Source organism: Sciurus vulgaris (assembly GCF_902686455.1).
Source record: "Sciurus vulgaris genome assembly, chromosome: 6".
Lineage (NCBI taxonomy): Eukaryota > Metazoa > Chordata > Mammalia > Rodentia > Sciuridae > Sciurus > Sciurus vulgaris.
In genome coordinates this window covers 69,153,006-69,297,184 of record NC_136466.1, presented here as the reverse complement: position 1 = coordinate 69,297,184, position 144,179 = coordinate 69,153,006, and the positions used below count along the sequence as shown (strand labels likewise).

The window sequence follows — 144,179 nt, the reverse complement described above, 5'->3', positions numbered from 1 at the left end:
TGGAGACTCAACCCAACTCAACTCAACCCAGGGCCTCATGCATGGTGGACAAGTACTCTACCACTGGGCTACACCCCCAACTCCTGCAAATATATTTGGAATTTAAGCCTATAAAATGCCTTCTAGTTGCCTTCAGGGGCAAGAGAGTGGGTCTTGTAATTATGAAGGACAAGGAGAAGGCAGCCTCAGTGTTTGGGTAGCCGTCTACTTCCCTCTAGTCCTACGTATAAAATAATGGGTCTGGCTGCTCTTATGAAAAATCTCCATAAACTATGTTTTCAAGTGGATTTGGAGTGTGAAGCTTTGGAGACAGAATGCCTTGGTTCAAATTCTTGCTCTGCCATCCACAGCTACACGTCAGTGGCAAGTCCGTGAACCTGGCTAGGCCTGGGAATCCCGCGGGGCTGTGTGAGCTGGTGCACCTGCACCTGGCTGGAGTAAGCTTTGGTAACCCGGCTACAGCGACAACACCGCCAGCCGCCGGTCCAGCTGGACCGAAGGGCGCAGCCCCCATGGTTTATAAAGGCACCAGGGAATTGTTTCCCTCAGCATGTGAGCGTAAAATTCGCGGTCCCAAGTTGAATCCAAACGTGGAGGAACAAACACCTGGCCCCAAATATAATTTCCTCTTGCAGCTTATTGCGGCCCTGAGGAAATCGCCAGGGGAGGGCCCGGGAGTGAGGCGCGGCAGCCCCATAATTTCCAGAGCCCTTCTCCTCCACTGACACGTAATTGTCAGATTGTTTTATGAGAGCAGCTTCCTGCCCCCTTCCTGCCTGGCTTCCAAATGTGCTCATTCCAGAGGAAGCCTCACTTCTCCTCCTCGCCCTTAATCGCTCCTTTCCTGCCCGCCCCGGCCCCGGGCTGGGGCGATTTCCTAAATCACTGGGAATTGGCTTCCAGCGCGGGCGCCCCGGGTGGGCTCCGGCGAGCTCGCGGGCCGTGACCCGGAGGTCAGCGATGCCTCCACCGCGTTTGATGTCGCGCGCAGGGCTTCCCCCCGCCGCACCCCTCCGCTGCCCTCCCGAGCTGCCGCCGCTCCTGGGGGCGCAAGGGAGGGGGCGCTGAGTCCGCCGCTCTGCCCCGCGATGGGCGCGAAGCCCGGGCTGGCGAGGCGGGAGTCGGGCCTCGGTCTCCCGGCCCGGTTCGCCCAAACGGGTCCAGCATCCCAAACGGGGGCGGTTCCAGAATATTTCTGCCCCTAATCGAGCTCTCAAAGATTCACCCCAGAGACTCGAGTCTTGGGGGCATTTATTTCCCTCGCTCTCCAAAAACTGATTCTTAGGAGGAAGTGATAAGTTCTAATGTTTTCAGCTTAATTTTCCTCATTTGAGGAATTTCCGAGGAAGCAGCATGGGGCTTTTTATATTTTAACTATTTTTTTTTTTTATTACTAAAGAAATACACAATCACAGTAAAAATTTCAAACAGAATCGTTTCCAGATGGAACCACAGTTAGCAACATTTTGTGTATCTTTCCAGAAATGTTCCGTGCACATACAAGCCTACAATATATCTCTCCCCCAACACCCCCGCACACACAGGAAGAGCATATTGGACATCTTTTTCCACAACTTGCTATTTTTCATGTAGCACATTTTGGATGTGTGCCATTTCAATAAATCTAGATTTACTCATGTTAAAAACTGCTCCATAGTTCTATTTATGAATGTACTGATGTATTTACCCAATTCCCTGTTAATGAATATTTATGTTAATTTTTCCTTATTATGAACAGTGCTTAGAATAAGTGTTCTAAATCTATATCCATATCCTGTATTTTCTGGAATATCTTCCACTTAAAGTTTTTTTTTTTTTTTTTTTTTTTTTAATTAAGGTGTCTGGGAGATTTAAATTTTGAGAGTGGTCAATTGTCCTTTTAAAATCTTATGCCACTTTAAGTTCTAGTAATCCTGTGAGAATAGCTGGTTGCATGTATCATCACAAATACATACACAAACTTTTAAGTTTGCCAGTCTTAAAATTTTTTTTTTACCTTACTTTTTGTGGTACTGGAGATTGAACCCAGCAGCTGTCTTACCACTGAGCTACATTCCTAGTCCTTTAATTTTGTATTTTGAGACAGTGTCTCAGTAAAGTTGCCCATACTGGTCTCAAACTTGTGCTTATTCTGTCTCATCCTCCTGAGTAGCTGGGATTTCAGGTATGTGCCGCCCCTCCTAGCTCAAATTTTATTATTTTAAATTAATAGTTTTCTTAAAAGCGGACTTCTATCCTATTCCCATCTAATAACTTTTTTTGTTCAGGTAAATTTGGCCACTTTTCTGTTATTTCATCTTCATTTTACTGAGTTGAAGATATCTTCCTATATAAAGGAAAAAAAAAAACTCTTTTTTATCATAGGTAGTAGTGGTAGTAGTTCTCAACTTTATCAATTGTCTTGGTTTTATGATTCTTTTTTTTAATTTTAAATTATTTATACAGACTACATTTTGATTCATTGTACACAGTTGGGATACATCTTTTCATTTCTATGGCTGTGTATGATGTAGATTCATAACATTTGTGTAAATCATACATGTACATAGGGTAATGATATCTGTCTCATTCCACCTTTTTTCATACCCCTGCCCCCTCCTCCCTCTCATTCCCATCTACGTAATTTAAAGTTCCTCCATTCTTCTCTCATTCCCCACTCCCAATATATACCATCATTCACTTATCAGGGAAATATTTGGCCTTTGGCTTTTTGGGATTGGCTTATTTCACTTAGCATGATAGTCTCCAATTCAGTCCATTTATCTGCAAATGCCATAATATTATTATTCTTTATGGCTGAATAATATTCCATTCCACGGTTTCGTTATCCATTCATCTGTTGAAGGGCATCTAGGTTGGTTCCACAATCTAGCTATTGTGAATTGAGCTGCTATAAACATTGATGTGACTGCATTATCTGATTCTTTCCATATAACATTTGAAAAATTATTTTAATAGCAAATTTATCAATTTATTTTTGCCTTTGCACAGCCTTAGAAACCCTCCTATAAACCAAGTTTTCCTCTAATCATTCATATTTTCTTACATTTAAATCTTTAATCCAACTAAAAATTTGAGGGAAGAATAAATTATACATTAGAGGTCAAATGTTTACTTTCTATCTGCCTCATCAGTTGTTCTCAAAGTGTTCATTAACTAATACTGTTCTTGGTATTTCTAAAAGTAAGATGTCTCATATAAGGAAAATATTATTTCATGATGACTTTCCTAATATATAAAGCTCTTTAGGATAGAAAATAATTTTATTCTTAACTGAATTTAATGATGCTAAGGACTGGAGATGTGGCTCAGTGATAGAGCAGTTGCCCAGCATGTGCAAGGCTGTGGGTTCAATCCCCAGCACCTGAAAAACCTGACACCCATCTTCTAGAAAGAACAAGTTAGTCGCTAATGTCTGACTAGTCATTGTGAGATGGACCCCTAGAGGCCGTGTTTTCTATTTACTCAACAAACGCTCATTGCTGCTATGTGCAATAGCCTATGGAATCAGGGAAATGGTTATATATGATTTTTGCCCTCTGGAAGTAAATAATTTAATAGGGAAATGGCAAATCTTTCATCATAGAGGGATGTATGCATGTGTGTTTACAGCTCATTAATGTACTGTGGGTTCCTAGGGTTTTGGAAATATATCAAAAGGAGATTCAGATTTGTCTTTCAGGAAATAAGCTGTTGAATAGTTGAAAGTTGGAACAAAACATCAAACATATTTTAAGTTACCTGCATTTTAGAAATAAGTTCTGTGTGTTTCCAAAGTCCTTTCTTAGGAGAACCCTTCAGATTCTGAATTTTTCAGATTTGGCAGGTGGAAAGGAGAATTACTGTCAGTTATCATACCCTTCTAAACTCTGCGTTTCACCCATGGTCCCTACTGAGTAGCAGGGTAGGAACATATCAGCTTTTCCAATTTAGGAGTTGTCACCTGCCCAAGATCACTCCTCCAAAACTTTGCCAGGAGTGCTGGTTTTGTATGAGGTGTATCTCAGCCTGAGATAATCATGGCACCCCGTTTCCTTTTCTAAATCTCCTTTTCACAGATTGCAGCTAGGGGACTGTATTAGTTTGCTAGGGCTGCCATAACAAAATAACAGATGGTGGCTTACCTGATAGAAATTTGTTTAAGAATAGTTCTGGAGGATGGACGTCCAATCCAAGATGTCAGTGGAGTTGGTTTCATAAGGTCTCTCTCCTTGACTTTCATACAAGTGCTTTCTTGTTGCGTCCTCGCACAGTTTCTCCTGTATATAAATAGTCCTGCTATTTCTCTGTGTGTCCAAATTCCACTCCCCCATCTTTTTTGTGGTACTGGGGATTGAACCCCCAGGGGCACTCTACCACTGAGCTACATCCCCTGTCCTTTTTATTTACTTTTTGTTTGTTCGTTTGTTTACTGTTTGAGTCTAAGTTGCTGAAGCTGGCCTTGACCTTGTGATCCTCTTGCCTCCACCTCCTGACCAGCTGGGATTATAGGATGTGCTACACCACCACACCTGGTAAATGTTCTTAAAAGGACAACAGTCATATTGGACTAGGTTTCACCCTACTGGCCTCATTATTATTTGGTGGTGGGGTTGAGGGAATGTTGGGAATTGAACCCAAGGCCTCACACTGCTAGGCAAAAGCACTCTACCACTGAGCTATACCTCCATCCCCTATACTGGCCTTATTTTAAACTCTTTAAAAGCCCTAACTACAAATAGAGTCACATACTGAGGTCCTGGAAATTAGGGCCCCAAAATATGAATTTGTAGGGGACACCATTCAGTGCACAGCAGAGACTAAACCTAGTGTAGCCACTGAGACTCAAAGGAGAAATCCACTGGATGGTAGCAGGCCCATGTGAAGAAGAAGCTTTTCTTTCCCTGACTGCTTTGCCAGCACCGGGGATGTGGATACCTGTTGCTGTGTCTGCTCTCTTGCGATCATGAAGTAAGAAGTTTAAGAACAAGCGCCAAAAGGCTTTTTGGTCAAAACCTGCAACCTTCACAAAACTAGAGTTGTTGAATGAATCCTGAGGGCCTCCATTTCTAGACTTCTTGTTAAAAATAAATGTCTTGAACTGGGGTTGTAGCTCAGTGGTACAGTGCTTGCCTAGCATGTACAAGCCCCTGGGTTCAATCTTTAGTAACACACACACACACACACACACACACACACACACACACAGAGGAAAGAACAAATGTCTTTATAACACTTCTGACAGTTGTTTATGAAGTTTTCTGTTACTTGCGGCTGAAAACATTTCTAATGGAAGTTAGCATAGCTGGTCTGTGTCATGCTAATTTTAAGACCCTTGGATGCTGCTCAGACCTCTCCTGCTTCCCTTAACAGCTTGCCAAGAATTCACCTTAAACCTTCTTGAGCCCTTTTACCTTTTCTATTCATCCCAGATCCCCAGGTGGAGGGTTTCAGGAGCTCACTTCCTGCTAAGTACCATATGGATTTTGTTTCTTTCTAAAATTACCCCTAAAAAGTTCTAAGGAGAAGCAAGGTTCTCATGGTCAAGGATTTGATAAACAAAGCTATGTTCTCGCTATGTGTGAACTAACTCACTCTCTCTGTCCCCGCCTCAACCCCCTCCTGGTGGTATTGAACCCCAGGCCTCACACTCGCTGGTGGGTGTTCTACCACTGAGCTACACCCTCAGCCCATGAACTGTCATATTTTATGGACCGTAAACAAATTCTTTCTTACTCTAAACATTAGAATTAGAGGTTGGGTGTACTGGGAGGATTTTGGTTTTCATTTTAGAGCTTTCTCTAGTTTTACCATGTTCAATTATTAGGTTTATCATTTAAATTATGAATATAATTTTGAAAAAATAAATTATGAACAAAATTTGGATAATCTGGAGGGTGGCAGGTCAAATAGAACCTTTCTCTCAGCTTTAATCTTTCTAAATGAGTGTACTGGGTGAAAAGTATGCTGAATTAGAACTCACCAGAACTAAGAAACTAACAGACATTGGTACATTACCATTAACCCAACTCCAGAATCCAGTCCAGGGAACCACATTGCTTTAGTTGTCAGGTCTCCCTAGATTCCTCTAGACCGAGAGTTGCTCAGTTGTTTCTTGTTTTTCATGACCTTAAGAGTCTTATGAGTGAGTCCTGAACTCTTGGGTAGAAGTGGAAAGTTTATGCTCCTTTCCCTAGCTCATATCTTTTTTTGTTTTTGTTCCAGAGACTTCCAAACCCATTGAAAAGAGCAGCAAAAAAATTGATCAAAGGAGGTGAACTGCATCTCTAAACATTGAAATCTCGCACAGTTCTGTGGCCTGGGTGCCAACATCCGGGGCATGCCTTTGACAAGAACACTGACCCTTGGAGAGGTGAGCTCGCTTCCCCTCTGAGGGGCTGTTAGGATTGGATCTAGAATGTCCCCCAAAACCTCATGTGTTGAAAGCATGGTCACCAGGGCAACAAGGTTCAGAGGTTGGGTGGTTATGCCATGATTGGATCATGAGGGCTTTATCCATTTGATGGATTGATAGCTGGGTGAACTAGTGGGAGGTAGGACCTTCTTGGAGGAAGTAGGTTACTATGGTGAGGGGAATACCCTGGAAGGGTTTATCTTGTTTCTGGCACCTTCCTTTCTCTTTCCTCCTGTTTTAGTACCTGGCTGCCGTGAGCTTTGCCACACACTCCTACCTCCATGATGTTCTGCTTCATCTCAGGCCCACAGCAATGGAGCGGACCGACCATGAACTGAAACCTCTGTAACTGTGAGCAAAAATATCGCCTCCTCTAAGTTGTTTTTCTTGGGTATTTGTCACAGTAACAAAAAGCTGACAAACACAGAAGTGCATCTGCTTTCAGAGGAGATTCTATTAGATGACCTTTTGCAAACAGAGTCTGTCATGGAGGATAGAATGGGAATATGAGGATGGAGTGGAGTTCCATGGGGGAAACTTTGATATAATTTAGGTAATCCTGGCCACTGGGGCATCAGAAGTTCTCCCCATCAGCCTTCATGCTGAACATTTCCCCTTGATCCCTGTTGGATAGCCCTACGGTTACTGTTTCAAGTTCCAGGTGCTGTGCGGAAATAATTCATCTCTAAATGAAGAAAAAAGTCTCCAGTTAAGCAGATCTATAACCATGCACACTAATACCTTCCTGGACTTAGGACTTTTCCATTCATGGTCAAGTTCAGACAGCCCCAAAGGACATCTGAGGCCCATTAAGTCCAGATTTACATTCTTACCCAACAAATGGCAGTACTTCAGAAAGTTTGTTTATTTAACATAAAAATGCAATTAAAAAAAAGTCTTGGCCCCTGGAGTACAGGAGTTTATGTGACTCCATGCCCCTCTTTCTGGGGTAGAATAAACAAAACAGGGAAATGGCAAAGCCTATAGGGGTTTTCCTGCATTCTCATAAATGCCTAAACTTTGTTTATAATATTGGAAGGTAAAACTCACATGTAGGAAGTAGGAAAGATTGTTGTCTCTTAAACAGCGTTGTTTGTGTTCGTATTTCTGGAAACTGATTAGTTTTGGAAAACCTTCCTCCCATCTCATCATTTTTCAGTTAACTTTATTACTTCTACTTCAAGTTAGGAAATTAATTTTATTGCCCACGTATATGAAGTATTGGGAAGAACTTTGGACTTGGTGGAACTGAAGAATCTACTGCTATTCCTCAGCGTGCGTGTGTGTCTGTGTGTGTGTAGCATGGGGGACAGTGTGGAGGTGGGGCAGGCAGAGAGTGGTTACTGACTTGTCTTCCTTAAGACTTGGTCTCAACCTGCAGGGTTAAGTGGTCCCAGCCCTCTTTGCTACTTTGCCACCTTGGGGTACAATAGGCATCAAGACAGAGGGATAAGGTAGGGAAGAGTGGGAAGATGAGAGCTGGAGAAGTAGAGAAATTATAACAAATTATGATTATAGAGTTTGTTTTTGGTTTTGTTTTGTTTTTGGTACTGGGGATTGAAGCTAGAGGCCCTCTACCACTGAGCTACATCCCGGCCCTTTTATTTTGAGCATGATCTTGCTAAATTGCCCAGACTGGCCTCAAACTTGTGATCCTCCTGCCTTAGCCTCCCCAGTAGCTGGGATTACAGGTGTGTGCCACCACACCTGATGAGATTTTTTTCCCAATGTATTAGTATGTCAATTTCAATATAAAATTTTTCTAAGAGATTATTGGACTTTTGGGTTGTACTGAAGTTAATGATATTAAATATTACTAGAAATAAGTGGGCCCTGCTAGGACTTTGAGTTGTTGTTGTTGTTGTTACAATTATATTCACTGTAATAGAATTTGGTTTTCCTGGAACTAAAAGTTTCTACCAACAATTTTTTAAAAATCCACACATCTATCAAAGATTTGAACTCTTGCTTTAAGTTATTCTTGGGAATAATGTGAAGAATTGCCTAGTTCACATTTCAGAGGTGAGAGACACAGAGGTGAGAGGGGCTTGTCATGAAGTCCTACAGCCAGGGGTCCTGTGGATGAGCAGTGACTGCTCTTGGAACAGACTCAGAGCAGACAAGGTGTGCAGAAGTAATGCCAGGTCCTGGTGCAAAAGCGGTCAGCCTGGAGGCGAAGCCCGATGTTGACTGACCCCTCACTGCCCACATCTCCCACCCCAGGGTGCCAGGGAGGCACCTGAAAAAGGCCCCGCCCTCTGGCTTCCTTTCCGCAGAGACTGGCCGCCTTTCTTTCATGCTGCTTTCCCTGATGTCTTTCATCATGATTCTGACATCCATCATGCCAACATGGTATCTATGAGAGCTGTTGAAAAGGTACCGTTTTTGGAGACTGTGCCAGCAGGGGACAAGACTGGTTCCACATCCTACCCCACTCTCAGTGGCTCCTTTCCCTAAATGAGCCTGTTTAATGAGTCTAGAATATTCCATTAACCAATTGAGTACAGCTGCCAACAGGAATGTTCCAAAGAAAATAAATGAAAACTTGTCTACTTTGCACTGTTTTGATGGGCAGCCTCTTTTTAAAATCGTTGCTGCCTGGTCTGTCTCCTCTCAGGGTGTAGTACATTAGAACAAGCGGACCCTTAGAGGCCGAAGAAATGGTTTCATGCAATGATAATTCACAGCTCAATTTTTCTAGTACTCTACACTCCTCCCTCCTCAATGCCTCAGGCCCTGTCTCGAGAAGATGCTCGACATTTAAGAGGCACATTAACTCTTTGGAGCCACTGACTCACAAATCTAAACACCGAATTCAATGACAACAACACAACAATATTATTTAAAAATCTAACCTTTTGAGTGGACCTCGGAAAAATGCTCTCCTGTTGCTTTAGATGACAAGTCTGCGTCAATGAGTTTGAAAAGTAAAGAAAACTCTAACAACACAAAATAACCCCTATCAATCTTTTTCTCCATGTTAACAAATGTGGCGTTTTCTTGGTAGAAACTGAGCATGGTGGAGGTCAGAAACCTGACCTTCAGCTGGCTCCTCTGTTCTGCCTTCCCAGACCCAAATCAAGGCGTTGGCGGGCTCCGCTCTTTTCTGAAGACTCAGGGGAAGAATCCACTTCTCAGCGCATTCAGGTTTTGGCAGAATCCAGTTCCTTGTGGTTGCAGGACTGAGGTCCCATTTCCTTGCTGGCTGTCATCTGGGAGCTGTGCTCAGCTCTTAGAGGCTTCTCCTGAGAAAGCCCTGCCAAAAAAAGAATAAGTCAGGATTTGAAAAAGTGAATTTAACCCTTGTGAGCCTTGAAGACTGAATTCTGAGGGACCCTCAAGGCCTATCAGGCTCATTAATTTTTAAATGTGATGTCTCTTCTGGTTAGTTATTGGGTATTTGAGGGTTCCCCTGCTTTGGGTTAATTATTTTATACTGTTCCCACTTTTCCCAAGACTCCTCTGTGACCACATCAGAGACTCCTTGGTGTTAGAAGTGAGTGTTCATCTGCTCTGGGTGATCTGAGCCCGTTGGGCCTACTCTGCTGAATGTTGTAGCTTTGTGAAGATTAGGGTGCCCATTGAACAAGTCTGATTTCAGATGAAAAATAAAAGCAATTTTATTTAGCCATAGCTTGCATGAAATAAAATTTACTCATTTTTAAATTCATTTAGACAAGTTTTTAAAAAGTAATACTTCCATGTAACCACTACCACAGTCAAGATATATATTTGTCACCCCTAAAAGTGTCCTTGGACCCCATCCCAGTCACTCTCACCCCTTATTCCTTCCCTGCTCTATCCCACTGAACCCCTTTCTATCTCTGTACATTTTGTCTTTTCAAGAGTTTCATATAAATGGAATCATGCACACCTGTATCTATTTTTACACACACACACACACACACACACACACACACACACACTTTGGTGTCTTTTACTTAGTATAACGTTTTAGAGTTTCATCCATCTTGTTTTGAGTTCCAGTAGTTTGTTCTCTTTAATTGCTTAGTGTGTTAATTGCTTAAATTATGTGAACATGCCACAATTATCTCTTTTCTGTATTGCTAGAATAAATTTGCTAAGATTGTGTTAATAATTTTTGCGTCTGTGTTCATGAAGAATACTAAGTCGGTAGTTTTCTTACAATGTCTTTTCCTGGTTTTGGTATCAGAGTAATACCAGCCACATAAATTGAGTCGGGAAGTATTTGGGGTATTTATTGCTATTTGCAGGTGGTTTTTCTTGGCCATCTTTTGGGCACTACTGCCCCAAGAGGCCCAGAGACATCCTTCAAAGAGCATTTTTTACAGGCCTAGGGAGGGTGCAGAAGTCCCTGGCACTGCTTTCAGGGTTTTGTGGCTTAGCAGCTATTCTCTGTTCTTGTTCGGTACATGGCATGCCAATAGGGCGCAGATGTTTAAACACTCTACACAGAAACTCCTAAACCCTGACCTTGCAAAGAATTTCATCCACGCTCTTGAGTCTGGCTGCTTCTACTTCAGCACAAAGCAGAGACCTCCACCCTTCTCCCCCACATGATTGAGTATAATCCTCCTCAACCAAAAATGTGTTTTGCTTCTAAGTTGTTGGGGGACAGGGGGACAGACAGGCACGGTGCTCAGACCTTCAGAAAATAAATTCAAGCCTTGCTTGAGAGTAGAATGGGGAAAGGAGCCACTTTAATGTCCCCTGGTAAGTATCCAGAAGCAAAAAATAAAAAAGAAATTAGTTTCCCTCTTGAAAATACTCTATAAGGCAAACCAAGGAAAATTTAGATTCATACATAAACTTCTAGAAAAGGAATCTGACAAATCATATAATGTCCCCCCTCAAGCAGTTTTCTTTTATAAATGTGGAGACTGTCCCTCAGCCCCATCCATCCCTCAGAGATAGCCAAAATGCTTGAAAACCACTGTTTTATGAGATTTGGGGGGCCTCAGGCAAAAAAAAATCCTGCTGATTGAGGCTGATCCCCAGCTATCCTGAATTGGCATGCAAATGAGGCTCTCAGAGTTCTGGCAAAATCAGGACAAAGAACACATTATGATGACTTCCAGCCTAGGACTGAGGCTGTCACATGATGCCGTGTAAGACCCCATGCTCCTCAGGTGTCCATTTTGAGCTAAATACCAAACATCAAGAAATACCATTAACAATAGATGTGTTCTAATTCTTTGTGTGTGTATACACACATGCGCATATACAGTCGTAACAGATATATGATCAAGGCATTAACATACTGAGAGTATAAAGAGCAACATTTTGAGAGCCTGCTTCCTTTTGCAGCCTGGGAGATTCACCATAGACCTCCAGAGGGACAGAAACGAGTTACCTGAGCCGTGGCCATTGGTGGAGAGCCAAGGGTGTCAGTGCTCACCACCAGATAACTTCATCATGAACCAGGCATATTGCTGAGGTGGGAAACCAGACTGCGTGCAGGAGACAGCGACAAGGAGGCTTATGTCTTAGGGGAGTCAGACGCAGCAAGATATTTAGATAGAAATATCTTGTGTCCCAGGACTGGAGCTAAGATGGTGCTGGAGGCTGTATAGTACAGAGCCATGCAAACCTCAGGGTGGAGGAAAGCCATCAAGACCTGGGGATTTGGGGGTGGCTGTTGCTATTTGCAGTCCCAGAGCCCCTGCATGCTGCACAAATGCTCTGCCTCCAAGCTTCGGCCCAACCTAAAGCCTTGCTTTTGAGTTGTAGCTGGAGAAAAAAAAAAGGATGTGAGACTGGCACTGAGGTCACCACTTTTGGGGTTTGGCCTCCAACACAAAATCGTTTTGTGACCTCAGGCCCTTCACCTACTCTTTCTGGCCTTCCCCACTTGCCCCCTCCCCACCACCAGAAACCATAAGAGGGTCTCATCATCTATAAGAGAAAAGTTAAGGAGGCTAATGATGAAATTATGTCTAGATTTCAAATCCTAAAGCTGAATGTGAGGAAAGAGCTGTTCTTTATTTTTGTTTGCTGGTTTTATAATGTTCTCTATAAAATTGCCAGCTGGTCTGAGACATTGTAAATGGGAATAGAAAAAGGGAATTCTTGTCTATACTTCGACTGGAGTTGGTAGTTAGATACAGCTGAACACCCTCCAAGAAGGGAGCTGAAAGTCCAGGGCAAGATTCAGAGGTGGCTGGACATTCAGTTCTTCCAGAAGATTGTTCTCTTATGCTCTAGAAGATTCTGAGTCTTATTTCACTACATAATGATTTTTATACCCCCCTTTCCCCCCTTTTTTTTTTTTTGGTAGTGGGAATTGAACCCAGGGGCACTTAACCATTGAGTCACATCCCCAGTCCTTTTTTATATTTTATTTAGAGACAGAGTCTTGCTGAGTTGCTTAAGCCCTCATTAAGTTGCTGAGGCTGGCTTTGAACTCTCAATCTTCCTGCCTCAGCCTCCTGGGTCACTGGGATTACAAGCATGTGCTGCCATACCTGGCAATATCCTGAATTCTTAAGCAAACTGCATGTATGTTTTGTAATGCCCCAAATCTGGTAAACAATAAGATAGTCCTTACAAACAGTGACAGTGAACGTAAATACTGAGAGCTCTTAGAATCCCAGAAAGATTCCACCTTTCAGAGAACCGTTTTCTGTCTTCTGGAAAATGTTCCCATCATCCCACCACACCTGTCCACCTAGCCCCAGGAGTAAGCAGGCACTTTCACACAACATGGTTACTCTCTGGCCTTCTAGCTGGAGGTCTGTTCATTTTGAGACTGAGAAAGCATCCAGAATTCTTTGGGAGTTATTTTTACTTTGGACCAATATAGGAAGAGGAACAGATCTGGACGGAAGGGACAGCTGATGACCTTCTGGGTGTTTGCAGATCATTGACATGTCAACCTCCAGGGGGAAGTGGAATATACTAACCCACAACTCCCCAAAGAAGTTGCAGACACAGGTTTGGAGACAGCCTGAAAGTCTCCTTAAAGACATGAAATCAGCTGTAGCTACCCAAAGAGAATGGAAGCAGTCAAGGACAGACCCTATGCAAAAGAAGAGGGAAAAGACAAGAGAAAGGGATCATAAAAGAGGGTGAGGACCGTGGGCAGGTCCTGTGTCACTCTGGTCCATGCATGTGTCTTCTGTCTGCTATACAAGTCACTGGTTTTCAGCCTTTTGTTGTCTAGAACGTCAGTGTTTCCAGGATGCATTTGTGTTCCTGCTGTGAACGATCTGACCATACACACTGTCAGTTCCTAAGTAGGTGGGTTAAAATTCCTGGCTTTGTGTGTCTGCCGTGTTCAGCATCCCTTCCATGCCCTTCAGACTACATAGGGACCTAGTAGACCTTCTGGAGAGATCCAAGTGACGGGGCAGCAGGTTGTAGCCCTTCTACTTGTTCTAGGCCAAACAAAATAGGTAAGAGATAGAACCTGCCTTTTGGCTTATTGGATTCTTATTTGGGTTTTTTAAAACTGGTTTTATATTTTCCTTCTTGTATGCTGAGCGTGGTGGTGCATGCCTGTAATCCCAGCCGCTCAGGAGGTTGAGCAGGAGGATTTCGAGTTCAAAGCCAGGCTCAGCAATGGCGAGGCGCTAAGCAATTCAGTGAGACCCTGTCTTTAAATAAAATACGAAATAGGGCTGGGGATGTGGCTCCGTGGTCAAGTGTCCCTGAGATCAATCTCTGGTACCAAAAAAAAAAAAAAAAAAAAAAAAAAAAAAAAAATTTCCTTCTTGTAAGGGACCAACAAAGGAAGGGGTTCTGGTTCTTGTGGGCAAATAAAATGTCACAGATTCAGATAAAACCCAGTTTGGGATCTTGCCCCTGGGCTTCATAAGGTCACTTGGGCCACTTGGGCCCAACACCTTTTCCAAATCTCACCATGTTCTCACCAGGAATGAGATGGATTTGGATCCCTTGCTCAGTAGAGCCTAATTTCTTCCTCTTGTTTCTATCCCAGAGACAGACTAAAAAAAAAAAAAAAAAAAAAAAGAAATATAAGTTTAGTCGGGCGAATATTTTTTTATGTTTCAGTTCACCAGTCATGGAAAATAAATGAACCTGGTTTCAGTGTGAACTGTATCCCTGAGGTTTATTTATGTATTTAAAACATAAGTCTAGTTTTGCAGTTGAGTAAAAAAAGGAATACTTGGGCCCAGTTCAAAATTCACAAAATGTGCAGCTTTTGGTTTGCAGTCTAGTTCAAATCCTAGCTATTTATTCTTAGCTGTCTTCTGCAGAGAGAAGCTGGGAAATCATCTTCCCCCTTACTAGAAAGACCTCTGAAAAATGGGTTACTTATTGTTTCCTCCCCTATTCTCCTTTGGGTACAGGAGGATATGCCTAAATTTAGGAAAGTCTAAGTAGATCTTCTCCCCTTGTCACGTCCTTCCTGTTAGGTTCGTGACCTGGCGCAACTCTCCTGGTCACATGGGGGGTGGTTTTTTAGGCAGAGCGGTGCTGTTTCTTTTCCTTCTCCAGCATGAGGATGGATCCTACCAAGTCGTCCCTGAGCCTCCCCCCTTCAACAGAAGACCAGTGATGAGGTTAATGAGGTGTCGGAAGATGGCAAAACCAGCTCCAGTGTTACGCCTTCCAACTTTTTAATTAGGAGTCCTGATGAATGGCTTGCTTGTAAAATCCTCTTTCACTGGTGACACCCCCGCCCAGCACCAAGAGGTGAGGAAGTACATGGTGAGATAAAGCAGGGCACTCAGGCTCTACTTTCTCCCGAGTCTGTCCTGCTCACATCCAGGGCTTGTAGTTGCCTGTAGCTGCCATAAATAATGTCCCAGGGGCTTCCAGAGGCTTCCAGAGGCCAGAGCTGCCAGGGCGGCATGAATTACCGCAGAAACAGGAGCTTGCTGGGAGCTTTCCCTTACTATTTTTCTCCTGCAGGCCGTTGGTTTAGATCCAAGGTTTCTCACGGCTTTTTGTGTGTGTTTGTTTGATAGTGCGCTGGGCTCTTGTGGGACCTGCTTCTTCCAGGACCAGAGTCACACACCTGAAGGATTCCAGGGGTTGTCATCCTTTAACAACCTAGGAGGCTCACACGGTGAGTCTGCGCACGCTCCAAGGTTGGATCTCGGGAGGACCCTGAGTGCTCCCTTGTCGGGTCATAACGGATGTGTGCCCTGGTGTTTCCCAGGGCTCTGTGGACGTTATCACTGGGACCCAGTCGCATTTCTTTTTCCCAAGTGAAAAAAGTTTTGTCCCGGAAAAGCATCAAGTGTAGAAAGGCAAACAGTGTGACTCTAGATGGATGGAGGAGGTGCAAGGAAAAGGACCCTTTTTAGGAATAGCAATGTGGACCCTTTGTTATAATTATAAAAGACATGTTTTCCAGAGAGTGCTCTCTGAGCAATTTTAAGAGATAGAGAAATTCATGGGAAATCAGGGGCTTGAGAGAGGAAGCAGTTGTCAGTGGTTATGGGAACCGTGATAGCGATTGTTCACCTTTCTCCTGTCCCTCCTTTTATTTTTTAACGGCTTTTCTTGTAAAGTTTTGATGAATAGTTCTATGACTTTTAGCATCTACATAAATTCACATAGCCACCACGATCACGGTTCAGAACAGTTCCACCTCCTGCCCCCCAAACTCCCCTGTGCTGCCACTTTAAGTATACTCTTCCCCACTCCTACCCCGGCCACCATTGATGTGCCCGCTATTCCATTATGAGGACGTGGGAAACAGTCACACAGTAGTTGTCATTTTGAGACTGGCTTCTTTCACTCAGCATAATGCCTTTGGGATTAATCCAAGTAGTTGTGTGTACCAATAGTTAGTTTCATTTTATTGTAACATATGGATGTGCCACAGTTTGTGTATTCATTCATCTATTGAGGGACACTCGGGCTATTTCCAGTTAAGTCCCTCATTCAAAAAAATAATTATGGTGATATATTATATGTATATAATGGTTAAATGAGCAAGTTTGATGATATATATTTATAATATATAATATATTATAAGATGAAATTATATATTATGTCATATTATATAATATATTTAGTTACATAATATGTTATATAATTCATATTATATGATATATCATAACATGTTATATACTCTATTATATGATATATATTATATATAACAAAAATTATATAATATATAACATATAATGATAATTTACATAATATAATAAAAATACATATAATTATATAATATATATCATCAAATTTGCCCCTTTAGCTACTTTTTAAGTGTACAGAATTCTGTGGTGCTAATTTCATTTGCATTATTGTACCACCATTGCTATTTTTCTGTTTCCAAAACTTCTCCATCACCCCAAACAGAAACCGTAACCATTAAGCAATAACCACCCCTTCCGTTCAGTCCCTGGCAACCTCTAATCTATTTCTGGTCTCTGTAAATTTACCCAGTTATGATATCTCTTATAATTGATTCATACAATATTTGATCTTTTGTGTCTGGCTTATTTCACTTAACATAGTGTTTTCGAAGTTCACCCAGTGTTGTGATGTGTGTCAGCACTTCATTCCTTTTTAGGACTGAATATTATTCCATTATACACCAAATTTTGTTTATCCATTCATCTGTTGATGGATGCTGTTTGGGTCGTTTTCACCTTTGGTCATTGTAAGTAGTGCTGCTATGTACATTGACATGAATTTTTCTTTGGGTTCCTGCTTCCAACTCTTTTGCCACCTCTACTTTGCAATTTGAACTGTCAAGGGAGGGAAGAGTCTAGTTTCTAAGAATCCAGTATTTTGTCTGAATCGATTCATTGTTCTTTGTGTTCTTAAAGGATTTGAGGAATTCCATCATTTTTTTGTTTCCTAGACACCTTAGTATCTTTTTTTAAAATATTTTTTTATTTGTTGGTGGACCTTTATTTTATTTATTTATTTATAGGTGGTGCTGAGAATCAAACTCAGTGCCTCACACATGCTGTACCACTGAGCCACAGCCCCAGCCCCCACCTTACTATCTTGAAGGAGGCAGGCGGTCAGTTGATTATAGGGAAAGTAGACTCATGGTAAAGGGCTGAAGACTGTCAGACTCTTTGTGTGCACTTGCTCAGGCCCCGGTATAATGGTTTGCTTGGACCTGGAGGTCTTTGATAAGTATCTTAATTTTTTGGGGGGGTGTAGTAGGAACTGAACCTAGGGCCCTATACTTGCTAGTCAAATATCATGCCACAGTACTACATCCTGTGAGCTACATCCTCAGCTCTTTAAAAAATAGATAGATAGATAGATAGATAGATAGATAGATAGAAATATCGTCATCATCTTCATCATCATCATCATCATTTGAGACAGGGTCTTGCTACATTGTCCAGGCTGACCTCAGACTTGTGATCCTCCTGCCTCAGCCTTCTGAGTAGCTGGGATTACAGATGCGCACCACTCCTGGGAGTGTTTATGATCATTCTTTTGCCCCTAAAGTGTAACACATCTTTCCTTTTATCAACACCTTGTCAGTGTCTTCCACTAAACCTGAGATTCTTACTCCAAGTGATTAGGTTACCTTAAAATCCTTCATTTTCAGGATAAACACAAAACTATTAAATATGAGAGCAGTGCGCGCGCGCGCGCGTGTGTGTGTGTGTGTGTGTGTGTGTGTGTAGCTTTCAGAAGGACTGTAAACTGATTCTGAATCTGTGTCAGTGTGGCTACACTCATTCAGTTCCTGGGTTTGTGCTCATATGGGGACCAGGGAACAGCAGGTGATGTCCCACTGCTAGGTGGACTGAGGAGACCCCAGGGTGTGAGGACCAAGGGGCCCAGACTTATGCTAACCAGCATTACGGACTCAGAGTCTGGCAGCTGCTGCCTGTCCCGTTGCAGGTGGAGGGCGGCATTCTGAGCTACTATGCTACTATGCTCAGCCTCTCACAGTGAAAAAGAAAATGTACAACTACCTGATACGATTCCCATCTTGAGGAATTAAACAGTTGTTCTGTGGCAACAACCCAAGTGTCCATCAAAGATGAATGGATAGCACAGTCTGTCACGTCAATATTTTGGATTTCATTGACATTGTAATTTTGTTTCTAATATATAAATAAATCCTCTATTTACTTATACATTTTAGGCTTAATAATTATGTAAGAATTATAAGCATATGAGGTTTAGACCTAGTTTTATATATTTGTGCATATTTTAGTAATATAATAAAAATGGCTTAAGTCAACACTGGCAGTCCACAGTATTATGTCATTAACACCCTGAGCATATTAACACTGTTTACTTTAAATAAAATCCCTTCATAGCCTAAGAGACTGGACATATTTGATGGACTGGGAGTGAAGAGGTAATGAGAAAGCTCAAAACAGAAGTTCAGAAATGACTTGAAATTGGTCGCAAGAAACCAGCAGGTTGACCATTATTTTCTCTCAGCCCTTTGAAGACAGATTCTCCTCTTTCCTGGCTGCTATTGTGTTGTTGCTGCCGTAAATACCTCTTTACAGGGAATCACTCTTTTCTCCAGCTCTTTTTAAGATATTCTCTATGACCTTCCCCCTCCTGGTGGCTGTCCCTCTGAATGTGGCATAGATCCTGCGTGGGACTCCACGTGCTTCCTGCATTTCAGGATTCTGCTTTTTAAAACAAAGTATGAGATATTGATTTATACACATTGTTTATATTATACAATTAGGTGAGTCTTGATGAATGTATATATTCACCCATAAAACCTCCTCTGTGCTCAAAGACACAGCATTTCTAACATCCCTGAGCGTTTCCTTGTGCTTCTTTGGAAAGTTTTCAATAAACAGTTCTTTGGTTATCTTTTCTTCCTCTTCTCTCTCTTCTTCCTCTGGAATTCCAATCACATGTATACTGAACATCTGGAACATCTGGATATCTATCCCCCAGGTCCCGAGGTCCTCTTCCTTTTTCTTCAGTTCTTATTCTTTCAGTTCTATGGATCTGGCATCTCTGTTACACTGTCTTTATATTTACTGATCCTTTCTTTTGCCATCCCCAGAATTTGGTTGAGCCCATGTGGTGAATTTTTAAAATTTCAGTTTTCATGTTTTTCAGACCTCAATCTTCCTGGCTTTGTTTATTTGTTTTTGGTGGTGGTGGTTTTATTTTTCATTTCTCATTTCTCCACTGAGATTTCCTAGCTGTTCATTGAATGTGATATGATAATTTCTTTTAATTTTTTGAATATTTTTATAATAACTGCTTGAAAGATTTTGCCTATTCAGTCCAACATCTGGAGTCACTTCGAGTCAGTTTCCATCGGCTGCCTTTTCTTGGGAGAATGGAGCACATTTTCGTGTTTCTGTGCACATCTAGGAATTTCCGGTTGAAAATTGGGCCTCGTAGAGAACCCAGTCTGGCAACTCTAGATTCTGTTGCATTCTTCTGAGCATTGTTGGGTTTTGACCTGGCAGGCAGGTAACTTGTCTGAACTCCCCTGCAAACCTCATTACCTTGTGATGCACAGTAGCTTATTTCTCTGTTCCCATCGCTGTGTTTCTCTTCTGGCCCTTTGGGGGTTTTCCCTGTTTCTGTCATTTGGTGGTTAGCCAAGGATTTCAACAGAGAGGGAATTGCTCTCTCTGTGATTTTCTTGCTTCTAGGGGTTCCCTCTCCCTGATTTCTAATTATTTGGCAGATTTTGAGAATGCTCTCTAACATTTAAGGCCTTAAGTTTCCATTTTTCCACCACCTGACTTATGCACAGTTGAGAAATCCACTCAGTTAAAAAAAAGAAAAAAAAAGTCAGGGGCTGCACATAGCTCCGTTCAGAAGCAGATTTCTTTCTGGTTTCTGTCCACTTTTTCAGCATGTCCCTAAGGGTCTCCTACCACATCTGCGTAGTTTAGTTTCTGGCCAAGGGTTTGGGCAAAGTTTATACTCATAGTTTTATACGCCTTCTGTGGTTTTTCTGCTGCCAGTACTTTTCCTGTAGGTTTCTAGCTACTTTTTCAGCCTTGAACTCTGATCTCTGGCACCTTCAGCTGGTAAGACTGTGGTTTTCCACTGCTATTTTTCACAGTTGTAGCTGTGAGGGTTGGGCATCACCTCAGGCCAGGAAGACAGGAATTCAGAATTCTTACCCCTTCCTGTGGCAGTTTTTGAGATTAAATTCTTCTGTTTCTGACTTTTAGTAGTTGCTCTTTTTTTAAAAAAAGTGTTTCTTATCCTGTTTTTTATCATTGTTATCTGTGGGAGGATTTCATGAGCACTTTCACCCTCTGAGTTGCTGAGAGTTCCACCCATTTGGTTTTAAATTCCAGTATCTTTTTCATTGGAAGTACTATTCGGTTCCTTTCTGAATTAAATTTGCCTTGGATTTGTGAGAACCTTTATATTTCTCCACGTTAGGTCTTTTTTGAAAAATGTTTTTGATCATTTTACAGATACTTATTTTATGGTAAGTACTCCCCATCAGCACCCATCCTCCCACCCTCTGAAGTCCTTGAACGTTTAGTGGTGCTGTTCGGCGTGTCTGCTGACTATCTCATTCAACTTTTTGCAAGTAATTTTTGGATTATGAACTAGAGATTAGAGATTCAATAAACATGGGAAAACCATGTGTCCTGATTTGGGAAGCTGAATCTGCAGAGAGGGTTTTGTTTGCTTTCACTTGGTATCCCGGGAATACCATGGACCATTTCCGATGTTTATTTCTCAGGCTGGGGTTCCTCAACCAGACAGGTAGTATAAATTTGTAGCCCAGATCTTCTTGAGGAGAGATAATGATTATAAATCCTTGGAGGGTGGCCTCTCTTCCTCAGGATCCAGGATTGATGGCAGCCATATCTCTAGGCCAATAAATAGATTACTTTTCTGACCTATCCCTTCACTGACTGCAACACAGTTCTTTGAACCTGTCATGAGTCCTCACGTGGTGGAAGAGATGAGGCAGCTCTGGGGGTCTTTTTTTTTTTTAAATAAGGGCACCGATCCCCTTCATGAGGACAGAGTCCACTTGACCCAGTCACTCCCAACCCCATTACGTTGGTGACTGGGTTTCAACATATGCATTTTGGGGACACACAGATATTCAGATCATAACATTTGCTCATCTTTTCCAACGTAGCTCAAATGTTGCTTCTCTGGGAAGTTTTCCTAAAACCCCTGGGAAGAATTTTTTTCCTCCTACCTGTGTTCCCAGAGCACCCCGTACATATTTCTTTTCATGCTTTTCTAGGCTGCTTTAAAATGATTTGTTTATATATCACATTCTCTGGCTGAGTTTTGAAACCCCTCAATAACATCCTTTTTGTTTTTTTCATGATTCTTTGGTATCTCTTACAATCCCTCCTCCTAGCAGGGATTCAGGGACTTTTTTGTTTGGTTGTCAGGAAGGCGGCTCTCTATCCTTTTAGAAAAACGTATCAGATCAATTCAGAGTGGTTATTATAAAGAACCAGTCATTTCTTTACAGAATCTGGAATACCCAAAATTTTCTATTTCTATTCACTTTCTGTCTCTTTGATTTCTTTGTTCCTTCTGTAAGGTTACTGTTTTACCTTAGGACTTTAGGAAGCTAGTTCCTGAAGGGCAATGTGGACTGTTGAATTTTCTCTTTAGATCAGTGTAAACAAACTTCTCAATGTTATTTATTTTCATACCCAGATTAAGACAACTCCGGACAGCCAGTTCCTTCCTGAACTCTGAAACTGGCACCATCTCTGAAGAGTTTCCCAGTTGCCTTTTTCTCTCTTGTGAAGAATATGAGTTTTGGGTGTGTGATTCTTTTTAAGCCAATTCATTTGTTTTTGGACTGATTAATAATGTAGCTATCCAAACTTGGGCAGAAACACCAAATTCAGAATCTCTGGAAACAGCAGTAAAAAGCTAATTCCTTCATGTTTTCAAATGAATGAGATGCTCATACATACTCATTCATCTTCCCTTGTTCTAACTCTGACCCTTGACTATGATGGCAAATCTTGCTTTTCCTTCTGAGTATGAGGGAATTCGCTGGGGACAAAAAAGCATTTCCCTATACTCCACCTGCTGGATGGAATGAATAAAAGCCTCAGTGAAAGATCTAAATATTTAGCAAATGTAACCTCAGCCCCCAGAGTTTCAAGTCTGGAAAACATTTCACAGGCTCTCAGATCTGAACCCAGGCCAGACACATGCATGCTGATACTGATTATTTGTGTTCTTTGGCAGAGGGACTAGAGAAGTGCTATAATTCAGCTGTGTGTGGAGACAGCATGATCGTGTATATGTAACTTCCACTTGGTTATCTACAGATGTTGGAGAATGCAGTCCACCCAAATTTTCTGTTACCAGACTCTGCCTCTCTGGTGGACCTCAGTTCCTACTCCGTTCCCACCCCGCTTGCTTTCTGCACTTGAGCCTCCCTGGCATATGGTTTCTCCTGCCACTGACGTTTGGCGCATGCTATTACTTCTATCTGGAATGTTCTTCACAGGCCTCACCCATACCTCTTCACCTAGTCAGCTCTTACTCTTTCTTCAGATGTCAGGTTACCTTCTCAAGGAGCTCTTGAGCAAGTTAAACCCCCTAATCACATGGTCCAGGACACCAGATACTTCTCCTTTGTGAGCACCTGTTACAGTTGCGGTTTTACATTTCTCGGTGTGATCTTTTGTATAAATGCTTCTTGAAGTGTGGTAAAGGTATGTGTAATAGTATATTGATATGTGGATATTCATTTTATTATGAGTTATGTGTTTATTTTAATGTGCATTTTTTCAAAAGTCTACATAGTAATAATTAACACACTTTTGTGAACATTTTAGGCCACCTTATGGTAGGTTTAAAGTAGATAAAACTATGAATCCATCTTACACAAACCATGCAAATCAGAAGCACCATGGTCGGGAAACAGGCATATGTGGCAAACGTTTTGGAAGCAGTAGGAAAATGACAGAGCTTTGAATGTGTTCGTCAGTGTTTCCTTACAAGAATGCAGGCTCCGAGGGGGTTTTTGTTCATTTGCTTTTTTGTCTTTTGTGCACCATTGTACCCACGAGGTGCACCTTTGGGTACACAGAGAAGACAGGTTATAACCTTGTAGACCTAAAACTGTCACTTTCAGATGCCCAGAGACTCAGTAGCGTCACAGGGTTGTAGGGACCTTTACCATTACCTTACTCAGAATAGTATCAATAGCATCCTAGACAGGTATTGTCACAGACTAGAGTCCCTGAGAAGCAGACTCAGAGAGGAAGCTCAGTGGCAGGGAGTTTGTAGAGAGTGCTCTTGAAACACCTGTGGAAGGGAAAGGAGGCAGGATAGGAGCAGAGGAGAGATTGAGGCCGTCTCCATGGGGGCCTCTCGCAGATCCCATGAGAAGTTCTGACATGGAATGACTGTTAGAGCCACCCAAAGAATTCTACACCCTTGCAGACCACCTCAAGAAGGGGACGACCTTGGGGACAGCAGCTCTCTTCATCAGGGCCATCTCTGTAGGTGCTGAAGGCTAGGGTCTGCCTACGGGTAGGGCATGTCGGAAGGGAGATAGGAGTGACATGTTTGCCACAGGTGTCTCTCCAGACAGTGAAAATCTCCAGGAGTAGCAGATGTCAGTCACTGGCTGTGGATGTACATTCTGTGACAGGAATGGCTTTTCTATTTTAATTTTTTCTCTTATGTTAAACCCAAACCACGTTCTTGTTAAGTCCCAAATACAATACTATACCAGAGCACGAAAAGCAAAAAGGTACTTGAACTATCTTTATCTCATCTCTTAACTAAACCTAGTTTCTTTGGTTTTTTTTTTTTTTTTTTTAAATTTATAAAGCTTCACTTTATAATTTCACCTAGAATGAGATACAATGGCCTAGAGGTAGACTGACCAGCTCAAACTACTGTAGAAAAATTGCTGTCAGCAAGAGCTTCTTAAGCTTGGGGTCAGCTAAGATTCTTATATCTTGTTCATATGGATTGTTTGAAACAAGACTTCTTCGAATGCAGACTCATGAAATTGTTCTTCCCTCAATGGAGAGTCTAAAAAGATCATTTTAAGCCTTATCTGATTTTATAATATGTATGATTACACTTATTATAAAGACAATATCAAATGTTTACTGAATCCTCCTCATATGCCAGAGTTTGTTTCACAGTTCTTGCATGCCTCCTTCTTGTTAGGTCGTCCTGATGACGCTGTGAGGATCATACTGTTTACGTTCACCCAGGAGGAGATGGAGGCACCAAGAGAGGAAGTAACTTGCCCAAAGTTCTGACCTCAGTAAATGGAGGAGCTGGGATTCCCACTCACCCATCTGGCTTCAAAACTGTCTTCTTCTGTATGTGCATGTTATATTGGTTTAGGTTGAGTTAAATTAATGAATGAGTAACCATATGTAAAGACAGTGCCACAAACACACAAGCTACTTATCTGAGTGGCTCAGAGGGCTTAGAGAGACAGTTACATTCTTTAAAGGGAACAAAGCCCCAAACACCCAAACAAACAAACAAACAACAACAACAGCAACATCAACAACAAAACCTTAACACTCTCATTTAGGGATTTTCTGTGATAAGCCTTTTTTGGGGGGGCAGGGAGGGGTAGGTATTGAACCCAGGGCCTCACATATGCTAGGCAAGGGCCCCACCACTGAGCTACATCTCCTGCCCTTTTTATTTTTTATTTTTTAGAAAGTTTCTTGGTAAGTTGCACAGGCTGAACTTGAACTTGTGATTCTCCTGCCTCAGCCTACTGAATAGATGGATTACAGGTGTAAGCTATCATACCTGGCTTATGACAAGATTTTAAGAAAAAGGACTACAACTAGGTTTAATCCCCAGTACCAAAAAATAAACAAACAAGGAAAAACCAAGAGAAAGGATCACATCTTCTCATTTTTAAATACCGTGTGTAGTAAAGTTTGTAGATCATGTTTATGCCAGTTGGCAGTTTATTGTCTTTCTTTCCTCATCCACTCTTTGTCTTTTTTTGAGAATACTGGAGCTGGACCCTTTAAACATTTCTTCTATACCAGCAGATGCAATGCAAGATTTGTCAATAGAGGGCGCTGGCGGGACGCTGTAAGAGGAAGGGGCTTTTCTTTCAGGTTCTTGTTCTTTCCTCCTGCTCCTATGCACAGTGCCCAGTGGGTAGCTTCCTATGGGAGACCTAGTGGAGCACACCTCTGTCAATTTTGCTGGCACCCCAGCAAGCCACACCTAGAGACTTTTGCCATCACTCTGGTGGGAAGCTCCCTGAAGCACCTCAGGGAAATCCTTCACCATCCTGGGGGGTCACAGCCACAGTTTTAGTAAGTCTGCATCTCGCCCTCTTTCAGGTTCGTTCCTTCCTTGAGTACTCTCCTCAGCCTTGCAGATGGTAGCTGCTCCCTGCATCTGCTATTCCACTGTACTTTGGAGGTTTCCGAATCCCCTTTACTAGCCATTAAAATTTCCCTGTTCAAATCATTGGTGTGGTTACTATCTCCTGCATGAACTCATACTAATATAATGGTAGACAATGAATGATGAATGAATGGATGAATGAGTGAGGAGTTGAAGAAATACATTCTTCAATTTATTGCTGTCCTTTATTTTTGAGGACAGGATCAGGTGGCCTCTGTCTAATCAAACTTTTCCCAGATGTTTAAGATAATTGAGTGTTGCATATTTTCAAGCTATCTTCAAGCCGATCTCTCTTCTTCACCTCAATTAAATAACACAACACTTTGTAGGAGCACCAAAGAGATAGAAACGAATTTCCCTCTCATCTGCCACCTTGGCCCGCCCATTCAGGATTGTAGTCCTGTACTATCAGAAATAACCTGGCCAGCCCTAAAGTCTGCGCTGTGTCCTGGGGTCAGCAGCACTGTGGCTAATGCAGGTGTTCTATTTTGGGAATGCCATAGATTTTTCTGTTCATTTCCACAGGAAATTACTGAACTCAACAGAGTTGATATTCCCAGGCTCAGAATGGTCTGTTTTTTCCAGCCCACACAAAAGAGGTTAGTATATAGTAACATTCCTATGACCTGTTTTGGAGGATAAAGACTTCTGGCCAAGGTATATCAGCAAGACAATCTAACATCTTACTCTTATGTAGCTCCTGGTCAGACTAAAAAAAAACCTTTTTCCTATGACAGGAAAACATGAAATGTGAAACTCACAATCAAGTGTATTTCTGTGATGATTTGCACAAATTGTCCGTCTACATCTACATCTAAACACTTCGACCAAGTGAACCAAATCCTTAAATTGAATGCATTTCCAAACAAGAGTGCCCAACCCTTCATTAAGGCCACAGAAAAGCACATCAAGGACAGGGTGAGGTTTTGCTTGTTTACGTAATAAAACAGACACTAATGTTTAGCTGCCAAATGTGTAAATTTAGCCTGTGTGACAGTGGGGAGCTTAGAGGGAAGGAAGCAATTTGGGAGATACCTCCTCCCCACATCACAAACACCCTCAGACCCATCAGAAGACCCCAAAACTGGATCCTACAATATGTGCATTTTATACAGCAAACCCACCCTCTGGCTTCAAGCTGTGTGTGACCTCGTTTCTCCTTTTAATTTTATAATGAGAGTGGAAAGCTAGCAATGTAGTATGTCATGGTCAATATGTCAACTGCAAAGGAAGTCCAATGTTGCAGAAAGATTCCAGGAGTCATTTAGTACTTTTCCCCTGACACGGAGACAACGTTGGAGAAATGTTTGGGGTCTGGAGTACCTGAAGTCAAATCCCCATGCCTCTCATTCTCTGACTGGGTTTTGGAGTAAATTTTATGTACAGGGGCAAAAGGAATTTCTTTCTGGAGGTGGAGGGCTTTTTGGGAATGGACGGGGAAGGCGGGGTGATGCTTCTACGAGCTATTATTTCATTTTAACAGTTGTCAGACACATCATCCCTAGCACTTTCAAAATGGGGAACACACAAGTCCCACTGCTCGGTCGGGCATAAATGTTCCTACAGTATCACTACGACACCTGAAAAAATATGTTTTTGGTAATTTGTGAAACTACAGTTGAAGGCACGTTTTTGCTTGATGGGCTGCTTTTACCCTACTGAGCATATAACACCTACGCAGTAGGACTTAGTGCTCGAGAGTTCCCTCCCTGCCCACCCCTGACAAGCAGGACCTCAACTCAATAAATATGAAAAGTGATACCCTCATTCATAGTTTTGTCTTTGCAGTCAAGTTCGTCCACGAGAGGACCCTTCTCAGCCACCCTAAGCCCCCAAACAATCAGGGAACAGAAATACATTTTTAAAGTTGATTCAGCAAAAAGAGGAATTTTAAAATCCTTGTGTAGACTGCATTCCAACAGCAGTGACGTTTATCTTAGGACTTAGTCATGATGGTAAACCATTTTTTTAAAGGTAGGTAAGAGGCCAGAGGGTAATTTTCAGAAAGTGATGGAGGCTGGGGAGGAGGTTCAGAGGTCCTAGGTTTATAGCCTTTCCTTGGCTCCCTCTTTTTATGCCTTTCTTAGAAATGGTTATGAAGCAGGAGTTTGGGGGGCAGCAGAAATGAGTGAAAACTGTGGCAGTTAGGGAGGGGATGACCTCAAGACCCAAAGTAGAGAGAATTCATTCCAAAGGAAGAGGGAGTGGGCCAAAGTCTCTGGGGCTTCAAGAGCAGAACTCTGCTGGACTAGCACTAGCGGCTGTGGGTGGCTGTCGTGGAATCTACATGGTCGCATTCATTTTTCCTGATTAGTGGCAAGCCAGGCTAAGACAGTCACTGAGCTTCAGAGCAGATGGTGCCTAGATAACAGGATGACACTTGTCTTATTTATTCAAGAACGAATCATGTCATTGAAAACACTAATGTCAGACTGCGGGTGTAGCTGGGTGATAGGGCACGTGCCCCGCTGCTGCTGGATTCCATTCCTGGTCCTGGGGTGGGTGCATTGAAAACACTGAAGTCATAACACAGGATCCTAATTGGGTCCCTCCATCTTTGGGAAGGAGGACAATTGCTTTAAGCCAGTGGTTTTCAAATTGTGGTTGTGACCCATTAATATTGGGATCTGATTTAACTATTTGATCCATATTTTGAGTGGAATATAATAGAAATATCAAAGTGTATCTCATATACAGTTTTGTGGATTTTTCTTGCTTCAGTTGTGTATATATAAAGATATGCATGTGCTGGGTTAGACTAGAACGTGTAATTCTTTTTGTGAGCAAGCTCCAAAAAGTAGAAAAAATACTGCTTAAGGCAACTTTAAAACAAAAGGAAGATATGTAATTAGCGTAGTTGGGCGCACAGGGCCCAGGTGTGTTTTTGTATATGTGTGCGTGAGTGAGTGTGTGTGGGATCTAATTAGGCCATGTTGTGCCAGACCATGTTGTGTCTCCTAAGAACAAGAAATTGTGAGATTCAGAGGTTCACATAAGGAAACATCGCTGTGTATGATAATTTAGAAAATCTTATGGGTTCTTAAGATGAACACGTGTAGCTTTTTGACATTGACCTAAATTTGTAAATAAGTTCTTCTTTTTGTTTTTTTCAGTTCACCATCTCTTTGCTTAAGCAGAAATCTGTTAACTCAGCAATAATACCACAATTTCCATGGTTGATATTATGAAGAAAAAGTTTCACTGAGTTATTAGTGGTGCCTGGCTCCTGAGAGGACATGTTCCCTGAATATATTTCCCTAGCAAAAGCCTAGAAAATCACCAATATTGCCCTATGTTTCCAAACAAAACAAAACAAAAAATATTTCTGCTTTAGCAGAAAAATGTTATCAGCCTTTAAAAATCTCATATCTGGTCACAAGATAAGTGTAGAAAACTAAGTATGCTCACTCCACGAACACCAGGAGAAATCTTCTGATAGAGAAAAGGTATCATGATGTTCAGACACTCAGACACATTATCACTGATTAATGGAACATTTATTATTACTCGTAAGGCATAGACTGTAATACCAAAAAAAAAAAAAAAAAAAAAAGAGAGAGAGAGATTGAGAGAGAGATGTGAAATGACAGGTGGTGTCCTCATTGGCCTGCTCTGCGGCCGTGGGCCTGGCTGGTTCAGGCCATACACTCTGCCAGTCTGAGGACTTGGGCTCTGTTACCTCCAGCACAAAGCCAGGGCCTTGTCTGCAGTGGCAGCTGATGCACCCATCTGGATTTTGTATGTTCACACAGTTGGCCACTAGAGGAGATGATATTTACCTCCACCTGCGCTTCACTGCCAACCTGCTGAAGTCTCTCTGCTCCTGACAATAAGTTTCAGACACCTTGTGACGGTCATTCTGAAAATGGATGCACATGAGAGGCACAGGAAGGGCAGATGACGGCAAGAATCACTGAAGGAAGAGAGGGTGCAATGGGGATGTTCACCCTCTCAAAACCACGCAGGGAACTGCCCACCACTCCCTTCTGACAAGACCTCACGGACTCTCTTCCCAATTTGCAAGCAGTCCTCCCGAAGCAGACACTGGTCTAAAGTTGAAAACGTTAGGTTCACTTTGCCGTGTCTTCTGTCATTCTGCTAGGCATTTGTCTTATGTTGGGAGTAGCCAATTCTTCCAAATCCTGGGTTTCTGGAACTTGCTATTTACTCAGCAGTAACTTATAAAGTCTATGTTTTTCACTTGATTGAAAGAAATGAATCCACAGCATCTTTCATCATAAATATAATGCCCTGGGAGAGGATACAGCAGCAAACCAGACAGACAAAGTCCCCAGGACAGTGCCTGGCACACAGGCACATGGTCTCCACTGAGCAAATATGCAAATGACAACTGGGCTGAGATTGTTAAGGTCACAATCTACTTCAATGCTTTGGGTCTCTGAAATCACCAACTTCCATCTAATCTGTTAACAACAGTATTTTGTTTTTTCTTGGCCAGCATTATACTTGAAATTGATTCATACAATAAAAATATGGACCATTATAAATATCTTAGATTTCCTGTCTGGGTACCTTCTAGGGGCCAAATCTTTGTACCAAAGAGATGTTAAGGAATTGCAATATTCCCAACTTGCTTGCAAAGATTGACTAAAATAAAATAGAATCATCTTATCCAGGTTATAAAAACAAAAAGTTATGAAATAATTTTTCTATACAAAAGTAGACCAGTATTATTGACCATAATGCCAACTTAGTTCCTCAGGAGCGTTATCTCATTGAACTTTCAGCTTGTCGTTCTTTCATCCTAAGTATAACAGTTCAATGTCTAAGGAATTACGTTTCAATTAGTAATTACTTCAATTCCTTGTAAAATGTGAGCACACTCTCCTCCACTTTTATACACAATGATTATATCATTGCTTACGAGTCCCCCTTTTCAAAAGAAAAATTGTAACAGCATAGCTGAAGACTAAAGAAAAATCTCAAGAGTAAATGTGGTGAAGTGTTAGTTATCTGAGTACCTTATACATCGTATCCTATTATCATTCTTAGAGGCTGCATGCTAATCAGTTTTGCCTTCAAGCTATATATTCAAAATGTGATTAAAACGTACAGTCTCACAGTAAATTTAAATGGCTTATTAAAGGCCTCAGCATCGGTATCATGTGTCAGAGATGAATGGTGTTTCTAATATGCTAGCCACTTGGGTCAAGTTCACTTTAAGCAGGAAGCATATTTATACAAGTAAGGGTAACAAAAATGGTCTCTTGGGGAAAACTGTTTGTGAGGGTTTAACACTTTTATGTATGCCTTTGTATTTCTTCTAAATAGGCATTTTACGGGCATTGGGCCTTAAAACCCTTCCTTGATACAGGTCTAACTATCGTCACCTGCTGCCTGAGTATATAGGGAAGGGTGGGGGTGCGTATTTCGGGGTCAGGTGGAGGTGGGCGAGGGTCAGGGCTTTGAGCCACCTTCCTTTGAATGACATTTTTTTATCTGCTTCTTCAAGTGCGCTGGGGAAAGGCAGCAGCATCTCTAGGACCTGGGAGCCTGTTGGAAATGGAGAGGCTTCCCCAGCCCCACCCAACTAGAAGCTACTTCAAAGCAGATCCCAGATGACCCCTCTGCAGGTCACAGTGGGGAAGCCCTGCATGAGCACCCCGAAGCCCTGCTTACTGGTGGCCAAGCACGACATGGTGTCCCTTTCTCTTTCTTCCTCTCTTCTAAACTCGCCCTTCTGAGAGTGCAGCCGCTCCTCCGCTGAGGTCATCCTTCCTCTTGTCACTCCCTCACACACTGCCAGACCCACATGAACGTCCCAGCACTGAGGTCCTTGCTTTTATCAAGAATCTACCTCCCGTGCTCCCCCTGACCTCAGAGGCTTCTTGGGCATGTCACCATGTGGTATTGATCCTAAGGTTGTGGATTTGTTCTCTTCCTGTAGCTGAGCCCTCCCTCCTTCATCCATCCTCCATTGAGATCCCATCCTCCTCTGTGGTCCACCCAAGTGCACCCCCTCTTTCCAATTTAAGTCCCTTCTGTGCTCAAGGGGGGCCTTCTCTGTCCCTGTTTCTATTAGGGAACATTACCCTCCTCTAAACATCACTCTTAGCTCCTCTGCTAGTATTTATGGGCTACTGAAAGGAAAAGAGGCAGCCAGGTTAGATGTTTGGCAAAATGTTTGGGGGACTAGCTGCTGGGGTTTACTCAGTAGCAGGAGATGCTATGCAGTTACCTACGGCCACTTGGCAGACCCCGTGACACACTTCATTTGGCCCCACCTTGTGCTGAGAGGCTCAGCCTACAGCAGGTGCCCTGAGACAGCTGGGCATCCCAACCTGGACTCAGACTGGCCAGCCAGAGGCCCCTGGAAGCAATTTGGTCCCTCTGTTCCAAACTGAGCTGGGGTAAAGGGCTCTGAAATAAAGTGAACTGGCATTTAGAAGCGCACTGCTTACAAACTCAGGCTCCGTGGGCTGGGGGTTAGTGCAGCCAATGATCAAGGGGACATTTGGGGGTCAATCAGGTGAGGACCCCTCGAGGCTCTTCTGGAGTGGTCGGCACCCAGAACAGATTTCTCTAATCGGAGGAGACGGGCAGTGGGAGAAACAAGATGGCTTTCTGGCCATAGTGAGTCCGGGGACCGCGTTTGCAGCTTCCGTTCTTCTTGAGGCCAACAAACCAATTCTTCTCTGCATGCTTCTTGGAGGTGTAGGTGTTGTAATGGTTTTCCTCCAGTCTTTCCAGGAACAAGCATTCCTCGTTTGGGGCCTGCTACAAAGATAAAACCGAAATGGGGTAGAACTCGTGAGCAAGTGCTTTTAAATGGGGTCCCTCCATTCATTAGCAGTTTAATCTTGGGCAGATTACTGGACTTCTCAGTGTCTCAGAATCTTCTTCAGAATTGGGATAAAGAGGGAACCCATCTCACAGGGTACTCACGAGGACTTTGAAGGGTGACCAGCATGTGATGGGTCTTCAAATGCATCCACTATTACTCTGAGCCCCACTTCTGCCTGCTGTGCTCAGGATCTAGGATCTCTGCTGGGAGATCCTGCTAGACTAAGGACCTCAGGGGCAGGCTGGAACCCTCACCTCTGTGGGGGTGTGGCCGGCAGACACGATCATGGAAGAATGTTCAGCACAGGTGAAGCCAGGCTGCGATGCAGTGGTGTTTTTCAAGTTCGGATTTGAAATAAACAAACACCTACTCATATTTTCTTTCCATTCTGGTGATTTCCACTAACAATATCTGAGGATTTACTTCAGTGTTGTTATGGATGTGAATGCTTGTGCAAAATCTGTCCTAAGCATAAAACATATCCTGGAAGTTAAATAATTTTTTTAAAGGTGAAAATAACTATTTTTTGCTACCTATGAAAAGAATCGAACTTTTAAAAAACCCTTAACTTTATTTTAAAATGAGAAAGAAAAGAAGCACCCAGAGTCTACCACTCAGATATGGTTTTTTGTTTGTTTGCTTTTTGTGTGTTTACTCATTTTGTTTTCGTACAGTCCCGGAGATGGAAGTCCGGGCATTACTCATGCTAGGCAAGTGCTCTACCACTGAGCTACATTTCTAGTCCAAGGCAACTGTTAACAGTTGATGAACCCCCTCCCCTCCATCTCTTTATGTACATACACAATAGATAAGACTCTAGGAATATAAATTTATGGTATTATCAAAATGGCAGGCTTTATCTACCGTTCTAATATTGCACAATAAAGCTATGAAAACACATTCAGTATTGCCAGCAAGAAGAATGCAAGCTAAAAAATGATCATTTGTTGGCTATCCTCTCTGCAAAGACCAAAGAGATTTCCATATCAGTATTGGTGAGGGTGTGAAAACCGGCCCTTTCGCGCACTGTTGGTGAGACGCGGGCAATTTGAAGGTATGTCTCAGAATTTAAAATATGCATAATCTTTGACTCAGAAATTCACTTCTAGGAATTTACCCTTAGGAGATAGTTAAACAAGTGAAAGACCACAGTTTCAAGAATGTTCTTTGAAGCATTGGGTATAATGGCAACAAACTGGAAGCAACCCATTTGCCCATGGTAAGGTGTGAGTGGGTCTGGTGCAGACGTAAGTGTATTAAGCTGAAGCAGCCACCACAACATTATTAAAAAGAGTAGAGGACAGCGGAATGAGTTAGACATTATTACCCTATGTGCATATATGATTACACCACCTGTGTAATTCTGCACCATGTACAACCAGAAGAATGAGAAGTTATACTCCATTGATGTATGATGTGTCAAAATGCATTCTACTGTCATGTATAACTAATTAGAACAAATTAAAAATAACTTCTCACAAGAAAAAAAAAAGTACAGTACTTGGAAAGTATCCACCCACTGATGTTTTACTTATAACTTATCTGTTAAGAGAGTGGGGGAAGCCAGTCTTTGAATTTGTCCAGATTTTAGAATACATTTGCTCCATTGGATTTGAAGTGCGGATAGAAAGCTCTTCTGCTATATACTGTCCTTCCAATGACCTCCTATATCTGACTTGGCTCCCTTTTTCAAGTTGCATGATCTGTAAAGTCTCTCTCTACCCATGTGGCTGGTGATTTGCTTTCTTGCTGTTTCGTCATCTTGGTCATTGTTCTCTATTTGTGGACGTGGTTGTCCCATTAGACTGCAAACCCTACTGAGGGAAGATAGGATCTTGTTGGCCTTGTGTCTATCCCCAGACACAGAGCCATCCGGTAGGTGTACAACAGCTAAGGTAGCAAATTAATTTGATTTTTTTTTTAGTTTGTTTCTGCTGGGAATTGAACCAAGTGTATGCTGGGCGAGTGCTCTACTGCTGAGCTACATCTCAGCCCTAAAGTTAGCTAGTTTTCATTAGTAAGAAACTGTAACAGGAAGTGTCCTACTTCTTATTCATTGGAGTGTAGTGAAAGGAGACCTGTGTGAGACACTTTAGCCCTTTTGGAACAAGATGAGATATAAATGTACTAATTGGCTGACTAACTGCCTCCAGAGGAACTTGGTCTGGACATTTGTGTTTGATGCACCTTGTTGGGGTGGAAGGAGGGAGGAGGTTCTGGACTGTGTGGGCTGCTGACCCCCAGCAGGGACAGCTCGCCCCATGACTCCCCCCAGTGGGTGTCAGGCCTTCCTTCTGTCATGCAGGTGAGGCGGCCATTCCCCACCCCCCATGTCTTGACTACACTGGACATAGACAAAGCGACTGAGTCACAGGCTGAGTCGCAGGTCAACCCAGAGGTACCACAGCCTCAGCTGGGGCTTTTCAGCACTTGCTGTGCATGAGGTAGTGCCAGCATGTTGATTCACGCCTGTTACTGTGGTTGTTTCTTTTTTATATTTAGCATGCTTTTCTTCCAGTGACACAGGTGACATACTCACTATAGAAGATCTGGAAAATACAGGAAGGCACACACGTATGGTAAAATCACCCATTAACCATGTCAGAGATAACTGTGTTAATATTTTGGTTCGTCAACTTTCAAACTTACTCTCTTAAATAAACACATCCTTTCTACATACACATTCAAATTAGTCTGAATAGCTAAAATTTGTTCATGAAGCACGGCTGTGAGGTACTTTAGAATTTCAGTGGGGGAAATGCTACCAGTTAGGTACAGTGAGCTAAGATCATATTTCAGGTGAGCTGCAGGGCCGGCCAGGCCAGTCGTGGGAGAGGGGCTGCCTGGAACCTAAAGGAAATTGGATTTGGGAAGTTCTCCCACAATATTTTTATATAAGTAAAAGAAGTTCACAGTAAACATCAAAAGTGGGTCAGGTGTAGTGGCACACACCTATAATCCCCAGCTACTCAAGCTAAGGAAAGAGGATCACAAATTCAAGTCTAGCCTTGGCAACCTAGAGAGACCTTATCTCAAAATAAAAAATAAAAAGGGCTAGGATGTGGCTCAGGGGTAAAATCTCCTGGGTTCAACCCCAATACTGAAAAAAAAAAAAAAAAAAAATTTAAAGGAGAAAAAGTCATAAAATATACTGTATAACCTAAGACAGGAATTTTAGCTATTCATCCTAATTCAAATGTGTGTGTGTGTGTGTGTAGAATTGATGTGTTTATTTCAGCAAACAGCCCGAGAGGCTATTACTGTGACCATTCCACCTTCTGCCCCCTAGTGGGCAGTGTGACAAACTGAACTCTGTTCACATCCAGCACCTAGGCTCAGCCAAGTCAAAAAAGGGTTTCCTGGGGCTGGGGAGATAGCTCAGTTGGTAAAGTGCTTGCCTTGCAAGCACATGGCTCTGGGTTTGATCCCCAGCACTGCAAAAAGAAAAATAAGAAAAAAAAAAGGGGGGGGGCGTTTCCTACCCCTGTTCCTGCTTAGCAATTTGGTACAAGTCAAAGGAAGCTCCTGATTAAACTCACCCTATGTCTACTTTTTTTTGGAGATATTCATAAAAGGGAAGAGTAGTTTGAACTGGGTCATGAATCACAGTCACACCTTGGTTATGGGCTGTTAAGATACAGAGAAGGATGGTTGAAATTTGGAAATAATTACAAATCCTGCAATTATTCATTTCGGCTCTCCATTCAGTTAAATCTTGTCGTAGAGGAAAATGAGGGGCAAAATCATGTTGCCTCTGTTTCTATGCTTTTCTCACAAAGACCAGGAGGACATTCTCTGTCAAACCTGTAGAGTGCATTTACTCAGAGGAAAGAAGCAGGTGCGCAGGGTTTTAGTTACTGAAGAAACAATAGCCTATGCTTCTTGATGTGGCTCATTCTTCTTTATGTCCCTTTTAGTATCTAACATGGCACTGAGACACAGGAGGAGCCATTTGATAGATGTTCAATGAAGTTATTAAAATGTTCATTCTTTTAGGTGATCTATCTAGAATAAAAGGGACTTTCCTTCAAACTTTTATGCATAACTTGTAAACTACTAGAATCTGAGCTCTGCAATTTTTATCCGAAGTATTAAGATACACGCCTATAGCACATAGTAGGTGCTCAAGAAAACATTTTGGGAATGAATGAATAAAGCAAGAGTAGGTATTCTGAAATGAGTGTCTGATGAGTTACCAAAGCATCAATCAATGTTTCCTCTCGGTCTGTATGATAATACACCTGAGTATTTTGAGAGACTACCACAAGAAACTCTTTTATGTTTATACCTAAAATAAGGCAGGGTAGAGGGTGGGAATCCTACTGGAAAAAATAACAAACAGAGACTAATTGATACTTTTGAGTTTGCATCACTCAGTGTGACAAGATTTCCGGAAACCTCAAACCTGGGCTGTGTCTGGAGGCACGTCAGTTTCATACTTACTGAGCCATATAAAAGCCCATCGGTGTCCATGGCCAAGTACTGGCCGGTCTCGGTACTCTTTATATACACCTCCCCCACACTTTCCGCACTGAGCTGCAGCTGAACTGGAATAAAAATAACACAAGAAAAAGTAAATCAACACTATGCTTGTGCCGGTAGGGCCAGGCAGCCAGGACAGTCAGCTCTGGAAAATTCTGCTCATTCGTTTTGTAGAACCCCAAGGATGAGCTTTCAATTAATCAGAACATAGAAACACAGTTGCTTTTTCTTTGCCCTCCAAAGAAAGCTGTGCATGGGGAAATCACATTCTTGAGAGGAGGAGAGACAATGGCTGGCTCCTCTATTCCTCCACTCCGGTTGTTACAGTAAGCCTGAGGGAAACTTCCTGGTATCCGCTCCCCTCCTGCTGTCACCTGGCGAAAAATCATCAGGAGGAAATGGCATATGCTTCCCTGGCTCTGTCATCCCATCAATCTTGGGGTGCCATAGAGCTGACTAGCCTGTGACTCTTGCTGACAGATTTTTGATGTTGTTTTTGTTGTTTGAAAGACAACATCCAACTAACTTGCCCAGACTGGCCTTAAACTTTCGATCCTCCTGTCTCAGTCTCCTGCACAGCTGGGATTGCAGGTGGTTACCATCACGCCTGGCTTTGTTATATTATTATTATTATTTTTAAATCTGGAGTTGTTATTTTATTTATTTTTCCACACAGATAAGTTTCCCAAGGAGTTAGGATGGTTGGTTGTCAGCTATGAAATGCAGGGAACTAACCACAATGAAGTTCAGGCGACCCCTCAACCTCTGGGGAAGCTCACCTGGGGTCCAGACTCAGGGGAAGTCACTAGCTTCCCATCTAGAGTGAAGCAGTGGCCTGGAAATGCAGTGGTGAGAACAGGAGTTCTCAGCTGGGGCCATTTTGTCCCACAGGGGACACTGGGCAACGTCTGGGGACAGTTTTAATTGTCACAACCAGAGGTGTTGGAGGATGTTACTGGCATCTAGTGGGCAGAGGCCAGGGGATGCTGCAAAACAACGCACACAGCAGCCCCCAACAAAGAAGTATTCAGCTGGAAGCATCAGTGGTTGAGAAACCTGGAGGTCGAGGGCAGTGGCCAGGTCCCCTTCCACCTGTTTTGCACAGATGGATAATCTCAAGGTGCCTTGCCCAGTGCCGGGTCCAAAATTGCAATCCAGTACGGAACTGATGCAGGTGTTCTTGCTTGTTCATCCCAGAGTGCCTCTGAAGGGAGGACTTGGAGGGTTCTCATTTAGGAACTGGGATGAATTCTGGATGGTCCTGGACGATTTCTGTGGTCACCAGACTATCACAAAGCACCCATACAATTAGGACTGAAATCCAGACCAGGAACCTAGTTCTCCAGGAGGGCCAGGCAACTTCTCTAAGGCTCAGCTTGTCAGAGGGGCAATGGGGTTGGAACACAGGGCCTTTGGTTTACAGTCTAGACCCCTTTCTTTGTTTTATTTTTCATTTAATTTATTTGAACATTCATTCCCATGCTTCAAACTTGGAAGCAGTCTCAGAAAAGACAGTGGAGAGTCCTCTGGGACCCCTCCCTCCTCCTGCCATCTAGCCGGTGCAGAAGTTGGAACACCTTCCTCCCTGTGCAGCTCATTCTCCTGGGGAGACAAGGAGGAAGCCGTACTTCTAGCGAGATGATCTGCATGGATTGCCGAAGACACATCCCATTTATTGTACATAAATGATAACATTTGATTCACACGGTGCTACACCCTAGGGTTGGTTGGTTGGTTGGTTGGTTTTCCTTAACAATTCTGGCAGTACGGAAACGTTAAGTTCATTGTTTTTGCCAGTTGAATTATGTTCCACCATGTGGCTGCACCATAGTTATTCAGCCACTTCCCTGTTGATATGCCTGTATTTTCTCCTTTCCTGCTGTTTTCCTCATCTGATTCATCCCCAGAGTGATACACAGCTCCAGCACTCCCACTGAAGATGAGAAGCAGACCAGGATGCTTCTCCCATCCTTGGGAGTCTTTGCTCTAGACTTGGGACTTCTTCCAGCTGCCTGTGGTAAGTGGAGTTCATTGAATTCACTGGAAGGGAACTGGCAGCCTCTGATCTTTCCCACAAGTCCTCTTGTCTTCATTTACCTCTGAAGTGTGGTCATGAAAGAACAGGCCAAAGAACTTCCATCGGGATCTGAGTCCTGCCCTCTCCAGCCTCGAGTTACACCACCTGCTTGTTCAATCACTCCAAGCTCTTTCTTGCCCCAGGATCTTTGCACATACTATACTTTCAGTCCAGTACCTTCTTCCTCTAGATAGTCACAAGATTGTTTCTTCCCTCCTCCAGGCCTCAACCTAAATATCCCCTCCTTGGAGACACCTTCTCCAAGTGTCTGATGAAGTAACACGTGATGCTCTGTATGGTTAGTCCTTTCACCCCACCTCTACCCCACCAGTACCTCCCTAGTCCTCGCTTTGTTCTTTCTTAGGCCCTTGCTTGCTTCTTTTGTGGCCCTTAACATATAATTACCTTATTATTTAGGGGTTCACTCATTTGCTTCTGCCTTTCCAAGAGAAGGTACACTCTAACAGGAAGGGCAGGAGTCTTGTCTGGTCTGTGCTTCCTTGGGTCCCCAGCCTCTCCCAGTGTCCTGCGGGGGGGACAGCCAGCATCCATTCATTGAATGAATGACATCATGCAAATGTTGGCAGAGATGAGTCTGCTGGCCCACCATTAGTAAGCTGTGCATTTTGAACTGTGTTTCCAACAGTGCTGTGTGGGTGAAGGGAGATGGGGCCAAAGTGGGAGTCAGAAGGCTGGAGGCTAGCCTCTGCTCCCAGCCAGCTGACCACACTCCATCTGGTCTCTGGGCCTCAGCCTTCTTATCTGTACAATAGGAAGAGTTTGGGTTTGTCTCTATGAAGTTCTCTCCAGGTCTAACAGTCGTCAAAGCAAGTAGATATGTTTAGCGATAATGCTACATACAATAGAACATTTTTCCTTCAAAAGAAGGAACCAAGTACTGATTCGTGCTACTTCGTGAATGAATCTTTAAAAAAAAAAAAAAATGCTAAGAGAAAAAAAGCCAGTTACAGAGGACCTTTTTTTTTTTTTTTTTTTTTTTTTCCTGCTCTGTACTGGGTATTAAACCCAGGGGCACTCTAGCCCTGAAATAGATCCCCAGCCCTTTTTATTTTTTATTTTGAGACAGAGTCTCAAAATCGATGAGTCTGGTCTTAACTTGCAATCCTCCCTGCCTCAGCCTCCAGAGTCTCTGGAATTATAGATGCACACCACAGTGACCAGCAGGACCACATATCTTATTATACCATCTACACAAAAGACCAAGAATAAGCAAATCTATAAATATAGCAGTAGGTTAGTGGTAGCCAGGGCCTCAGCAGGGGCAGGAGTGGAGATGGAGGAATTATAGTTAAGAGACATGGGGTTTCTTTTTGAAAATATTCTCAAATTGATGGTGGAGATGGTTGTCCACCTCTACTAAGAAAAATTGTAAGAAAAAAAAAAAAACACTGGATGATATACTTTAAATGGGTGAATTATATGGTATGTGAATGGTATTTCAACAAAGTCATTTTTTTAAAAAGTTCTGTATTTTCATCGGACTTTATGGTCTTTGGGGAAACTTCTCATGTATTTTTCTATGGATTCCTCAGCATAATCCTGTATGTTTCATTGAGTCCAATGGAAGGTGATAACCATTCATGGGTCATCCCCACGTGCCAGGCACCAGGCTGGTTTCTGTCTTAGTAGAGTGTAAAGTTAAGGAGTGTGCCCTGGAGTCAGGCATGTGGGCTCCAGTTCTGGTTGGGCGATGTGGCTCTTGTGTGATCACTGGGCAGATTGTTGGTCCCTGTGTCCTTACGTATTACCATCGCTGTCATGACAGTCAAACGACTTGCACATGTAAAAGGGCCACTCCAATCGCCATCCTCGCCTCTGTGCTTATACAACCTTGTCCGCTCTTTACCGAGTTCCCCTGAAGGAGGTGGCGCCTGCTCTAGGTGACAGGAGCTGACGCTTTGGTGAGAACATTTGATTTCACTCCAAGTTATAAAAAGAGGCAAAACCACGGCCAGAACCAGGCTCGAGTTCCCCAAGGTCCTGCTATGTCCTCTCTTTCACACAACCTCTTGGGCTCCATTCATGGGATGGACTAGTCCAAATCCAGCTGTCCTCTCCAGGGTGGATCCCCTTATATTGGAGACGTTGGGCGATCCTCCAGGTTCCCATTAGTAGCCGTGGAATGGAGTGAGGCTTGTGCTTGGGGCTTTGATTTCCTACCCACCACTCATTTATGCAAGTATTTAGAAAAACACACTGTGAGGGCTATAGAAATCCCAGAGGGCAGGTCCTTTTAGGTATCGAGGAGGATTTTTAAAAGGCTTTTCATTTCCTTGTTCTGTTGCCCATTTGTCTTGCCACGGGGCCGAGTGGAGTTGACTTCGCTTTCTGGGGAGTTCTGCCATGGCCTCAGAGAAGTCAAGGTGAATTGAGACCTGCCTAGCACATGACCCGCCCTCAGGCAAGCGCCCCAACACCAGAGTTCGTCTCAAAAGTTTCCTCTGTAAATATTATTTCTCCAGGATGTCCAAGTTTCATAGCTCATTTTCGCTGGATTTCTTTCTGGCTGAGTTTCCTCGACATATATCCTCTGCAAGCAGAGCTGGCAGGAGCGACACCCGGCTGGGCTGCTCCCGCGGCTGACTAGGTGTCCAGCTCTCTAGTGTGACTTCATTCCAGTTTTCCCAGACCTACATCCTTTTGCAGCTGCTGCTGAAGAACAAGGAAGGAGAGAGCCTGGGAAAGGGGCCTCAGGGCAGGCGAGGGGGGCACCAGGTCAGATCCTCCCTGCAGCCCCCAGGGCCGGCCGGGGCTGCTCACGTCCGGAGGACCGTACACAGCGCAGGCACAGGCCCTGCGCCCAGGGCTGATGCACAGTCAGTGACATAAGTGACATACATGAACCTACATGATAAGGCAACACAACAGACTCCCCTGGCTTTTGAGCAAAAGCAAACAAAAATTCACAAACTACAATAAGAGTTCTCTCTCCCTCTCCCTCCCTCCTTCTTTTTTTCTCTTTCAAAGAAAAGCAGAAAATCACATATAACAAAAACCCAGGTTGTGGGAGAACATAGTGAATCCTCGACGGGAATCTCGTAGGAAGCGTGAACCCATGCGCACAGCTCGTGGGAAGTAAAACAGAAAACTGCACCGGGTCCGGCCCAAGGGCGTAGAGTAGCTGCCCTGGGGAGAAGAAGAAGAAGGACGAGGACTGGAGAGAGAATGGAGGGACCGTCTCCTCCATCCATGCTTTATTTCTTTAAAAAAGAATCTGAGGCTACCTCTGCATGATGGGCACCGTGTCTGCTAGTCTTTAGTCTCTTTCTAGTACACTTTTTTTTTTTTTCTGTTTTACTACATAATTATTCATGAGATCCGTGGATTAGTTGTTTTATTTATTTATTTATTTATTTATTTTTTTAATAAAGTTTCCATCAAAGATTTGCCATCTCCCGCAATTATTTTTTCTCTTGCACCAGGAATTGAACCCAGGGGTACTTTACCACTGAGCCACACCCCCAGTCCTTTTTATTTTTTTATTTGGAAACAGGGTCACATTAAATTGCTTAGGTCCTCACTAAGATTCTAAGACTGGCTTCAAATTTGTGATTCTCCTGCCTCAGCCTCCCTATCCTGATTCTTCTCTCTCTCTCTCTCTCTCTTTTTCTCTATGCAGAACTCAGGGTCTTGCTCGTGTCAAGCATGTGCTCTACAGCTGAGCTACACCCCACCCCTTCCTACTCCTTTTTTAGGAATGCCATAGAGTGTGTTGGTTTGGGGGATGTTCTGTTTTATCAAAAATAAATGTCAAGTAATCTGAAAGGTACAGACTCACCTTTGTGGCCCTGCTCATATCTTGTCCTGTGCTCATTATTTAAACCCAGTCGTGGGTCTCCACATACTGAAGGCACCTGCTGAAAGTGAACCCAGAGCTTTTGAGAGGATATGCCAGTCCTGCTGGGCACTTGCCTTTTGTTCGAGAAACTGTGAGCTTGTAGCTGTGGTTTGTCCTCTGCTCCCAGAGCCTTCCATCGTGTCTTAGTGGTAGTTTGTTGGTAGTGAGTCACGTGATCCCTTACTTTCCAAGGGCAGAAAGGAGGAGGAGGGATGCGTCTGCCGGGGCCCAGGCAGCAGCGCCCTGGTCACTGCTCTCTCTTTCTGAGCCTGGCATCTCCCTCTCCTGCCCTAGGAATTTTTAAAGATAAGGTTGCAACGGGTGCTGGAGAGTGCGGAGAGCTGTGCAGCCCGTCTGCCCTTTAAACCTGCTTCCCAAGGAGAGGCCTCAGGGATGACGTGCGGCTTATTCTGGGCTGGAGACTTCCCGTCCTTTGCCGTGTTTACCCAAAGTGAGGTCAGCCTCATTCAGAACTCAGGGAGGTTGTTTTATGTCAGTGGCATTTATAATTAAAATGTAGCCACAAGCCGGGTTCCGCAGAACATTAAAGAAAGACAGAGAAGGGGAGGAAAGTGGATTTGAGGGGAAAACAATTCCAATTCCAGTTGTTTCAAATACACACATGCACACGCATGCACACACGCACATATATATGAGAAAGACTTTTTTTTCTAAATTCACATAGGTGTCTGCTCTTTTAATGTCTGAAAACGATGCCTGAAATTTTTTTATTTAGTCCAGAGATTGTTATCATAGATTCATGATATCATATTTATATTTCAAAGTTCATCTGGAAAAATCCCTCCTTTTAATCAGATAAGGACTATACATTATGAAAAATGGTGGACTGAGATAGATATTGTTACCCTATGTACATGTATGATTACACAAATGCTATGAATCTACATCGTGTACAATCATAGAAATGAAAAGATGTACCACATTTGTGTACAATGAATCAAAATGCAGTCTGTAAAAAAATAATAATAAGAAGAAAAAGGACTATACAGGTAGGGAGAAGGGGTAGGGAAGCTTTTATATCACCTAGACCCTGTTGTGGGGATGCTCCTGCCTGGAGAGCTGCTCTTTGCTCTGACATCTGGCAATGGGGCCAACTCTGCCCACTGTGGGCATTTGGAAAGCCATCTTGACTCTGGGCTCAAGCTAGTGGGGAACGAAGTGCCTCTGAGTCACATCTAACCAGATGACAGAAGTCTGGGTTCCCCAAAACAATGATCAGGAAGGGATTTCACTGAGGAGCTGTCTGCCCTGGATAAAGGGCTAAAAAGTAGGATTCTTCTGACCAGCAAACCCCCTAGTGCCTCTGGGATGTGGCTGGATTTATAAATATTTGATTGGCACACACTTCGCTCAAGAACATTTCCATTTGTATGGTGAGTGGTGCCGGTAATCCTTCTACCCACACAGCCTGTGACGTGTTTGTGGAGGCCACCGGCTGTGGGCCTCAGGAGGCTACAGACTAGGGATGCTCATGAGAATGTCATTATTCTGCCGTTATTATTCCTATTGAGGAATAAGTCACAACACTCCACCCCTGTTTGCCAAGTGGCTTGTTGGACCAGAGAAGTTAGACAGGGAAGAGCTTGTGGGTCCAGGGCCCAGGCACATCAAGCCTCTGTGCCAGGCTCCAGAGCTCCCACCTAGGTAATCCCAGAGAAGCTGGCGTGAAAAGCCACCCTCAGGTCTGTGAGCAAGAATATAACTCACTTAATTTTTCAGATTTGAAAGATCAAATGGTGAGATATGAGGGAGGCCAGTAAGCCTAGGAGTGACAAGGAAGAGTGTCACATTCAGCATTGACATGCCTGGCAGCATGCAGCACACTGTACAAACAGGGTCACATTTCAGATCCCTACTTACCTATGAGTTAGTTGGATACTGTGGCCATGAGGCACTCAACCACTGAGCCACATCCCCAGCCCTATTTTGTATTTTATTTAGAGACAGAGTCTCACTGAGTCACTTAGCACCTCGCTTTTGCTGAGACTGGTTTTGAACTCACGATCCTCCTGCCTCAGCCACCCGAAGCCACTGGGATTATAGGCATGTGCCTGGCTGCCATCCTTATTTTTAAAATGAGGAAACTGAGGCACATAGAAGCGAAATAACTGCCCCAAGGTGACATAGATATAGAACTAGTAAAAGGCAGTGATGGGTCCTGTACCTCCAACCATCGGACCCACATGACTCCAGCGTGCTTATTTAGTGGCGAAACCACCATCATGGGGTTGGTGTTTGGGAGATGGAGGGACGTGGAGAGAACTGTAGTACTGGAGTGAAGCATGGCTGGGCAAGCTGCCCCCACTGGGAGCTGTCCACACCCAGTGTTTTCAGAGGAACCACTCAGGGTTAAAGTTAGGCGGAAGTGAAAGAGTCTAGCCTGACGCCTGGCAGAGAGCAGGGCTTGATAGAAAGTTCTTGGATCTATTGCTGAGCTCAAATTTATCTTCCACCAATACAATTCAGTTACTCAACAAATTAATGCATACCAAGGGACAGGCTATGGGCTGGACACAAAAATTGCAATGTTGAGCATTAAGAGACACAGTCCTTGCTCTCAGAGAGCCCAGTGGGAAAGAAAACCGTCAAATGATCACACAAGGAGTGGAGACGTGTAGCTGCAAGGTGGGAATTCCTCATGGCACCTTGCAAATGCTCTGTGTCCCAAATGGAATCGGCCATCATCCCCAGCACCTTTGCCTCTTTCTGGACACTCTTCCTCATGGTGACCTATCTCCACTTCTCTGGAACCAACAGGAGTCTTTTTACACACTGCACCCCCTGGGTCTGAGGCTGTAGCTCTCCCCGTCTGGTTGTACCTGGCATGGGTGGTGTGGCAGGGTAACCAGTGTCCACAGCCCAGATTGATCACTGCCTACTGCTGTGATCTTCTCCACGTGCAGAAATTCCCACTAGTGGAGACATTCTACTCAGTTCCCTGTTAGGATGGCTGGCAACACACACTCCCTAGAAGGAGGGTGGTTCCACAATAAGGTACTTGGAAATTCACTCCCCGCTAGGGTAAGAGGAAGACAAATTGGACAACTTCCCAATTTTGCCCAGCACAGACCAACTAGTTGAGGACAAGGACAGGGTGTGAAAGGAATTATTCTTTGCCTCATGAAGCTTCCAGGAATACAGTTCTTTCTTGAAGGATTTATTAGATTGATTTAAATATTTGCTTGTCTGTTTAGGGGTGCTCTTTCTGAAGGAAGGCTCAGAGTGTGACTCTCGACCTATGGCAACAGTCTAGTCACACTCAGACTAATGATTAAGGAGTAGGAATCCATCCCCCTGCTAGACAGACTGCAGATCTCAGTTACCCAGGAGCATCCATGCCACACCTGTCCAAGGCTGATTCTGTTTCAGAATAACTTTGGAGTTCAGAAGGACCGTGGCAGTACCACCACTGGGCAGAAGAGGGCGACAGATCCACACTCAGAGTCCTTTGGTGCCTAGGAGGACTCCTGTCAGCTCCAGGATCTTACTAGTTTTCAGCCTTGTGAAAGACACAGAGCAATGGTATCATTCCCATTCTATGGGTAAGAAACTGAGTCTCTGAGAGTAAAAGATTTTCCCCAAAATCAGACTGCTGAGGACACTGGAGATTGGAAGAGTCTTATAGGTAGGTGACTTGAAGTTTATTTTGCTGAATGCTTCATGCAAAATGAAGAGAATGTTCGTCATCCAGTTTGGAAGTGGCAGAACAGGAATATGAGCTTTCCAACACTAAATCTAGGGCCCCTGACTCTGCAGGTAGTATGCAGATTATCCAGTTCTGCAAAGACAGGTCAGGGATGAATTTCTGTCCATAAGCCCTACTTACTCTGAGTTTTGCCCCCTGAACCCTTCCTTAGCTTCAGAGTAAAAAAAAATAATAGACCAATATAACCACTCTGAACATTGGCAGAGAGGCACTGAATCAAAGCTTGAACCTAGACCCTTGCCCTTCCTGGGCAGTGGCATTACAGAAAGGAGGACACTTGGGAAGTTCCTTAATATTGTGCTGCACTTCCATATGCTGCATTGAATATGCAGAAGTCTTGATGATGATAACAGCAATAGTAGCCAATATTTGCTGTACTGTTACTCTGGGCAGGGCATTATGCCAAGAACTTTCAATATATCACCTCATAACTTCCCCCAAGAAACCGGTTAGGCAGGTAATATTATTATTTTTATTTTACAATTGTGAAATATAAGACCAGAAAGATTAAGTGACTTGCCCAAGTTCACCTGGCAAATAATGCAGCACCACTTGGATGCAGGCACCTGACACACTCCTGGCCTGCTGTGCTAAGAACCAAGGGTTCCTGATGACTTAAGTCAGGTAGCCAAATCCACAGCAGACCTTAGAAGCTGTCCTGATGTTATGTACCCAGAGTGCTGTCTTTAATGTTAATGATGGAATGACAGTAACAAAGACATACGATGTTTGTACAGAAATCTCACTCATTGCAGCCTCTCATGACCCTGGAATTCAAGGTTTCCCAGAAGAACTGGCTTTACCCCAAGGAGTATGTCACCAAGACTGGATCTCAGAGCCTCTTCCATTGATTCAGAAAACGATAAGACTTATTAGAGACATTTAAAGCCCAGGGAAATTAAAGCTTGCTTCCCTCTTGTGTGGGCAGATCACATAAATTGTATATCATGCTCAACACAATGGACTACAATTTGCTTACAGGAAATGCTGCTTGTGTTTAATGTATTAGAGTCTTTTTCTTTCTTTCTTTCTTTCTTTCTTTCTTTCTTTCTTTCTTTCTTTCTTTCTTTCTTTTCCTTTTGGATTACTCTGATACTTATTTTCCACAGAAAATAAAGCATGCAGGAAGTCCACTTGAAAACAAGTCACCAAAACAAAGCCCTGACCGACCTTTGCCTTCCTGCTTCTCTTCTGCTGGTCTGAGTGGAGGATAGGAAGGAAGGGACAAATGCCAACTGGCCTGTAAATGCTGGCATCCGTGCCAGTTACCTGTGCATCTGGGGACAGAGAGCGGGTGGCAGTGAAATGGTCCTTGTACTCCAGGCCTGCACCCTCTGGTGCACAACCCAGGAATATCAACACCTGCCTGATATGTAAACCATAACCTTGAAGGCAGCGTTTTGCAATCCATTTAAAAGCCATCTCATGGAACCTGACTTCCTGCCTGTGCTCTGGTGTCTCCTGATTTCACCCACACTTCCCTCCTCTTGATTTGCAGGGTGTTTGACTCTTGAGATTGCAGCCCTCCTAAGCAGGATCCAGATTTGACTTTCAGCTTCTCTAGGACATCGGACATCTAATGCGTTAGTGGTCCTCAGGGAATCTCTGAAACATCACTGTAGGACCCAGAAACCTAATGGCACACATACACTCCAAGACCAGAAATACGGAGGCTGAAGGAAGAGGTCTTATACTTAGTCAAGAAGATTCTTTTCCCTGAAGTCATACGTCCATCTATCAACATCCTCTGAGAGTCAGGCTGCCGGGAAAGCCTAGAAGAGACAGTCAGCCTTTGGCTGGATGGCGCTTCCTCTCTGGCTTCTAGGGAATCTGGAGAATGACTTTACCCCTCCTGATTACCACAGCCACATCTGCATGATGTGCGGCGGGAGAGCTGCATAATTTATGATGTGTAAGAGTACAGTTATAGACCAGGATTTCACAAATCAAGCTCAGAGGAAGCATAACCTGGAGAGTCCGTTCACTTGAAACCGAGCCCACGTCTTTGTGCAGGATTTACCGTCCCTGCCCATCTGGCTCTTCCCATCATGGAGCAAGCCAGCCCCGGGCCAGCCTCAGGGGCCAGATCTTTCACTAGTTACGGAAACTCAGGAAACACCCAGCAATTCAACACCGGCAGCTAGTTGTGTTAGGTCAGCAGAGAATCCTTTTAAAAACTTGCAATAGGACCCCTTTAGATGTGCAGTGGCCCACAACTCCCCATTTTCCAAACCACCTCTGACTGTGTCATGCCAGAATAGAACCTTGGAGAAGAGGGGACTGGTGCTCAGTTCCCACCCTCTCCCATCCTTGACTAAAGAAGACAGAAAGAGAGAGGGTACAATGCAGATGGCTGCTTACTGTGCTGGTCACTCCTGTCCCTTGTCCCATCCACTGTGCCATCTGGAAGGATCCTCAAGAAGTGGCCTCCATTGCTACAGTAGAGCAGTTTGGGCTTCTTGTAGTTCCCCGGAGGCAGATTGAACTTCTCGGTCAGGGCTGTGAAGGTCGTGATTTCCCCTTCAGCCATGGCTCAGTGGTGGCTGCTGGTGACACCTTCAGGACTGTAAAAAATTAAACAAACCTGTAGAATGTTCTTCCATCAAAGGCACAGCAGACACTCGGGAGAGAAGGACTGCTTCGGAGTGCAGGGTGCCTGGTTAGCTTGTGACCACAGACTGGCCAGGTGATGTCCACAGACGACGGGCCCGTGAGGTGTCCCCTGGCTAAAGAAGGGTGGTCCCTGGCCTGGGAGGGGTTTCACAGCACTTTTGTCTTCCCGATTGGACACAGCTTGGGACCAAGCTGTGCATTTTTTAGAACTTCAAATTTAATCATTTAGCCAAGGGGAAAAATCATGTTTTGGTCCCTCCTTCTGGTCCACACACATCCTCAAATTAAACACTGAAGTTGCACTAAAATAACACCTGGGGTCTGGCTGAAACCCACAAAAGCCAAGAGGCCAGGCCTGAGGTTCAGCCCTCCACCCTCACACTGTTTAGACTAGGTGCCGCCAGGCTCCCTGCCGCAGAGAGCACAGATGGCAGGGGACATTTGGGGACCTGTGAGCAAAAGACAGCAGAGATAGCAAAGGGTTAAAATGTGAAGGAGTCATTCTGGGCTGGTGAGGAGGCCCAGGGAATGAGGCAGGGAGGGGGTCAAATGTGGTTGCTGAAAGGAAAGCACTACGCCAAAGGAGGTTTCCTGAGCTAGATCACTACAAAGGCTGTGCCTGGTTGCTGCTTGTTCCATAGTTTTCACACATCCCAACCGCTCACAGAGAAGTCGGGTCTGTCTCTGGCACAGGCCATCTTCATACTGATTGTCTTCTAATAAGAGACATAACACAAAAACTACCATATTGCACATTATAATCCCCAAATGTTGTACACACCACTACATATGAATTCATATTATTAGTATAAATATGCATCCATTATTACCCCCAAAGGATTAAAAAAAACAAGGCCAATGAATGCTAGAATTTTAAAACATATATTTCCCTTATAGAAGGGCTGGTGACTATAAAGATTGTAAAAGAAAGAAGTCAAAGATAGCAGGAGATGCTGTGGGGGTTTTGCTTCTAAGTGAGGAGGTGACAGTTGTACACATAGACTATCAAGTGGTCTTATAATAATAACAACCATCACCACCAACCACATATGCTAAGCCACAGGTCAATGCCTGTTAACCCCACCGTGACTCTCTGGCATGGACACGAGTATCCCTATCTTTTAAAAAATGAAATCAGAGCTTAGAGAAATTAAATGACTTTCCCAAGGTCAATAGCTAGAAGGGATAGAGCCAAGACTCAAAATGAGTCTGTATGCAAAGGCTCGACCAGCCCTTAATCACCAAGAAAAGGTTAAATGACTTCATGGATATGCATTATCAGCAGAAGTGGGGTTTTACCTCTGTCCGGCAGGTACATCCGCCTCCTTGAATTTGTCATTCAGTTCTTTCCATTTTTGACCCAAAGGTTGACACCAATAGCCTCTGCTCTTGCCCTCTGCCATCCTTGAAGCAGGATTCAGGCAGTTCCTCATTCTCGGAGAAGCCCAGAGCACCAGCACTATGAGCCCAGGAAAGATCCCCTGGCCTCCCTGGATCCCCACCTGAGCCGTGGGCTGCTCCAGCAACAACCTCCTGGAGCTGCTCTAACGGAAAGTAATTCCATCATAAATCAAGGCACCAACTGAATCATTTGTCCTTGTGACACTGAAATTGGGGCTGATGTTAGAAACCTCCATTTGTTTTCTCTGCTGTTTTGGGTACATTTTTCCTAATCTGCAGTCATATGGGTCATTTATTGACCTGTTTCAACTGCTGTTTGAGGTTCCTCCAAAGACCCCCAAAGCTAATTTTGCAAGTCCCATATGAACTATATTTATAGTCAGACCATCCCAAATGGCCCCTCCATGTATGGTGAAACTCTGTCCAGTCCTCTTCACACAATACAGTCACGGGGTGAAAATTAACTTTATTTGTGTCTGCTTCAGAGGGCAGACAGCAGAATTGACTTTGCACAGCACATTCTAATTTCTTCTTAAATTCCCACTATCTCTTCCAGACCCTTCTCTGTCATCCAAAGCCTCTTAATCTCTCTGCGCCCATCTCAAGTCTCCCTCACTGTCTCTCTACCCAGCCTCTCAGTCTCAGTCTCTCTCTGCTCAGTTTTAGATACCCTTCTCTTCCCTCTCCCTGTCTCCCAGGGATGGAACCCAGGGCCTCACACATGCTAAGCATGCTCTGCCACTGAGCCAAGTCCCAGCCCTGTGGACCCCCTTCTGATACAAAGCACTCAAGCTCTCCCAAACGTGAATACCTTCATCTGTCACATCTCCATTACACACGGCCCCCCTTTCTTAAAATACAACCTCAGATTTCATATATATATATATTTTTTTTTTTCTTTTCATTTTTTCCCCAAGCACTTCCTAAGTCATTTACTTAATTTGGTATATAGGAGACAACAATTATATTCTAGTGGTTGCCATTTAACTGTGCAAACAGATGAATGCGTTTTTGTTTCTTGTAGTCTCTGGGTCTCCTCTAGTGGGGCTTTCTGTTTGTTGTTTCCCTGATTGTGGGACAACTGCCTGTTAAGGATCCAGCCTCAGTGAGCAGTCTCCATTAAGTAGTTTTCTAGGTGTTGAGCATGGATTTGACTCCATTCATTTGCATTCTTGCTTCCACTCCATGGGGACAAAGACGACGCACTAGCAGAATTGCTGGAGCTGGAGGTAACTGCTCTGGCCAAAGATGACACTAGTGCTCGTATTCACTTGTGTGGATAGGCCGTGCAGCCTGGCCTTAGTCACAGCGGAGCTCCCATCAGCTAAATGACCTTGGCCAGAGCCCAGCAGGTCCTCAGGGTCCCCTTCCTCCTGAACACAGTGTGACATGCAGTTATACAAGGCCACACGGCTCTCTGCCTGTTCTTTGCTATAAGATGGACAGTCATGGGGATGACTGTATTCTTCAGATGGCTCCTATAACCCTGGAAAATGGAACATAATCCTAGAATCAACCCAGAGTTGATAGGCTATGGCAAGAGGATTTAGCAATCAGGCAGAAACCCCAGGGGACATGAAAAGCCCTTATTTTTAACTTTATTTACAATTCACCTATCTTCTGAGCTGTGGTTGGTCTGAAGTTCTTTGCCAATTCACTGTTTGTTTAGGATAGGAATAAAGGAAGTATATGACATGATAAAACCATAAGGCAGCAACCTTAGCAGGCCCTTGGGGATTTACCCAAATTGTTCTAATAAATGAATCCATGAACCAAGTGAAATCAGGCATTAAGCATAATGGAAATTTATGAGCTCTGCTTCTCATTACTATTTTCTTTTTATTGACTGTCAGGGGAAGGGATTATCTCTGCTTGTGCTGAAGATGGAGAAGATCAAGCCCAGTGGACTCCATGTCATCATCATACACTAAGCCCAGCCCTTGGAGGTCTGGGACACTGGTGAGGTTTTAGGAAAGCCAGGTGATTGTCTTGATTTACCAGTGACACCCACGTAAGAGGAGCATGGAGTCCACTGGAACATGTGTCAAGTCTGACACACTTGGTCAGCTGTGACCTCTGGAGGAGACTCTGGACTTCGACACGTGAGCAAGATGTGAAGGGTACACTCTTGTCCAGGAATACAGCAGTCACGTTACAGTGTGGGCTAGTGAGCAACCACTGCACTACCCTACCAGTATCCAAAGTGGCTCTGGGAAGAGGAGCAGCCCCCTCCTTCCAAGGTGTTTGATTCCAAGGTATCTGATGGGTTAAACTGGCACAATATTCACAAAAGCCCTTGGGAAAGTATAAAATTGTGACTCAACCTAGAGGAAATAGGAGTAACTGGTTATATTAAACTAGTTGAAACTTGGTGTGGTCTAGGTTATCTGTGATTAAATACTTCATTTAAGATAATTTTTCAATGGGCTTTAAAATAGAGGATTTTTTTCTTTTTGCAGTGCTAGACAACTGCTCTACCGTTTAGCTACATCCCTAGTCCTGAAAGTTATTTTCATTTCCTCCCAATTTTAAGCTAAGACTCTCCTCCCATTATTTAGGCCTCAAACAGGAGAGAGGAGGAACAAAGCAAAGGTAAACCACATTATTTAAGAGGGTATTCAGGTCTTTTTTTAGATTGGTTCTAAGCTTATCAGCAGCTTTTGAAGTGACATTTATTAAACTTGCTATGTCTAAAGACATGCTCAGCTTGGCTCTGGCAGCTACACTGAGATACTTAAGATTCTAGAAATCAAGGAAAAGCAAACATTGACATTTATTTATTTATCCCTGTCACTACTTATGCAATACAGAATACCCATAAAGCAGGACATTTTGCAAAGTATATAAAGCCACCAAAGGTAGATGTGTGTGAATGTTAGTTAAGATGATAATTAGATGTGTCCTCAAATCCAGCATATAAAAAACAGGATTTAGCTTTGGTTCCAAATTGACCCTCAGTCCTCTTTCTTCCTTGTCTCTGTAGATTGCATCACCCAAAGCCTTAACAGTTCCTTAGAGATAGTAATTAACCTTAGATTTTGTTAAATCAAATATGCATATTAAATATGAAGGGTAAAAGAAATTCCAACCAGTATTTGTGGGAGAGGGGGATAAGGTGAAATAAATAAAACCTAGCAAAAGTGTCAAGAAAAAAGAGGAAAAGAACAAAAAAATTTAAAATTGCTTAAAATTAGGTGGCAGAAATTAACCCAAATATATTTATAATCACAATAAATGTAAATGGACTAAATTTTCTAGCTATTGGATTTAAAAAATAATCCACATACATTCTGATTATAAGACATAAATTTAAAAGTTAAGGATGCAGAAAGTAAAAGTATGAAAACTAAGTGGGGCATGATGGTTTCCACTTGTAGTCCCAGTTACTCAGGAGACTGAGGCAAGAGGACAACTTGAGGCCAGGAGTTTGGGGCCAACCTGGGCAATATAGCAAAGTCTTATTTCAAAATAAATAAATAAATGACTGAATAAATAAATAAGATGATCTTCAAAGGTCAACAAAAAATTTTAAAGTTGGTATGACTATATTAATATTGGATAAAATAGACCTAAGGCAAAGAGAATGATTAAGAGTAAAAGGAATTATTACATAATGATAAGTGGAAAAATTAAACAGAAAGACAGAAAAATCCCAAGCTTGTGTATATCTAATGACATAGTCTCAAAATATATAAGGCAAAAATTAACAAATATATAAAGATAAATTAGCAAATCTACAATGGTGATGGAGGACTTTAATACACTTCTGTCATAAATGATAAAGCAGACAGACAGAGGATATTAACGAGGATGAAGAAGACTGAAATATTCAACTAGGATGTCTAGTTGAACAAACATCTAAGAGAATTTGCACCCAACAGAGAAGTGGAAAATGTTCTTCTCAAGGACATGTGGAACATTTACCAAAATTACCTAAGGCAAGACTCAACCCAAACAGAAGAATGAGTTTCATTTAAAGGATTCTCTGAATAGAAATCACTCCCATCCATCCAAGTTGGTGACAAGGTCCTTCCACTTTTACCTTTATAATGTCTCCTAAAAACACCCCCTCTCCTCCATCCTCACTGGGCTGCCTTAGAGCAGAGCCACACCTCCTCTCGCCTGGGCTGCTGTAGCGGACTGCAGTGGTCTCTCTTCTCCAGCACTGCTCCCGTCAATCACTTCCAACACTGCTGCTGGTAACCTTCCTAACTAGGGGTCTGATGATCACTCCCCAGTTGAAGCTCTTTGACTGGATCAGTGGTTCTCTGCTGCCTTCAGAAAAAGCCCAGTCTCCTACCGAGTCCTATGAGGCTTTCCTCTTCTGCTCTCTGCCTACCCCAGTGGCCTTTTCGCTTACTGGCCTCTTCTCACAGTTGTTCCACACCCCCACACTCACCCAGGCCTTGACCCACATGTCCTCCTGCTGCCAGCAGTAACTCTCTCCTTTCCCTCACCCTTCCAGAGGCCTGGTTAAGTCATACTCACCCTTTAAAAATTCAGCTAAAAGATATTTCCTCCTCCGGCAGGCCCTCTTTGGACCCATCCCATCACTTGACCTCTGCCATTCCCTCCACACCACACACATGGTTCAGATGAGTTGATTCTCCTGTGCCCCCAGCACTTATTTTGCTTCATGGCAGTACTGGGTGTAATCACCATCTGCATTCCCTTCCCCAGTCCCTCCATGGCTTCTTGCTGCTCTGTGGTAAACACCAAAGCCTTGACCCGGCCTGGGGGGCCCCAGGAGGACCAGCCCATGCTTCTTCCCCTGGTTTATCTCCATTACACTCCTTCCCCAAACTGCCATCTATTTCCTGGAAAGCACTGGCTCCCTCTGGCCCTAGGACGCTTGCCCACACTCTTCCCTCTGTCTGGAGTACTCTTCCTCTCCTCCTCTTTGCTCCACCCACCTAGTTTACTACTCATTTTTCTTCAGCTCTTAGTTCAATTGTCAGTTCCTCAAGAAATTCTTTCCTGGCTTCTCTTAACTGGGTCAGGTTCCTCTAGTTCTCACAGGACCATTTAATATTTCTTCAGAGGGTTTACATCAGTTTTTAAATATGTACTCATTCCTGTGATTAATTAATGTCTCCCTTCATGACTGTCGGTTCCATAATAGTAGAAACCAATCTGTGTGGCTCACCATGGTTCCCAGTGCCTGGAAGAATGCCTGGCATCTGATGGTCACTTGACAAATATTTTTTGAGTGAGTGAATGAACATAATTTAACTATGCTTCTTGACTGTCTCCTTTATTAGTCTCTGAGAAACTGCTCCTTTTCTTTCTGTATCCAATACTTAGCAAATACCTGCATGTGTCAGTATCTGGTGCAGCTTGTTGACTGAATATCAAGGCAATCCCTTCTCAGGAGGCTCTAGCATGCAAGGTAGTATCCTGCAGACATGGACAGAGAAGCTAAACCAAGAGCCAGTGGGTATTTTAATCAGGTTCAGTTTGCAGTGAAATGCCCTGCCTTCAGTTTCCAGCAGGCCCAAATTCTATTTCCATTTATAACAAATCTTTCCTTACTTCTTTGAAGAAAATACTACAGAAATCAAGGATCTCAAAAGTTAAACGATCAGACTTTGGTCCCAAGTCTGACTTTGTTAAACCAAAACAACAACTGCACCAAAACAATTTCTAGGGCCTAGAAAAAATATTCCAAGTTTTGTCATTTTAGCCGAGATTATTAGGCTGGCAGGACCCTTCTCAAACCCTCTGGTGAAGGAATGTTTGAACTAAGAGAGACAGTGTGTTCTTTACTCTACCCTCAGTGATTCGTAAGGGGTCTGAAGTAGGAGTGTGGCCTTGGTTGACTGACCTGGGCTGACATATCAGCATGCTGTCCTCAAGTCAGTTCTGTTCCAGGAACTGTAATTCATTTTCCAAAATTAACTGTAAACTGTGAATTTCACTATGGAATGGACTTGACAGTGGTGTATAGGAGACAGCGCCTACAAGTTTATGCAAACCAATTATTACACATTCAAGAATTTTGCTGCTGACCGTTAAACCATTAGTAGCTTGAAATCAGCTCAGATGAAGATATTTATACTACAGAAATTGGCAAGTGCTATAAACCAGGGCGGCGGCGGTGACTACTACTTCTTCTTCTTCTTCTTCTTCCTCTTCTTCCCCTTCTTCTCCTTCTCCTTCTCCTCCTCCTCCTCCTCCTCCTCCTCCTCCTCCTCCTCCTTCTTCTTCTTCTTCTTCTTCTTTCTTTTTTGTCCCCTTTGATAACTGAATTACCAGCATACTCCTAAACTTGGGTTTAAATCCTGCCAGGGAACTCATTAGTAAATTACTATTCCCACATTCCCACAGGGTCTCAGTTTCCTCATCTGCAAAACGGAGCTCCATAGTAGTAGGTACTGCACCTAATCCTTCTAAGTATTAAGTGGTGAGGCTTACAGAATGCTGAGCCCTGCACTTGAAAATCTGTGAGACTCTATAGGCGTTAGCTTGACTGTCACCATTCATGTGCCCCATTGTTAGTTTTGGTTTTCATCTGTGCTACTGATTTAGAATTGAACAAACTTGATTTTTAATATTTACTAATACTTTAGCAATATTTTTAAAATGCCATTTTCTGAGTGAGAGGCTAGGGCTTTTCTCATCACTGTGTGCAATGATGCTTTCACCTCAGGTCTCACTATGTTTCATAGGTTTCCATGTCTTACTGTCCAGGATGATGGGGAACTAAGGATTTAACAGGCTTCCTCTCTGTTTTTTTGGGATCCTTCTAATCCTAAAAATCTCCAAGTCACTGAGCATGAACTGTTCCCAGTCTTCTAGGATCAAATATTGAAGAGAGATCAAGATAGCATACTTAGGTGCCAACAATGCCTACTCAGTGCTACTCAGGACTACTCAGTGCTATCATGGGCAGAAGGCTGCAGGTGTCCTGCAAATGCAAATGAAAAAAAAAAAAAGAGGAAAGAGAAGGAGAAGGAGGAGGAGGAGGAGGAGGAGGAGGAGGAGGAGGAGGAAGGAGAAGAAAAGGAGGAGGAGGAAGAGAAAAGAAAAGGAAAGAAAGAAAGAAAGAAAGAAAGAAAGAAAGAAAGAAAGAAAGAAAGAAAGAAAGAAAGAAAGAAAGAAAGAAAGAAGAAAAGAAAGGCTTGAAATTCTTCTTCCCCAGTTCTGAAGTCTCGAATGCTCTGAACACTGGATATTCTTTCATAACTCAGACACAAACTGTCCTGAGACTATGTCATCATTAGTTACTCCACTTTGTGTTGATATTTATATATCTGGTAGAAAATTACAAATGTGTTTGATTCTAAGTTACTGTTCCAGACCTTACTGAAGTTGTTCTGTAATATATGAGCCATAGTAACCTCTAAAATTCCCAGAAGTATAGGTTCTGAAACATATCTAGTCCAAGGTTTTTCAGATAAAGGATTGTAGTAGAAATGGGTTTCTGTCTTTAAGGAGGTCACATTCTAGCCATACCTGACTCATCAAGCCATGCTTCAGAAGAGATGGGCACAGAAAATGACGGCTGTTAGTCTAATCTAACAGAGTGTTCCCAGTCTTGGCTCCCACACTCCTTAATGAAGAGCAGAGAAATGTAAGGGTGTGCATCCACACATGCACACATCCCCAAGGATTGCCTCCATCTGGGGTTTCTTCCCTTGATTCAGGATCTTTCATTCTCTCCAGTCTAGCATATCCACTCCCCAATACACGTCCCTGCCGTAGAGCATCCTGCAATTGGAGATCAGGAATTCTTTTAAGTACTTGCAGAAAACAGCAACCACTCTGAAAGGAAAAACAGAGTGCTTCCTGCTGCTGCGGCATGCTCTGCTGACCTCAGTTCTGCCTGAACTTTAATGGTGCACACTGGTCCAGAGCATCCTGCAGGCTCCCGGCCATCCTGAGGACCTGCATACTTCTTAAATGAAAATCCTTCCTGCAGACTGAAACATTAAAGCTCAGGGATTTTAGCCAAAAGCAAAGTGATTCTGCAGGTGCTCTTGCAGCTCATACCCCTTCCTTTAACCTTCTCTTACTGATGTGTCTCCAGAAACTTTTTTAATATGTTGTGTGAGTTACAGTCTCCAGAAGCAGCCCAGCAAGGACATTCCTTCTCTGTCAACTCACTTTCTAGCTCATAGGAAGGTGGTCTGTTCACTGGTTTGTTTTTTCCCCCTTCCCTCCTGACCTAGAAAATTTAATCTCTCCAAACTCAGTTTTTTGAAGTATGAGTTTGTTATCTGTTTGGAAATGCTGAAGGCTAGCTCTATCATATATTACCCAATAGCCTGCTCTAGATATACCCATAAATAATCAAGCACATCCATAAATAATGGAATAGCAACCGCTTCTTGAACGTGTACTATGTACCAGGTACTGTCCTAAGCACATTAAATACATTTTTTTTTAAGTACTGGGGTTTGAACCCAGGAGAGCTTTCCCACTGAGTTACATACCCAACTTTTCTTTATTTTGAAACTGGTTCTCACGAAGTTGCTCAGGGCCTCACTAAACTGCTGAAGCTGGCCTCAAACTTGTGATCTAAGAGTTATGGTTTAGTGATAGAGTGCTTGACTAGCATGTGTGAGGCACTGGGTTCAAATCTCAGCACCACATATAAACAAATAAAGGTCCATTGACAACTAAAACAGTATTAAAAAATAAATAAATAAACTTGTGATCTTCCTGCCTCAGCCTCCTGAGTCATTGGGATTACCGGCATGTTCCACCACACCTGGTAGGAAGGTCTTGCTTTTTGGTGGCGTTAGCTGAGAGGCAAATGTATAGAGTAATACTTTCTATGCAATCATGTACTCTATCTAGCCTGTATTAATGTCTGGAAGTTTAACAGAAAAGAGAGCTACCCTAAACTCAAGGCATTGCTTTTTTCTGTTTTTTTTTTTTTTTTTTTTTGTTTTTTTTTTTTTTTGGGGGGGGGGGTGCTGGGGATTGAACCAGAGCCTTATGCCTGCCAGGCAAGTGCTCTACCACTGAGCCATATTCCCAGAACTTTTTAAACATTTTATCTTGAGCAGGGTCTCCCTAACTTGCCCAGGCTGGCCTCAAACTTGCCATCCTCCTCAGCCTCCTGAGGAGCTGAGGTCACAGAGTTGAAATCTAGTCACTTTTCCAGGATCACACAGCTGAACAACTGTCACAGCCCAGACCTGAAGGAAGGTTTTCTGATTTCAGAGTCCCTGATTTGAATCATTGTGGACAAGAGAATAAATGTCCTTGGACTGAGAGATCCTTCACCCTCTGTTTTTTCACCCCACCAGCATCTGTACCTCATGTGGCCTTTGATCACGTTCTGAGAGAGGTATCTGCATTCACTGAAGTCCTCCTCTGACAGACGCTCCTCTTTCCTCCTCTGACAGACGCTCCTCTTCCACAGTGGTGCAGTGGCCACCACGAACGCTTTCCTAGTTGTCACCCTGGTACCTCCTCAAGGTGACTGAGCATCATGAGAGACCAGCTGGGCTCTCATCAGAGTAGCTCTTTGCCATTGCTGATAAAGTACCCAGGGTGGCCTGAAAACACAGGGTGGTGGGTGAAAGGTCCAATTTCAAGAGGCGTCAAGTACTCTGAAATCGAGCACGAGCCGAGAGTGGCAGACTTAGATATTGGTTTCTGCTATGTCATTAACTCCTTGCATGACTGGCAAATCCTTAATGTTTCTGTCCCTCAATTGCCTCATCTGTAAAATGAAGCTGTCTGGGGTGGAGTCCCAGGCTGCGGATGTGGCTCAGTGGTAGAGTGTGTGCTTAGTGTGTGAGGCCCTGGGTTCTGTCCTCAGGACCACCATAAGAAAGGAAGACAGAAGTACTGGTCTTGTCAGGGTGCCACAAGGAAGGAAGAGAAAAAAGCCTGGGAAGGATCTCGCATACAGCGAGTTCCAGAAAATGCCAGGCATTATTATTGTTCATTAGAGCCTGTGTCTTATTAGGTTGATTATTTGAATTTTTAAGACACTCGAGGTTTCACAGAGCATTTTATAAACAAACAAGCCTCTCTGGGTGACTACTGTGTGGACAGAACATTAGGTACTTTATTCTCACTTTGTATTTGCTACTCTTCTTCCTACAAGAACCCCACCCCCACCCTCCAGCCAAGACGACTGTGCCGCAGAGGCTGAACAGCTTATCAAAGCAAATCTGCAGCTTAGCCAAGAACAAAACCCTCATTTGGAGACATGGGTTAATGATGTCGCCCCTCTGTTGGGCTGCCTCATTTCCAAAGGGCCCTGGCTCACTCAAAACAATTTAAAGAAAAAATTAAAAGAGACACAACTCACATTTTTGTCAAACAGATGATACCCAGGCAGCTCAGGAAGAATGGCTGGCAATCCCAGCAGCAGCTTTGTGTTTAAGGTGCTGGGATACAAGGGAGGAATGTAAACCCATGGAGCTCTTTCCCATGTCATAGTCTATTCTGGATCTTGAAAGAGGGTATGGAGGCCCCAGCTGGGCCCGGAGAGTTACATCCTGTGGAGGCATCCAGCGCCATGCAGGAAGCTGGCAGCAGAGCAGGGCCCAGGATTTGCAAAGGGTCTCAGTGGGTGTCACAGCCAGAGGGCAGGAAGAAAATAGTCACTGGCCCCAGTGCCAGCCTTCCAGGACCCAGCTTTTGCAGAGCCTGCCTTAGGACAGTATAAATCTTGTTCCCTTTTGCATTCTTTCTTTTTAAGGACTTTGGCTATTTTTAGAGATTCCTCCTTCTTGCCAACTCTCCTTGATCCCCTATGAATAATACAAAGGGGACCATTTTCCCATTTGCACTGTTTTCCCTATTTTGATGGCGCCAAGGGCATTCGAGGTCTCTGGGCTGTGTTACTGCTTTCCACACACGGGTCCCCACACAGCCTAGACATTGGCAGGAACCAGGTGGGTTTTCTGGGAAGGAGAAGGAGCAAAACACCACCACAGGCCCTGGGAAACCACTGGTGTTTGATAAGGAATGACTGTGCTTGGAAGTGAGTCGAAATCTGGTATCCAAGAAGCTGGCCTAAGAGATAAGTCTTGCCCTAGCATCTCATGTCTTCAGGAAGGCATGCATCACAGTTAAGACACCATTTGGTAGAAAAATGGCAAGGGTAGGTGGTACTGACAACCACCACGGTGTACTCATCTGTCAGAAGAGGCCTCTCCAGGGAGATTACTTCAGATCTTGGCAGGTAGCTCAAAGCATGGTTGGCTTCCAGCCCTTCAGCTCCTCATGGTCTCCCTCCTTGTTTGTTTCTTTTTGGGAGCTGACCTTTCAAAGCCATTTATCTCCTTCAAGGTCCACTGGCCCCTCTCATGTTTCAGAGATCAAAGACCCACTGTGTTGGGTGGGGCTGTTTGAAAAGTGGAGAAACTTTGAAAGCAGGTTAGGCAACAAGAAGCAAGGGGAAGCATCAGAGGGTCTTCTCTTCCCTTCTCTGAGGTACCATCTTCTGCATATAATTCTGACGGACAGCCAGAGATCCTGCATTCCTTGTCTCCTCCTGGCTTGGTCATGTGCAAGGGCTCTCCTTGGAATTTGACAAAGCTAGACCTTGAGATAGTCCCGTGGGGTGAGGTGGACAGAAGGCAGAACGTTTTCCAGTGTTTCATCAGAGTGTATTCTTGAATCCTTAATGGTGTAAGTTTTCTATAGCTCTGTTCTTACAGAAAATAAATGGGTGTTGCTTTTCAAAATCTTCCTCCATAGGAGAAAGTTGCTAGCCTACATTATGTAGGAGTTTGACAGACTTGACTTGCAAAAAAATCTTTATTAACACATAACATTTTCAGGCAGGGTATCTGCCTTCCTGAGTCTAACACTGTGGGGCCCACCTTGTCTGAAGGAGGCCCCCTCACTTCCCTGTTTTCTATCCCCTCCCTAAATGTGTTTCTTTCATATCATTCCCAATAATTTATAGTCATTGTTCTTTCTCACTCTACACTACTGTGTACACACAAAAATGCAAGAGTGCATATCAGGCTCATCTGCGCACATAATAAAGTATTGTCAGCACTATTACTCAGCCTGTCTTTTAGAAATCGTCATTATCATTCAAATTATTATAATTATATCAAAATAAATATCATATATTTTGATCCCCATAGATATTTATGTATCACAGCAGAATTTTGAAAAATACCATATGAAAATATGACTTAGTGTGATCACTGAGTGAAGTTTTTGCCTGAAGCAGGTACTTCCCTCTCCTCCTCCTAGTCCCAGCCTGTCAACTGGTTAACTTCTCTGAGGTCTATTAATCAAGGCCTTCGACTCCAGTTGAGGCTTAGCAAATGTCCATACTTATTAGCAACCCCCCTGGCGACCCCACTCCAGTCCACCAGCACCTCCAGCCTTACCCCTAAAATAGCATGCTCCCCCAACCCTCTTTTTGCTGTTGTCCCCTCCTGTCATTTTCATACACTGGGCCTGAGAGATCTCTTAAAATCTATATCAGATTGATCACTGCCTGGCTTGAAACCTTCCATGGCGTTCCATTTCTATAAATCCTTATCATGGTCTCTAAGACAATGCATCCCTCCTGTTATCCCTCCTTTTGTCCCTACATGTCAGTCACCCCATTTGCTCCTGGATCCTTGAGCTCACTGCAGTTTTCTCAGGCTGACTTCCTGCAGTCTCCTTCCCAATAGTGGCCCCTGGCTGGCACCTACTCACCTTTCAGATGGTGGCTGAAGCGCCACCTCATCAGAGGACTTCCCAGCTTCCCCACCATTCTCTTCTGGAGCCTTTCCAAGGCTAACCACTGTTTATGAGTGACTGTAATCCACCCGTGTGAGTCGGTGGTGGACTGGTCTCTTCTCCTTTAGACGGTCAGCTCCTGGAGGACTACAGAAGCCAGGTTTTTTCAGCTCCTTCCCAGCCCTCAAGCAAGGGCAGGCACAGAGGACTGACTCAAATATTTGTTGAGTGAATGAGGGAGGGAGGGAGGGAATGAGTGAATAAATGAATTTTTCAGATTGCAAATTTGTGACCTACAGACTCTGTCACATACTAAGGGACATTTGTGTACCATTCTGATCTCTGTTGTAATGACCTTTGTTCTTCTAAAGTGAGTGTTTTTCCCCTAGATTATTTTTATAGAAAAAAGTGAAGCAAATATAGAGATAATTATTGATTCTCACTCATCAAGTCCCTGTTCCCTATCACCAACATCCTCCTGAGAGCCTGTTGTAGAATTCCTAGGAACCACAGGAAGTAAGTCCACTAACCACTTGAAATGCTCTTACAAAAATAGATCGGTTTCTTCCTGCGGAAGGGCCTCTTTCCTTAGAGCAAACATTGCAAAGAAATTTTATCTGTTTTTAGGATCCTCCGCCTCCAATCAGATAAATCCCAGCAGGATTTATCTGAACAGACTCAGAATTCTGTTCTGAAATTGTCTCCCTTTGGCTGGGTTATCACTCGAATAAACTGCTCATTTTTTTTTTTTTTTTTTTTTTAATTTCCATGTTATTGTTTTTCTATTCAAATGATAAGATAGACCCAAATCAGGGTCTGGGAAACTACTGGGATATTCTAGTGCAGGTTGATATTCCAGAAGGGCTTTCCAGGCTTCCAGAGGCCTTCACATCCCCCAGACTTGGCTCAGGGGTGCTGTCTTCATTCTTTTGATCACTCCTTTCTTATCAAATTTCTTGCCTTTAACTTTTATTTAAATTACCCATGAGCAGTTTCACTTAAGTTTAATGTCCCTTTTTAAAGGAAACTTTACCTCTCTAGTGCAATTGCAAAAATTTCCCACAAATAGCAGGCAGTCAGAAAGATAAACTCATGAGAGGATGAACTTGTCACTGACTTCTGGTTAGAGGCCTCCTGCTGAGCCCCTTGGCTCACAGAGAGAGCAGCAGTTCCTTTGGCAGAGTTGAAAACCTTTTTTTGTCTTCACACAAAGTCTTTCTCCTTGAATAACCATAACGACTTAAGGAGCCTTAACAGGGGACTTGGTTTCTCTGGACTCTGAGTGCTGTTCACTACTCCTCCTGTATCTTGGGGTTCCTGCCCTGAACTTGTGAAGCAAAGGACTAGTATTTAGGTCTGTTTCTTTATTGCTGTTATCAATTCAACAAATAAGCAGTGGATATCAGTCTACTAAGGAACTCTTAAACATGAGGGAGTGTTACAAATATTAGTAATATAGATAAATCACCATTAAAAGTTTCTAAGGACTGTGTAGGATCACTCTTTTTTTTTTCTCTTGTGATGGGAACTAAACCCGAGACCCTGTGCCAGCCAGGCAAATGCTGTACCATTGAGCTACACCTCACTTGCTTGACTGTGTATGATCATATGTGCCAGCATTAACCTCTTTTAACTTTTTTGTTCATATATGTAAGCAGTTTAGAAAGTGAGAAAAAAAATGCATACCCTATATGTTTATTTTATAAATGTACATTTATATATTTGTTATAAAACAATTACAGAGAATCTAATTATTATGATCCTTTTTTTTTTTTTTTTTTTTTGTACTGGGATTGAACCCAGGGGCTCAACCACTGAGCCACCTCCCCAGCCCTATTCTGTATTTTATTTAAAGACAGGGTCTCACTGAGTTGCTTAGCACCTTGCCATTGCTGAGGCTGGCTTTGTACTTGAGATCCTCCTGCCTCAGCCTCCAGAGCTTCGTGTGCCAGCGTGCCTGACTATTGATGCTCTTTTATAGTGTGAATTTCTCAATACGTTACGAACGTTTTCCTCATGAAGTCCATGCACATCTCTATTTGTGATGACTGCAAAGGATTTCATTATATGAACATGCAAAGCTGCGTTACTAATCCTTTATTGTTGGACATTTGGTTTGTTTACTGTTTGTCCTCATTATCAACAAAACTGCCAGAGTCATCTTTGTGTACCATGCCATTACTTCTTAAGGGAGAATTTGTGGAAATGGAATTCATGGGGGAAGCCATGTCCATTTGATAAGGTTTTTACTCAAACATTTCAGGAAGTCTCTTCTTGTTATGTGCTTAACTTGTAGCCCTGTCAAGAGTCGGGTGTGCCCAGGTCACCTGCCGTGGGGCAGAATGCCTGATGCAGTGTTGGTTGATACAGCCTCGAAAGCACCTTTTGCCTCAGACTCCCTGGGGGCCTACTTGTGCGGCCTCCCTCTCCCAGCTGTGACATCTGTTCAAAGCTCATATCCTTACTTTTTTTTCTTTCTAATTGATACATTATCTTACAGATTTATGGGGTACATTGTGATCATTCGCTATGTGAATACAGCATGTAATGTTCAAATCAGGATAATTGGCATTTCCAGGTCCTTGTTACTTCTCTGTCACTTCTTCAGGCTCCCCACATCTAGTTCTGCATAACGTGTAGCAGGTTGTTATATCAACTCCTGACTTCTGATCCCCCCTGGGCTTCAGACCCCTGTTCAAAGCTTACAACTTCCATGAGCCTCCAGGCATTGAGGCCGCGGTTAAATCCAGACCTTTCGTAAAATCACCTCTAAATGTTTTATGTGTGTCCTTTTGATCCACTACAAATCTGGGCACTTGTTGGAGGGGGGACTGCATCTCCTACTTAGTAAAAGTGGGGTTCTCATGCCTAGCAGGGAATATAATGTATGAAGGTAGTAAGTAAATACTTGCTAAAAGAAAAAGTCCACAGTTAGTCTCCCAGAGTGAAGGGCAGCTTGGCATAGCCAAGTAAAAAATGGCAGACAGTTGAGAATTCTTGCTCACTTAGCATTCCAAATGGTGTCTGACCTTACTCTCAACATTCAAGATAGCCTAGATACTAGGCGAGAGCCCTGGCTGTGATTCAGATTCTGTGCTCCTGAAGAGAGATGCTTAGCTTCCTTGCTCTATTTCCTCATCTGAACTGTACCTACTCCCAGAGTGGGAAGAGATCAAATCTGATAGTAACAAGTAAAGGAAACAGTGACCCAGCCTGAGATAAACTCACCACACATAATAGTATCAACGTCTTTCATACTTTGGGACTTCACAAAATAATTAAACCTCCCTCCTAGGTTTGTGCTATAGAACCTTCTGCTCCTGCTCTCCTTCATGTGATGCTGGGGAATGGGGCTGCTGGGCTTTCTCTAAAAATGGGCTGACTCTCTCCTTCTACGGAGGAGGGCAAATAGCTACTTTGGTTACAAACTTTCCTGTTAAGACTCTGCAACAGAGTCTGCCGAATAATGAACCAGAACATGGTATCACTCACCAGATGTGCCCAGGCTGATTGCTCATTGCTGCATAAAACAGTATAATTTGTACTTTCCCTTTTGATTTTCTTATGCCTTTTCCATTTAATTATAAGCATCAGAAAAGCAGGGAGACATACCATAATGGTTTAAACCAGAAATTTCAGAGTCAGGGAGACCTGGCTTACAGTCTGGCTCTGCACTGAGTTACTAAGTGACTTTGGCCAAGTTCCTCCACTTCCCTGTGTCTCATTTTTCTTGTCCATGGGATGAAGATGATAATAATATCTTGCAGGGTGATTAGGAGGATTGAATGAGGCAATGCATGTAAAACACCTAGCACAAACTAAGGTCTCAGTAAACTTGAGTTACCATCACCATCTTGCCCAATTCCGTTGCCTGCATCACCTTTTTGTTGTACTTAGCACAGGTACAGTTCAGTGTCAACTGAAGTGAGCAAAATAAACAGGATGTGCCCCTCTTCGCTTCCACCAGAAGGTGATATCAACAGCCTTCATTTTTCTGCATATTGGAAGTCTGGTTTACTTTGAAGAAGTTTTTAGCGCTATGGTTGGAGTCTCCAGGAGTAAACTGGAGCTTCCTCCTGAGCTGCCTCTCGTGTACTTGGCATAGGACACAGGACACACTATGGCCCTCGCACCCTGAGCCCACTTCCCCTGCATGGTGTCCCAGTGTGCAGGAATCAGAGTCTCTGTCCCTGGGGTTCTGATTCGCTGGGCTGAGCTGGGGCACCTGTGTGTCCAACAAGACTCCACAGGGAACTCTGATGCACACCTGAGTGTGCCACCCCCTGGGTCTGGGGAAACTTTTTGTGTCCCAACATAGAGGAAAGCCCTTCAGCCAAGAAGGGAGGGACAAGCTTGATTATTTTCTTCCTTTTAGCGAGGTCACTGAAATATCTCCAAATCTTCTCTCCTTGTTTCCTTTAAAAGCAATGGTCAGGGATCACTGCCCATTTTGATATGTTTATTTTTTATCTTTCTTTCCATTACTCATATTTCCTTTACTGAATTGTTGTTTGTTGCTACTAGGGGGAAGAAAGTAAAAACAGAGAGTGAAGCGAAATGAGAGAGGCTGCTTCTCAGCCTGCTCTGCAGCCGTAGGCGTGGCCGACGGCAACAGCCAACACATCTGGGCTGCATTTGGCTTGCTGAGGCTTTGTTTTGCTGACTGTGGTAGTACCTGGTGGAGAGGCCCAGATTTCTCTGAGCTGAGCCAGAAATGGTTCTGAAGAATCAACTGGGACCTAATCACAGCATATAAATCCACAATAAGATGAACTGGTGACTCCAGGGTGAGGAAGGTCACGTAGCTGGGAGTTGCAAGGGGGTAAGGTTCTATTAAGTTTTGTTTTCTCTCTGCCTCTTATTTGATTTGGTAAAGTTGCTCCCAACTGTTTACCCATCTGAATACTCTTCATTCACTTGACACATATTTAATAAGAACTTAGTATATGCCAGATACGAGGAATAGAGTAGAGAAGAAAGCAGAAGAAGGGAGGCCCTCTTGGAGTTTGAATTCTAGTGCGAATGAAAGAGCCCCATGAGGAGTTTCAAGATGGAGGAATAGAGAAGTCTGCGTTCCTGGCTGCTCTGTAGCATGAAACCACAGGCAGCTTCTCAGCAAGGTGGGTAAACAGAAAGAGCCCTATGCAAGGGATTTGGAGTGAACTCAGTGTTACAATGGTAAAGTCCAAGACACCATGGAAGGCAGGTACTAAGTGACCTACAGATGCCTGGGAGATGGAAGGACTTCCTGGAGGAAGGGGTGGTCATATTGCTAGTGAGTAGAGAGAGAAAGGTAGCAGTTAAAAGTATGCACAAAATTCCTGAGTCCAGAAAGAGCATCTTTCACTTGGGGAACTGAAAAATGCATCGTGGATGAGGAGAGAAGGCCGTGGCTGGGGAAGCTGACAGCCAGATCACTCCAAGCCTTACAGGCATTTAGCTGAAGGACTGTGGGAAACCACTGAACAATGCGGGCTATGGAGTGACATTCCTAGATGTGCATCTTAAGAATGTCATTCTGGCTGCTGAGTGTAATACGGGAGGAAAGGCAGAAAAAGGGAAAGTACTTGCTATGGCCCAAGCCAGAGGCTGTGGACTTCAATGGAGCGGTATGTGTGGGTATGAGCCGGAGGTGGTGTCACTCTTCAGAGTGACTGCTCAGATATCCTGGGAGTATTGGCCCAGGAGCCTGCTCTGAGAGAGTCTGCAGCATGTAGTCAGTGCATCGTACCAGGAGATGAGCTAAACTTGGATTTAAATAGTGTGCCTTGAATACACCAGGACACAGAATTCCCACACGGGGTGGTGCTGCTTTGGGACTGTGAACTCATTGGTCTTCAGTAGCAGATTTGGAAATGAGGTACCAGGACGATTCAGTAGATGACACATGTTGCCAAGGAGCCAGGATTCCCCCACTGCCTGCCGTGCCAGGCTGGGCACTCAGGACAGTTGTCTGTGCTTCTGCATCTTGACCTCAACTCACCAGTGACTGGACTAACTGTCTCTCCCTTGGCAGCGTAAGCATGACCCCAAGAACTGAGTCTTCTAGTCATGCTACTATAATTTGCAAAACCTCGAAGACAGTGTCCTTTCTGAGTGGCTTAACCTGGTGGGGGTGGGGTGGGGAAGAGAAGTAGGACAGCTGGCTTTCCAGATGCGTCTTGACTTAGGCTTCTGTGCATCCTGTTGATGCCAGAGGAGAGGCTGAGACTGCCAGGTGGACTTCATTCATTCACTTTGTAAATGGTCTTTAAGAATCTACCTTGTGCACAGTACCATGGCGCACACCTGTCGTCCCAGCAGCTTGGTGGCTGAGGCAGCAGGACTGCAAGTTCAAAGTCAGCCTCAGCAACTTAGTGAGGCCTTAAGCAAAATAGAGAAATGCTGTCCCAAAATTAAAAGGGCTGGGGATGTGACTTAAATGTCCCTGGGTTCAATTGCCAAAAAAAAAAAAAAAACACTCCTTTGTTCAGGTTTCATTTTCACATGGCCGGCAAAGTCACAGAGGTTCCAGCCCCTGTAAGTGTACATTCTAGTAGCCCAACCTTCCTCCAAGCTCTCCTCATCTTTGTATTGCATAAAGACAAATGGCCTAGGAGTTCCCTGACAGTGACCTCAAACGAGAGCTTCTAGCTCTCAAATGTGCCAAGTTTGCTCTCATCTCGGGGCCTTTGAACTTGGTTTTCTCTTGGCCTGGAGTCTACCAAGGCTGCCACCACTCCCATTGCCTCAGAAAGACAGGACATTTCTCCCTCAGGCTTCACCTCAGAGCAGGCCTCATGCCGTCTGCGTGCCTGTTTCCAGGCTTTGCTCCTCCAGGACACAGCCCCTGTCTATCTTATCCCCATGCCTAACACAGTCCAGGCCCATGAGATGTGTTTAATATGTTGACTCACACCATAGACTAAAAGCAACTCAAAATGGGTTGACATCTTACATATAAGGCCTGAGGCTGTAAAATGACTAGAAGAAAACACACGAGAAAAGCTTCTTGATATTGGTGTGGGTGATGATTTTTTGAATATAATCCCAAAAGTAAAGGCAACAAAAACAAAAATAGACAAATGAGATTGTATCAAACTAAAAATCTTCTGTACAGCAAAACAAAAAACAGCCAGAGTGAAGACACAACTCACAGAATGGGGGGAAATATTAGCAAACTATATACGATTAAGGGATTAATATCTAAAATGTATAAGGAACTCAAAAAAATCAATAGTAAGAAAACAAATAAGTCAGTAAAAATGGGCAAAGGACCTGAACAGACAATTCTTGTAAGAAGATATACAGAGAGCCAAGAGGTATATGAAATAACATTCAACCTCACTAGTCACCAGGGAAATGCAAATCATAATCACAATGAAGTACCACCTCCACTTTTTAGAATAGATGTTTTAAAAAATACAAAAAATAACAAGTGCTGATGAAGGTATGGAGAAAAGGGAGCCCTTGTCACTGTTGCTCAGAATGTAATCTAGTTCAATCATTCTGGAAAATAATATGGAGTTTCTGCAAACAATAAGATCCAGCAATCCTGCTACTGGATATATAGCCAAGGGAATTGAAATCAGTATCTTGAATAGATATCCGGCTCTGTGTTTATTGCAGAATTATTCACGATAGCCCAGATAAGGAATCAACTTAGGTGTCCACTGATGGAGGAATTGGTCAAGAAAATGTGGTATATCTACACTGCAGAATATTACCCAGCCTTAAGAAGAAGGAAATCCTATCATTTGCAACAACACCAATTAACCTAGAGGACATTATGATAAGTGGAAAAGCTAGGGATGGAAAGACAAATACCACATGATCTCACTTTTATATGGAATCTAAAAACATCAAACTTTATAGGAGCAGAGTAGAATGGTAGTTGCCAGGGGCTGGGGAAGGGGAGTAGAAATGGAAAGATGTTGATCAAAGGGGACAGTTTTAGTTAGGAAGAATAAATTCTGCAGGTCTAGTGTATATATGGTTGTCATAGTTGATAATCATGCATTGTATATTTGAAAATTGCTAATGAAGTAGATTCCCCAATGTCCTCACCACATACAAACATAATAACTATAGGACGTTAGAGATATATTAATTAGGGTGATTGAGGAAATCATCTCATGATGTATACCATGAATACTTATAACTTTTTTGTCAATTATACCTCAATAAAACTGAGAAAAAAACATATTTATTGAAAGAAAAGAGGGTGTTAGGGAAGAAGACACCCTGCTTCATCCTGTGTTCTGCGTCAGTTTTGCCGGAAAGATACACACTGGCTCAGGCCCCTTCGTGAACCAAGGTCCCATCAAATATACTACTTTTCCAATTATCATACTGAGCCAAAGTGTGAACATTTTTGATTAATTAAGTAAATATGAAATTAATCCTATTTATTTTCTAAAACCATTGACACCTTCCCAGCCTAAACTGGCCTGCCAGAGAGATGAAAAGTTGGGGAAGAGACAAGATTTAAATAGACTATTATCATTCATTAATTCATTCAAAAACACATTTATTAAATGCTATCATTTAATAGGCACTGAGAGCACAGGGGCAAATAGGAAAGGCCAACTTCCCACTTTCCTTGTCTTTTTATTCCTACAGCAGGAGATATTACTCTTTCTTTTTCTTTTTTTTTTTTTTTTTTTTTTAGTACTGGGGATTGAGCCCAATGTTGCTCTACTACTGAGCTATATCCCCAGCCCTCTTTTAAAAATACTTTGAAACAGAGTAGCTAGGATTATAGATATGCATCCCTTCACCCAATGAGATATTGCATTTTAAAAAGTGAACAGTTGAATATGAAAATCTGGAATGACCAGGTATGGTGCCACATACCTGTAATTCTATCTTCTTTGGAGGCTGAGGCGGAAGATCCAAGTTTGAGATCAGTCTTTGCTACCTAGGGAGACCCTGTCAGAAAAAAAAGGAAGGAAGGAGAGAAGGAAGGAAGGGAGGAAGGAGAGAAGGAAGGAAGGAAGGAAGGAAGGAAGGAAGGAAGGAAGGAAGGAAGGAAGGAAGGAAGGAAGGAAGGGAGGGAGGGAGGGAGGGAGGGAGGGAGGGAGGGAGGGAGGGAAAAAGAAAATCTGAAATGATGCAAATGACCCTATCTCCCTGTCGAAATGAGGGGTGGCTGGAGGACACTGCAGCAGTAGCTGGCAAGTGGTCAGAAAGAGGGGTAGGGGCTCTTCAAGGAAATGACATTGAATTGAGGCCTTTGAGGGTGAGCAGGAGTTTGCCAGGTGAGGTCAGGGGCTGGTGCAGGGCCACACACATCTAAGCCTGTCTCACTCAGTGGAGGAGGTTTTGTGACCCTCGTGAGGAAGGAGCTGGAAGAAGCAACAGAACACTGATCCTCCCCTAGCTGTTAGCTAGAAAGGGCAAGGCATTCAAAATAACCCACAGGTTGTAGGGGACTGCAAGAGTTAATATAATCTTTTTATAGGACAAATGCTTCCCAGGGACCAGTACTGCCTCCATCCTGAATCTGTCCTGATCCCTACCAAGCCAAAATTCATTTCCTCTATGGCATCCTGTGCATGTCGGCTGTAGCTGTTTGTGGCAGCCACTCACTCTACCCTGCAATTAGAGTTATTTGCATCCTCTGCTCGACCTCCCGGATGACCCTTCAAGTCCTCGAGGGCAGGGATTGGATTTGGACACACCTTTCCCCTGTAGACACGCCCTCTGGCCATACACTGTAAGTGCTCAGTGAATATTTATTGATGCTCTTATCCTTGAAGAACGAGGATATCTGGCTAGTACTTTGGAGACATACTCCAAAAAGAGAGGAGTTTTGACGTGAAGGAAGGGGAAGATTAGAGACCCTCCAGAGGGTGGTTTGATCAACAAAAACATGGAATGCTTCAAGATTTTCCATTGGGGGTTGGCCAAGAATAATAAAAAGGAAGTTGTAGGGGACAAAGAATGGTGGAGGTTGGGGAGTGGACAATGGGGACTAATTGCCTATATTCCTGATTTAGTCTTGGTGGTGGTAAAATACCATTTTGATTTATCTTGCATGCTCCCTGCTACTCAAGGCTACAAATGTCTGTGTCTGCTTGAGATATTTGCCATCTTGGTTAGTTAGTTGGGTGATTTGGGGTTTGTTTCGATTTTCTTATCTTCTTATGTTTTCTATGTCCTTTTTTTCTTTCTTTCTTTTCTTCTTTCTTTTTCTCTTTCTGAGGGAGTTTATTTGCTCTATATGCAGAATTTTTTGTCCTGAATAATCTAGACATAGGCATCCAAAATTTATTTTCTCTTGTTATTTAATGAATAGTTTGAAAGTTGAATTAGCATTTAAACTGAAATTCATTTAAACTGGAAATTTACTACTGAATATACTACTGAAGGTATCAAACTGGTTCTCACTTTTGAGAGTTGTTGTAAAAGTAAATGTAATTTTAAAACAAAACACATATATCTAATTAAATCTAATTTATTTGTACTCTTTTAAGTACTTCGCTTATGTTATCTCTTACTTAATCTATCGTAAAAGTGACCACAGGTACATGGTGTATTCCCATTCTCATTTCTCAGTAGAAAACCGAGATCCTGAGAAATTAACTAACTTCCAGAGCTGGGAGATATTTTAAAAATACAAACTACTATCCAGCTTTTGTTTGCACATGGAATATGTAAAAAGAAGCTGGTTAATTTCGTGGAGCTAAAAAGTAGAACAAAAATGGCATTGGAGATGATTAACTTTTAAAATAGCTACTTGTTTAAATGTTTACTTTCTTAAGTACAAAGAAAATCTAGTGAAGTATGGAAAACAAAACCAAAAGCCAGAGTAAAGCAGAAGTTCTTTTCTAGGAAGAGTAGGTCCAAGCACCCACCAAAGTCCGAGGAGCCAGCTGGCCCCTGACTTCCTGGATCCCCCAGTGGATGTCCTTGACTGTGACATCTCACTTCAGAACAAGGAATAGTCAGGTGAGAGAAAGGTTACCAGGAGGCAGAGAAGGCAAGAAAGATCTATGCGCTTTGGTTCCTTCTTGGCTGCAACTTATTAACTGGAATCAAGTTCATTTTCTTGTTTCCTTAGACTGGGGCAAAGTCCTTGTTGAAGCCTGCAGGGATAGTTTGTGGGGCCATTTCAAGGTCAGAAAACTCACAGCCGAGCAGCCTTGTTTGCATCAGCAAATCCAGCTGCATCCTGCAAACGCTGGACCAGCCCGGACTTCCAACAAAAAACAGATGTCTGGGCTACAAAGAAGGAACACACAGAGCTCCTGATGTGGAGCTTAATGACTTGAAAAAGGACAGAAGGTAGGTGGCACATGGTATGTGAAGAATTGACAACAGCAGCAAGGGAACAGACCTGGCTTTGTGTTGGCTCGAGCACGTGGGCTCCAAGAGGAGATGCGGGGAACAGCCTGGGAAGGCCATGCAGCACCCTGCCTGAGAGAGCCAGGACTCTGAGCTCTGTGCTGCGGGGCTTTGAACTGCCTCGGACTGGGTTGTGGGAAGAGCTGGGGTCCCCTAAACCACTAAAGGGGAAAAGAGATCAGAATGAAGATTCCACCTGGAGCTCAGCTCTAGACACTGCTCTTCTGCTTTTTGTCTGCTAACATTGAATGTGATGCATATCATAGGTTATGTTATAAATGTCTCCTAGTATATAAATGGTTGCTTGATTAGGTTAATCATGCTAAACATATTTCAGGCAATGCTTACCAGCTAGAAGTATTAATAAATAATGAAAAACCAGATCCTGCCAGGTGTGGTGGAACGTGCCTATAATCCCGGCAACTTGGGAGGCTGAGGCAGGAGGATTGCAAGTTCCAGGTCATCCTCAGCAATTTAGCAAGGCCCTGTGCAACTTAGCAAGACCCTGTCTCAAAATAAAAAATAAAAAGGGCTGGGGATGTAGCTCAGTGAAAGTGACCCTGGGTTTAATCTCTGGAACCCAAACAAACAAACAAAAACATGAAAACAAAACCCCCAAATCTTTCTTGAAGGACCATGCACTTTCCCACTCACAGTATCCAGGGCACCCAGAAAGCCCCCATGGCTTCTGTCCACTCATTCAAATGAACAGTTTGTTTCCATATTGTATTGTATTCTACTAACTGAGATTCCTTTAGTGGATTTGCAAACTTTAATATTGTAGTACAATTCTCCCTAAGGACAAGAACTCAACAGAGGTAATAACAATTTAAGATATTAAGAACTGTGATTTTAAAAGGCAATATCAATGTATATGCATTGGGGAAAGAAGCTACAAATTACACACACACATCCCACAAGGAGTACATACACCCCCCAAAATATAACAACCACCATTGTTCGATGGTAAGCTTAAAGGTGTTTTTTGCTTTCTTCTTTTTATTTTCTAATGTTTTACAAAGAGCATGTATTTTTATATAGTCAGAAAAGTTTTATTTAAATGATCGATTTTAAAATACCATATATCTTCTTGCTGTAGTCTGGGAGTTAATACTTTGATTTACTGCTAAAAGTTCCTCAAGGCTCTCTAGAGGAAAATAGGGCTTTTCCCCTTTAGGTAAAATTTGGAATTTCTCAGTGGAGAACAAAAACTGGCCTTAAGATTCCAATGGTGCCAGGCATGGTAGTACATACCTGTAATCCCAGTGGCTCAGGAGCCTGAGGCAGGAGGACCGTGAGTTCAAAGTCAGCCTCAGCAATTTAGTGAGACCCTAAGCAACTCAGTGAGATCCTGTCTCTAAAATAAAATATAAAAAGGGCTGGGAATGTGACTCAGTGGTTAAGTGCCCCTGGGTTCAATCCCTGGTACCAAAAAAAAGGATTCCAATGGTGCCTATGAAAGGAGATAGCTAAGGGATGAGGCTTCTTATCACTGTCTATGTACTCAGTGTGTAAAAGTGTTTTCTCCCTTCCAGGTAACCATTTTTCTTCATCTGACCCTCACCTTGTCCTGTCTGTCAATAGGATCCTTGTTATATAGTAAAGCAGATCTACGTTGGCTAGCCACAGTTTGCTAATTGCAGGACTGTGGTCAAGTCACATAACATCTTTGTGCCTCAATCTGCTCCTCTGTGAGCTGATAGGCTTATGGTAAGGATGAGATAAGTGCCCCACATGAGCTCATGTGAGTACCAGCCTGAAACGCTGGCCCTTATCACCATCCCACTGACCTGAACCAGTCATGGCTTCCAACCAGCACGTGAAGATCGCTTCTCTGATTTACCTGGGCTCTGCAATCTCCAGATGTGTGGTGGGACTCTTCTTCCAGAATGGCCCCAGAAGCACTTCGAGAAGAAAAAAAGGAAGTAGTTTTTGCTTACCTGGCTGGCCTCTTGCAGAGGTGGCAGAGCCTTTGGTTGAGTAGTGAATTTCACTCCCAAGGAGCCCCAAGAGCCTGCTGTGTGGTGGCCTGCTGCCTCAGTAAGCAGAGCTCTCTATAAGCTGTTCCTTTTGGCTTCTCTGACTCAGAATGTCTTACGTCATCCTGAGACAGCCTTCTCCTCCCCACCTTCCCAATTTCTACCTGCTGTTCTGGACATTTGTCATCCTTTTTGACTGCCCAGCATCTGAAGCCACACCCCACATGTTTGAGAGTTACCACTCCACCTATCTGCCCCCCACTCCCTACACACACACACACACACACACACACACACACACACACACACACACCAGACACGTCTTGGTCTGGCTAGACCATTCCTGCTGAGTGATTTGTGGCCACCAGACTTTCCCAGTGACTCTGCGAGCCACACTGCATTCTCTAATTTTCAGGAGTCAGTTTCAGTTGCTTACAGTGAAGAAACCCAGCCAGCTCCTCCTTGGCCTTCCTACCTACCAAGGCATAAATCCTGGCTGGTGGTTCCCAACACTCCCTGGGTTTCCATTTCATGTCGTTTATTTACTGGTTGTGACATGTTATTATTAGTGCCTGCTTGTTCCCCCTAGACTATTAGCTCCGTGAGGACAAGAACTAGGCTGTCGTCCTGGGCAGGATCTCCACCACAGAGCAGACTGCCTGGCACACAGTTAGCCCTCAGCAAGGGCCAAATGAACGAACAAGTCAAGACCCTAGTGCACACCAGGAGGCCAGAGCAAGACAGTAGTTTCCTGTGGAAAACCAGCTAACTAGCCAGCTTTCTGATATCCTGGCTCAGCTCCTACCGGGATCCCAGGGGAAACCAGGTTTACTTTAGGCTTGGGCAGGGGAGAAGCTCTTTCAGCAGCATTCTGTGCTCTTGGCCACAAGTGGGTGAGTGATCCCCCAGGCAGAGCTTAGTGTTAAATCCTGGCTTATAATGCAGTCATCTCCTGGAGCTCCCGCTTAAAATGGAAAGTGGCATTACTCATGGCGAAGGGCAGACAATATAAAAACATTTAGGTGGGGCCCACACAATGGAGTGAGTATTCCCTGGTGATGGAGGAGTGCCTCTCTGCTCTGAGCCCTCGGCGCCCTGGCAGACGGCTCACCCCGAGCTGGGCTTTTGAGCTGCACTTCCAAATTAGCTCATCATCCTTGATCTTTGAAGTGTCGTGAGACATTTCATTCTTCAGCCTACAGCAGGCCTGGTGGAAGGAGTGACCCCGAATCAATCAATACCAGGAGGTGCAGAACACGGGCTTTGGCATTCAACAGAACTGGGTCAAAATCCCAACTCTTAAGAGTTACTAGCTCTGTGATGCTGAGGAAGTTACTTAATCTCTCTGATCCCCAAGTTCCTTCCTCATCGTGAAATGAGTAAAATAATAGCTATTGCATGGTCATCAGGATCATCAGGATAAATAAATAAAGCCCCTGTCCCAGGGCCAGGCACATTATCAACCCTCACTCAATAAGTGACACTGAAGTTATTGACCATGTTCTTTTCTGTCTTCCTTCAGTAGCTTCCACGACAGCCCCACTCTTTATGTTTTTATTTCTTTGTTAATGTCACTTAGCCTCCATACCCTTACTTAGTCCAGGAATCATCTTTTACCTTTCACATGCTCCTGAGCTCAGCTCACACCCCAGCCCCCTCTACATTCACTACTCTCATTTCTAAGTTGTCTCTGTTCACTTTGTAGGTGTCCATCAGCTTGTGCACCAAGATCCCACTATCCAATATCTGACCCTGTCATCTTTTTTTTTAATATTTAGTTGTAGATAGACATAATGCCTTTATCTTGTTTATTTTATTTCTATGTGGTGCTGAGGATGGAACCCAATGTCTCCCATGTGTAGGCAAGTGCTCTACCACACTGAGCACAACGCCAGTCAGCACCCATGACTCGGCACCCCATGAAGCAAAACATGCTGAAATAAATTGATCTGATTTTAATGCAGTCGTATAGATTGGGCATAGATCATAAAACAATTGGGGCCTGACAGTTTCCAGTGCCCTAGCACAAATGCCTGAATCTGCAGAAAGCAAAGGACCCAAAGTCCGGGCTTATAAAGCTGGATATGGGGTGACAGAGGCCACAGTGAAAACACTGCATATGAATTTTTTTCCCTTTGGAAAGAACATACTGCTGACTTTCTAAAGATAGGCTTCTGTAGTGGGTGCATAAATTAGATTTGGATTTTTTTGAGGAAAATCCCTAACCTAAAACAGGTTACATGCAGGGAACCGAAGGTGAGTTGAGACTGAGCATTGGGCCCGTAGTTCTACACCAAAGAATCAGACATGCAGCCACCACCAGTTCCCCTAGGGTTTAGAAAACCTCCACCTTTGACTACCCATGACTAGATTAGCCTGTCAGTCATCTCAGTGACTCTGTGAGTCACACTGCATTCTTTAATTTCTCGGTGCTGAGCACATTTTTGGATACCATGCAAGATATTGTAAAAATAAAATAAGTAAATAGGTAGGTGGTTGTGAGCCTTGCATTCCAGAAACTTAGCAGCCAGCACAGGAGTTAATAAATGGGGGAAAATATACGACAAGCATCACAGACAAGATAAGTGGCCTCAAGGCACAAATCACTTACGATGGAGATTTGGAGAGAAGGGGTCACTGGGGTCATATGACTAGGGTCTCTCAAAAGGCCTCAGACTGGTGGTGCACTGGGCAGAAGACATGCCTAGGCAAGGAATGGAGTGGTGAGATGCAGAGTGAGAATGGGAACAGTCACTTGGAATCCAGCATGTCTCCTTCTGTGGGCAGGGGGGTAAACCTGGGAAAATCATTTGTAGTCAGATGTTACATTCCATCCCTGCTGAACATCTCCATGTGGATGTCCACTGCCCACCTTAAAGTTAACACGGCCCAAACAGAGCTATAGATTCCCCCTTCCCAACTCCCCATCTGTTCTTTCCCAAATATTTAAAAACTTAGTAAACATTCCCAGCGCCTCAGCCCCAAAAGAAAATTGGTTTTCTCCCCGCTTACGCCCGCCCCGTCTCCTTCACCTAGCCTAATCCATTCCATCAGCAGGTTCATTAGTTCACTTTCGAAACAGATCCTCAACCTGGCCTGTTCTTCCCTCTCCATTACTACCACCATGTCCCCAGCCACCGCCGTTTCCTACCTGCCTCCCAGCTTCAGTTCCTGTCCCTCCCCCTGCTGGGTGGGAGTGGGAGGAGAGCCATTTAGATGGTAAGGTCAGAGTTCTTCTCTCATGAGCACTATGAGGCTCATCCTGGTGGATGTTCAGAAATGACCTGCAGAGTGAAGGGGCGGTAGAACCAGAACTACTAGCCTTGGGTATGGTGGCTGCGAGCTGCTCTGGAGAATGCTGATTGGTTGTTTATGAAGCGCTTCCTGATTGGGTCATCCCATTCTATGGGATGATAGCCCTTTGACACAATGACACTAATGGCTCCATTTCAGGCAAGAGAGGTGCCCCAGGGTCCCAGTGATGCTCCCCCATGCTTCTTCCCGCATTGCCTGCACCTCCCTCTCAGGGCCCTGCTGCCCCCTCAGCCAGTGGGCCAGCACATGCTGTCCAGGCATGTGTCACAGTGCAGACACCCAGGAGTGCCCAGGTCTGCCCGCATCTGGCCGGAGGAGTGGCCACCTTGGCAGCTGGCTGCGGCCCTTTGTCATGGCTCCGTCACAGGACACACGTGTGTCTGCGCCAGCTCCGTCGGGAGCCTCATCCTGGGCACCTCGGCTCACTCCCTGTCCCCTCCACTTCCTTCGGCCCTGCATTTCCAGACAGAGTCAAAAATGGGTTCACATCAAATAAGATTTGTTTTGCTTCAGTGTCATTTTCCATTTATAGATGGCCTTCTCTCGGGAGGCTCAGTCCTTCCTCCGTCTTGTTTTTTTTCTCTGGGTATTTGGGATAAACTCTTGGCGGTTGTTTTTGAGTCCTGTGGTCAGCAGCCCCGCCAGTCATTCATTCAGAATGTCTCCAGAAAGCCAGTGGTTACCTTGACAGGAGTTTATGCTAATTTCTGTGGTTTCTGAGACCTCTATGGGACTATGCCCACAGATCCAGTATGAATTGTTAAAAAGAAACTCCCGACCTAGCTGGGCAGGTCCTTGTCCCCAGGTGAGAATGATGACAATCGCAATGACAACAGCAGCAGCTGACAACAGCAGCAAACTCCTCTGTGTGCTTTGCAGACGTGGACTATGAGGCAGGTGTTGTTCAAAACCCCGTTAAACAGAGGAGGAAATGAGCACACAGAAATGCAGGCCAAGGTCAACCAGACTCCCATGTGGGATGTGACCCTGCTGACCCCTCTCCTTTGCCAGCCTGTGCACTAGCCACACCAGCCTCACTTTGATCTCTTGGATACACGATGGTCCTCCTGCTCCAGTTTCTGTGCATGTACCTCCCTGTGCCTGGACCTTGGTTCCACCAGTCTACAGCTAATTCGCCCTGACCCATCTTTCAGATCTTCTTTGAAGATGCTCTTCTGACCCTGTCCCTCCCCATACACCCAGGCCAGATGCCGCATTAGCTCACAGCACCGCCTGCCTCGTCTCCAGGGCACTGGCTGGAGTTTAAATTCTACTTTTATTTGCGCAATTTTCTGATCAGCATCTCGCTCTCCCTCCAAACCGTAACTCCAGGAGGGCAGAGGCTTGGAAGTGCTGCCTGTGTGTAACTCTCTCATTTGTGCTCACCACGCTGGACTGGAGTGAGCTGTTTATCATCCGTCTCATCCCTTGGTCTGTGAATTTCCCTAGGGTGGTGTCCAGGTCTTCTGCAAACACAGTGCTCAGCTCAACAAATATTTGGTGAGTTGGACTAAATGAACTGGATTTAATTGAACAGTGTAACTTGGGAAAAGGAATTGGAAATTTTGGAAATTTTCATGGAGCAAACCCATAAAATACAACCAATGAGGCACAACAGCCCACTCATATAACCCTAGTGACTGGGGAGACAGAGACAGGAGGAGTACAAGTTCAAGTCCAGCCTGAGCAACTTACTGAGACCCCATTTCCAAATAAACCATAAAAAGGACTTAGGATGTAGCTCGGTGATAGAGCACCCCTGGGCTCAATCCTCAGCCCAACTACAACAACAAAAATAAACACATTGATACCAAGTTCTTGGAAATCGGGAATGATTTTAGAGAAAATGTTAGCCTTTTAAAAAGTCAAGTTCTCTTACAATGAACTAGAGGTCATTCACTGATCTTTGGATAATAAATTAGAAGGATACTTGACTTTCCCAAAGAAACATCATATGTGCTTATAAATCCAGTTAGAAGTAAGGAAGAAACAATGTGCGTCCTTCCAAGTTCAACTGAAGTTTAGTTGTTAGGGCATAAATAACCAGTGAAATCTCACTGGGTGCTGCACAGAATTTGGTTCCTTCCAGCCTTTGGTCTTGCATCATTTCCTTATCTCTCTTGGATGACAGTGCCTGGCTCATCTGCCAGTGCTTTCGCCTGCTGTCTTCTACTCCATGAATACTGTGGCCTCATTGAAAGGAAGTACCCTCTTTGGGACTGGACTTTCCAGGGTTTTATCCCTCTGTTCTGGCAGATGAGCCCCAAATAAGAGAGAGAAAAGGAAAAGGGGACTTCTTTTATGCCCAGAGGAAGGACGAGCAGAGGGTCACGAGCCTGCTGTTCACCCAGCAGGGTTTATGAAGACAGCGCCAGATAACCACAGGTTCCCACAGCCAAACAGGGCCTGGCCTCAGCTCTGCCCACCCAAGCTCCAAGGAAAACAGTTATTTGGAAAAATGGTTTTCTTTCATGCTGCCTCCTCCTCCCTATCATAACAGATCATGAGCGTGTTCCTTGGAGGATTGAATGGTCCCTTTTTAAGATGTTAGAAGACATTTCTGAGCGAGAGGATTAGCCTAGTTAAATTTAGTAGTCTGGCTGCACAGGACATATTAACAGGTAATTTGAAAGAACATCATTGAGGCTCCAGTAAACCATTATGATGCTCCTAAATTTCCAAGCATTTTGCAATAAAAATACCACCTAGTTATCACACTTAATGATGAAAGTGTAACTGTTCTCATCTTGTCCACCACTGAAACTGGCTCTTAGCACACTCCCTGGCACATAGTAGGCACTTGGCAAATATTGCTAAATGAATACAGGAAAGACAAGGCTGTGCTGTGGTTCTGACAACTGTCCAGAGTGGACAGAAAACCTCAATCTCAGTCACGATTGTTTGCTGTTCTGCTTTGGCTTCTAGATCTTGTTCTTGCTTATCCAAAATTATAAATCTTATTTCCAATAGTTAATAAATGTAAGTGGTATCCCAGTAGTTAACTCATATCTAAGAAGGCATTAAAAAAAATTACTGTAGTCACCAAGGAATTATTCCTAAAAAGGAAGCAGAGCCATGAGTAACATGAAAATATAGCACAAATTCTGAAAGAGAACATCTTGGGGTTTCAGTGGCTACAGCAAAAGAAAGTCAAAGATTTCGTTTGTGTCAGCATTAGAGAGCTAGCATTGCTTTCCAAAGTAGAAATCGGACTGGACTTGGGCTGGACTTGGGCTGGTTCGTGGCACCTGAGATCAGAAGAGGGCGCTCTGAGTCAAGTGTGCTGCAAAATCAGAGGAACTCCACCAAGAAGTGGTTTATGCTTCATCTTTGTTTTTCCTAAATGTGTGACTCTGTGTGTGTGTGTGTGTGTGTGTTTTCTACCCAAGGAGATAGGGTTTTACCTACTCTGCACCAAAGAATGATCTGATAATTTCACATACTAAATGCCAAGTCCCAGGAATAAAATCATGTCTGTCTTTAAAAATGTTAATGAACATAATTTCCCTCACGTTAAATCTTAACAGTGTAAATGTGCCCTCAGGAATGAGAATCTTCTTCAAATATTGACTCTAGACATAGAAGGTCACAAAAATCAAACCAAGAAGGTCAGACCGTAATGTTATCTCTTTGAAAGTGATTTATATTTGGTCTATGTTTATCAGGTGAATAGGACTTACTTATGCATCAATACAATTACCTACAACATCTTGATTAAAAAGAAATCTGTATATTCATCAAGTTGGAATACTTGTTTTCAATTTACAAGCTCCCTTGGAAATGTCTTCTTCCCTGTGCTTGTTATTCCTAGCCCTGAGAGAACAGACAAATCAAGAGGTCCTTCCAGGAACCAGCACATTATGTGCCAGCCCTTCAACGGGCAAGTCCAATACTACGAATTTATCCTACAAAAGCACTCACACAAGTGCCCAAAGATCTATGTGTGAGATTCACTGCAGGGCTGTTTATAATAGCAAAAAATTTGAAAATAAAGTCACATCAATAATAGAGTAATAAAATAAATCATATAGCCAAGTCACATCAAGCAACTGTAAAAAAGAGAGATAGATATTTATGTAAATTTTTGAATAGAGAAAAAGAAAGCCCTAGAATAATAGATATAGAATTATCCTATAACTTTTTAAAATCACATATGTATGTGTATACATAGATAGAACCTGAAAATTTGATTACTTCTGGGGATGAGTTGGGGTGGATGAGAAGTCACACTCTATTCTGTTACTGTAGGAATTTTTATAATTTAAAAGAAAACTAAAACTTTTAAAACTCCCTAAAAAGAGGGCAAGAATACTGTTCACTAACTTTTCCCTTTGGCTCCCAAACTGGCTTAGTCCCTTCCACCTGAAAACCCTTCTGTATTATGGTGTGGATATGAGAAGCCCCATAAAAGCTCCTGTTAGGCAACACAGGAGAATGCTCAGAGGTGAAACAATTAGATCATGCAAACCGTAACCTAATCCATGGATTAGTTCATTTGATGTATTAATAATTTGAAAGAACTACCTAGAAAGTGTAGGCAGGGATGGTTGGAGCTAGAAGGTCACTGGGGTTACTTTGGGCTTATATTTTGCCCGTGACTTCCTGCTCTCTCTGCTTTCTGGCTGCCATGAGCTAAGCAACTTTCCTCTACCACATCCTTCTGCCATGATGTTCCGCCATCACCTTGGGCCCAGAGCAATGGAGTCAACCCACCATGGACAACATCTCTGAGCCCCAAATAAGCTTTTACAACTCTAAGTTGTTCTTGTCAGGTATTTTGGTCAGAACAATGAAGAGTAGATGAACACACCTTCCAATCCACCTGGGGGCCCTCTCTCCCCTTCCACTCTCAGCTTCTTTGCATAGTTGAGCTTACTAAAGGAAGACAGCATCTTGGTCCCTTGGAGGCATCCACAGCCCTCTGGGGCCCTCTTCCAGCCTATTCCTCCATGGAAACCCACCTTGGAAAAGCAGGTGCATGATCTCCCCCTGCACCTGGGTTGCAATGTCTTGAGGATATATGGTCAATTGTGGACATTGTTCTTTTCTTCTCACTCTCTCTTTTTCTTCAGTGCTAGGGATTGAACACAGGGCTGGGATTGAACACTAGGAAAGCACCAACACTATACTATACCTCTAGCCCTTGAATATTGTCCTTAATTGACTTGATTTTACCAGTTGGAAGATTTCACATCAAACTCCTGCTCTCTGGTTTCTCTTTAACCATCACAGGACCTAGCCCCTTATACCCGCTGTCTTCTCCAGCTGGAGCTGAGTGAATCCAGAGACTGAGACCAGATCTCTGCCATATTCTTGTGAACTCTCCGACCCTAATGGGCACTAGGACTTTTCATCCCACTCCAGATAATGCTGCACTCTCTGGTTTCTGGGTCTTCTTTCTCTGTACCTGAACTTGCTTAGTGCCCCACACTAGTTTCTTTTCCTTTAGCTGCTGTTTTAGTCAGCTTTTCATTGCTGTAACAAATACCTGGGAAAAACAACTTAGAGGAGGAAAGATTTATTTTGGCACACAGTTTCATATATTGGCTGGCTCCATTGCTTTGGGCCTGAGATGAGACAGGGCAGAAGGGTGTGGCAGAGGAAAACTGCTCAGTTCATGGCAGCCAAGAAGCAGAGAGAGAGAAGGATAGGGACTAGGACGAGAAATACCTTCTGGGGCACATTCCCAGTGGCCTACTTCCTCAATCATGCCCAATAGCCTACAGTTTCTACCATCTCCCAGAAGTCCATATAGCTACCAGTAAGGTTCATCCACACATAAGGTCTGAGCCCTCATGATCCAGTCACTTCTCCAGAGCCACACCCCTGAAGGTTGCTGCACTGGAGTCCAAGACGACGCATGGATCTTTAAAAGACGCTCCAGAACTAAACAAAAATATCCACCCTTTGAAGTATGGCATCCCTCAGGGGCCTGTCTTGGATGATCTCTTTTAATATATATGTTCTCTCTGGGTATCCTGGACTGCTTAAGAATCCACCATGTCTCCCAAATCCCGTCCTATACCTCTGCCCTGATCTGCCAATTCGTAGTTCCCACCACCTCCAAGAAACCTTCCTAGACATTCTGTAGATACATCCCAAGGTAGAATCCATGTATTTCTCCTTCCATTACTTCTGAGAAGACAGCACAGTGTTATGAAGTAACCGAACTGCAGACTCAGTCATGTTCCCTTTCCCTCACTACCTACGTGTATCTCCTCATTCTTGGAGCTAAATGTCTATTAAGTTTCCCTTCCCTTCTATCAATGACTTAGCTCTAATAAAAAAATTCTCAATTTTTATCCATGGAAGTTGCTTCTACTTTTTCTCTTTGCAGTTTATTCTTCTTACCTGGTCCATGGCATCTTTAGCCTTGTCCTTCCAAACCTCAGATCTGACCATGCCTTGCCCTTGATCAGATTTCTTCCATTATTTCTCACAGCCTACATGCCAAAGGCCCAACTTCTTAGCTTGGCAGACAACATCTGTACGATCTGATTGCAACCTTTGTTCACCCAGGCAACAAATAACATCCACAATGGGTCATGCCTCACAAATACTTTTGTGAACTGAATAGTCATGATTCTTGCCCTAATGGGACCACACTGTAGTGGGGTTAGTGGGCTTTATAGGTAGCACCCCTGGGTGCAGGTATGCATGCCCTTCCATATGCATGCAAGATCCTGGGAGACCTCTGCAAGTCCCCAGTTTCTTTATGAAACATGAATGACACCAGTTTCTACTTTCCGAGGACTGCTGGAGGATTCAAGGACACTTGTAAAGAGTTAGCACAACACCTGGGACAAAGTAAGGGCTCAAAAACCAGGGGTGCCACTGTTAGAGGAGTGTCATTCTTTAGCTGGGCCCATCTGAATGCTTCCAGATGCTTCTAAAAGGATTGCAACCAAAGATGACAAAGGCCATGAACTTTGGAATGTTTTTATTGACTCTCTGACCCAGACACTTCTTGACTCCAGAGAAGCCTCTGGAGTCTAAGCAATGCTGATAGGACCATATCCCTGTCTTACCAGCTCCCTGTGGCGATACAGGAGGAACCAGACCCTGGGCAATGCCACAGGCTTCTCATACAACATGGCCATGGTTTCCCTTAGTTTTTCTGTAGTGGGGGTTTCCTCACAAGACCCCACCTGTTAAGTAACTGGAAACATCTGCATTCTTATCCCATGTGAGATTTAAATGGTCCAGTTAGGAAATGTTCCGACCTCAGTGACCCCCCTCCCTGCCCCTGGCTATAGGAGGAGTAGGGGGGGTCACTCAACCTCTTCCTGGAAGAGAAGAACCAAGATGCTCCTGCAAAGGGTCCTCTAGGGGCCCCAGCTCTCTGGCATGAGTGTTCTGCCCACTCCTTGGCCTTTATGACTCAAATTGGGACGGCTGGTTTGTCTGGGCCCAGGGCGGCTCCTGGACTGACCAGCTCTGGCTGGCTATGGGCCTCTGGCTCCCCACCCAGAAGGTTTGCCCAGACCCCACTGTAGGGTCACCCATAGCAGCCTCTGGCTCATATCTCAGCATCTGCATCATGTGGGAACAGCAGCAAAGCACACCCACTCACCATCCATTGCTTCCGTCCCCCTCTCAGCCCTCACGTTGCAGCCCCCGTGTTGAGAACCGCCTTGTCTCCAGTTCTCCCCTCAGTGTGTCAGGATGTTTCTAAAGCCAAAATCTCCAGCCCCCACCACACACACCACACAGACCTTCTTTCTTAACCCCATCTTTGGGACTGACCCTCGCACCCCACCCCCACAGTAGTGGGAGCTCCACAGACTCTCTGCCGAGCCTCGCCCTTGCTATGTGAATTGGGAGCACAAGCCATTTTGCAAGTCTCTCCACAAATCTTGGCAGTTGAGTCTCTCCGCTCTCTTCTTTATTCTGTTTTCCCTTCCTTCTCTGGCTACGGGAGACGGGCCCCCTGGCCCGGCCTCTGAATGGGAGGCCCAAATGGAACATGGATTACAAGCAGTGGCATGAGGTGAGAGGAAGGACAATGGCTTGGTTCATCTTTGCAAAACATTTCCCTCGTACAACCATCCCTCTTACAGGCTGCAGCTATCAGAACCGACATCCTCCAAGGCCTACTTCTTTGCTCACTCTTAGTTACGTTCATTCCTGCTGAGCGCCTGCAGCATGCAGGCACTGCGCTGTGGACACTGTAGCTGCCTCACAAATGGTAGATATTCTCGTCTCCACATGGAAAGATGCTCAACATTTCTAGCCACCAAGAAAATGCAAAACAAAAGCACAATGTCATGTTATACCCACCTCGATGGGTTTAATGGAAAAGAGAGACAATAACAAGTATTGCCGAGGGTATGAAGAAATTGGAACCTTCATGTGTTGCTGGCAGGATTGCAAAATGGTGACCACTTTTCGAAAACACTTCAAATGGTGAAGCAGAGTTAACCAAATGACCAACAATTCCACACCTAAGTATATACCCAGGAGAAATGAAAGCATATAAAAGTGAGTCTACTCATGTTCATTAAATTACTCATAGTAGTCAAAAAGTAGAAACAACCCACATGTCCATTGAATATGAATGGATGAAGAAATGAGGTACATTCATACAGAGAAATATTAGCCATAAAAAGAGTGAACATAACATAATGAATCCTGAAAACTGCATGTGAAATGAAAGAAGCTGGTTACAAAGGACCATATTTTATGATTCCAGGTCTAGGAAATGTCCGGAACAGGCAAATCCACAGAGATGGGGAAAGAAACAAATAGAAAATAACTGCTTAAAAGATATGGCTGTTTTATTTTATTATTTATGGTGCTGGGGATGGAGCCCAGGGCCTCCTCACACATAGTAGGCAAGCACTTACCACTGAACTACATCCCAGACCTGTTTTTTACTTTATTCAAACACTGAAAACATCCTGAAATTAAATAGCACAATAGTTGTGCAACTTTGTGAATGTACTAAAAGCCATCGGATTGTACACTTTAATTGGGTGAGTTGTAATGGAATATGAATTATATTTTAGTAAAGCTGATAAAAATGCCGTCGTCTATTCTCTAATGGTCTGTCTCCATTCCTTAGCTTTCCTTAGAATGAACATGAATTCAACTTTCTGACATGTCAAGATTTTTTCTAGCACATTTATTAAGAGTCCCATATTATGTGGACACCAATATAATAATTTTTTAAGACCTTTTTTTAGTGGTTGATGGACCTTAATTAATTACTTTATTTATTTATATGTGGTGCTAAGAACCAAACCCAGTGCCTTATATACGCCAAGCAAGCACTCTACCACTGAGCCACAACCCCAGCCCCCAATATAATAATTTTTAGTGGTCATTTTCCACTAGAAGGCGGGCTTCTGTGTCTGTTTTATTCTGTCATGTCCATCATGCTTAACACAGGACCTGAGAGCAGGGCCTCCATCAGTATTTGTTCCACAGAGCTCATCTCTTAAGTGCACACACAGTCCCAGTGACAACTGCTTGTCATTCCTTCAGCACATATTTTCTGAAGCTTTCTTGGTGTATGGAGTGCAGGGATGAGGCAGACAAGGCTGTGCTCTGGAGGGGCTTAGAACAAAGAAGCCCACACTAAGCAGGTTTCACAGTTCAACCAAACACTGAAAGCAAATGATGTCTAATATTTAATACAAGTCTGCATATATTGGGATTGCAAGGTTTTCATTGTTTGGTTCTTGTTTTTGAGATGGGGTGGGGGGAGCTTCTGTATTATCTCAGACTGGCCTCAAACTCATGATCGTCCGGCTCCAGGGGACCTAGGGTTACAGGCGTGTGCCACAGCACCCAGTTTGCAAGTTGTTTTAAAGTTCCTCTTAAAAAAATAAAAATAAATAAAGTTCCTCTTGGTGGGGCTTTGTAGAAAGGTTAAGCTGAATTGAGACAGTCATGTGAAGAAAAAGAAGGAAGTTTCTAAGGGGCCGAGGATGGGTAAGAGGAAGGTCATTCGGGAAAAAAGAAAATCACCCAATAGAATGATCTTGTCCGTTAGGAGGCATTTCCAAATTGTGATTTTAATTTCTTGTTGACATGGGGCGTGTAAAATCAGAAGAGGGGAGAGTGCCAAGTCCCATCCTCCATCTCCAGTTGGGGAAGGCTTTGAGAAGAGGTGTGATGGGAAAGGGTGACTCAGCGACTGGGAGGGGAGAGAACGAGGGTGTCTCAAAGAGCCGGGAGGATTTAATGAAGTATAATTGCCCTCTTCACTGTGGAAAATTGTGAGGAGGAGCACCAAGAGGGCAAGACGGAGGGCGAGAAGACCATGATGACGACACAGGTTGGAAACCCAGAGGCCCGCTTGGCCATGCTTAGCCCACAGTGGACGGTGGAGGTCTTGGGGTCAAAATGAGAGCAAGGGAACCTGTCCAGTGGACTTTTTTCCACACAGGCAGCCTCTCTCTGGCCCTTTATTTTCATCTTAACATGCAGGGATTCCAGAAAACCTTTCATGAGGAGGGGGGTCCACAGGACTGGGAAATGACTGAGGCCTGAATAAACTCCTGAGAAGGCAGGGTGAGGTTGAGATGAAGACGCCTGGGGAGGTGGGAGGAGGCAAGGAAGATGTGGGAAGAGTAATGTCAAGGTCAGGGAAGAGGTCACAAAATCTGGCACAGATCACAAGTGGAGTTTGGGGAAAGGGAGAGATGGGTCAGAAAAAGACCGTGGACGGAGGAGGCTTGTGAAGCAGGAGACGACTGGCCTTCAGGTGTCCTGAAGGGCTTGCCTGACTTCACAAAGCAGATGCCTTGCATCCTAGAGTCCAGTGGGAACCCCAGATGCCACGAGGGCCCAGGCACAGATGAACCTGTGTGGGTCGACCAGGCAGCGTTCTCTTCTCCTGCAGCTTAGTGTCTCCGTTGCATTCTTTGTTTGCCAAGCCCACCAGAAAGAACAAATGACGAAGATGGCCCAGATTGTTCAGAGGCAGTGTGGACTCCTGGCCAGGCCCAGGAGTTTGGGCACAGGAAGTTGCTGAACACCCATCCGGGTTCTGCAGCTCCCTAGCTCTGTGTAACCTACTGCGAGCCAGACTCCACTGCTCCTAGCCTGGGTCCTGCCCTGCTTTTGCAATGGGAAGGGCCACTGTGACAAAATGTCACAGTGGAGGCAGAGCCCCTAGCCCAGCACGGCCCTTGCAAAATTCCATCAAACTCATATGCACCTATGGTTAATAGTTTTACATCTCTAAAATCAGGCTGTGCAGCAGTTTTCTCTTAGGGCTACCCAAAATGATGGCATGTCTTACAATTTATGGTCCTGTAGATAAAATACGGGAGTGGTCAGACAGTAAGTGGCGGTTGGGGTGTTTTGTGGCATTCTACCTGTGTTTGAAACTTGACTGATCTACTTTTGGGGGTTTCCTTGTTTTCTCCAGGCTGGGCAGGAGCTGGGACCCTGGAGGCAGCCCAGCTGAGGATAAGTCTTTACTTCACTAATGCTTTCTATGAGAACTAGGCTAGAGCCTGTCACTTCTCTGAACCTCACTTTCCTTTTCTTTACAACAGGGATAATAACAATATCATCTAAACACATTGTAGGATTGTTGTGAGGATAAAATGAGATAAGCTTATGTAAAGTGCTTAGCATGATGCTGCACTATTAACTAATGAGGAAGAGGATACAGATTATTAAATAATATTACCTTATTACACATTATAAAAAGTTACTATGAGAGACCTGGACTATAAGAGACCTGGGTGGCCCCACTGCAAAGTACCCATCTCAGACTCTCACTGGAAGGGAGATCAAAACCCCAGGGTCATTGTCTGCCACGGTAGCTAGGATGCAGCTGCCCGTCTACACTGCATCCCTCAGCCCAGCTGCCCACCTGCCCTCCTGCCTGCCTTTCTCCTCTCTGAGCCAGGCTTCCATATCCCGGTGCTGCCCCTCCTTAGGGTTTTGGACCATTCTGGACACATTGGTTGGGAAACTGCTTTACCTCACTGTTAGTAAAGCTGTATGTTTACCACAATGGTAACTCACACTCCTCAGGTGTCCACAGATCTCCCACTCTCAGTCCTCCAGGGACTGGGGAGCATGGCACAGCCTTCCTCCTCCAGCACAGTAAAGGAGCTTCTCCTCTGGGGGACCTGGAGGGGTTCCCAGGTGGCGACCTTTGCCTGCTCTCCCCACCCCCTTGCAATTGGCCCTTCAAACCTGGCCTGCCTCACTGCACCAAACCCAGACTTAGGAGTCCAGACTCGTGCCTGCAACTTAGATGCTCCGTGGAGTTCTGTTGTAATTCGAACTACTCTAGTATGACATTTGATAAAGATCTCAGACTTTGTTGAATGAAATTTAGCTGCAGGTTCAACCTTGAGTCCCGTTATCATGAGATCTATAGCAGCATCATGGGCCTGTGGATGCCCCTGAAGGGGCTGAGGAATAGAAATAGGACTAACGGTCTAAGGAATATGTCAAATAAGTCCCAACTCCTCAAAATTTATTTCTGCTCCTTTAAAAATAGTTATGTCCATAGTGCAGTGTAGTGACTAGGATGGGGTGTAAGATGCCCTGAGATCCAGCAGCTTGGCATTGTTGAATCAGAGTGTAGCAAGCACAGTGTGTTAAATGGGACTCTCGACATTACTCTCTCATGGGTCTGTCCCTCTGCCTGTGTATCCTCTGACATGTCCCCCCTAAATGCAGGATGTAAGCCCGATATGGAGGACAAAGCAGCACATAGAGATGTCTGTGCTGTAGACCAGCCAAGTCAAACTCAAGACCAATCAAGAAATAAAACAAGGAAAGGCCACTGACTTAGTCCATGTTCTGTTGCTATAAATGAGTACCCCTAATTGGTACTTTATAAAGAATGAAGGTTTATTCAGCTCATGGTTCTGAAGGTTGGAGGCTCAAGGTCAAGGGGCCACATCTGGTGAAGGCTTTCTGGTGGGGGCTTTCTACAGAGTCTAGAGGCACTGCAGAGCGAAACATGGTGAGAGAGAAGTGTACCAGAGACAGAGTCAGAGTAGCATTTGTAGCAGATCCACTCTGGAGAGAACACATTAACCATTATTCCATGAGAATTTATAGGGCCCTGGTGACCCAGTCACCTATTAAGTGTTCCACCTGGTCCTACCTCTGAATACCTCACAATGGGTATTAAATTTCAACATGAGTTTTAGTGGGGACATTCAAACCATAGCAACCACCAACCTCTTGGACCCTCTCAGATGATGGGGAAGGTAAAGAGGAAAGAGGAGCTGACTGTCCTCCTACTACCAATGTCCTGCATGTCAGATATCACAGGCTCTGGGGAGCACTGAGGTCCAAACTCTGGGCTGTGTTCCTACAGGCTTTCTGGGGCTACCTCCCACCTCATTCACCAGCTCTTGTTCGTGCCCCAGAGAAGAATGGAGGAAGTGCCCTGGCCTGTTGGTTCCTGTGCACAGGTCTCTGGGTGACCAACCCTTTCCCTTTCCTGACCTTCCCGTCCCAACTGTCCTTACTGCAGGCCCGGCATGCCCATGCTCAGGTGAGCAGGCGTCTGAGATGAGCAGGGCCCACGTGGTGACCTGGGGAACTCTTCTCCCTAAGGAAGCAGATGGGTCCAGTCCAGTGAGGGAGGGACAGGATGTCCCTTGTTAAATGTCCCTCTCAGCCTGGGCAGAGGCAGCTGTAGCTGTGTGAAGGGCAAGTCTTTTGCTTTGGGAGCCTGGGCCCATCAGGGCCATGTGACAGGTATCACCACCCAAATCAGATCAGGTTCGATCCATGTGGACTCAGCAAACTGCCATCTGATCCTTTGTCACCAAAACAGTTAAAAATGTTTAGTTTTCCTTTGGAAACTGTCACCTCCGTTTCCTAGTTGATGTGTAAAGGAATGTGTGACCTCTGATGAGCCTGCCTCGGTCATGTCTCAGTGAGCATGACTTTCACATGACCTCCGAGAGACTGTCCTACGCTTCCTTCATGAAGCCAACCCGTTAAGGATGCTACAAACGAGGAGCCTGACCCCACAGCAACAGAATGAAGGCCGAGTCATGGTTAAGGTTGTGGGCTTTAAAGTGAGGCTTCCTGGTTTAAAATCCAGAAAGTCAGTTCACCTTTCTGAGCCTCAGGGACTTCCTCTATAAAAGCAGGCCAGTGACAGCATCCACCCTGCATGTGTGTTACGCAGGTAATGCAAATGAAGCACTGAACACCTGACACATAAAAACTGCATTCTAGTGCGTCTCATAATTTGAGCTATTATTTTTGTTGTTATGATGATTCAGGAGGAATAAGATAAGCTCTCTGTCCTTGACAGAGGGTGAGAGGCTAAATCATAGACATCACATCAGACTATGCTAAGTGCTCTGAGGGAGGTGCCCAGAGTGGGGGGGGGGGCGGATGGAGGGCTAAAGAGGAAGAAGGGAGCAGGATTCTGTGGAAGCTGTGGCATCTCAGACAACAGCACAGAATCAAGGAACTGCCTGAGTGGCTGATGCCACCGAGCAGGGGCGGGGGTTATAGGGATGTGCAAAGTTAGTGCTAGTTAGTCTGGAGTCAACTCATGAAGGACCTCAAAGGATGCCATTCCAGAGAATTCAAACTTATCTGCAAGCAAATAAAAGTGGAGGCAGTGGAGCTTTTTTTGAGAAGGGAATTTGGAAAATGCTTGTGGAAACACTTTATAGGGAAATTTTGGTTACTGGTGGGGGTGGACAGAGCAGAGGCCGAGGAGCACAGAATTTCCAGCCTCTGAAAAGTGAATCTGTCTTCAAGTCCTCACATAGTGTCTGTCTTCTTTACGAGGCTGCAAGTTGGCCTAGGACAGGGCCAAGCTCTTCCTTCTTGCGCTCATTCCCCCCAGTACAGCCCCTGATGCTTAACAGTTGTTAAACTGAAATAGAGAAAAGATCCTAAACTTGAGCCATGAGAGTAGAAGGAGAGGATCGTTCTACAGTCACCCGGACAGGAAGATGGAGAGGCTTTGGCAGAGAAATAATCAGACATACTTGGGTGGGGCAGGGCTGGAGGAGTGAATGGAGAGCTGTTTGCTGAAAGATGGGAGAAGCCCCTTTAGCAGCGCAAACACCAGGCTGTGGGGTGTGCGGCAAGTGAGGTGAGTAAGAGCCAGCCGTCTGCTGACCGCTGCCTGGCAGGCAGTGAATGGACCTCTGGAGAGAAGCCAGATGCGTGGCAGTTGCAGGAAAGTCAGAGCAGAGAGGAAAGAGGAGTTTTTTAGGAAGAACAGCCTGAAGACTGGACACAGGTAGACAGAGGGGGCCACCCTGGGGTCACTGACTCTGGAGTCACCCAGTTAGGAAGTACTGATGAGCAGTAGAACCTGAACACATAACATAGCAGGGTCACGGGGTTTTTTTGAGTTGCCTTTAAAGAATAATCAAATAACTTGTATAATAACAGGTGTACTAACCCTGAGAATAAACACGTGGAAACAAAGGGAACCAACTAGGAAATACATCTAGAAGGAAAGATCAAGGGCACTAACTCCTGACAGGATCTACTAAGATGGTTGTAAAGTTAGAATTTATGGTTGGAGGTTTCTCAATGTATTTCACAAGGGAAATTTCACTAGTAGCACAGGTACACCAAGATGAAGTTTGCCTGGTTGTTGACCCCAGCACCCGCCTTAACATAGAATTCATTATAGATGAAGCCCCCATTGAATGGGGTGGTGGCCATGACAGTTCCAGAGAAGACCAACAAGGGTCAAAAACTTCCTGCCTGCCATGAAGGAGGAGATAGATATCTGATCAGTAAAGAGAGCAGAAGGGGGACCCCAGGTCTTCTGGTAAACATCAAGCAGTAATGAATTTGGAAGTAGCATTATTTCCTTTGCCATTCTCTGGAGATGACCCTCTTTCCTTCTAGATTCTTCTTTGCATGAGCCTTACTTTCACTTATAATAACATTCTCTTGTTTGTCTTTTCATGTTTGACTTAAGATTTTCTTTTGTCAGGACACAAGAACTGAGGCTTGGATCTTGGGTTCACCATTTGCCTGTGACAACCCCACACTCCCAGAGACTCCCAGTGCAGCAGGTTATCTCAGAGAAGTCACAGAGGCCTGGCAAGTAGAGGCAGAGTCTGGAGGAGAGTCAAAGGGCACAGGATTCAGCATGGGAGGGGTGTTGGGCTGGGCCACACTGTTCAAAACTGCAAAGAGGTTAAATGTGGAAAGTGGGCCCCAGAGCCTCAGGATTGGTCTCCTGCCTCCAGTGGTGCTGTTCCATTCTGTTCTGCATACTGTCACTGAGGTTTCTTCCTGTAGGAAGACCTGCCTACAAAAATTTGAGGTTCAGAGACCTTTCCTTGCTCCCTACTTCCCAGATTTCAAGACCCCAAATCCTTGCCTAAACATTAAGTGGACCCAAATCCAGACTGAAGGCCTCACTTCCCACTGTATCTTTCCAGCCCTTTGGGCATCTCCCTCTCTCTGTCACACACCAAGAACTCCCACCCCTTCATGCATTGTCTCTTGCTGTGCCCCCACCTGGAAGGCCCTTCTCCTTTTTTTGCTAATTAAAATTCTTCTCATCCTTCAAGTCTCTGCCAAATGCAATCACCCTTGCAAAGTTTTCCCTGATCTTGCCATTAAGAGCCTCCCTGAAGGACCCACAGTGTGGTGCTTGCCCAGCAATTACTTCATTCCTTAGCCAACCACGTTGGCTTGTCTCCCTCTGCACACTGCAATATGAGAGCAGAGAACACATCTTATCCTTGACTCCCACAGTGTGGTTCTTACACACAAAAGGCACCCAATCAGCACCAGCAAGGCATGTACCCAAACCTGGGTTGCCTTAAAGTTAAATGTGTTAACTGTGATCTCTGGAGCCTCTCTGGTATTGAGAACACACCACCCTATTACCCCGCCCCAGGCTTCTGAACATTTCCCAAGATTAGACAGAAACGTAAAAACTTGGCCTGGCCATCAGAAGTGCTTCATCACATACCCTACTGCCTAAGATGGCGATTTAGAGAAATCCTACACAATTCCATCAGGATCATGATCCTATTCCAAGAAATATGAATTAGGAGGAAAAAGTTTCTCAACACTCAATTTCCAAACTCTAAAAGCATCTGCTCATTTAATCATTTATCATCTTCTGATCTTCCCAAGAGGCCCTGACAGTATTTAGATTAAATAAACACACTGTTTCAACCCTCAACAGTCTGCTGTTTATAAGAAAACATATAGTCAAGATAAATACCCAATACTACTAGGTGTCACTAGTGTGTCTGCATTAACAAACAATGTATAGTATATGAATCGGATCAGTTCTTTCTGCTGTCTGCATTTTAGAGGTTAGCCATTTCCTGCATTGTTTTATAAAATGGAGAGCAATTTAGGATTGATCTAGAGAGTCCTTTTTTGTGTTGTTGCTTCGCCTGCTTTGTTTTTATTTGAGGATAGACAGTTACAAAATGCAGCTGGCCCAGTGCAAAGAAAGGCTACACGTTCCTTATGCAGCTGTGAACAAAAGAATTATTTAAAGATATCTCTAATGCAATCAACCTGGTTCTTGGTGGGGAAGAAAAAAAAAAAGAGTTAATTGTCTTTAATACTTTAGACTTTGACATGCAGCCCATCCCCCACAAACCCCCCACCCTCCAAAAAAAAAAAGAAGAAGGAAAAAGAAAAATATAGTCAGATGGTATTTTGAGTGATTTGAAAATTCATTTTCCTTGGCTCTTTCAGAGTAGGAGGGGAGGGAGTTTTCCAAAGCACTGCACTAGTAGAAAGTGCTTCCTTCTTCATAAAAGACATTTCCTGAGCCTCCATCCCCTGCCGTGCAGGGTGCTCAGGAGAGCCTTGCTAGTTTTACCTCATTGCACCCTCTGAGGTCTCTGCCTTTTATATGGAGGGGAAACTGAGGCTCAGGAAAATGAATGTGCCGGGAAGGACTGAAATTTCAACCCAGTTGTCTAGCTTCAGGACCCACATTTTAGTCATAACTGAGTTTTTTCCTAACTTATTCCTATTGTGGTGAAATTACACCAAAACATACTTGAGAGGTGAGTAATGACCAGGACTGAGGAAGTGCAGAGGGTTTTAAATGACATCTCAACTTGAAGTGATTCTGAAGGTCAGAGGCAAGAAACATGCCAGTTAGTCTACCCCAAAGGGCCCTAAAAAGAATTATCTTCTCCCTTTTGTATTTGAATGTGTAGTTTTTGGTTTGTTTTCTCCTTTTTAATAGCACTGTAACTGCTATGATCTGATTGTTTGGGGCCCAGAAAATTCACATGTTGAAATTCAAACCCCCAAGACAATGGTATTAGGAGGGAGCCTTTGGGGAGTGACTAGGTCATGAGGGCGAAGCCCACTTGAGCGGGGTTACTAATCTTATAAAAGAGGCCTCAGAAAGGGATCCCTCCTTGCTTCTGCTGTGTGAGGTCACAAGGAAAAGATGGCTGCCGGGAAGCTCCCACACCAAACACTGAGTCGGCTGGCTCCACCATCAAGACTTCCCAACCCAGAACCTCATAGAAGGAGGGACGGAAGGAGGATGGGAAAGGGGAGGAAATATGCAATGAATTCAACAAAATCATGTGACGTGATTTTTTTTTTGTTACGTAAATGTGCCGAGGGGAACTTCACCTTTATGTATTTGTAGAAGTACCAACCAAAAATAAATAAATAAGGAGCAAAAGGAAGATCAGTACAGTAGAGGAAGGAGAACAGCAGAAAGGAGGAGAGGGGGAAAGGCAGGGATGGGGATTGAAATCAAATTCCGTGCGTGTATAATTTTGTCAAAATGAGCCCAACTACTATGTATGAGTATAATGCTTTAATTAAAAAAAAATACATTTGTTATTTATAGTACTATAAGTTTATGGTATTTTGTTATAGCAGCCCAAACATACTAAGATGGTAGCTATGCATAACTGTTTTGTAGAAGAATGTTTAATACGGTGTTATTGATAATTATGACCACAAATTGAATATCTAATAATGTGGAGTCATTAAATAAATTATAGAGGAATGCACTGCCACCATTAAAAATTCCACTTTAGAAAATATTAAATGGAGGTAGGAAGGATAGTAGAATGAATCTGACATTATTACCCTATGTGCATATGTGTCTAACCCAACCAGTGTGATTCTAGATCATGTACATCCAGAAGAATGAGAAGTTATACTCCATTTATGTACGATGTGTCAAAGTGCATTCTACTGTCATACATGACTAATTAGAACAAATAAAAAACAAACAAGCAAAAAAAAAGCAAAGAATATTAAATGGAATGGGAAATGTTCATGATATATTAAGTAAAAAAGTACGTTAAGTACAATATGGTATTATATTTATTATACACACACTATACATGAATAAATCACTAGGAAGGTAGGTAGGTAGGTAGATAAGGAGAGACAGACAGACACAGACACAAATAAAAGAAAAAACTGGAAAGGTATAAATCATTATTATCAATATTTTAAATAGTGATTATCTCTGGATGATGGGTAAATTTTTATTTTCTTAAAATTGTTAAAGTTCTATTTTATCTTTTCTTCAATTACATTTATTTTTATTACCCTAAAATAATTTTAAATAACATGTACTCATTAGCTCAGCAATGTCATTAAACAAGAGGATCCTGAGCATCCTGAGAGGATTTATACCAGACACTGTGTATTCAAAACTATAAAAAAGAGAAAATGAAAAAGACAACAAACTTGCTCATATCCCTGTTCTGCCAGCAGTTTTTATGCTTTTCTTCAGGTCTTTTTCAGTTTCAAAAACATAGTAGTGACCCAACCTGGCAGCAAAGAACCTGGTTTGTAGCTAGGCGACCAGCCTCCAGACCCTGACTGTCACATTCTACCAAGTGATGTCCCGACGCCTCCACTTAAGCCTCAGCTCTGTCGTCCTTAAAAAGGATTAAGCGTGGTACCTATGCCCTTGAACTTTTTGAGGATCAAATGAGTTAATAGAAATAAAAGCCTGCAACGCCCAGCAAATAATGACTGCTATTATTCTCTGCCAAATTTTTATGTTGTACTTCTGTTCCACATTTCATGTGCTTCCTTCTGAAGAGCAATAACATAGCGTGTGTTCCCCGGAAAGCAGGAACCACTGCTCATGGCATTTGGGTATACATATCACCCATGAGCTGCAGACTAAGTGAGATCCCTCGGTCAAAGCAAGTTCTATCAATGTTGTGCATGTTGTACTTGTTTTTAAATCATGTTTTCTTCCTAGTTGATCAAACAATGCCTCAAAAATAGTGGATTTGGCCCATTTGGGCTCAAATCTCAGTCAAAGATGTAAAGCACAGACAGAGCTACCATGGTGTAAAGAGAGAGGAGTAGTTATGCACCTTTCAGGACCACCGGAGGGGCAGATGTTGAACAAAGAGCTTCTTAACTGTGTTTGGAAATCTACTAAACACTGCCAGTTACAGGCAATAGGCTGTGTAACCCCCATAGCTCATGCTGGCCAACCCTGCAACTGGGGCCTGGATGTCTCAGGCTGGGTTACAACTGTGGGACATAGTTCTCTGAGCTCTTTGGAAGGAGCTAATTCCCAAAGAGCCAGCATGAGTGCAGTGGTCCTGCTCCACTCCAGCCTCAGCAGACGTCACTTCCCTGCCTCTCCTCCCACCCCTCTCCAAGTCAGTTCTCCTTTCAGGAACCAAGTGAAGATCTTAAAATGTTTACTACCACCTGTCACCACCTTGCCCAGTGGCTTTCTACTGCACCCAGAATGAATCCCCCAAACTCTTCTCAAGACTCCAGGACCTGGCAGGACCTGGCCACTGATCCCCTCCCCAGCTTATCTTGACCACTGCCTCTTTGCCCCCTAGGCTTCCAGCATCCCAGTGTTTCATTGCATTCTAGAACATTCCATGTTCTTGCCCATGCTGGGTGGGGCCTTACTACATGTTCTTCCCTCCCTGAGGAAGTCTCTACCCTGCTAGAGACTTGATTGCTTGGTGCCCCCCATTCTTCTGGCCTCTGCTTCTATGGCACCTCCTCAAAGAGGCTTCCCCTCTCCACCCCACATGCAAGAGCCTCTGCTATACCAGCCTTGCTTGTTCTCTTTAGTCAATAGACCTTTTTTACTTCTACAATTTCTACTTCTTCCATTTATTTCTTTGTTGCCCTTCTTGGTTTGTGTGAAGATGTTCTGTGTCCTATTCCCTGGCCCCATCAGAATGTGATTCCTCAAGAGCAGGGACCGAATCTGTCCTTTTGTTCTCATATCCCCAGTGCCGGACCCTCATGGTGTTGCTCAATAAATATGAAAGGAAAAGAGTCAGGGAGAGAGGGAGGAAGCCCCCCAAAATGGGGCCACCATTCCAGGCGGTCCTGTTTCCTGCGGACGTAGGCAGTATGTCCTGCTCAGCCCTAGCATTATGGTGCAAGTTAAAAATAAAATCCCGGTGGAATGAGAAGCCTTTAAAGAGGATCGGGGAGAGATAATGAGAAACATGAGCTGACCAACGCAGGTCCAGCAGGATGTGGGACTGGCCAGGAAGAAAAGAATCTTGACTCCAGGAAAATACTGACTTTGGGGCTGCCATAGCATGATGAACGTACAGCTCCCAGTTAGTCACCAGAAGTCTCTCTCTTGAGCGGTAGTGTATGAAAAGATTTTAAGGTAGCCAATTCAGGACACATTTCCATCCTTGAGCAAGATGTGGTTAGAGTTTGTAAGAGACAATTCCTAGAACAGGGGCCTCTGCAGCCCTCCTCGGACTGTGAGCAGTGAGAAGAGGGAGAGGCCTGGAGGTAACCCAGAGGCGAGGAAGCCTTTTGACTCATCCCCCAGCTGACCTCCCCCAGGGCCCATCCAGCGTGGGATCCGAACCTCCCACCATAGTAGGGCTCCAGCCAGCTAGCCTAAGGTGAAGCCACCCTCCAAAGGCTTGGCTCAGTCCTGGGGCAGCACAAAGCAGGGAGGGGAGGGTCAAAGGGTCTCCAGAAACAACCCAACGTCACCTTGGAAACCCATTCCCCCCTTGCACAGCGAGCATCTGGATCCACCCTGAACCAGCTGTGTGTCAAGCCTTGGTGGGAGGTGGGGAAGTGTTAGGAAGGGCCAGAGTGGGAGAGGCAGGGTCCATTTCCTTTAGAGGAGAATATCAATCTTTAGGCCTTGGGGAGACATCTCAAGTCCCAGAAGAGCAGTAGGCTACAAATCCGTATTCCAGGCCTGGCTCGCTGGAGTGAAAGGATGGGCTGAGCGGGGTGTGGGGGCTGCCAGTATCCCCTCCTCCAGACCGCAACCTGGACCCCATCCCAGAATCCATCTGTCTGTGCTGCTTCCATAAGCCAAGTGATGTGCTCATGGTCACCTGGTGTGAGGGAATATTCACAACCCTCTACAACATTGATCACCACTGGGTTTTTCCGTTCACAGCTATGAGACAGTCAGGAGGGCCACAAAGGGTGGGAAGGGAATTAGCAAGAGAGACAGCCATGCAGTGAGCTTTACACATCACCTCTAACTTAACCTCCACAACCATCCCCCAGAGGAGCTCTTGTGGAGAGAGCTGAAAGAGGACCAGTTCCTTAACCCAGGTCACTGGGCCGGGAGGTCAACGCCTCAGGCGCAGCTGGATGCAGAACGGCTGTGTGATTTCCCACATGTAGTAGGCCACCTTTCCAATCCCTGCAGTCAACTTTCAGATGATTTGAACTCAAAGTCCAGCACTAGGGACTTCTGAGCAGAATTTTTAAGGAGTCCATGTACGGAGGGTGGGAATTCCAAAGCCTTCATGTGCGCTGAGCAAAAGGGGTAAAAGCCGACTCTCTTTAAACGTTTCTTGGAAATATCTCCAGCTTGAAGCTGCCAGAAAAGCAACCTACATGTGTCGTGGGCTCCAACCCTTCAAGGGACTATTGCTTTTCTGGTGGGTTCTAGGTTCCCGTCATGAGGGTTTCAGGTGCTAAAAATCACAGGCTGATAATCCTTCCCAGAGACAAAAAAAGGCTCTCAGGGAACAGCAGGGTAATAGGTGACCTTCATGCCCTAACCAGGACCATGTTTTGAGTTCAAATACATTTATACGAAGACTTCCAAAAGTCTTTAGCCAGAGAGCAAATTTTGTCAATAGCAATAACAATTCAGATTTTACTGAGCAAATACTATAACACTCTGCATTGTGTACTAAAACATTGGGGTACTTAATGTGTTAATTCTCTAAATTCTTATATCAACCCTATGATAGAGGAACAACTAACATTGACATAGCATTGACAGGTACTATGGACTTTGCCTGTATTGATTCACAAATTTCTGTCAATGAGTGCTAGGGTATAGGTTCTATTATTATGTCTATTTTATAGAAACGGAGAAGCAATGTAACTTTTCCAAGGTCACACTGCTACTGAGGTACCAGATCCAGAATTTGAACCCATACAAGTCCTACCCAAGAGTCCCTACTCTTGACCACTATACTATGCTAACAAAATTCCAGTCTGTTTCTGAAATAGTGGAAAGGCAATGAGAGAGATGGGTCAGAAGTGGAACTATCAGAAGAATTCTTGGTCTCCTATGCCAGCAACTTAGGGTCTTCTCAGTCAGCCCTCAGCAAAGACATCCCAGGACAAGTCTTGGATAATGGCAATGAGTTTTGTGTGGCCAACTGCATGGAAGTGTCACACTTGAGAAGAAAATTTCCTTTGAAAGATGTCATTGTGAAGCTGACCTGCATCTCTGTCATTTAGAAATGTCCCAATTATTACTTCAAACACTGAAAAAAGATCACACGTAAGGAGTGATATTTGGCTTCTATAACTAGGACACCACCTGTCATGAAGGTGATGCAGCCACCTCCAAGAAGCCCGGGTCACCCACCTGCACTCCTGAACAGAGGACAGGGGCTCCTCTAGGTCCTGGACTTGCTGTGTGACCATAGGGCACAGCTCTGCAGCACTCCCTCCCTGCTTTTCCTCCAGAGCCGTGTCAGATGCTGACATAGATTCAGAGGAAGAACAGAAAGAGGGGCACCTGCTAGAAGCCCTTTCTGCCATCAAAGGTCCTGGGCAGCACTTCGCACACACTGGTTAATCATGGGGGCAAGGCAGAGGCGAGCTACTCCCTCCCACTGCCTCTGTGGGTGCAAAGGCCAGAACTTGCTGGATCAATGCCTTCCTTCTAGGCGTCTGGCATCCCTTGCTTGCCTTTGATGCACATCAGCCAAAGAAGTTCTTCTTTTCTGAACATGAATAATACCAGGAGGGTAGATTGTTCCAGAGATAATACCCAGTCAGCTAAGCCAGAGCAGTAACACAGAGAATGGGGCTTGGAGACCTCTGAGGGGCCCCTGATGCAAAATTCCTGGCTTCACTCTCAGACGGGCCTGCCCCTTTGCAGAAAGGCAAGGACCAACAGAGGGTAGCGGTCCCATTGCTGTCCTGGGTCTTGGTTGTCTCATTCTCAAGATGTAATGATTCACTCGTTCACTGGACAGATATTTATTGAGCTCCTACTACATGGGTAGGCTCTATGCTAGGCACTGGGATATAGCAAGGAACAAGACGGAAAAGATCTAGTTCCAGTCCTCAAAAGGCTTACCTAAGGGAGAAAAGGAATAGCAACTTAAAAAAAAAAAGAAAAGAAACCAGTGAGAACAGTTTCCTGAAAAGAAATTCAATAGTTCAGGAAATAAAAACAAGAATTGACAGATGGAATTAGATTACCTTAAAAGGCTTCTGCACAGTAAAGGAAACAATCAATAGAGTGAAGAGACAGACAAACTACAGAATGGAGAAAGTCTTCACCAGTATTCATCTGACAGAGAATTGATATCCAGAATATAAAAAGAACTTGAAAAAACTCAGCAACAAAATAAGAAATCTAGTAAAAAATTAGGCAAATGATCTGAACAAACACTCCTCAAAAGAAGAAATACAAATACAATAAATATATATGAAAACTTGCTCAATATTTTTAGCCATCAAGTAAATGCAAATCTAAACTATACTGAGATTCTATCTCACCCTGGTCAGAATGGCTATTACAAGGAATAATAATAAATGCTGCAGAGGATGTGGAGAAAAGAAACCCTTATACACTGCTGGTGAATGTGAAATTGCACAGTTGCTATGGAAGACAGTATGAAGGTTCCTAAAAAAAAAAAAAAAAAAATACAACAACCATATGATCCAGGTATAGCACTTCTGGGTTCAAGCCTGAAGGAATCAAAGACAGTAAAAAATACAGATAACTGCATACCCTTGTTTATCACAACTCTTTTCCCAATAGCCAAGCTATGGATATGAAAATGTGATATATATAGGGGAATATGATTTAGCCATAAATTAGAACAAAACCATGCTTGTCATTTGCAGGAAAATGGATGGAACTGAAGAGCATCAGGTCAAGAGAAATAAGCCAAATACAAAAAACAAGTATAGCATGTTCTCTCTCATATGTGGGAAATAGAAAGAAAAAAAAAAGATGACTTGAATGTAGAAGAGGGTCTATTATTAGGGAAGGGGAAAGGACTGGGACAAGGGGGAGAGAGGGGAAGATAAGATAAAAGGAGGTATGATATATGCGTGTATGGAAATGGCATCACAGTGAAATCCATTAACCTATATAATTAACACTCATTCATAAAAAATCAACAAAATAGGAAAAAGAAGAAGTGATGAGTAACTATCAATTGGGATAAGTGCCATGAAGGAAAGAGAGGGAGGAAGGGAGTAACGGGGAAGCATCTTGGAGGAGTTGACAAGCCCTTCGAGGACTGAGAATGGAAAGACGTCTGCTATGACAAGACTGGGGAGCCTTCCAGGCAGATGGAACAGCAATGGCAAAGTCTCAGAGGCAGGAAAGGGCATGGAACAGCAGAGAACGAAGGGAAGCCAGCAGGATCGAGTGGACACTCTTGAGTGTATAGCGAAGCGTGCTCCAGGAAATCATCCTTCCTTAGCCAAATCCAGTCCCTCTGGTCAAATCCAAGTGAAGGGAATTCTTTTCCAGGCAGGCAAGGTGTGTAGTAAAGGCTTGATGTTGAGTTTTCTATAGCAGAACTTTTGTAATAGATGTACTGTGTCCACGGCATTTAATAGGGTTCCTGAGGATGGGAATGGTGGTCAGGGGGCCAAGGAGGCAGGCACCTGGCTGGGCTGGGATCTCCCTGCTCCCAGTACAGGCCTGGATGGCTGTATTTTGTGTGAGATTACAAATGAGACAATTTGACCTTGGGTCTTCTAAACTTCTCTTTTCAGCACCCTCTGCCAATTTCAGACCCTTTCTAGAACGACTCTCCCCCAATGTCCTCAGGGGCTCTGCCTGGGCTTCCTGGCCCCTCTCCCATAGCCTGCTGCACAAATGGCCGCCTGCAGGTAAAGCACAGGCAGGCAGAGGACAGGCCGAGCTCATCAGATCTCTACATCCTGCAAATGATGCTGAAGAAGGGGCCTCCCAGCTGCGCGTGGCAGAATGAGCCTGGTCCAGCTGCCACACTCAATAATTAGCCTCCCCAACAGTAAAGAACTGTCCGTATTTAGAGTCTTCCCAATAGGGCCATATAAACAGCTAGAATGTACACTGTTGAGAAGGACCATGGCCGGAAGACAATTTAGGAAGTGGCCTAGAACTCCACTCCCTAATGCCCAGGCTGCCGACCCCAGTCTGTAAAACCAAGGGAGCCTGACTTCTTGCCTCAGGGACGGCCCACTGCCAACCCAGGTCATCAGCATCTTTAGCCCAAGATATTTTTAAATGAAAATTTGGCCCTTTGTATGATCACTTCCTCCTCAGACTTTCTATAGCTCACAATTTAATGTGGTCTGACCCTGCTTGGCCCCTGGGCTCCCATTCTCCCACACTGACCTTCCTCCAACCACTGGGCAATGCCAGCCTTCCTGACACCATGTGGCCTTCACACATGCTCTTCGCCCACCAGAAACACTCTGCCTCCCCACCTGATGCCTGCCAGTCCTTCAGATCTCAACCCGAGCACCGCCTCCTCGTCACCTGCCCAGATCCCTTACTTTCCCCCACTGGGTCAGGCGCCTCTGCCGTATGCTTTGCAGAACACCTTGGAGTCACTGCTTGACTGATGTCTGTACCTCCATTCAGCCTCCAATATTCATGGTGGTGGGGACTGTGTTGCAGCCCAGGAGACCTCCCCCACACACAGGAGGTGCCCATGAGCGAGCTAGATGAACCTGCAGTGGTCATCACTGATCTTCGTATGCCCATCCTGTCCCCACTCCATCTCTTTCTCCTCCTGCCCCCTTTTTTCTTTACTTGCCCTTGCTTCCTCCCCCTTCTCTCTTTCTATTCAGTACTTCCTTCCTGATCCTTGAGCCTACTTGTAACTCCTGAGAACACCACGTAAGTCACTGAAAGACACTCTGAGGTTGTTTTTTTTAACAAAAATTGCTGTAACTTTGCATAACATATTGACCCTCAACTAGATCACTGGAAGCTTGAGGTCAAGGTTTCTGCTGGTTTGGTTCCTTCCAAAGGCTATGAGGGAATGTTCCAGGCCTCTCCTTGGTTTACAGATGGCCATCTTTTTCCTAGTCTCTTCATTTCATCTTCCCTCTATACATGTCCCTGTGTCCAAAGTTTCCCTTTTCATAAAGGCGCCAGTCAATGTAGATTAGGGCACCCTCTAACGACCTCATTTTAAATTAGATTATCTCTGAAAAGACCCTATCTCCAAATAAGGTCGCAGTCTTAGATACTGAGGGGTAAGGGGTACATTTGAGCATATAAATTTAACCCATAACATCTACTCCTGACCTGCCCATTTCCCCAAACCACTTTGACTCATTGAATGAAATAAAAATAGGAAAACAAAGGAACATAGCATTTTCTGAAGGGATCATATGTGAGTTTGGGAATGTGACCTGGAGAAAGACACCCCACCTAATAATGAGAAAGGAGGGCTGAACTGTTGGGCTAGAACTACTCTCATATAATAGCCTAGTGGGTCCATATCTGGGCTCTGGTAACCTGAGTTCAAATCCCAGCTCAGCCACTTCTGGCAATGAGGCCTTTTCCCTCACTTGCAAAATATGACTAATAATAGTATCTAATTTATGGGATTGCTATGGAGAATTAATTAATAGTGGAGGACCTAGACCTTTGCCCAGCACAGAATAACTCAATATGCAGAAAGTGTGTGCTTGTCATTTCTATAATGAGTAGAGTTCCAGTCAGGTAATTCAAGAAGTGACAACAAAGAAAAAGCTGCCACTGATTCTTTATTACCAGTAATAAAGAGAAGGGAGTCAGAGCAACAGCACTTTTTAAATTGTGAGCTTCTTTTTTTTTTTTTTTTTTTTTCGGCACTGGGGATTGAACCCTGGGCCTTGTGCTTGCAAGACAACACTCTACCAACTGAGCTATCTCCCCAGCCTGTTAGCTTCTTCAGTTGTGATCTATGGACCACAAGACACAGCAAGAGAATGCCACCAGTCTCCCTGTGGCACAGAATCACCTGGGCCCCACCCAGGAAATGCAGAATCTAGGTCTCTCATGGACCCACTGAATCACTACTGCACCCAGGACTCAGAAACCTGATTTTTTAACAAGTTCCTCTGTGATTCTTATTCACGTTAAAGTTTGAAAACCCCTGGACCAGAGTACAGTTCCTGGAGGAGCAGGGATGAGTCATGTCCATGAGTAATCCTGCACATCCACACCACCCTGGTGCAAGGTGGACACGCCCCTCACACCTGTTTGCATCACCAGCATTCCTTGGACACAGCCAGAGAGCTCATCTTGAGCAATTAGGCATAAACCAAATTTCTGTAAGTTACACTTTAAGTGTACTCTTTAGAGGGATCAAATCTTACATAATTATAAACTTTACTGCGGCCAGACATTTAGTTTTGGATTGCCCATTTCTCTTCTTCCCACAACTGGGGTCCCCCAATGTTAACCTCAGGCTTAGCTCAAGATGAGCTCTGACCTTGAGTTTTGGAGGATGGAGGGAGTCCTGGCCAAGTCTACTGGCTAAGCCTGTGTCTCTGATGTTAGGAAGCAATTCTTCTGTCCTTGGGCACCATCCCCCGCCTGCTTCAGGAAAACCAGAGACCCACCTTGTCCCTCAGGGCTGGCATTCACATCTAGTTCCCAAAGACCCAGTTCCAAAGGCTATAGTTCTTCAAGGCTGATTCTGCCTGTAGCCCAAGCAAGCATCCTACCATTTCTTAGCAGATTCTAAATCCTGGTTTATTTTCTAGGGCTTTCAAATATCCCCCTGTTGCTGAATTCCTGTCACCAAATTCCATCTGTCTCTCAGGACACCTCCCATAATTCCCCAAACCCTCCCCCCCTGTTAGGAGTACAGCAGTCTGGAAAACCTGGGTGTGAAGCTCCGCTCTGCCACCTGGTAGCTGTGGGACTGTCAGCAAACAACCCACCCACCAAACCTTAATTCCTGTGTCTATAATATCTCCTACTATTCCACAGGGTTGTTCTGAGAATCCAGTGAGTTGGCTCAATTAAACTCAATCCCAGTGCCCAGACATAGGAAGGACAAGCAATGCTGGCAACCAGGACAGAAGCTCTTCTGTTTCTGATGCTCATAGAGGCAAACAAAGCCCCATGCCAAAGCAAAAGTGCCTCCGCGCTGCCAAGAGATGGCACCCATGGTCACTTGTAGGACATGGCTTGGGACTTTGGAACAAATGGACTTGTGAGCAGTCTCTTAGGAGCTCCTCGTTCAATAATATTAATAACAAACACTCACATGATACTCACTCTAAGCCAGGCATGGTACTAAGGTTATTACTCCTTTCATTCTTTCATAACAAGATTAGGGCTGGGAAGGTAGATCAGTGGTGAGTGCTTGCCTAGTGCATATAGGGCCCAAGGTTCCATTACCAGCACCAAAAAAATTAAAAACAACAAGATTTGTATTTCATCTCTCCACTTTACAGATGAGGAAACCAAGGCACACAGTTACAGAACTCAAAAGTGGCAGAGTGAGAATTTGGACCCTGGCTGCAGAATCCATGTACTCAGTCACCATGGTATAGTGCTTCTCTTCCACAGGAGTTAAAACAATGGCTATTCCTCTTTCTCCTTTCTCTCCCGGCAGGCCACTGGCCCAGAAGCCTGCTCTTGGGCTCCTTGACTTACCTTACAGCTGAGTTGGACAACTATCAGCCCAACCCATCTCTGTACCTGCCCAGCCAGGAGGTTCCCTCCCTTTTCTGTGGTTGATTGGGCTGAATCCAGTCCCATCTGAAATGGAACACCCTGTGGGTACTTGATGAACAATCACTGCTTAGTGAATCCTTCCATAAGGAAAAGTACCCACTGTTTATGTGCCATGCATAGATGTTAGCTTTACATAAAGCTGCATATGTCTGTGGCACAAATGGCTACAGTTATTTTCCCTGCAGCCCAAACCAATGGTACTGCATCAGCCAAGTAATGCCTGTTTAATGAGGTGGAAGTGGGTGTGCCTCCACTCTGCACAATACCTAGCTCCTGGCAGCTGGCACAGTGAGGCTGGCAGCTGATGATCCTTGATAGCTCATTCAGGGTCCACAGAATGCATTTCTGCAGAGAGACTGTCACACTGTCTCTCCCAGATCAGATATCCATTCACAAACATAGATGGAGCTTGTGGATGTCCACCCCTCTCTCTCCTAAAAGTGACGTCATCCTGGTCAGTGCTACTCACCCCTAAAGCAAACCACTTACCAGATCCTGCTTGCTTATTTTTGGAACCAGGTAAGGCATATATAAACACCAGATTTAGGAAAGGGTATACTCTTTGTTTTCTTGCTTCACTTTTTGATAGTATCTTTGCTTTTGATTAAGTATTTCATTTGCAAACTTATTTAGTCATACTAAAAAAGACAAGGGCAACAAAAGAAAGTCTCCCTGCATCTTCAGCCATCTGCCCTCAGCAGTGAACTGGTGATCTTGCCCTCAGAGACATGATCTTAAGAGGGGACTTTCCTAGGAAGTCCTTAGTGACCAACACAAAGAAAACAAAGGAAAGGGGGATTTGTGGTTATGAATCAGAGGCCCCACCAAAATCCACACTTATTCACACAAATGGTACTGGGGAATAGCTGATCAACCCTTCACCAGACACCACTACTAAAGCAAGATCTTTTAAAGCCTTTGCCACTGTGGGGCTGGCTCTTCCTCATGTCAATTCACAGGGGCAGCTTGGCTTGCCTGTTGCTGGATGCTCATGTCCTCCCACTACGGCCCAGGGAGCTAAACCAAGAACAACCACACCCCTGTAGAGAATGAAAGGTAAGGTGCTGGTCACCAAAGCCCAAAGGAAAGAGGAGATGGGGAGGTAGATGTAGAACAGCCAGACAAAGCCCAGAGTGCTTGAGTTCTGCTGAGACACAGTGAGCTCTTGGACCTGAAATGGTAGGTGAGGTCTCTTGAAAAATGGTACTTGATGAAATGCCTGAAATTCCTATCCTAGCACCTGGAGGCCCAAATTTCTCAAGTGCTTCTGTCTAGGAGCCCTGCATACTTTTGGCCATGTAAATGCAGTGAGGGTGTAGATCACCTATGTAACACAGAATGTGCCCAGGGGTCAGCCGTTCTGGCTCCTTTGCTACTGGTGCCTATGGGAGGGGTTCTGAGATAAGGATATGATAGTCAAAGATGACCAGAAGGTAAGAAATAACCCAGAATACTGCCCTTCAAAATAGAGAGCTCATACCCTCAGAGAGTCCTAGAATTCAGCTTGACACTTATAGCATGAGGCCAATAAAATCTAAGCTGCCCACCGTGTTGACAGGTTGCCCAACACAGCTGAATTTCCAGGCTACCCGGGGGAGGGAGTGTGACACAGCAAGATCATGTCAGCCAGACTCCCTGCGGCACCGCTCTCAGCTTCCGCTGCACCACAGGACCACATACAGCATTTAGTAAATGAGAACCTTCCGGGCCCCTCCGGTGCTGGGGCAGGCACTGGGAGGGTGAAGATAATGGGGCAGTATGGTGCATGATCACTTTCGCAGCCTCTAAACTGCCAGTGCTATTTTTATATATCTGTGGCATCAGCAAGACCTTTGCTCTGAGCCGTCTGTACCATGGTACCAACCCAGCCAGAGAGGAGCTTCTTGGGGTTCACTGGCAGGGGTGCTGGCTCCAGCACTATCTGCTCTGAACACTTTTCTGCCTAACTTTTCTCTTTTTAACATTCCTCTCCAAGTCCCCTTATACTTGCACCAAGGGAGACACACACACACACACACACACACACACACACACACTACATATACACACTCCACATATACAACCTCAGCTCTGGATGGAACCTAGTCTCCCCAGAAGAAATCCCCTGATTCTTACCTGCAGAGCTTGTAGGCTGAAGGCTGTCCTCCCTCCTGGCTTGAGAAACAGAATCGACTTGGTATCCTCTGCTCTGTGTTTGTCACTGTCACCTTGCTGCGGCTGCTTCCCCAGCAGCCCCAAGCCGGCTCTCTGAACCTCTGGGCTACTGTAGCTCTGTGTGGGGAGAGGGACGGGCCATGGCATGCACATCAGGTTGCTGGCCTGCCTCCAGACGCCATGCCGCAGAGCAGGCCACCAGTCCCGGAGGGCTGTGTGGGAAGCGGAGGGGAGGCAGGGGGAAGGAGGCTGGGAATGCCAGCTTCTAGGTCTGTCTCTGGCCCTGGTCTATCATCAGAGGTGCCTGTTGACCCCCACCCAGACCCAACCACGCACAGCAATGCACACATAGCTCTAAGCACCCCCGACTCTGGGCAGCAGGCCCAGGAACAGAGCCTTTGGCCTGCAGAGAGAGGCAGAGACGGCAGACAGTGGCAGCAACTACCCCAGCTGTTATTTTAACATGGTTTCTCTTGGGGCAAATGCCTGAGCTGAATGGACTACTGGCCCGTCTGACCAGAATCCTGTTTATTTTGAAGCCTCAGTCACCAGGGAAACAGCAGGTCGTGGCTCAGAGACACTCCTCTGGAATCAGAGCACTGCTGGATGAAAGGGAGCCCTTTTCTGTTCTGTCATCTGGCATTCTCGCACAGGGTGTAGGTGTGTCTGTGTGTGGCAGTGTCTGTCTGTGCCCTTCCCAGAGCTAAGCCCTAGGAAAGGCACTCTGCAAAGCCTATCAAGGCAGTGGCTGTCCAGGCTAGGACTGGGGAGGGGTTGCAAAGAGAATGTTTCTATCATTCCCCACCACCATTCAAGCCTGTCCCTGTTAGACTAGGTGAAGGCTCAGGTGAGCCCAGTGTCAGGGCTGAGGATTCCTTCAATGGACCTTGAACATTGTTCTCACACCACTTGATGGCATGGTGGAAGAAGGAAGGAAGCAAGGAAGGAAGGAAGGAAGGAAAGTTAGTTGTACAAATAAAGGTGGAAATGAAGGTGGACTGAAAGGATCAAGCGGTGTCTTTGAAGAGACCAAATGGTAACATAATTAATAGTTCCCTATAATTGGTGAAGAGTCCCTCTTCCCTACACATGTGCTTGAGCCTGGAAGGCTCGAGTGGGGTGTGCATGTGTGTGTGCCCATGGATAATTCAGATAGAGAGGGACAGGCTGACCTGCTGGAGCTGGAAATGGGCTCTCCAGTCTCTCCCTCCTAGGACAGCTGCTCAAGTGCAGGGAAGGTGGAGGCAGGAACCTGGAGGCTGCTCACGTGTCTTCAGAAGGGAGGGGCCCCAGGGAGCTCAGGGGTCAGAGGCTCAGACATTGCATGACTCCGATCATGGATCACTGAAAAAGTTGATTTTTCAAAACCCTATTAGCTGGAAACTTTGTGAACTGCCCCTTCAAAGGAGACTGAAAATTTGCTTTAAAACGTAATAATCTAGCCGTGGTAAGGTGGTGCATGCCTGTAATCCAAGCGGCTCAGGAGGCTGAGACCGGCAGATTCACAGTTCAAAGCCAGTCTCAGCAACTGAAAGGCACTAAGCAATTCAGTGAGACCCTGTTTCTAAATAAAATACAAAATAGGGTTGGGGATGTGGCTCAGTGGCCAAATGCCCCTGAGTTCAATCCCCAGTACCAAAATCATCATCATCATCATCATTATCATCATCATCATCTTCCTGAGAATCTGCAAGATTCCAAAGAAACTTCTCAATCATAAGAAGATAAAAAATATTTGAACTGTTGTCTTTAAATTTTGAAGAATTATTATGCTACATAGAGTATGTGTTAAGTCTTTCACTATGAAATGGCGGCGTTGGAAGCTAGAGAATGCCCTAACGAGGCGGAGTTCAGAGAGGCATTCTTTCTTTGCCACAACTGCTGGGAGAATGAAGACCATTCTAACAATCAGACTGTGGATATTCCAGAAAATGTCAACACCACCCTGAAGGAATCTTCAGGAACCCTGCAGAGGGACTTCACCACATCAGCATAGAAACCAGTCTCCTTGCAAAGAAGAGGCCCCGCGCTCACCGGCAGTGGGGAAATAGAGCCTGGCTCCCGTTCCCACCACCTGCAGTTATCCTCAAGACCTGACCCAGGTTCACACCACTTCCTACAAGACAAGGTCTGCGCTTCCCCATCAATGTCCTCCCTCAGGACCACAGGTCTCTTGTTGAAATCCAAAATTTCTTGGGTGAAAGATACCTCTGTAGGTTCAGATGAAGCCCAGGTGCTGCTTCTTCAGTATCTAAAGCCAGATAATGGAGAATCCTTGAAGGAAGAAACAGTGAACTTGTATCGAATTTAGCTGCTCCGATTCAGCAAGCCATAAGGTAAGACAAGGATACCAGAAGATGTTAGGGTGGCATCTATGTCTCTGAGAAAGGAAGAGTTCAGCAGACTGAGAATAAGATGCAAGCGTTGTCCAGAATAAGAAAAAAGATCCCAGGTTATAACACCAATCTGTGATATTTCAATGAGGCAATAAAAGACTTCCATTGAGCTGGGGGCCACGCCTCTAATCCCAACCACTTGATAGGCTGAGGCGAGAGGAGTCCAAGCTCAAGGCCAGCCTCAGCAACTTAGTGAGACCCTCTCTCAAAATTTTAAAAAGAGCTAGGGATGCAGCTTAGTGGTAAAATGCTTGCCTAGCATGTGCGAGGCCTTGGTTCCAACCCCCAATACCACAAAATGGGAAAAAGATGCAGACCCAGAGCCTCACCTAGTTACAACCCTAATTAAAGTCCCCACTGTGACTAAAACCAGGTCTCCCCACTTCAGGTGCCATTGGTCCTTCCTGGGCGACTCAGCTCAGGGCTCCAGATTCACCCTTTCCTAAAGGAGATCAGTAAGGTTGTATATTCAAGGCTGGGCTGTGGCTCAGTGGTAGAGTGCTCACCTAGAACGTATGACGCCCTGGGTTCGATCCTCAGCACCAGGTGAAAATAAAATAAAGGTATTTTGTCCACCTACAACTTAAAAAAAAAAAAATACTTGACTACTCATATCATCTCTGCAAACTTACAGGATCATCTTGACAATTACAGGTGTCTGAGGCTAGAAAGCAAAATTATTATTTTAGTTTATTTCTCTCTTATATGCAGTTGTGAAACACTAACACACACACACACACACACACACACACACACAGAGCTTTTAGGCAAATGCAATCCTTAATTACTGACCTACATGTCGGTCTCTATGACTTGTTGAGTGTTCAGCAATGTTATGGTCCAAATACTGGTAAATAAAGACTCCTCAGTTCCTTAACATATTTCCTGTAATATAATTTCTCCCAATGTTGAAATTTCTTGAAATTTCATTTTAACAACCCTCAATTTCGGTATTTATTCCAACTTCTATGTCAAGGATCTAGATTTATCTCTTAAATAATATACATTGAGGTTTTTTTGTTTGTTTGTTTGTTTGTTTTTTTAAGTCCTAAGACATGATAATGAGAATCCTTTCTGGCCCCACTGTTATTTAGTAGGGGGAGGGACTCTGAGATTACCTAGTGGAAAAGTCTGGCCTCCATCTCTGAGCCAGGAAATACTCTGTGGAAATAATAGCTGTCAAAGCCACTAATTAAGTAGCCACAATATACTAGATCCTATACAGTATATGATACAGAGAGTATATCTTCCCCCCCCCCCACGCTCTCATCCCACGTTAAAAGCTATTTCTGTCATGATAACACCAAATTTGAGAACCACACTACCACGGCAGAGAAAGGAAGAAAATGATGGACTCCAAGAACCAACAAAAATCCCAGGATGTTTATCCACAGAGATGTGTGCTTACCAAGGTCATTCCCATCTAAACTAGGGGGCTGGTCTTGGAGGTGAGGTTTCCCTTCCTCATCCAAAGAGGCAGACTGGACACGGAGCACTTGGGCAGTAGCTAGTACAGAAAGCAGCTCCAAACCTCTCGTGAGAGCTTTAGAAGGGTGACAAAGGAAGAAAGTGGCATTGCAGAGCCTCTGAAAATCAGACCTAAAGCTCTCACTATTTCACTTCACCAACGTGAACAAAGGAGCAGAGCATGATGGGTAGACTTAGCAGGGTTCAGAATGCCCCCAAACATGATGTTTTCTTCCTTTCCTAGCATCGCATAGCCCCGGCATCTCGTCCTTGATTCTTTTTGTTGTTGTTGTTCTTTTCAGTTCTATATGACAGCAGAGTTGTCCTTGAATCTTGAGACTGACATTGGGTATTTGCTTTACGATTTCCCCCTTCATTCATTCTGCTTACACAAACGAGGCAGTTCTGCGAAACGCACACCAGACCCACTGTTTTCTCCCTAATCTCATTCAACCTTGTTCAGGCACAACAAATCCTAATCAGCTGACAGGAGAAATCAATGCTGCCCGCCACTCTCTTCCCCCAACAGAGCACTTTCTTCTGTTTATGTCCAATCAGGCAGTTAAGTGAAGGGCATCCTGGCATCCTGGTGAACCAGCTGCCAAGAGGATGGAGGGCCCTGGGAAATGCAGCAGACGCTGACGGGAAATTGCATTCGTTATCCAAGGAGACCTGACACAACACCAGAGCCGCAGGACAGAAACTGGGTCCAGCAGCTCTCAGGAACGGAGGCGCCTCGTTCAAGTCCTACTGTAACCCAAGAATGTGACTTGCCCCAGTTTGTCAGCCAGATCTCCACCAACGTCCAGGCACGATGCTTGGAAAGGGTCCTGCCCGTGAGCTGTGGGCTGCTTCTCCTCTGAGGCTGATCACTTATTGCCTGTTCTATTTTCCATTTTCCTCCATCCTAGCTTTAGAATAATTTTTATTTTAAAATATTTTATCTTCAAGTAAAAGGAAAACTTCATGCACATGATAAAAATGTTTAATGTACAGAGAAGTATAAAATGATCTCGGTAACACTTTTCTCCCCCAGAGATAAACACTATTAATTTTGTGCGTGGCAGGGGGTCTTTTCAGGGGAAATGGATGTGCGTGTACTTAAAAACAGGTTACTGTGCCCAGTATCCTGCATCATTGTTTTTTTTTTCCACTTAATAATAGGTCATTGCAAATCAGTCCATTCAAGCACCCATATTTCTTGCCTGAATTACTGCAACAGCCTCCTAACTGGCCGCCTGCTTCTGCCCTTAGCTCCTACAGTTCATTCTAGAAATTCATTGCTAAAAAGTAAATTAGATTACATTCTTCTTCGTTTAAATCTGTTCAGTGCCTTTTCCTTGCACCGAGTGCAAGAACTAAGCTTGCTAACACCACCTGCTTCTCCAAGTTCGCCCCCTATGCATTACCCTTTGCTCACTGTACTCTCATTACATTGTTCTTCCCATAAGCCAAGCTTGGTCCTACCTCAGGGCCTTTGCACTTGCTCTCTGTTTCCTCTGCCTGGAATGTACACTTTTATTTTCTGCTGCTAGATTCTTTGCATGACTGACTTTTTCTTATCCTTTTGGTCTCAGCTCAGACCACCTCCTGCTTGAACAGCTGTTCTAAATGTGTCCCTCCTCACTGTCCTCCACATCTCCTTGCTTTCTATTTATTCACAGAATTTACTAATATCTGAAAGTTGTCACATTCAATAAAATGTTTGTCTTCAGCCACCCCTGCTACGCACACTGAAACTCCATGAGAGTGGGACTTTGTCTCTTTGCTGTCATACACCAAGTGTTTCACAAACTTGAATGTGCACTAGACTCACCTCGAGGGTTTGTTAAAATAGAGATTGCCAGGTTTCTAATTCAGTAGGCCTGGGGTGGACCCACCGTGTTAGAATTTGCCTTTCTAATAGGTTCTCCAGCTGCTGGTGCAGCAACTGCCTTTGCAGAGGCACCAATCTGGGCAATGCACTGCACAGGGTGGGTGTTGCCTATGCATCTGTTACATAAATACAAGGCCAGCCCACAAGCCTGGGCCACCTTCTTTGTAGCAACATTTTCTGTGACAGGAAGGCCCTGAGTTTTGCAGATAAAATGGTTTATCAGCTGCATGGATTTGTCAGCTGGAGAGTAAATCTCTGAAGTTTTATGGGCCCTAGGGGAGCCAGCAAGAGCCACTTTTTGTCCCCTGCCTTCGCAGGTGGTCAACCCAAAAGGTGGTGCTGCTCATGTGGGATGTGACAGAGGACCTCCCTAGGAGGGGCCACACAGGCCTCCCCTGCAGTGGCTCAGCACTACAAATCTGGTTTTAGATTCAGCCTCGACGCACTGGAACATTCTATCCACGTATGGTACCTGGACCCTGTGCGGGTTATGAAATGGACAAAACCCAGTGGTTTTTCTAAGTCACAAAGACACTTGAAAATCTGACAAGATCTACAACCCTATTCCCCAAGAAAATAAATGTGTGTCCACATGCTGCACACACCCGTGTACACACATCCACATACTCTCTCACACGTTTTCATATTTAATTTCAGGAAGTTGCAAGATGCCCCAACTCCTGACTTAATAACTGGCTTGCTTTTTGGTGAAACCAACAAAACCAGTCAGGATCCCGTTTGTTATTTACATCCCTAATTTAATCGGAGGATTAAATATAAGAAAAGACTAACCTTAGAGGAAAACATTTACGAGATTTATCACCTTAGAATGGGGAGTACTTTCTGAAGCATGATTTGAAATCCAGAAGTGAAAATAGAATGAGATTGATTCCATAAAATTTATAATGACCTGTACAAAAAGGGAGTGGGAGTCTTCCTGGTTCAGACGCCAGGGAGACATCTATGGATCTGACCTGTTCCATCTATCATCTTTCCACTGGAATTTTGTGAGTGGTCTGTGGCCATGCTCTATGGAGCGAGACATGAGCTTATCAGAGCAGACAGGGTAGAATGACATCTTTCAGCAAAGGTCACTACATTCATGATTCCACTAGCAGTGGTTTGGGATTGTCATTGTTGTTGTTGTTACTGGGGATTGAACCCAGGGGTGCTTACCACTGAGCTCCATCCCTATCCCTTCCTAAATTGCAGAGGCTGACCTCAAATTGGGATCCTCCTAACTCAGCCTTCCAAATCACTGAGATTGCAGGCATGTGCTACTGTGCCCAGCTTGGTTTGCAATTTTTCTTAACACCTATATTGAGTTATAATATATATTTTTCACCCATTTAAAGTGGACAATTAAATGGTTTGGGTATTTTCATAAAGCTAGGTAACCATCACCACTATCATTTCTGTTGCCCAAAAAGAACCCCCAAACCCATGAACAGTCACTCCCCATTCCTCCTTCCTGTCAGATCCAGGCAAACTGCTAAACTACTTTTTATAGATTTTCCTGTTCTATTTCATATAAACAGAACCATACAATATTGACTTTTTCCCTTAGCATAATGTCTTCAAGTTTCATCTGTGTTGTAGCATGTGTCAAAATTTCTTTCCTCTTCATTGCTAAATATTTTGTTGTATGGGTGCACTACATTTTATTGACCCACTCATCAGCTGGTGTACACTTGCATTGTTTCCTGACTGGCTATTTTCAATAATGCTGCTATCCCTGGGCACACTGGTCCACACCTGTAATTCTAGCTATTCTGGAAGCTGAGACAGGAGGATCCAAGTTCAAGGTTAGCCTAGGAAACATGGAGAGATGCTGTCTCAAAATAAAAAATAAGAAAAAAGACTGGGGATGTAGTTCAGTGGTAAAGTGTCCCTGGGTTCAATCCCAGTATCATATGCACACAAAATCTCCTGCGAAAGTTCACGTGCAAGTCTTCATGTGAACATGTTCTCATTTCTGTTAGGTCTGGAAGTGTTCTCTTAAGGATTATATATACATACATATATATATGTATGTATTTAATATATATATCATTCACATACATATATGTAGGCATAATAGATATACATATATACATGATGTACTAGTATGTAACACATAACATATAAGTGTGTATATTGCACATACTATATGATGTATGTAATTTATGACATATGTAATATATCATGTAATATAAATACACATATGTGCATATGTGTTTATTTATTTACTTATCCCATATCTTAACCTCATGGAGAAGCCAGCAGGCCTGGGTCCTAAAGATCTTAGAAAATGTCCATTCCCAGTCTGGGACCTTGGGTATAGCCTCACTGTGCCTCAGCTGGTCCATCAATAGAAGGCAGGTGAGAACACCAGTTCTTTGGCCCTCTCACAGGATGTTGTGAAGGTACATAAAATGACGTAAGTCAAATAGGATCTGCTCCTTTGAAGACACTAACTCACGTGAACAGGCTTGTGCACGCACTTAACAGCACGCACTCAGACCAGGGTTCTGGGGGCACAGCCCAGGGGCCTGGGGCTTGTGATGTAAGGGCACAGAAAGTATAAGACACATTCATGTTTTCTCAAGATTTTGAGATCAAAATTTGGTTGTCTTCCAAATTCTGTCAGCCGCCCTTGAAGAAGAGCCCTCAGCTTGGTCACCCTTGTCAGGGGCAGGAGAAAGGTCAGTCCATGCCTGGTAACTGTTGGCCAGAGACGCAAGTTTCCATTCTAAAGCCCGCTTCAGTCAGCGTTCTCCACTCTTTAATTAAAAAGCACCTCGCTCTCTACAGAGCTCCAGAGGCACCTCTTTTTGTGAAGTCCCTGACCCCTTGACCCTTTGTTGGCTCTGGGGTAGGGGTGTGCGCACTCACCTGGGCAGAATCTAATCAGAACCTCCCCCGATAGAGGCACTGGAAGGGCAGGTGGCAGAAGAAGGGTCTGAAATGCCTGAGCTTCCTCAGGCCATCTGACCAATCACCAAAGCCCACTTCTCTTTAAAATCAAGCAGCATGAAATCTGATAAGGGTGTCAATGATGAATGGAATGGGAAAGGAGATGGCAGGCGTCCCTGCGTTCCACTCCCAGTATCACCACGTCCTAGCTATATGATCCAAGACGGTGACTTAATTGAGACTCAGTTTCCCTATCTGCTAAAAGGGTTAATAACGGGACAGGCCTGGTAGGGCTGCTGGAAGGAGTACCTGAGATGCTGCCTCTAGGGCTCCCACATACATTCTGAACTCAATCAATGTCTGCAATCATGGAACGACTTTTAAAGTCAGAATTAAGAGTCTTAAGCAACCTAGCCATCCTTCCTAACTATTTAGGGAGGCTCATTCTCTATTGATCAATTAACTGGACTCTCTTAATTGGGTACCTTCTCTTTGTTGACTACCAGATAGGACTAGAGACAAAACTTAATTTTCCCCCATGAATGTGAAATTCAAGTTGGGAAAGAAACAGAGAACAAGAAGTTCTTGAAGAACATGTACACAGTAAACAATAGCCCTGACACCCAATTCAGGTTCAAAGAGGGGAGAGAGCAGAAGATTGAGGAAGAGCGGGACAAGGGCCCAGAGGGAAGCAGCACTGAGGCTGGTCCTTGCAAGGCAAGAGGAGTTCACATCAGCACAGGGGAGACAGGCCTGAGCAAGGACGGGTGAGGGGGAAGGAGACCCAGGAGCGCACAGGCAGCCTGGCGGCCAGGCAGGTTGGGGTATGCTGGGTGGCTAGAGACTGAGCTAGGCGAGCCTGGTGTCAGTGGCTTTCCCAGTCTGAGGGGGTCTTTTCATCACCTGTCCCACTAATAATGATCCTTCCTATGAAACCTGTTAAAAATACATTTTTGTGGAGTGTAACAGGGAGGAGGAAATTTGACTCAGTCTAGACCGTTGCAAAAAAGAGCAACACGGTGACCACCACTGACTTTGACCACCTGCTCTACCCCCACCCCTCCTCCTGGAACTGCCTGCGGTTTTGGATGGGGATGACCACAGTCCCCACACTAGATTCATGAGAAACAACCTGGGACTTTAGGTAGGACGTGTGGGAATGAGGAGCATTTGTTCTTGCAGAGTGGCCCTTCAAGGAGGGTGTCGGCCTGAGCCCAGGCAGTCATGTTGCCACCACAAAGCAAGGCTTCCTGGAAGCAGAATGACATGGTGGATGCAAGGCCAAGAGATGAGAGAGGCAGATTCAGGATGCTACTGTCTGCACACCTAGACCTTCTATACCCAACCCTAGCTTTTCAGTTACGTAAGAGAAAAAAAAAAACTTTCTCTTTCTGCCCAAGACCCTTCCAACTGAATTTCAGTCTATGGTCACTACAAGAATCCAGACTTACACTAGTAATTACCTTATTCCCCTCAGACTTCTCAGCATGGATATTTGTAGTCCACAGCCCAGGCACAGTCTGCGTCCAGGATTACCGCCCACGTGTGCACAGGATAGTGGCCTCCGTACACATCCCTAAATAGGCATTTGATGAGCTTGGGTGTGCAGAAACATTACGTGGGGAGACCAAACTCCACATTGGTTCCATGTCTTTGTCCCTCGATTCTGGTTACAGAGCCGTTCTCCCCAGATCTTTGATTTTATTCCACTTGTTGTCAACCAGAGTAACGAGTTCTTGGATCTGTTAAGTGTTTTGCAGGGCTCTAAGAAGGCAGGAGGAGATGGGAGGGGAAGCACTGCAGATCCCATTTTTGATTTTTCCTTTTTGCCTAATAACAAAGAATCAGCTGGCATCCTCTTATTTCCTATTCCATGCAGTGCTTTTAAAAATGAAGCATTAACTCTACTGTAATGGGGTTTGTCTAATGATTTCCTGGTACACATCTTCTTGGATCTCAGCAAAGATAATTCGCTTGGTAGGAATCACTTCCTGCTCTCCCGCTAAGAACTAGACCTGCCTAGTTCTGTCTGGGAGTCAATTGGCCTCTGAAGGAGAGAAGGGAGTACAGGAATCTTTTACAGCAGCCTCATCACAGAGCCTCAAGCCTGCCACAGACCCAGACCCAGGAAGGGAGGAGGGAGGCATGGGGGATGGGGAAGAGCATTCATGCTGAGCGAGAGCCTGAAGCCAGGTGACAGTCTGTAGCAATCCCAGCCCTGCAGAAACACATGCACTCACCTCTTTGCCTGGGCTCTGGGGCGCTGTCTTTCTGGGGCCCTGGCTGCTGCAACATTCACACTGTACAGCAGGCAGGCCGCTGCAGGAGGAAGGGAGTTCCCATCACCATCAGAAGGGAGTGTCCTTCAAGAAAGGAGGCGATGCCCTTATCCCCCTGGAGGCTATTAGATTCGCTGGTCCTAACTCTCTTCACTCCCTTTCTGGTTGAAGCTGGAGCTCCAGGAAGAAGGGCTCAGTGACACCACCAGGCACCCTCCCTGACAGCAGGTTGGCCTCCTGGCTTTCGGGCCTGGGGAGGGGGGCAATGTGTCCTCAGCGCCCTCACCCAGCTAAGCTGGTGTGCCCACGGGAAGCCCAAGGACAAGCACTTGTGAACTTCTTTCTCTCCCTCTCATGTGATCTTATTTTTTGGACTGGACACACAAGCTATTTGGGGGCTGGACAGCTGCCAGGTGCAAGGACAAGTATCTCATCCAAGTCGTCTCTATGCCCCTCTCTGAACCAGTCCCTGTTCCTTTTCCCCATGTGAAGCAGGGGAGTGAGGGTCTTGCTGCAAGCAATCTGTGCACCTTAACCAATTCTTTTTCCAACTAGTTGACTGCTACCCTTGGAGGTTTCAGAGAGGATAAACGTAATGGAAAAAATCATTACTTCTATGCCTGAGGCAGGTGGGTGTTTCTGGGCTGATGATCATGTCATGCAATCATACACACTATTTGAGTCACAGAGACCTTCTCATCAATAACAGGGCAAGACCCCCCCCCCAACCCTGGAGGGCACGTGTAAGTCATGTTGCGGGAGGTGCTGGGCTCTGCATGGAATGTACAGTTCTGCTTTCCTCTCCTGGTTGTTTCTGCTTCTAACTTCTAGGCTTGTAAAACTTACCACATTGAAATAGCTTGATTTCCCACCTCTGATTCTTCCTCTTTGGACACAAAAGGAGAACTGAAACAGGCATGCCTGACCAAGTGCCAATTCCATATCATCACCTTTATTACCATCACTGTAGTTACTGAGCTCGTGCGAAATGCCGTTCGCATGCTGAGCACCTTTCCTGTCTGGTCTCTAATTCTCATAGCAGCCTACCAGGAAGGTGGCATTGTTCCTATCTGACAGCCAGGGCAGCTGAGGTTTGGAATGATCCTGAACTTAACCTTTGGAAAGCCTATAGTGTGGCCCAAGCTCTAGGCTGTCTGACTAGAGTTGGGACCTCTTCATCACTTTGCTCTGCTATTTCTTATAAATGTTGAATTTTACTGCTACTTTCATTTTATAAGATCAAAAACAAAAACCTTATGCTTGACTCAGACCCCTAATTATCATCCTTGATTTCTTTACCAAATTCAGTTCTTACAGGGAAAAGAGATTAAAGTTTTTACAGTCTCCAGCCTGGATTTTAGGTATAGAATGGAGGATCTCTAGCCTCCATTCTTGTTGGAGGCATTGCCTATGAATAATTCACTGTGCAAACATGCACACTAGAGAGGCCTGGACTGGGCCCCCACTGAATAAAAGCAGAATTGCCATTTTTGCAGTCCTGAGGGACAGCCAGCCATGGAGCCCAATAGCTTGTCCAACACTGCCCTCTGCAGGCTGATATGTTGCATTACAATTGGATAGTGGTCTTGGAGCCTTACCAAGAACAATTTTTTAGAGGATCAATTTTCAAGTTGTCATTTCTATAAATACTCCTTCCTAAAACTGGTTTGCCTTGGAATATGTCTGTGTTCATAATAATTCTTCCCCTAGTGTATAAAAAGAAGGCATCCTGGTTGTTCTGCAAATATTAACAAGGTGACTTTTCCCCAGGTGTAAAATTCTCCAGGTTCCCAAACTAGAAGCTTCCTTTGATGGTTTAGTTCAACTTCCTTTAATGATTCATTAGGCATTTTTTCATTTGACAACTTTGTCTTCCATACTTTGAATGTCAGAGGATATAATTGTGGAGCTAATCAAAGAGAATATTAGAATAATAATAACAGAATAATAGGTGCACCTCAAGAATGATGTCATAGTTTAATTTTAAAATTCTAATAGTTAAAATATGCTGGAAGTAATAACCTTCAAAGTACATAAACAATGTGAAAATTAACATATCAAGTTTGAAAGGTGTATACATTGCTTTTCAAAGCTGTTTTAGAAGGCACAAGAGGTTGGCCAGGTGCGGTAGCACACAACTGTAATCCCAGCAGCCTGGGAGGCTGAGGCAGGAGGATCACAAATTCAGAGCCAGCCTCAGCAACTTATGGAAACCCTGAGCAAATTAGAGAGATCCTCTCAAAATAAAAAAAGGACTGCAGTTGTGGTTCAGTGGCTAAGTACTCCCTGGGTTCAATTCCCAGCGCCAAAAGGGGAAAAAAAATCATGAAGGTTGCTCTTTCCTAGGGTTGATTACTGCTGACTCACATTGGTTGTCATCCAATTCATCTACTCAACACCCACTAAGTACCTACTACGTATTGAGCCTTGTTTGGGACACTAGATATAATAATTATGAGCAAAAACTAACAAATTACACCAAGCATGGTAGTGCACACCTGAATCCCACCAGCTGGGGAGGCTGAGGCAGGAGGATCACAAGCTCAAAGCCAGCCTCAGCAATGGTGAGGCCCTAAGCAACTCAGTGAGTCCCTGTCTCTAAATAAAATACAAAACAGGGCTGGGGATGTGACTCAGTGGTTGAGTGTCTCTGAGTTCAATCCCCAGTCCCCCACTCCACATGAGAAAAAAAAAAAAAAAAACTAACAAGTTACATGCCAAATTCTTTGAGAATTAGAAATAGATTGATTTAGTAATCACTCAAATAAACATAAGAATACATCTTTTTTTTTTTTTTTTTTTTTTTTTTTCTCAGTACTGGGAATTGAACCCAGAAGCGTTGTACCACTGAGCTACATCTCCAGTCCCCACAACCTTTTTTTTTCTATTTTGAGACAGGGTCTCTCTAAGTTGACCAGACCAGTATCAATTTTGTGATCTTCCTGCCTCAGCATCTCATGCAGCTGGGATTACAGGTGTGTGCCTCCACACCTGGCCAAAAATTGGTCTTCGATTAACACCACCAAGGAAGCATATTTAATGATTGGGAAATGCATAATGGGCATCGACAATGTACAATGGGGACCTTCCTGATGCAGGGTGAAGTCAGGGAAGGTGGCCCTAGAGAAATGAAATCTAGACCAAAGGTAAGGTATCCAAGAGTCTTTACAAAAAGACAGAAAACCCAGGAAGAAAAGCCATTTTATCATGGGGAGGTTGGAGGGAAGAAGGATCAATCTTTCTAGAATTAGTTGCTTTCAGAAAGGAAATTGACCTTCTCCAAAGTCATTCCATATTATAAATCAGTGGTCCTCATTATGGTTTGGATATCAGGTGACCCCCAAATCTCCTGTCAATGCAAGAATAGTCAGAGGTGAACAGATTAGATCATAAGGACTGTGACCTAATCAGTCCATCTTAGTTTGAATGGTTAACCAGATGGTAACTGTAGGCAGGTGGGGCCTGGTTGGAGGTGGCATGCCCCTGCAGGGTTGGTCTTCCCTGTGATCCATTCCCCACACCCAGCTGCTTCCTGACCCTGTCACAAGCTGAGCAGTGTTCCCTGTTGGGCCCTTCCCCCATGATATGCTGCCTCACCTTGGGTCCAGAGCAATGGAGTTGACCATCTGTGGACTGAAACCTCTGAAGCCTTGAGCCCCAAATAAACTTTCCCCCCTCTAAGTTGTTCTTGCTGGGTATTTTGGTCATAGTTAGAAAAAGTTGACTAAATCAGTCCTCAACCAGGAGCAATTTTCCCCCAGGAGATCTTTGACAATTTCTGGAGACATTTTCACTTGTAGTAACTGGAATTGTGCCAGTAGCATTTAGTAAGTGAAGCCAGAGAGGTTACTTAACCTCTACAATGCACAGGACGCCTCCCCTGTCCCCGCTCAAAGAATTATTTGGCCCTAAAAATCAATAATGCTAGGGGTGAGAAATCCTGTTAGAGATGAGGGCAGGACAGGCCTGGCGAGTTTGTAGAGGGGTGGAGAATTCATTCGCCGGTTTGTTCAGTCATCGGACAGACACTTACTGGGAGTCTTCTATGTTCAAGGCACCATTCAGAGTGTAACTGAGACACACCAAGCAGCCTCTAACCAAAATTGTGACCTCAAATAGCACTCTTGGTTGTGTTCCTCTGTTCCCTTGCCTAAAATTCTCATCTCTGGAATGATGGCAAAACTGGTCTTCTTGTCTCAGGAAGGAAGATACTAAAATGTATACAGATTACTCACCAGGATGGTACCAAAGCATGTTTGTAATTGTAGAAACAAATATCAACAGATGAATAATCATACATTTATGATACAATGGCATGCCATTGGTAACAGCTCTTTACCTAATTCCTTCCTCCATGCTTCCTCTACCCCAATTTATCCTCTCCATTACTACCACCAAACAGTCACCACCTTCTTGAGTTTTCAACTTCTACTATAACATCCATTGCTGAAAATATGTTAATTTCCCTTTTATTATTTTTATTATTATTTTATTATTTTTATTACCTCCTATTTTCCTTGTGAATAAAACTTTTTATCTTCATGCATTTTTCAGCTATAGTAATGCTTCTTGCCTCAATCTGCTTTTTCTGATTTCAACATAGATATTATTAATATTAATATAACTTTTAATATTTACATTTTACACTCAGTTCAACATTTTAATATTAATATTTTAGATATGTTTTTTCTTATGCTTTCTGCCTCCTCTCCTTTTTTTTTTTTTTTTTTTTTGGTGGTACTGGGGATTGAACACAAGGGTGTTTTGCCTCTGAGTTACATCCCAGTCCCTATTTAAAATTTTATTTTGAGACAGTCTCGCTAAGTTGCGCAGGCTAGCTGACCTCAAACTTGCTATCCTCCTGCCTCAGCCTCCTGAGTAGCTAGGACTACAGTAGGTGCCACTCTGCCCAGCTAGATGTGTGACTTACAAACAGTATCTAGATTTTTATACAGTTTGAAGATCTTTGACTTTGAATCAAAGTATTTAGTTTACTTACATTTAATATATCTACTTGGATTTAAATCTACTATCTTATCATTTTCATTTGTCCCACATGTTGGATGCTCTTTTTATCCGCCTTTTTTTTTTTTTAATCTGCTTTTGGAGGGTAGTAGTTGAATATCTTATTTTTACCTCTATTGTGTGGGAATTGATATAACTTTCTAGTATTCTTTTAGAATACTAGAGATCACAATAGGTGTCGTTGATTATCAATGTCTAATGTTTATTTGTACTTTTACCTCCTATAATAATACAAGGGGTCTGGAAATGCAGCTCAGAGATGAAGCTCTTGCCCAAGCAGGTACAAGGTCCTGGGTTTGATCCCCAGCACCACAAATAACAACAACAACAACAACAATAACAACAACAACAATAATAATAAAAGGACCTTAGAACATTTTCATTCCATTTGCCCTGACTCCTGATTCAAATGTACCTTTTATGTATTTTAATTTTTTAACCCCAAGCAGATGTGGTTACGTTGTTTGGGGTCTCCTCAAATTAACCCTCATTTTACTTCTTCCTACATCCATAACCTATCATCTTAAGTCACTTTCCTTTTTTTTTTTTAAAGAATACCTTTAGCATTTGCTACTGGTAAAAAAAAAAAAAAAAAAAAAAGAATCCTGAAAATATGTTAATTTCCCTTTTATTATTAGAGGCTACTTTCACTGGGCACAGAATTCTAGGTAGATAGGAATTTTCTTTTGGTGTCTGAAAAATATTTAAATTTTTACTAATTTCTACTTCCATTGATTCTGACAAGAAGACAATAGTCTATTACATTTCTTCAAGTAATGGTGGCTGCCTGTAACATTTTCCTCCTTATCTCTGGTTTCATCTATTTTACTATCATATATACCTAGATGTGGCTTTTAAAAAAATCTATCCCACTTGCAACTCCTATGACTTCTGGAATCTGTGGTTTAATGCCTTGAATTGATATTGACAATTTCTCAACCAATTTCTCTTCAAATATTGCCATACCCTCATTGCCTCTCATCTCCTTCTAGAACTTGCTTTCTCTTTATCTTCCATAGCTCTTATTCTCTCTGCAGCATCTTCCATCCCATTACCTCTCCATGTTTCAGCCCCACGTTCATCTAACCTACTTCCCAGCTGATAGTTTCTCTTCAGTGCTCTCTGGTCTTCTGTTAAACCCATCCACTGAGCTTTTTACTTTTGTCAGTGTATTTTTCAGTTCCAAGTTTCTGTTCAGTTATTTTTCAAGTTTTTATCCTCTTTAAGTTAATAGCTATCTGCCAATTGTTTAAATATTGCCTTTTATCTCATTACCCCGAGGAAACATAGTTATTTTAAAGTTGTTTCTGGGATTGTTTCTATTGTAATTGCTGCTGCTGAATCTCTTTCATGTCTTATTTCCATATGGGCCTGGTTATTTTCACGTGTGCTAAAATCATATGTGAAAAATTGTTGGTAGAAGTAATGTGAGACTTATTATGATGTTATAGGATGTTATCATATTCTTCTAGAGAGTATTTAAATTTGATTCTGTGAGGTACCCAGGGATACTACAGATATGGGATCACCTTCCTCTAATTTGAAGAATTCAATTCATTGCATCTTGGCTGAAGTTCTCTGCAAAATTCCATCTACTTCCAATTTATCAGTCCTGAGGCACAGTCTCTCATCATCCTTGCCTAAAAACAGGGGGTTATAGATCCTCCCCCTCGTTTGGTGGGCACTGGACTCTAACATTTTCCCCATCGGCTGGTCACACCACCCTAGTGCTGCTTAGCCTCTCTGCTTCTTCAAGCAGCAAATGTCCAGGGGAAACAAGGACTTGCCTGGGTAAATACCAAACTTTCCCCAGAACTTGGTTTTGTGATTCTTCATTATCTTTTTTTAACTTTGATGGTTTCCAACAGTTCCCCCCTCCGCCCCCCACCCCGTTTTTCTAATCGTCCTCACCTGGAGAGCAGGACCAGATGATCTAGTCTGCCATTACCAGATGATCAGAAATATAAATGCTGGACATGAGCCAGGTACACATGGAAATGCACACCTTATAGGAATGGTAGGTGCTGGGGGTTAAACTAGACAGCATGAGCCAGCACTTGCTTTGTGGAAATGAGGGCCTCGTATTGCCAGGTTTTCCAAGAGCAGTAGGAAAGGAAATGCAGACTTGGACTTTTGAAACGTGAAATCCTGATTTTCAATAAGTGTTAAAAAAATTAACTCTCAACTAACCAAACAGTACACCCACACCCAGGGGTTCACACTTAGCCTAGGACACCAGTTTAAAATATCTAGACCACAGTCTGCTGATAGAAGTGGGTGAAGGTAGAACTCCCTTCTATCAAATTCTAGCCTCCTGGCAGCTTGCGCTGCCTTGAATAAACAGCAGCTCCGCATATAAAATATAGTTTTAAAGCCAATTCATGTCTTTACTGAAATCTCTTAAAAATGCCAAAGGGAAAGGGGTGTATTCCATTCACAACACCAACACATTTCTGGAAAGTCCTCTCTTGTCTCTTTCCCAAATCCTTCCCTTGACAGCCCCACAGCTACTCCAACTTCCCTCAGTGTAGCTCTTGAATTTTCCCCAAGTCAGCACGTCCCTGGCTCTGGCCTCTCTCCCCACCCTCTCACCTTCTGATCTATTCTGCTTGCTTTAGGAGGTAACTCCCTGCCTTTTCTTAGGTGGGCCCCCTCAAGCCCTCCCACCCACAGAACTGCAGGATTCAGAATTCCTTCCCACGTGTTCCCATATTCTGCACAAGAAATACTCCAGCACTTAGCTGGCCAAGACAAAATCCTCCTTCACAGGAAATGGGGTGGGGAGACGATGCTGTAAACACTCCAAAATACATATTCTTTCCTGTCCCACAGCTATGCCATCTGGGTGGGTGAGGCCAGGACTGGATGTCATTTCAGAGGCAGAACTCCTTTCCAGGAGGCTTTGGCAACAAGGTGAGTTTTCAGGTGCTGTCATTTCCCTGTCGTTCTTACCGTCTATTGATAGGAGAGGGTCTCCTCCCAAACCAGCACCCTTCTGCAAAACTGGGAGGGAGAGAAACCAAACTCAGACTTTCCCTGATTTGTCTAATAATAGAAAGTTGGCAAAGCATGTCACGGAATAGAATGTATTTGATAAAAATAGCATCTGTTCAGCTTGGGACTCAAGCTGGAGAAGCATGAAAATGTAATTTATTCCTTCCTGCGTTTTCCCCTCCTAGTATAACAATTCCATCCCTCCCATTAGTGAGACCTGGTTGAAACGCTGCTTGCCGCAACCAAAATGGCTTCCTTCCCTAAGGGCAGGACGAGGAGGAAGTTCCGGCAGAACCAAGGAAAAGCACAGGCGGCCTTGGCCAGTGCAGTGCGGCCCCTCACACCCGCCCTGCACAACAGAGGAGCTGGGACGTCCTGGAGGAGGCTTCCCAGCAGGCCCAAGGGGTGACCGACAGGGGCCCGCTCGCCCAGGTGTCTGAGTTTTCAGGGTCTCCTTCTGCAGCTGGATACCTACCTCAGTTCATGGACGGGAGCCCAGGACCCAGCCTTCCCTAAGGCTCACCCAGAGCTCTGTGAGGTACTAACCTGCGGACCCTCTGGTCTCCAGCCCTGCAGGTCCCAGCTCCTTGAAGTCCTGCTCCGAGTGGAGAACCCTTGACGGAAAAGCAAAACGGGGCAGAGTAGAAATGGGGGAGGAGTGATCAAGGGGCCCCTTTAAATGACTCATTTTTTTGGTGGTTGGTTGGTTTAATTATGGTGACATATACATAATACAAAAGTTATAGTTTTCAGCACTTAAAAATGTACAGCTCAGTGGCAGAAAGTACATCCACATGGTTGTGCAACCACCCCTACCCTCGTCTCTGGGACTCTTTCGTCAACCCAAACTGAAGCTCACTCCTCAGTCCCCAGTCCCCTCTGTGTCTGGCAAGCACCAGCCTGCTTCTGTCGTCATGAATTTGATTCCTCTAAGGACTTCTGATAATGGGATCATGCACTATCTGTCCTTCTGTGCCTGGCTTATTTCATTATCTTAGTGTCTTCAAGGTTCATCCATCTCGTAGCATGGGTCAGAATGTCCTTCCTTTATAATCCCCAAAATAAGTCGCCTGTTGTATGGATATACCACCTGTGCTTGCCCATTCATCTGCTGGCGGCCACTTGGGCTGTTTCTACCTTTCGGCCAAGACCGTTCTGACCTTTTTATATTTTAATGGCACTCTTTAGGAAGGTATACCAAGTGGTGGAATATCAGAGGCAGGAAGTTTTAGATGGAGGTAGACTTAGTGTCCCTTGCATCAAACCATGTCACCTACATATGGTGCTGCCTTAGGACATATGTTCTGATATCATGTATTTTATATTTCTTCACTAAAAAGCATAGAAAGTCACACCTGGTGGTAGGGAAATGTTTCTGACCATAAACAATTTCCCTACCCCCTTGACTCTGGGGCTTTTATAATTCAACACAGCTTCAAATATCCCTCTGTCCTGATTCCTCGGGCCCCAGCTGATTCAGCATCTGCCCTCTCCCCATACTCTTCCCTATCATCAGCTCCTCATTTTCTCCACATCAGCATTACCGCCATGCTCAAGTCTTTATCAAGACAAAATTACCAGGTGAAAAAACAACCCCTCCTTGGAGCCCTGCCTCCACTCTCTCCTGCTCTGAGGCCTGTCTCCCTGAAGGAATGACCTCCAGTTTCCACGTCCCTGCTCCCACTTCAGCCCCTCGCTCTGCCAGCCCTGGGTTCTGATGGGTTCTGAGGTGACCCCTTGGTTTGAGCTCCTGATGGGGTTCAGCCCCCTGTTCAAGGCAAGAGCCCTGGCACTATGCTTCAGAGGCAGTTCCTAGGATACTAGGAATATATGTGCATATGTTTTCTTTTCTTTCCCATCAAGATCAGAGCTGTGGTTGTGTGAACTGTGGAACCATGTCCTTACAAGTCGAGAAACAAGAACAAATCATCTTTCCTAAAAATCAAGTGTAGAAGCTAGGAGATCAACTCAGTCACCAAACGGATCTCCAGAGGACTCCCAGCTCTGCCAGCTGCTAGTGGGGTAGCCTTGGGCAAGTTACTTAAACTCCGTGCCTCCTTAGCTCCACTCTAACTCAGCAATCATCACAGCACCTACTTAATGGGCCTGTTAGGAGAAGGAAATAAGATAATCCATGTCCAGTGCTGAGCATAGTGTGTAGCTCATAGGAAGCACTTCATAAGGGTTAGTTCTCATTACTACTGTTTCCTAGTATAAGATGACCTTATTAGTATTTCAGTGTATCTTGATTTTTTTATACTTATAAAATTTGAATGGAGAAAAGTGGATCCTAAGTGACCAAAGACATTCACTAAGGACAGGTATTAGGAACTGCAGAGAGAAATATTAACAGGGGTTGATGGAAAGGCAGAATCCCAAATGGCAGTGAACACTGCTGGATGTTGTGAGGTAAATCACAGAGCCCAACACTGGGACTGACGCATGCATCAGCAATTAGCATCGGAGAGGATGGAAGATCTCTGTTGTGCATGTACAAACACAGGCTGTGTTGGAAAACAGCCTCTGGAAAAGCTATCGGCACTAAAAGATAGCAGTCAACACAGTCTGGTCACCAGATGAGGTGTTCTACTGTTTGACAAATTCTATAAAACTATAGACCTCATTTTAAAATAAGTTGAAATGTTCCAAGGACAGATTGCAGGGCACATGAATAGGTATGTGTGTTGATAAAAGAGCTGAAATGGAGCCAAATACTGAAGGACGTTGAAGTAAAATGGGCCCATGTTGTTTGACATGTGAAGGCCAGAAGGCGCCTGGGCACAGCTGAGCCTCCAGTCAGAGTCTCAACCTGTGCTACTCACTGTGGAAGCCAGGAGCACGTGTGACTCTGGAGCACTTGAAATGTGTCTACTGAGAACTAAGATCACTGCAAAAGTAAAACACATGCCAAGCACAAAAATAGGAATGAAAAACACATCAATGATTTTTGAAACAGTGGCATACACCCAGCAATTCAGGAGGCTAAGGTAGGAGGATTACAAGTTTAAGGCCAGCCTCAGCATTTAACAAGACTCTACCTCAAAATAAAAAATAAAAAGGATTGGGGATGTAACCCAATAGGTCCAATCATCAGTACAAAAAAAATTACATATTTAAATATGTTAGCAAAAACCAGACATGGTAGTACATGCCTGTAGTTCTAGCTACTCAGGAGGCTGAGGCGGGAGGTTCACTTGAACCCAGGGGTTCAAGTACAACTAGGACAAAATTGTAAGTTCCTCTCTCCAAAGTAAATAAATAATTTGTACATAGTAGGTACTACTCAGGAAATGTAACCTACTTTTTCTGTTGCTATTGAAATTCAAAAGAGCTGACAATTTATTATATGTCAGTGCTATGACTTGAATATGATTTGTTTTCATCAAAACTCATGTTAAGGCTAGATCTCCAAAGTGGTGGTGTTGGGAGGCAAGCCTTTAAGAAGTGGGGCCTATTCAAAGGTGATTACGTCACAGGAATACCACTCTTAGAAGATTTTCATGCTTTTCTTGCAGGACCAGGTTGGTTACCACAAGATTGAGTTGTTACAAAGTAAATTTGGCTTTCTCAGCTTGCTCTGCTTCCTCTTTTGTCAGGTGATCTCTTTGCATGTGCTCCCACCATCAGGCCATCCCCCATGCTATGAAGCAATCAGAAGGCCCTCGCCAGTGGCAGAACAGATGAGGCCACCCAATCTTGAATTTCTGACCTCTGAAACTGTGAGCTAAACAAATCTCTTTTCCTTTGTAACGTACCCATCCTCAGGTATCTTGTTATAGCAACACAACATAGACTAAGACAGTCTGTATCATTAGGTAAGAAAATACCTGGAGATGCCTTCACGGTCTACCAAATGGGAGAGGGAACCATTCCTACTTTTGGGACAGTGGTTCTCAACTGGGGGCAGTTTTGCCTCCCAGGACATCAGCTGTTATGTGAGATATGTTTGATGATCAAAACTTGGGAGAGGAGGCTGCTACTGGCTTCTAGTAGGTCAGGAATCCTGCCAAACAAGCCCCACCACCACCACACATGACAAAAAATTACCAGGTCAAAATATTGATAGTGACCAAGTTGAGACAGCCTGAATTAAAGGCTCTTTGATAGCTTACAGACTGACTGATTAATAATCAAGTCCTGTACATGTACGGTACAAGAGATATCCCTATCTAGCAGCAGCCAGGAAGTAATAGAAAAGCAAATCTTCAAGCCCCACCCAGTCCTGCTGAGTCAGAATCTCTGGGGGTAGAGCTCAGAAATCTGTATTTTAACAAGGCTTCCAGGTGACTCTAGTGCTTTCTGCAATCTGAGAAGGCTGCTTAGCTGATCCTGTTTCCTAGTTACCAACTCCTGGCCTGAGTGGTGGGTGGCAGCAAATCCTCCAATAGCATAAAAATTGCCAAAAGCTGAGAACCTGATTGTTTGCACCATATCAATTGGTGACAGTTGCTCTAGAGTAATTTTGCACTAGACTCACAGTTAATAATGCAGCTTTCTAATTTCAGGACAGTTGGGGTGGGGGGGCATTCAGTTATTCTGAAGTCCTTTCTTAGTTACATAGTGTTTCAAAGACTCTGCAATCATTTACTTCTAACTTATGTTACAAGTGCATATTCTCCAGCAGAATTCAGTGAGCCTCTGGCTTGGACTATTCTCCTAGATGCTTTCTTACATGGTCAAATCCCAAGCCATGAATGAGAATAAATCATTTCTGCCATACTTGAACGTCTGCCAGCCAAGTATTTGACCCATCACATACTGAATGCCATTTTGGTTCCTCCTCTACACTTGGACCAGATCTGGTGAGTGATGAAGGTCTCAAGCTTTCCTGGATCTTTTGTCAGGTAGGTAAAATTGAATATTTGGCAAAGCAGGTTAAGGATCAAGGCCAGTGCTTTACAGTTCTGGTAATTTTTCATTTAGGCCACAAGGGGGCACCCTCCACTCAGCCATGGACACTTGCAAAGACTGAGGGGTAGAGTTGAGACCCGCTGCATAGTGAAAAGGCTGGGAGCGGCTGCCATTTTTCTTCTGTAAAGTGGGAAAGTCATGACTTTGGGGTTTGTCCTCAGCCATGAACTCTAGGTTTATTAAAATGAGGTCCCCCAACCAGTAGCATCACCAGGGAAGTTTTTAGAAAAGTGAATTCTCACATACCACGCTATGCACTGGGTTGGAACTCCAGGTAGGGCCCTGTAATCTCCACTTAATGACCCCTACCTACCCCTGCTGAACACCATGCAGGCTCAAGGTCCAGAACCGCTGCTCTGAAGCCTAGAGCACCTTCCCGATGAGTCGCTGGCTGCAAACCCATGTTGGTATCTGATTTCTTCACACTTATGCCAGGAGGTGAAATGGAAGAGCCCTCATTTTGATGCCCATTGTCTTCTTCAGGTCCTTCAGAATGCCCAGGAACACTGAGGTCCCTCATTCTGCAGGAACCCCTGCAGTCTCTGGGCTAAGTCCTGGGTCCAGGGGCTCTGAGTGAGATAAAAGAGCACCAAGTGAGATGTCATGTTCATGGGCTTCCAAGGCACCCATGATGACGGAGGGGTGCAGGGAGGGTCGGAAGGACAGGAGCTGGGAGAAAGTAGGATTGAACCAGTCTGAGATGGCTTACAGAGAGGAGGAAGGAGGCACAACGCCAGGCGGGGGAGTCACTTGAACCAGTTGACATGCTGAGGGGAAACCCTTGTAGCAAGAGCAAGATTCATTGTTCACGCAGTGATGCCTGAGGTGAATCCACTGAATGAGTGACAGGGAGTGGGGGGTGTCACTCAGTGGATCCGCCCAATACCAAAATGGGTGGTCAGCTGGCAGGCTGCTCTGCCTCTTGGCTGTGGGACCTCAGGCAGGCTGTTTTGCCTCATCGATCCTTTTCTTGTCTGTAAAGTGGACTTTCTAACCTGTATCATTTGGTGAATATTAAAGAAAAAGTTGCTGGTGCCAAGTCTAGCACGGCACCTGACTGCCACAACAAATCAATAACGTCATCAATAACATTAGTTATTATGATCTATATTATGAACTAATAACAGTATTTATTATGATCACTTCTGGCATTTGGTTAATGTTTGTCAAGAGTCAAAGGGAGCAGTGGTGTATGCACCCAGTTTGCCCCATGGAGTTGGTAGATCAGGTCAGTAGTTTAAGCTTGAGCCTGGCCCATGATTTCCACTTGTCTTTTGAGACCTAGGAAATAAGGGTTACATTAGTTTGAATGAAACTTCAGCTGTGACATAAACTCAGAAACGAAGCCATCTGGCCCCCCTGAGAAGCAGCCTGTTACAACAAGCAAGTCTGACCACAGATCCTGTGGTGGAATCAGCCATATCTTAGTATCAAAGCTGCAGATTCCACAGAGGACTTGACGGTGCTCCAGCGAGTCTAGGATTCCTGTGGGTTACACCATTGCGTCCAGGTGCAGACAGAACATACCCTCTCCTGGGCAGCTGCAGCAACCCGATACCTGGCACAGAGGAGCCCATCTGGTAGCAATGTGCAGCCTTTCAGGATGCACACCAGTCACGCTGGCTCTGGGTGAGTGGCAAATGCATCTGTTGCCATTGCCTCACTGACATCCAATAACTTAGAGCAGACGGTCTTCCAGCCACGTGGGAAGCTCCAGACGACCACTTTCACCTTGGGGATTCCTACCAGACCCAGGAAACAAGAGGAAATCTGTGTAAAATCATGATAATCATGCTTTCCATCTCTGTAGTCCTATTTAAGAATCTTGGCTGCTGGGACACATGTAAGTTTTTCCCAAGGTCTCTGTGCCAGCACTATGTGTCTTTGATTTTCAGGCAGTGATGAGAGCTCATGCAGAAGAACTCAAAAGCAGACATTTTGGTTTATTTTTTTCTGGATGAAATAATTTCTGCCGCAGTGATTCCCAAACTTAGCTGTGTGCCAGATTCCTCTGTGGACTGCAGCCTGCATGGGACTGCAAATCCTGAATTAGTGGGTGTGTAGCCAGACCCAACACCTGTCCAGATGCTCCTTTACCTCAAGGGGGTTATGTCCTGATAAACCCAGCACAAGTAGAAAATATCCTAAGCCAAAATGAATTGAATACACCTCGTTGACCAAATGTAACTACCAAGAAACACTGTCCCCTGGAGAGTCAGGTGTTTCCCTTTGCAAGTGCATGGCTGACTGGGAGCTGGGGCTCAGGGCCGCTGCCCAGCTGTCATAAGAGGATTGTAGCACTTACCAATGGTCTTGGAAAAGATCAGAATTTGAAGTAGTTTCTACTAAATGAACCTTGCGTTTGTCCATCCTAAAGTCAAAAAATCATAAAACCATAAGTCAGGGACCGTCTGTATTGTTAATCAGCCCCAAAGGACTTACTTCGCACCGTGTGGTCTGAAGACTGGCTGCACCTGATCACCTTTGGTGGTTGTGAAGATGTAGGTTCCTGGGCCCACTCCAGGCCCATGAAATTGACAGCTCTAGAGTGTGGGTTTAACAGGTGACCTTCCCCATAGGTCCAGCTTGAGAACTGCTGCATTTATGACTCTGACGTATCTGACCCTTGGAAAGCCATTACGCTAGAACCATCCAGCCTGAATTTCTGACTCGTAGACCCTTGATCTTTTTTTCCTGACTCAACTAGACTTCTCTCAGCAAATGAGGGAAGTATCATCCAACAAAACACAAAGAAACAAAAAAAGTAGAAAAGTGATGTAATCTGAGTCCACATTGAGTCTGAGGCCAAGACTGATGGAAAAACACAGGGCTCCTCACCTTGACTCTGACCCAGCCTTGGGGGTTGAAATGGAGTGTGTGAACAAACGACACAGTTCTTTGGCAAAGGGACTGGTTAGAGTTAGCAACCTCCTCCTGGAGAAGACGCTTCTGCAGCTGCTTCTGGACTTGCGCTCCTTTTTGCATTCTCCTGATGTCCTGGGGCAGTGACTCTGTGAGCTAAGAGACCAGAAACTTGGATCCCAAAGGTCAGGTGCTAGGTCCCAGCCTCAGCCTGCAGGGTCTGACCTCTGAGGGAGCAGGGAGGCACCGCCTGCTTGTGTGTGAAGTGGTTCAGAACAGGCTTTCCTGCCAGCCCCACAGAGCCTTCCTCCCCCCAGGAGTGCAGGAGCAGAGCCATTCTCTAGGGACCCAGCCAGCCAGACAATGGCCACTCTGTTCCAGTGTTTGCTGGCACCCAGGCAGTTAACCCAGAAACCGCCCTTGTGCCCTTCAGGGCAGGCAAATTTTAAAGCACTCCCTTCAACTTTGGCCCAGTATATTATAGACTGAGAAGATGCATTGACTGCCCGCAAAGCACTGTTTTTCCATATTCTTGGACAATGATGTTTTCTAGAGGGAATCTTTTCTTCCTCTGCTGCTGATGATCCCTGGGAGAATTTGTAGACCTGCAAAAGAATTCTCCCAGGAACTCCTGAGACAAGAAAAACCTATGTCCACTCAGTAAGATGGGCCGCGAACATGCACAGTGTCTTTCTCCCATCCCCATGGCAGCCAGGGATCAAACAGTCATCCAAAAGGCTGGAAACTGAACACACTTTAAAATTTCGTATTTATTTACTTATTTGTTTATTTTTAATTTATTATTTTGCAGTGCTGGTGATTGAACCCCGGGGATGCACTATCAGTGAGCTACATCTCCAGCCCTTTTTATTTTGAGACAGAGTCTTGTTAAGTTTCCCAGGCTGGCCTTAAACCTGTGATCCTCCCGCCTCAGCCTCCTGAGTCACTGGGATCACGCACTTTAATATTTGTTTTTAAATCTTTTTTGTTGTATTTCATATCATTTTTAGCATTAATGTAGCTAACAAAAATGCCTACACTATGCCTGAAGAAAAGGTATAGAAACAAAGGAAAAATAAAGGAAAACAATAAACCAGGTGGAGGATTATACGTTCAATGCCTGACATTCCAAGATAATATATTAATTTGGTTCTAAACTTTTTAGCAAGAAAATAAGTACTCAGTCTTAAAGGTGGTCTCAAATACCTGCAATGACTTTTTCTTTTACTTCATTTAAAAAATGAGCAGTATCGAGCTTCTATCATAGGCCAGTCATTACCCTAGACACAAGGATACAGCTGTGAACAAAGTTAACTCTCTGTCCACCTCGAGCTGACTCTCCAGATGGGGAAGATACATAATAAACAAGTAATGATGAAATACACGATGATATGTCAGGGGAGGATAAGTGTTAAAAGAAAAATGGAACAGGATCCCCTGGCATGGAAAGTGACAAGGGGAGAGGTAGAGCCATTTGTCCCTGTAGGGACTAGTGACACTTGAGAAGCAAGCTGCAGAGTGAGGAGTGAGCCTTCGGGTGTTTGGGAGAAACGTACTTTCAGCGTGGAAGACAGTGTGTGCCAAGGCCAGAAAGCACGGTGAAACTGGCTTCTCTGGAACTTTTAAAAGGTCAGGGTGGCTTAAGCACAGGGAAGGAGGAAGAGAAGCGGGTAAGCAGCTCATGATATCCTCCAGAGTTGTGCAGAGGCAATATGGGAGGAGGTGGGGTCAGGAGGCAGGAGCACAGACACGTGATTTCAAAGACCACTCAGGCTGCTTCATTTAAAATAGGCCCGGGGCGGGTGTTAAGTTTGTCAGGCTTCCACAAAAAAATACCACACACTGGATGGCTTAAACAGAAATTTATATTTTCACAGTTCTGGAGGCTGGAATTCCAAGATCAAGGTGTTGACTGGTTTGGTGTCTCCTTGGTTTTTGTTGTTTGTTTTTGGTGTCTGTTTTTGCCGTGCTGGGGCTCAAACCTGGAGCCTTGGGCATGCGAGGCAAGAGCTCCAGCCCTGAGCAACACCCCAGCCCCTCTCCTTGGTTTTGATGGCCACCTTCTCTCTGTGTCCTCAAGTGGTCTTTCCTCTGTGCCTCTCTTTGTGTACAAAGTTCCTGTTCTTGTAAGGACACCAATCAGATTGCTTTAGGGTCTGCCCTAATGGACTCATTTTAGCTTAATTACCTCTTTAAAGATCCTATCTCCAAATACAGTCATATTCTGAGGTTCTGTGGAATAGAGCTCCAACACATGAATTAGGGAACACAATAGCAAGACAATGGTAGAAGCAGGGAGACCAGTTAGGAGGCGAATGTCATGATCCAGGCAAGAGATAATAATGGAGGCTTGGACCAGAGTGTTAGATGTGAAAGGCTAAGAAGTAGAAAGATTCTGCAAATATCTTACAGGAAAAGTAGGTCTCACTGCGTTTGGGTGTAGGGTGTAAAGAAAGAGGAGTCAAGGACGGCTCCATTTTTTTTTTTTTTTTTTTTTTTTTTTTTTTTTTGGCCTGAACAACTGGAAACATAAAGTTGACATTTATTGAGATGGGAAAACTACAGGAAGAACAAATTTGGGTGGGGGATGCTGAGATCAAGGAGTTCAGTTTGGGACATGTTAAGTTTTAAATGCCTATTAAGCATCCAAGTGAAAATTTCAAGTAGCCAGTTGGATGTGCCCATCTGGAGTTTAGGAGAGAGGGCAGGGTTTACTAACATATAAATATTTTTTTCTCATTCCTATGATTTCTTTCTTTTTAATAAAAGTTTTATTGAGACAAAATTCACATACCACAGATTTTATCCTTCTCAAGTATATAATTCTGGAGATTTTTGTATGTTCACAGGATTGGGCAATGTCACCACTGTCTAATTTGAGGACCCTTTCATCACCCTAAAAGAAATCCCATATCCACTAGCAGTCCCTGCAAAGTCCTCTCACCCCTAAGCCCCTGGAAACCATTAACCTACTTTCTCTCTGTTGATTGACCTTTTATGGAAATTTCATAAAAATGAAATCTACTACATATAGCCTTTTGTTTCTGACTTTTTTCACTGAGTATAATGTTCTCAAGTTTCACCCATGAGAATCAGTGCTTCCTTTCTTTCTATGGCTGAATTATATTCCTATGTATAGATGCACCATATTTTTTTTTTATCTACTCATTGGCTAATAGACTTTTGGGTTGTTTCCACTTTAGGCTGTTATGAACGATGCTGCATGATATTCATGTGTAAGTTTTTATGTGAGTGTGTGTTTTCAGTTCTCTTGGGTCCACTTAGGAGAGGAATGCTGGGTCATAGGGTAACTCTATGTTTAACATTTTCAGGAACTGCCAAACTGTTTTCTAAAATAGCTGCACCATTTTATCTTCTCACCAGCAATGCATGAGTTCCAATTTCTCCAGATATTAAAAAATCTCGTTATTGTCCATTTTATTCCAGCCTTCCTAGTGAGAGTGTGGTGGTGTCTCATTGTGGTTTTGATGTGTATTTCCCTGATGACTAATAATGTTGAACATTTCTCATGCGTTTATTGACCATTTTGTGTATCCACTCTGAAAAATACCTTTTTTAATTTCTTTTTTTAGTTGTAGATGGACACAATGCCTATATTTTATTTATGTATCTTTGTGTGGTGCTGAGGATCAAACCCAGGGCCTCACACATGCTAGGCAAGCGCTCTACCACTGAGCCACAACTCTAGCCCTGGAAAATAGCTTTTTGATTTCTCTGGCCACTTTTTATTTGGATTATTTATCTTCGTATTGTTGAGTTGTAGAGTTCATAATTGACATATGAGTCACAAAGATTTTCTCCTATTCTGTGGATTCTTTTCCCTCTCTTGATTGTGTTCTTTGAAGCAGGAGAGTCTTTCATTTTGATGACCTACCATATAAATTTGAGAGCCATCAGCATATTGATGTTATTTTGTTATAAGACTCCATGTGATCCATGGAGAAGTTAGTTAAAGAAGGATTGAAAGTGTCCAAGGACTGAACCCAAGAATGCTCCTCATTTAGAGGTCCAGAATGTGGGATGACAGTAACAAAAGAGATTTAGAAGGTCTGCACACTCCTCTTCTTTCTGGTTTTGGAGTGCTCAGTCCTTTCGAGAGTAGCAGCAGTAAATTCAAAATTCTCATTTGTTTTTCAGGCAGTGAAATTCTGACCCAATGTCTCAATTCTGTCCTTCAAGGTCATGCAAATTCCAGGGACCTTGCCCATTTTAATGAAGACAGCTTCAAGTCGTTCAGGTCCTTCAGGAAGTAGATGCCAAGGTGGCGTTAGAAGCACCGGGGACTCATTGAATATAACCTCCATGAAAAATAGAGGAGAAAGGAAGCAGAAGAAGTCAGGGAGCGTCTTCAGAATGCAGGGAAGTTATGTGAAGGAAGAGAGAGAAAGGGCAAGAGCTCCAGACTGCTGTGCTGTTCCAAGAACCTATCGGCTAGACCGACAGGGAGCTCTAGCATTAAGATTGCCCATAAGGAGGTCCATGCTGGCAAGAAATGGCCGGTTTCTGATACTTCTGCCATTCCCAGTCTTTGATGGGAGCAGCATGGGGAGAGTGTGGCCTTAGCATGAACGCTGAGTGGATTGTGAAGATGCAGTGATCGGCCAGGTATTGTGGCACACACCTGTAATTCCAGCTGATCAGGAAGCCAAGGCAGGAGGATTGCCAAGTTTGAGGCCAGCATGGGTAACTTGGCAAGACTGTGCCCCAATACAAAAAAAGAGTGAGGGACATAGTCCAATGGTAGGGCACTTGCCTAGCATGTGCAAGTCCCTGGGTTTGATTTCCAGCACTGCAAAAGTAAATAAAATTGAAAGTGTTGCAGCTGGAGCAGCTGGAGACTGACTAACTGCCCATTTCCCAGCAGGTTCTTTCTTGAAGAGACACCTGAGTGGTGCATCCATAGGCTTCAGCAATCCATCCCTCATGCCCACAAGTCTGCTGTCCTCCTCCACACATGCTCAGGCAGCAGCTCCTCCATGGTTTCCATGAGTTTCTCTTCTTCTCCCTCCTCACTATGCATCCAAAATTCTCCTCACCTTCCCTTCTCACCTCTGCAGATCTCTGTGGCTTACCTGATGATGTGACTCAAACCCTCATTCTTAAGAGGGCTGAGCCTCAGCCTTCTCAGCTGGGGTTATTATACCTAAATACATGTCACCTGGGTCCTACATGCATGACTTCATATCTTTATTGTGTATAAGCAGCCAATATTAGTCAGCTTTTTATCACTGTGTTCAAAATGCCTGACAAGAACAACTTAGAGGAAAAAAAGTTTATTTTGGCTCACTGTTCCAGAGATTTAGTCCAT

The 144,179-nt window shown here is 44.2% G+C and overlaps 1 protein-coding gene and 1 long non-coding RNA gene across 6 annotated transcripts; one reads left to right on the top strand and one right to left on the bottom strand.

The window, feature by feature from the left end:
* Positions 1–32,100: 32,100 nt before the first annotated feature.
* On the bottom strand, positions 32,101–123,309 carry FGF1 (fibroblast growth factor 1). 5 transcript variants are annotated; one of them, XM_079146104.1, is made up of 5 exons: positions 123,020–123,301; positions 112,107–112,262; positions 48,951–49,153; positions 36,888–36,991; positions 32,101–32,374 (listed from the first exon to the last, which is right to left on the bottom strand). In XM_079146104.1, the coding sequence occupies exons 3-5, from the start codon at positions 49,117–49,119 to the stop codon at positions 32,183–32,185; spliced, it is 465 nt and encodes a 154-aa protein (XP_079002230.1). In that variant the 5' UTR covers positions 49,120–49,153; positions 112,107–112,262; positions 123,020–123,301; the 3' UTR covers positions 32,101–32,182. The 5 variants fall into 5 exon arrangements, with proteins under 5 accessions (XP_079002230.1, XP_079002227.1, XP_079002231.1 ...); XM_079146101.1 differs by having other exon boundaries at positions 32,101–32,377; positions 123,020–123,274; XM_079146105.1 differs by lacking the exon at positions 36,888–36,991 and having other exon boundaries at positions 32,101–32,377; positions 123,020–123,309.
* On the top strand, positions 72,208–143,966 carry LOC306664938. Its single transcript, XR_013764866.1, has 3 exons — positions 72,208–74,531; positions 130,916–130,996; positions 134,674–143,966. It is a non-coding gene; the product is annotated as an uncharacterized lncRNA (long non-coding RNA).
* Positions 143,967–144,179: the final 213 nt, after the last annotated feature.

Excerpts from the sequence above, each read along its gene's own strand:
- FGF1 (XM_079146103.1), bottom strand. The coding sequence starts at position 49,119 with ATGGCTGAAGGGGAAATCACGACCTTCACAGCCCTGACCGAGAAGTTC. Across the intron at positions 36,992-48,950 it reads GGACAGGAGTGACCAGCACA|TTCAGCTGCAGCTCAGTGCG; the intron begins GTAAGCAGCCAT and ends TTTTTATTCCAG. Across the intron at positions 32,378-36,887 it reads ATGGGCTTTTATATGGCTCA|CAGGCCCCAAACGAGGAATG; the intron begins GTAAGTATGAAA and ends TTATCTTTGTAG.